The sequence below is a fragment of the Camelus dromedarius genome, chromosome 2 (assembly GCF_036321535.1).
Source record: "Camelus dromedarius isolate mCamDro1 chromosome 2, mCamDro1.pat, whole genome shotgun sequence".
NCBI classification, from domain to species: domain Eukaryota; kingdom Metazoa; phylum Chordata; class Mammalia; order Artiodactyla; family Camelidae; genus Camelus; species Camelus dromedarius.
Genome location: NC_087437.1, coordinates 15,473,425 through 15,597,459, shown reverse-complemented (window position 1 = coordinate 15,597,459; position 124,035 = coordinate 15,473,425). Strand labels below are relative to the sequence as shown.

Here is a 124,035-nt window from a genome sequence, read left to right as displayed (position 1 = left end):
CCTTTGCTCACGGTCCAAGATTTATTAATATGAACAGGCTGCTGCCAGGGTTCCATGCTGGGCTGAGAGGGCTGTCAGCCAGGAGGAGAATCACTGGGGAAGCCGCAGGGCTCCTGCCCCAGCCACCACTCTGTCGGGTTACATGGGGACCTGCACATTTGGAGGACATGCTCCTGCTGGGAGCAAGGGCTGTGCTCAACCATGGCTGAAGGGACAAATTGGTAGAAAACGCCTTGTTTGTGGCATTTCATTTTAGGCTGAGGAACTGAAATGCATGTCCTAGATTGCAGAAAGATTCCCACTGGTGAGTTGTTTCAGTTTATACTATACATCAGGGGCATCTGTGGACTGACATCAGCTGATCTCTGTGTTTTGCTCCAAAAAGGTCTGACACTAACACACAGTTCAACAATACCATGTACTTATATGTATATTCCTAGGTTAAGTCGTTCCTTAAATCCACATTTCTCAAACTATTTTCCAGAGATCCAAGAGATGGCCCACCGAGAGGCCTTCACTCTTTCCCAAGCCAGCGCCATGGGGATCAGAACAGCTCTGCGGACACTGGATGCCTCCCAGAGCATGGCCGCCCAGAAAAGCACTGGGCAAAGTGGTGTTGAACAGTATTTAGCTGTTCTGCTTCCCGGAGCTGAAGAAATGAGCAGGTGTATGTAGTGTACCTGGCTTTTCTTCCTCAGTGTCACCTTCACACTTGTGGAGATATGGGGGAACTTGCCAAGCAGTCTTAGGGCACAGTCCGTATTCCCACACTTCCCCATCAGTGGTCTGGAACCCTGTCTACAACGTTCTGTCAACAGTCCTCCTCTAACCTCTGAGATACTGCCAAGCGTTCCTGCAGCCCCTCCATATAATATACTTAGCCGAGAAACTCTGCCTGGCTGATTAGGACAGATGTTGCTGCCAGGGTCCTCCATCATCCTGGAGACTGCCCCCGGCGGGCAGCATGAGCCTGTGCTCCACTGGAGAGACAGCAGGAGCCCTCCGTGCGCCCAGCTCCTGGCAAATCCCTTACCGTCCGTGTCTCGGTGCAGAACTGGCCCCCATAAGAGATTATTCAGACAGAACTTGATCACCACCCTCTAAAGAGGGGTCCCCTGTTACTTCCGAGTGTGAACTAAGAGTGGAAAATATGAAATTGTAGAATAGCGTGCACTGTATGTGCTGTGATGTTTTCTGAGTATACACTTGAATTCTTTTTTAGGTATTGCTGTGCATCAGAGGCTTTTTTTGATAAGAGCTTTAAGATATAATTCACCCACCTAAAATGTACAATTCAGTGATTTTTAGCTATGCTATATTCAGAGCTGTGCAACCATCACCACAATCAACTTTTTCCCCCATTTTTTAAAAAACTGAAGTATAGTCAGTTACCATGTATCAATTTCTGGTGTACAGCATAATGTCATGCATATACATAGTCGTTTTCATACACTTTTTCATTAAAGGTTATTACAAGATATTGAATATAATTCCCTGTGCTATGCAGAAAAAAATTTTTAATCTATTTTTATATATAGTAGTTAATATTTGCAAATCTCGAACTCCCAAATATAGCCTTTCCCACTCCTTTCCCCCCCGGTAACCATAAGATTGTAAACTGTGTCTTTATAATCCCCAAAGAAAAAACCCACCCCCTTTAGTCTTCACCCTCAATCCTGCCATACCCCACCCCAGCCCTAGGCAATTAGCAACTATGTTCTGTCTTTACAGATTTGCCTATCATGGACACTTCATATGAGTGGAATCACACATATATGTGGTTTTTGTGACTGTCTTCTTTCACTGAGCATAACGTTTTCAGGTTTCATCCATGTTGTAGCATCAGCACTTCAGTCTTTTTTTATTCCCAAGTAATATTCCATTGTAGAGATATACCACTTTTGTTTATCCATTCATCAGTTGATGGACATTTAGGGGTTTTTTTTTTTTTTCCATTTTGGAGCTATTATAAAAAATGCCACTTTGAATATTCATGTGCAACTCTTTGTGTGGACATATGTTTTCCATTTGCATGCAATTCTTTGTGTGGACGTTATGTTTTCATTGAGCCTGGGTGTGTATCTAAGCTTGGTATTGCTGGGTAAGATGATAAATCAAAATTAAACTTTTTGAGGAACTGCCGAATTGTTTTCCAAAGTAACTGAAACATTTTACATTCCCATCAGCAACGTATGATTGTTCCAATTCCAATTTCTCCACATCCTCATCAACACTGGTCATTGTCCATCTTTTTTATTACAGGGGGTGTGAAGGGTTTAGAACATCTTTTCATGTGCTTATTAGCCATTTGAATATTCTTTAGAGAAAAGTCCATTCAGATCCTCTGCCCACTTTTAAATTGGGTTGTTTCTTTATTATTGAAAAGCTTGAATTTTTAATGACTATTCAACTGCACTTTCAGACTCAGCCCCAGTAGGAACTGGTTGGGCTCCTCCAATTTTGTATCTCTCCCCAGGAAACGGAACACTATTCTGGGAGAATTTCAGGCCCTAAAATTGTGGTTCTTAATCTCTTTTTGGCTCACAGATATCTTGAAAATCTTGTAGAAACTATGAATCCTCTCCCTGCATTTAATATCAGGGAGTTCCTGGGTCTTCTGCCATTCAAGTTTCTTTCTTTTCATAAGAGCAGAAACCCACTTCTGATTGGATTGTCAAATTAGTTGAAACTGGATTTAATGAGCAACGTAAGTTTCCCAAATTCTAGGTTCCCACAGAGAGAAACAGAGTGAACTGTGCTGTTCAAATTATTAAAGTTGCACTATGGAGAAATAGCTTTTACAGAAGATTGCTTTAAAGGTCTACAGCCCATGTCCCTCTTTGATCAAGCCAGGCCATGAGAGCTTTCCACCACTGTGTTTGGGACCTCTGAGAACTGGTTCATCTAGATAACACTGCAGCTTTGTGCCATCAGCTCGCACTGGGGCCCCCTGTAAGGAAGCTGTACACTCCTCATTCAAAGTTACGAAAATGCTGTGTCCGTACACACACCGAGAAAGAGTGCTTCTCTTGAACACATGGCGTTTTTTGTAATAATTAACAAGTAACAATTTCATTATTTACTTAATAAATAATGTTTTCTTCTCTGCTTTGTCCCTTAAAAACTCAGAGGTGCCGTTGCTGCCTGCCTCTAGCAAGTGGACTGGACTAGATGCTCGTTTGCGATCAGCATTTACAGCCCTCACATCCCCTTTGAACTGACCCCACCATTTGTTCCTTTTTGATGCATTTTTGTATACTATTATCTCAGGCTGTTTCTGGAGCAAGCCAACAAAATTCTTTTTCTAATTCTGCCATCCTGCACTCATGCAGTGCATTCTATAAAATGCCATGCATGACAGCTGTTTGCTTAATGTTTGTTCTCAGTGACAGAGTTTATTTTGGAGTTATTTTTCTCACCTGTACATTTCAGGTGCTGGACTCAAGGGTATTTTGCAAACAGACAACCATCACCTATAGTTTACCAGGTGTGTATAAAAGGGAAGGTAGAATTTCTACAGCGAAGCAGACATAACAGAAACACAGAGTGTTGTATTGTTTCTATTCGACAAGATCCTTTCCCAGTGCTTACTAGGCCAGGCCCTGTTCTAAATGCTTTGCAAATACAAATCTTCACAAACCCTACAAGGTAGGTATGATTTGATTTTTATTTCCCCACTTTATAAGTAAGAAAACTGAGGCACAAAGAGGTTAATTAACTTGCCTGAGGTCACAGAGTTTGTAAGTGGCAGAACTAGGAAAAGGGTTGTCAGAGAGTCCATAATCTCTATCCCAAGGTGCTGCTGGAAAGAGCTAGGGCTCTGGGACCCTGGGCAAGCCACCTGAATCCTGTCACATGGGTGCAGTGACACCCGCTGCCTCCCAGACTAGTTGAGATCAAATGAGACTCCACGGAAAGGTCATGTCCAACCACAGTGGGAACTCAACTTTGTCTTCTTTAGCTAAAATCTGCACAGAAATCGAGACAAAACTTCACTGGGAATACAGGCCAAGAAGAATGAGAGAACTCACCTAAAACATTATCTGAAAACACCACAAGCAGACTTCAGCACCCTTTTCAGCTAATTTGGACACCCCGATAGCAGAAGTATGAAGAAACTAACTCAAATTTAATTTGGACACATTTTGATATTTGGCATATCTTTCTGAAAAAAGAAGTTGAGAGATTAAATTACAATCAAATGTTCCAATAAAATTCAGACAATTGGTTAACTATTCAACTTTAAATAACACAGTATAAATGTAAGGAAGTACATAGTACATCATGATTCCTTAAGTATTTCCAGTGACTGTTCTCCCAGTCAACAAGTACTACGAACTTTCCAGAAAGAAAGCAGGGGCTGTACCCTATGGTTTTAAGTGAAAGCTTGGGACAGTCTGAAACTCAAAAATCCCCTCATACCAGTCCACACTGATTCAGTATTTTTGAAGTCCGCAAAGTCCTTTCAGATATATACTTTCAGTATTACCCCCATTTTGCAGGTCAATACAGTGAAAGCCAGAATGGAGGTGATTCTCATCCACCTAGTATTTGCTTAGTATGCTGCAGCATGCTGACTGAGGATGGCTCTTGCTTTTAAGGAGTTCTCAGTTCAGTGGGAGAGACAGAAACTGAAGAGAAAGCTCAGGGTGGTTAGTGCTTTGAGAGGTGCACACACAGGGCACTGTGGGAAATGAGGAGACGCTCCCCATGGGATGTGGGAAAGCTTTGCCAAGCAAGATAAAGGGCAGGTGGGAGCATGTGGGAAGAGGGGGGCTGGCCCAAGGGACAGCATATGCAGAGGCAGAGGGAAAACGCGGTGCCTCTGAGGAAGGACATTTATGCACCTCCGAGTGCTGGGCTTGTGTGGGGAGATGGGGGCCCCACCATGAACAGACCGGCAGAGTCCTTCCCCTCCAGGAGCTCACTTCTAAAGGCAGAATAGGCAATAAAAACGTATTTCAAGTAACAAATGATTTCTGAAAGTAGTGAGCACTATGAGAGAAGTAACTCAGGGCAGTGAGCAAGAGAAACTGGGAGAAGCAGCTTTGGGAGAAAATGCCAATCCCGGGTGAGGAGAGAGAAAGGGACTCCAGGTCAACAGCAAGCGTGAGGACCTAATGGGTTAAAGCTGGCCACACCCAAGAAACAGAAAGGAGCCGAGTGGCTGGAGCACAAGGACAAACGGTGACCCAGTGGGCATGGAGGCAGGCACAGAGAATTGGGGGCCTTGTAAATATTGAGGGCCTTGGAGGCCACGGTAAGCAATTCAGATTTAATCTGAGTGCAGTAAGGAGCCTCTGAAGGCTTTGAAGAGAGGTAGCAGTGACACTGTTTAATTTACATTTCTAAAGGATAACTCTGGAGGCACTGTGGAGGGTGAATTATTGGGGTCAGGAGGAGGAGGAGGAGTAGCAATTAGGGGGCTACTGGCGGGATCTCAGTGAGAGACGGGTTCGCTTGGATCAGGGTGGAAGCAGCGGAGGAGGGCAACGGTTGGACCTGAGACAGGAGGCAGGGCTGACAGGCCCTCCCGATGGCTTGGATATGGCGGTGTGGGTAAGGACGGAAGTAAAGATAGCTCCTAGCAACTGGCAAACGTGATGCTGTCCTGCATGGAATCTAAGCAAGAGCCAGAATCAAGAGCTCTCTCTCTTGGAAATGTTCAACCTAAGATGCTTATCAGACATTGAAGTGAAGAAATTCTGTAAGGAGCTAGATACCCAAGGCAGCAGCTCCAGGGAGAGGCCGATATTAGTTTTGAATGTAGGGGTCACTGGCCTACAGAGGGAACTAGAGGGGAGGGAGCCTTTCGAAGAGGAAAAGCGAAAAGAGGAGAATGAGAAGGAGTGGCCAGTGGGTAGGAGTGTCAGGTGACAGAAGCCAAGAGAGGAAGAGGGCGAGGCCAGCTGTGGGAAATGGTGCTCTGGCACTGCTGAGGTCACAGGAGACCTCGCCTCCAGAGCAGGGGAGCAGATTCATGGTGAGGAGGGAAATGCGGGTGGAGAGGGTTAAGAAGCCAACGGAGTATACGGTTATCAAAATTCATCATGTTGTACATCTGAAATATGCATAGTTTACTGTACAGGAACCATCCCACAACAAAGGTGTTTTTTTTAAAAAAAAGCCATTTAAAAATTAAAAAAAAAAAAGGAAGACAATGGAACAGTTGCTGCAGACAGCTCTCGCCAGAGAGTCTGCATGAAAGGGGGCCAGTGCGGCAGTAGGTACAGAGTAGCGGATTATGGAGCAGCAGACAGGGTGTGGAACTGAGGCTTTTGTTTTGCTTTAAAGAAAGAAGACATCACAGGATGTCTGCACGCCTATAGGAAAGATTCGCAGAGAAGGATGGCTCACATGTCCCCTCTAGCCGGCAAGAGCCCTACACCTCACCTTCCGGTCTCTGCGCACATCCCAGCTCCTCCGCTGGATCGAATCCTGTGATGCTCATATGCTGGTGTCCTGTTCTGATCAACTCTCCATGGTTTCAAATGCCTCCCGCACCTTGAGATCTTTGTCTCCCCTTAAACCTCTCCTCGGGAAAGCAGAAAATGTAGATGCCCACTGAGCATCCCCCAGGCGTGCCCCCTCCCCATCTCTTACACTCATGTTTTGAGGAAGAGGCTTCCTGTCAAAGCTCCCAGGCCAGCCGTGCACATCCTACCGCCCAACTGGCTCATGGGTAGCAGAACCAGTAAACCAACCTGGGTCACTGCCTCTGAAATCCACACTTGCACTACATATACTGGCCTCAAAGGAAGTTCCCATGGGTACTTTATTTTCAACATGTATCATAAAATTTTTATTTTAATTAGTCTATATTCACATTTAAGTCAGCAAGAGAAAGTATCATTTTATGATAATAAATACTAATATGAGAAAAAAGGCTAGCAAAGCAGTTTATTTACAAGTCATTGCTGGAAAAAGTCCTTCAAACAAACCAGAGCAGTGAAAACAGCCTGGAGCTGAGTCCAGCTTCTCAGACCCACCCCAGCCGCCTTAGCTGTCCCACCTTTATGATTTTCACATGTTCCTGCTTCTAAAGCGCCGCTACTTCATGAGGACGGGAACTCTTCGGTGTTTATTTTTATTTCCAAGTTTGTGATTTTTTTAAGAGGCTACTTTAGGGCTGTGAATTGTTTCACGGTCTTTTCACTCTCTCTTTTCAGTTCTTCAATGTGGGCATCCAGGCGCTCTAGAATGTGGTGAGACCTCAGCTCCTCCTCTTCCAAAAACCTTGTCGCTATTGAACCAAGAGGAGACAGGGCCAAGGGACACTGGAAGAGAAGCACATTTGGACATATGTAAGTTGAGCAGTATGTTTCTAAGACACATTGTTCATGGTGTTTTCTAACTAGCAATATTAAAAGGTGATTTTTAAAAAATACTTTCCTCTGAAGAGGTATCTGTTTCTATCCTATGATGAGCAGTTTAAAAAACACTCTGTGAGAATTAACACAGGTCTCTTCCTCCTTCCTGACACAAGCTGCGCAAGTGTAAAGTGCCATGCAGCTGTGAGACGCTAGTTACTGGTCTGAAGACTCTCTCGGGTTAGACTTGGACATCCTTCTATACCCCAGAATAGATAAATTTAATGCCTGTTACTTCAAACTCATTTTTAAAAGCTGAATGTTACTTTCATTTTACAGCACAGGAGATCTACTATAATAAATTAGATACCAGTTAAATCAGTAGTTTCCCTCCTCCAAAATTTCAGTCCACAGTCCCTTACGTGAGACTTTTGGTTTCAGAATTCAGATTTTGGAAAGGTCACGTGTACCATGTTCAGTTGATCCTCAATTACAGTAGTTATTTTTGCTCTTATGGGAAAAATACACACACACACATACACTTCACATAGATTTTAATCCTAAATCCTACAAACTCACCCCAGTAGATTCTATTTTCCTTTTTTTACAAAAGAGAAAACAAGGCTCAGAGAATTTAGTGACCTGCCTGAGGCCACCCCACTAGAGGGCCAGAGTTGGGGTTCAAACCCTGTTCAGCCCCCGTGTCTGAGCTCCTTGCACAACCCTGCGTTGCCACCAGCGGCACCATCCTCTGGGCACCTCAATACAAAGGCGGAAACAAGAGCGCCACCTTGGACAACCTCAGCTGGACACGTGAGCCCAGGGACTCAAATGTGCTGCGGCTCTGTACGTGTCCATGAATGACTGGAAGTGCTGATGAGTGCTGATCAGGGGCTACAAACCACTCAGGGAGAGGGCAAATGTGCGAACACAGAAGCCGTGACTTGTGAGCACTAGCATGTGTGCTGCCCTGGTGGAGTCTGTGGTAACTCTCCATAATCAAACACATTGATATTTCAAAGTAAGATGCTAAGTGGGATAAATAAAGTCTGTACATATTATCACATCATTTCAGTTCAGGCCAGGTCAGGTTTTAGTGCCAAGTAAGTTTTGCAGACAAACTTAGGAAGAAAGTTAGTTGTCAGGAATGTTTTGGTTTTCAAAATTTATTTTGACAACTAAACTAAAAGAAAACCTTCCCATGGACTAGCTGGCACACTAAAAAGTCAAAAATACTGAACTTTCCACAGGTACAGGACCACGGGAGGGTGATGGGAAGGCATGGCCAGAGGCGAGCCCTTCAGCACAGAAGGCACACAAGACGACGGAGTGGAGTCCTCTCAGCAGCTGCAGGAACGGCCAGGCGGCCAGCACCGCCCCGTGTCGAGGGGCAGCCCCTGCCTCCGTGTGGCACCCAGTCTGTTTTCTAGACACATTGGATGCAATTCCTTCCTCCGCCTCCACCCACCGCCTTCCCACAGTTCCTTTTTCCCTCCTCACTGTCTATGCCTCAGGACTGTTTTGGCAGGCAGAGATACTCTTTGAGCCAATCATTCCAATACAAAATTGATCCTCTCTGAAAAAGGCAGGAAGGGAATTTCCAATTTGGGCTAAAAAGAAATGAATACCTATCATTTATATTTCATAAGATGCATTTTGAAAAGTAGTTGTGGCTGACTGTCTTCATGAGCAAAACCGTAAGACAGAAATACATGAGAATAACAAAGGGTACTTAAGATAGAGAACCAGTAAAAAGAAGGGAAAGAAACTCCACGGTTCTCTGCCTTAAAATAAAAAATAAAATCAAACTAAATAAACTAGTAAGATCAGAAAGTTTCCATACCGAAGAGACAAAGTCTTCTTGGTCATTTATACTCTCGGAGACAGAGTCAGAAAAATTGGTTTCATTTGTATCTAGCACTGAAGGCACAGAGTGAGTTTTACACAGAAAGTTAGAAGGCAAAGAGATGGTGGAGCAGCAAGGGCTGATCTCATGACTCGGGGAGCTGAGGCCCGTGGCTGTGGGCCCTACACTATCCGACGCTCGTCCTCGCGGAGAATGAAGACCTGCTTTGTAGTGCTCAGTCTTTATCCCATCATGCCTGTGCTGGCCATGGGCTGGCCTGGGTAGCAGATTAGAAAATAAAACAAATAAACATTGTAGCAACTTTCCTCTTTCAAAACAGACATGTTATAGGACTTTAACTTAAAAATACAGGACCAGGCTACTAGAAAGGCTGGAATTTACAAAATAAGCAGCCCATGTAGACCAGGTGTCCTTTCCAGCCTTGGGGCCCCAAATATCCAACCCTCACTGGCAGGCCCCTGCACACACTTACATATAGCAAGGAAGACAAGGAAGCGGCCAGTGTGGCCGGTGCTAGGATAGAGGGAAGCACTGTGCACAGTGAAGGCACCCATCCTCATCTGGGGGTGGAGGTGGGAGTGGGGTGAGGGTGTCAGCAAAGGCTGTTGGTAGCAAAACATGTAAGCCATACAGTAAGAGCTGAAGCCAGGTAGTTTTTCGCTAAATGCTGACTCCCTATCACTATCCCAAAATTACAAAAGAAACATGTTATTAAAAGCCAACTTTATTTCTTATGGGGTAAGTGGGGTTGGGGAGGTGGGAGGCAGCATGAAAAGGCTCAGGGGAATAAGGTTGCTGTTTATACCTACCACCATTGGTCTGACACTGAAGCCTGAAGGAAAGTGCTACATAACCCCCTGCATTTTTTAACCTATTAGTAGCTTTACTTGTGCACACAGTACTTTAGAATTAAACACAGAGTCCTTTGATGAAGATTTAATTTCTGGGGGTGTGGGTATGGCTCAGTGGTAAAGCACATGCTTAAGATGCATGAGGTCCTGGGTTCAATCCTCAGTACTTCCATAAAAAATTTAAAAAAAAAGAATAAATAAAACATACTGCTATAAAAAACAGTTGTTGCTAATTAAATTTTTTTTAAAGATTTAATTTCTGTAAATTGGAAACTACTCTCAAAGAAATGAGAATTACATTCTAAAGATACACATTTTAAATAAACTATGAAGAAATTTTACTTGAACTCCATATTCTTGAACTCAGGTACTCTGCTGTGTGTTGGTTTAAAGATCCTGTCACAGTTTTTTTTGCACATCTGAGTAGAAATCTCCAGCTGGGTTCTGGTATCCATCAAATCTTTCTGTAGTTGTTGATTTTCAGACACTAATTTATTTAATGCCTCAATATAATTCTCCTGGAGGTCTGCTAGTGAAATCTCTTTTGCCTAATAAAAAAAGAATACTAGCGTCACTTCCTTTGTATAAGAATACTTGTGGGGTGGGGATACAGCTCAGTGGTAGAGCACGTGCTTAGTGTGCACGAGGCCCTGGATTAAGGGAAAAAAATACTTGTGATCTGGGATACTGCTTGTGGAAAATTATGGGGTTTTTTGTTATGTTTTGTTTTGTTTTGTTTTTAGTTGTAACTAGTTAATCTATTGCTATACTTAAGAAAGAGTGAAGATTTGGTTCTGGCCCCCTAAAAGAGGAAAAAGTTTCTGTTTCGTATGTAAATGAGGGTAGAAAGTGAGGAGCACAATGGACTTCCCTGATGTGCCAAGGAATATCCAAGGAGCTGAAGAAAGGCTGGAACCAGGACAGAAGAAAGCTACAGGTAAGAATCAGAAACAGGGGAAAGAAAGAAAATAGCAGCCATGGCTTCTCCAAGAAAGAAGAGGCTGCGCTTAGAGAAATAAGTCAGAGAAAGACAAATACTGCACTTATATGTGGAATCTAAAAAATAAAACAAATGAATGCATATAACAGAAACAGATTCACAAATATAGAGAACAAGCTAGTGGTTACCAGTAGGGAGAGGGAAAGGGGAGGGGCAAGACAGCAGTAGGGGATTAAGAGGGACAAACTACTATGTATAAAATAATTAATTTACAAAGATAAACTGTACAGCACAGGGAATATAACCATTATTTTATAACAGCTTTAAATGGAGTATAATCTATAAAAATATTGAATCACTATGTTGTATATGTTAATATAACAGTGTAACTATACTATATAATTATACAACTATATTTTAGTTTAAAAAAAGCTACCAATTAAAAAGAAAGAGAAATTGAATAGCCCCAGAATACCTGTGGAAGAAAATCAAGAGACCTATATAAAAGAAAGAAATTTGAACAGAAGGCTCTGAAAAGGAATTCTGGCTGGCAGGGACAACTTTTAAATAAATAACTCCCTAGAAAGACACTACCAAAAAAGAAAATTACAGACCAGTATATTTGATGGATACAGATGCAAAAATTTTCAACAAAATATTAGCAAACAGAATCCAACAACACATAAAAAAAGATCATACATTACAATCAAGTTGGATTCATCCCAGGGACACAAGGATGGTTCAACATACACAAATCAATCAATGTGACATACCACATCAACAAAAGAAAGGACAAAAAACCCCACATGACTATCTCAATAGATGCAGAAAAAGCTTTTGATAAAATTCAACACCCATTTATGATAAAAACTTTTACCAAAGTGGGTATAGAGGGAACATATCTCAACATAATAAAAGCTATTTATGACAAACCCACAGCCAGCATAATACTCAATAGTGAAAAGTTGCAAGCTTTCCCCCTAAAATCTGGAACAAGACAAGGATACCCACTCTCATCACTTCTACTCAACATAGTATTGGAATTCCTAGCCACAGCAATTAGACAAGAAAAAGAAATGAAAGGGATCCGCATTGTAAGAGAAGAGGTAAAATTGTCACTATATGCAGGTGACATACTATATATAGAAAATCCTAAAGACTCCACACAAAAACTACCAGAGCTGATAAAAGAATTTGGCAAGGTAGTAGGATACAAGACTAACATAAAGAAATCTTGCATTTCTTTATACTAACAAAATATCAGAAAAGGAAAAGTAAAAAAAAAAAAAAAAAAAAAAAAAAACCTTTTAAAATCACATCAAAAAAACCTCCAAAATTTAGGAATAAACCTGACCAAGGAGGTGAAAGACTTATATGCAGAGAAGTATAAAACACTGATTAAGCAAATTAAAGATGATTTAAAGAAATGGAAAGACATCCCATGGTCTTGGATTGTTAGAATTAATATTGTTAAAATGGCCATACTACTGAAAGCAATCGACAGAGTTAATGCAATCCCTATCAAATTACCCAGGACATTTTTCACAGAACTAGAACAAATAATCCTAAAACTTATATTGAATCACAGAAGACCTAGAATCACCAAAGCAATACTGAAGAAAAAGAACAAAGCTGGAGGAATAACTCTCCCAGACTTCAGACAATACTATACAGCTATAGTAATCAAAACAGTGTGGTACTGGCACAAAAACAGACATACAGATCACTGGAACAGAACAGAGAGCCCAGAAATAAACCCAAAGACCTATGGCTAATTAATCTTCAACAAAGGAGGCAAGAATAATACAATGGAGAAAAGACAGTCTCCTCAGCAAGTGGTGTTGGGAAAACTGGACAGCCGCATGTAAATCAATATACTCCCTCACACCATACACAAAAATAAACTCAGAATGGCTTAAAGACTTAAACATAAGACAAGACACTATCAAACTAGAAGAGAATATAGGCAAAACATTCTCTAATATAAATTGTAGCAATGTTCTCCTAGGGCAGTCTACCAAGGCCATAGAAGTAAAAGCAAAAATAAACAAATGAGACCTAATTAAATTTATAAGCTTTTGCACAGCAAAGGAAACCATAAACAAAACAAAAAGACAATCTACAGAATGGGAGAAAATATTTGCAAATGATGTGATTGACAAGGGCTTAATTTCCAGAATATATAAACAGCTCATACAACTCAACAACAGCAAGCAAACAACCCAATCCAAAAAAGGGCAGAAGACCTAAACAAACAATTCTCCAGTGAAGACATACAAATGGCCAACAGGCACATGAAAAATGCTCAGTGTCACTAATTATCAGAGATATGCAAATGAAAACTACAATGAAGTATTACCCCACACCACTAGAATGGCCATCATTAAAAAGTCCACAAACAACAAATGCTGGAGAGGCTGTGGAGAAAAGAGAACCCTCCTACACTGTTGGTGGGAATGTAGTTTGGTGCAGCCACTATGTAAAACAGTATAGAGATTCCTCAAAAACTAAAAATAGCCTTACCATATGATCCAGCAATCCTGCTCCCAGGCATATATCTGGAGGGAACTCTAATTCAAAAAGATACATGAACCCCAATGTTCATAGCAGCACTATCTACAACAGCCAAGACATGGAAACAACATAAATGTCCATCGACAGATGAATGCATAAAGAAGTTGTGGTATATTTATACAATGGAATACTACTCAGCCATAAAAAAGAATAAAATAATGCTATTTGCAGAAACATAGATGGACCTGGAGATTGTCATTCTAAGTGAAGTAAGACAGAAAGACAAAGAAACATACCATATGATATCACTTATATGTGGAATCTTAAAAAAAAAAAGACCCAAATGAACTTATTTACAAAATAGAAACAGACTTATGACATAGAAAACAAACTTATGGTTACCAGAGGGGAAAGGGGTGGGAAGGAGGGATAAACTGGGGGTTTGGGATTTTTAGGGATTTATAGGCTAACTACTATGTATAAAATAGATGAACAACAAGGTCCTACTGTGCACAACAAGTACACACCTGGTTGTGGTAAGAAAGGACAGTACCACGACAGTTAGATACAGGTTTCAGGAGAAATTAAGCTGAACAGAATCTCTGGTCATAGTCTGGCTTAACCACCCCCTGAGAGTTCCCAACTCTTAAAATATGAATGAGTAATCACTGTATAAGTCTCTCAATCAAGTACTGCCAAATCCTGAGTCTTTTTAAGATTCCATGGTGTAAATCAGGTTGCTTCTTGGTTTTCTTCACCACTAGCTTCATATTGGCTTTATCAGGGCATATAAAGTCATTTTCCATCTACCCATCCATCCATTCATCTTCACCTTACAAAATGTTTAGCTGTTTTCTCCTCTCTCACTTCTTTGTGCTTAAAAAAAAGCCCTTTCATTATAGGTTTAGAGGGGCTTGGGGAGGGAGCCAGACTAGATGCATATGTTCATCTGCCACCTTAAATGATGGCGTAATATTTTCCAGTATATAGAAAAGTCACAATGAACCATCTCTCTACAGATTAACACTTAGTTTATTTCAAAATTTTGGATATTGCAGACATTGAAATGACCATTTTTGTGCATTTGCTCCTATAGGATGGGTTCTTTGGGAATGCAAACTGATATGACCTTTCTGGAGAACGATTCAGCAATGACAATCAAAATCATAAATGCACATGACCCAGGACTTTATAGGCTGTATGTATTTACCAGTTTAATGAATACTGCTAAATTGCACTCTAGAATAGCTGTATCAATTCACTTTCTCATCAACAGAGCACTGGAGAGCCTGCTGTTCTATATCCTTGCCAAGACTGGCGATATTAGTTTTAAAAAAAATCCTTGAAAAGCCAGTAAGCAAAAGAATATTTATTTATTTTATTTTGATTATTGGGGAGAATTGAACAGCTTTTCTTGTTTACTGGATTTTTACATTATTTTTATGAATTATCTATTTATGTCCTTTGCCCATTTTCTACTAGATTCCAATCTTTTAATTATCTTTATAGGAAATCCTCCTATATTAGTATTTTATATTAATCATTTATTTGATAATAGATTATTTTCCTCTAGTCTAGTAGTCTTTTCTTTATGGAGTCTTTTGTTATTCAGAAAATTTATACTTTTATTTTGTAAAATTCTTTATGGTTTCATGATGCTAAGAGAATCTTACCCTCTCAAAAGACTGTAAGAATAGTCCCCCCTTTTAGCTGAAATAAAGTATTTATGTGGTGTTTTGCACGTTCTCCCAGCCCAGCCTCCATAATCTATGAGTGTGGAACTAAAACCGCTTAGGAGCAAACAGGGCATTGTGTAACTATGAATCTCTAGGGGCACATATTCTCTGGAAATACAGAAAAAAAAAAGAATTTCTATAATCTCTGGGTATTTGACCTACATCAAGAAAAGATGCATCAGAATGGATGGGCTATTTTGCAAATTATAAGAATTTTATAACAAAATAGTTAAAAGAGCATCCACAATGTTTATAACTCACTGTTAGCTAGTCAAGTTCTCTCTGGTTTCACAGAAGCTTGTTTACATATCCTATTCTCCCTACTAGATTCCCCTGTCTCCTAAAGGCAGGAATCGCATCTAATTCATCCTCGTGTCCACTGCATTGTCTACTAAAACACTTTGAAGATAAAAGATTCCAGAATATTTGATTAAATACATTGTACATTGTAGAAATATAATGAAAACCAAATTATTTAAAAGGTGATATACTTTATAATGAAAAGATATTGTGAAAATAATAATGACAATAAAAATAATAACAGCATCTAACATGTACTGTGTAATTACTAAATGCCAGACATTATTCTAGGCCCTTCGTATACATTCTCCCTGTTAAGAACACAGACTGGACATATATTCAACGACACACATGATATAAAAACAATCTTCCAATAGCTCGAGTGGAGAGTCATATTTTTCTCACTTCTATCATTGTCCTGACTTCTTTTTATTTGAGAAAGTTTCTACAGAAGGATCATTCCAGTTTGATCACAACTTTCTCTTTATAATATCAATATTTACAGAGTGATTTCTTTAAAGGCTGGATAGTAGAAAAACTTAAGTTTCTATTTATGTACCTCATGTAAACCCAACTCCAATTTCATCACCATTTCAGAAAGATGACGATTTTCTAACTTGAGTGACTCCAGCTGACCCAAAATCTCCTGAGAAAAGCAGAAAAAAAACCAAACATAACAAATAAATCAAAAGCATCTTATAAAATTTTTCCACATGTAATTTTCATTAGGTGAAGTTACATTCTTCATTCATCTGTACAAATACTTCCTAAGATTTTTTGAAAAGATGTTTCAAAATGAATAAATATGCATACAATTTGAGAGAATTCTAAGAATACGAATCAGTGCACGGGTAAACCCCTAACCACTCTCCTGTGTTAGCCTCCTCTTATTGGCTGCTACCTCCAACACCACGTGGACTGCACTCCTTTCACAAGATAATGACTTATTTTCAGTCCCCGTTCTCTTTAGCTTTCCTCCTTGACATTCCTACTTGAAAAGATTCCTGCCTTCCTTGACTTCTGCTTCCTTTGTGAAACTATCTGGTTTCCTTCCTTCCTGCTACTTTGTTTTAGCTCCACTCTAACACCTTTTTACCGTAAATAAGTAGTTTCCTAAGTTTGGTGCAAGTCTCTCCTCTTCGTACACTACGCCTTCTTGTTATAACCTCTAAGTCTCTCAGGGTTTTAAAGGCCAATTTCATGCAAAGACTTCCACAGCTAAACATCTTACCTTGATTTTAACCTTGAACTCCAGGCCTTCTGTGGAATTGACTATTAGATATTTCCATATGAAAGTCCCACCTTTATTTCAAACCAGTGTCCATTCCACCAGCTTCCCTATTTGTACCTTTCATACAAATTCATTATCCTCCCCAAACCTGCTCCCTATCTTTTCTCTATTTCACTAAAGAGCATCACTTTCTATTCAGTTGCCCAAGCTGGAATCCTGAGTGACATCTTTCCCTAACTCTGTCTAGCTCACTCTCCCTGTCCAATCAAATACAAAGCGTAGTTGATCTTACCAGCCAAATATCTTCAGAATTCATTTCCCTTACCTCTCCTGCCCACTGCTCAGGCCACAATCTCACTGCTGTAATAGCATCTGAGAGGTCTCTTTGCCTCCTTGCTTATTCTCCAGATGACAACCAGAGACCTTTCACTCCTGCTTAACACCAATGTCCACGGACCTCAGGATAACACTAAAACTCCTGCACAGGGCAGGCAGGGCCCTTCAGGTGCCAGTCCCTGCTTTCCAGTCTCATCCCTTGCCGCTCGTTCCACCTATACTCTGTGTGTCACAGCGAATGTGGCACACTCTCACTACACACCACAGAATTCTGGCCTCTTTACTTGTCTGAATCTTCTCTCACCTCCCCACTCATCTGCACTAGACTGCCTGCTAATCAGTCTACCCTCAGCCTGAAGAAGAGGGCTAACAAAAATCCACTGAATTAAATACTATGGGGAGGGTAGGGTACAGCTCAAGTGGTAGAGTGCATGCTTAGCATACACAAGGTCCTGGGTTCAATCCCCAGTACCTCCCCTAAAAATAAATAAACAGGTAAACCTAATTACCTTCTCACACCAAAAAAAAAAAAAAAAAAAAAAAAAGAAGAAAAAAATGCTTTAAAAAAATACCATGGAAATACACCTTTAATAAATTGAATCTTCAAAAACCAACTGCAAGTAAAGAAAGTTTTTGTTCAAATTTCACCTTATGCTCTACGTCTTTTTCTTCTGCCTTCTGTATCTCTGCTTTGAGGCGCTTTTCCATGTCAGAGGAAGAACTTTTGGTGGAAGCAATAGTGATATCCCGCTGATGCAGCTCCCGAGTTAGCTGTGAGATTTCCATCTTCATTCCTTCTAGTACAGAACTGTAACTTTGTTCAGCCTGTAAAATCTGTTCTTTCAACTACAAATAGAAAGCATGAAAAAATAAAACAAAACATGTAGAGAGAAAAATATACTAATAGTTAAAATAATAAAGTAACTTTTACCTTACCTCAAGACGTAAGTTTTTCCCTGATTAAATTTGCAGAAATTTAGCAACTTATGAAGTTGCGTGTCTGTGCTGAAGGTCAGGTGGCTATGCCCGCAATTATTTATTAGATCTCAAAAACAGGAAGCGATGTGCTACTCAAATGCTAAGAACCAGTGTCAAGTTCAAGCACACATTATTTAGAGGACAGCACCTATGATCTTCATTCTATTTTTCAGTTGCAAATCTAACGATTTTGCTTATATGGTTTCCTGGTCCACAGAAGATAACAGAAAGGCAAGAGGAAGAAAGAGACTAAAAGTAATCTCAAAAAAGTAATAAAAAATCGAAGTCAACAAACAGGACAGCCAGGGCCCATTCACATAGAGATAAACTCTGTACACTTCAAATGCCAGTGAGGACGTAACTACCCACAGGACAGAAGAGAAAACACCCGTCCATCACCACCTTCAGTCAATAAGAAAATATTAAATGCCAGTTCATATAATACGTTCAAGCAAGCAAGAAAGTGTGTATCTTTTAGAACACTTCATCAAAGCATGTTTAAAGCTGCAGAGTTCAAAGGGGGAAGGCTTCAATTATCTTGTTAATACTCACATGGCATCCCTGAGGATGACAAAGACATCTCCTGAGCCCCTTCCAGGTACTCTCTACTGGCGAGTATCAAATAGCCTCTGGACCACATTTTTCTCTCATTAAAAGTAACTCCTATAACCTCCCAACCCACAGCCCAGCCCATGATCACATGGGGCTTTGCAGTCGCAGGCATGCCGATCTTTACCTTCTTGATCTCGGCCCTGTACTCGTTGTTATGCACTTCCATCTTCTTCAGTTCTTCGTATTTTTCCATTAGCTCTTGGCTCAGCTGTTTACAGGTTGCACTCACAGATTCTAAGCTGTATGACAAAAATAAGATCACATATTTAAAACAAAACATAAGCCCCCAAACCCACAAATCGAGTTATCTAATTTATGCTCCTGATGTCCAAGAAATATTTCAAACATCACCTCCTAGCCCAAATTAAAACTCATTTCCAATTCCTTATCACTAGCGGCAGCTAAATCCAATTCACACTTCGGGAGATACGTTTGATTTCTGTGTTTACCTATATTCTTTCCCTCCGCTTAGAATTTAACTGGTTACAAAATTCTAAAGATTACAGCAACTTGGGTGATGTTTTTTCTGTAGTTGTACAGGAGCTGCCATCATAATCTCAATATTCACCACACTCAATTACAGTTCCATCCTACACACAGCTCCAAAACAATCTTCAAACAAGAGTTTCCAACTTGTCGCCCTTACTTAAGAGTCAATCCCTCGTAAGATATAAGCACCTCAGGGACACCATACCTCTCTCACCTCACTGCTCGTATCTACTAATAGTCTTTTTGCTTCTAAATTGCTAGGCTTTACTGTCTTCCGTGTGCCACTTGCTAAGCTTGACTTCTTGTCCCCTCACATACCATCCCCTTGACCACAAAGCACCTTCCCTTCCCACCCGGCAATGTACGGTCAACACCCTTTCGAATCAGGTCAGCATTTACCTGATAGAGCCATCCCGACCCTCCATCCCCTAATCACCTTAAATACAATTTATTTTCAATTGTCAGAGCTTGAATGTAGACATTTTCTAGAGTTTTCACTTTAAATTGCTCTTAGGTCCTTTAATGTGTATATTATGTCTCTCAAACTACAAATTCTATGACTAATATAATGTCTTTTATTTATTGCCTCCCTCTAACCTTGTGCACCATCCCCTCAGGCTCTGCATCATTTAGTTCCAGACTGTTCAATAAATGCTGAGTAACTACCTAGACTGCTTCACCCACACAGACAATTTACCAGATAAGCTATCATTTGAAAATACCATCTATGCAATTCAACAACTCAAAAACAATCACTTAAATTCCTCCAGTTCCTGTTTAGGCAATATTTTGTTCTAATTGAGCAACACAAACAAGCTGTCTAAAAGGGTTCCTTTCTCTATTTGCCTTTTGATACAGAAAAATCATTTTTAAAGCCATTGTTTTATTACTGAACACTGGTGTTTGTATCCATTCATTTCAATTTCTTTTACCTATTTCTAAAAATCCTAGAATGCTCATTTATTTGGTACTTAGTATGTGATTACAATGTCAAACACTGAGGTAGAGAGAGAAAAAAAATCAGAGATAATCTTGTCCTATCCACAGATAGGAAAATCGGGGCATAAGGAAACTAAGGTGTCCCAGGTCACGCTGTGAGTCAGAAATAAGAGGCAAATCTTCACAGCCTGCTGAGAGCACAGTAAAACACATACACAAGATCACTAAGAAGTCAATCAATGGAAAACCTATGATAAAAAATGTAAATATTAGTTCTAATGCCAATAAGAATACCAATCTTTATTTTATTCAGTCTAAAGTGTGCATATATACCTCAGTAATGATGACCAAGAATATCTTAACTATTCCAAGATGAGAAAGAAATCAAGCAAAAACTGTGTGTGTGTGCATGTATATATTTAATATAGAAAGAAAAAACTTAGTGATTTCCAAAAATAGAAATTAAAGATGTATTACTTAAAGATAGAACAAAAAAAGTATTATTTAAAGATAAAGATAAAATTAAAAGGGTAAAATGGCAATTTTTGGTTGTTTGCTTATCTAAATACTAATAGTTTATATATTTTTATCTTTTATATATGGAAAAATGTTAGTGTATAAATAATCTTGATTTATGTTTAAAACAAAATGTCAAACTCCTCCTAATCAAAAAGTTTAGCGGTATGACGAAAAAACTCACAAATACCGTGATACGAGTGAGCTGGGCATGGTGTAGCATAAGTCAGGATTCAATTAACACTCAAGGAAATACCAACAGCATTTCAGGACAGAAGAAAGGAGTGTCCAGTGCCACCGAGAACAGCTCCAGTGAGGTGGCGGGTAGCAGGGAAAGCCTAACTGAAGGACTTCTACACAGGAGAAAATTAAAAAGAGTACAGTCAATACAGACAACTCTTGAAGAATTTAGTCTTGAAGGAGACCAGAGAAATATGGAGGTAACTTGACAGGGATATTGAATTAAAGAAGGGTTTTCACTTTTTTCCCCAAGAAGAGGAATATTAAAACATATTTTATACCAGTGGAAATGATTTAGCAGAGAGGAAGAACTTGATGAAGCAAAAGACAAAGGAAAAACTGTAGGAACAGTACGTAAGTGGGGTATTAGAAGCACAGATATGTCATCCATCAGTTCATCCACTGTAACAGATTAAAAGCACAGACAGATGCAGGCAGGCTGGTAGATTTGGTGGTAAAAAGGGTGGAAGTTCTCCTTTCACTGAGATTAAAGCTCTCCTTTACTCTCAATGAAATAAGGTCATTTGTGGATGCTAGAGAGAAAAACTTACGTTTTCACTTACTATATTAGCTTACTTTATCAATATGATGATCAAAAATCACGTTTAACAACTTGAACGTTATTGAAATGAATGTAATAATCATCTACCTGCCTTCCAGACGAGTCACCTCTGCCTGCAGAAGCTCTTCACTGGCATGGGTAAAGTCCAGTCGGGAGAGCACGTTCTCCAAGTCCCCCTGCCCTTGAGAGGCATACCTCCTTTCTGCCTGAGACTCCTCCAGTGACCTATGGAAGGACACAGGAGGACTGTTAAGGGCCTTGTATCTTTGCAAACAAAAACCAACACAGAACCAGTTCATACTGCCCAACTGTTTGGGGCAAACTCTTTTGAACTCTTCTGTTTGTTTCTTGCCTTACAAAAACAAAAAACAAAACAAAACAATCATTTAAAAGCCACTAGGAGAGTAAAGAGGCAGAGACATAATGCTTTTCAAACAAGTCAGCAGCAGTTTACTCCTTTCTCAACTGGGATGTGGCCTGTTTTTCAAGGAAAAAGACAAAATGACAAAAATCACCTGTTGACACTTGATACCTTGAGTCAAAGAAACCGAAAAGTTACAAGAGAGTTTTGGCAAGAGCAGAAATGTGCACCAGACGTAAATCAAGCAAAAGGAGGAAAGCTCCTTCTGCTACTTTCCACTACAAACCTCATAGCAACAATTCATACACAGAAGTAAAGTTAGTTATAGGAATTCTTTTAAAGGGCTAACTCAATATCTGGCTTATTGATAATACTGATGATAAGCAACTATTCATCATGACCTAGTCTACAAAGGAAGGGAGGCCTCCCAGGAGACGTGGACTACAATTCCTTTCACATTTGGAGTTTTACCAAAGGTACAGATTGACAAAGGGGTTTCTAACTTTCTATACATCAGTCTTCTGGTTAGGGACCCAAACTGGAGGCAGAAAAAAATCACACAGTATTTTCTAACACTATAAAAATTTAACTCAGCAATTAAAACTGAGTAAGAAAACCCATAATATGATCAAGCACAAAATTATGAATATGCAATATTAAAAATGGTACTTAATGCCAAATCACCATGTGGCTAAGACTAATCACACTTAAGATTAAATATACCTTATGGTCTCTACTGTGTGTTGACTGTCAGTTGCCTTTAATTTTGCTTGTAGCTTCTCCTTTTGTATTCTTGCCTCATGAATGAAATTTTCTTGAGTCTGAAGAGCTGCCTTCAATTCTCTCTTTTCTTCTTGCAGAACCTGTAAAAATACTCAGAAAAAAGTCAGATGTTATTACAATTTTTCTATTTTATAAGAAAAGGAAGCCAGGGAGTCAGACCATAAGCTACATAACAGGCACAAGATTAATAAGGCCTGTTATTAATATTAGATTCTGTTATTAATATCAGTATCAGATCTATCAGTTACAGAGCAGGGAAGAAACCACAGATTTTGAAATCTGGTTCTAGGTCAATTAGTTTATTTTAAAACACACATCCACACATTTCCTCAGTTATAGTAAATTACAATTTAAAAGCATACCTCTAACAGTTTTTCAGATTCCCTCAACCTTTCTTCTTTCTGCCTCTGCTCTTGCATGACAGCCATATTGGTTCCAACCAAGTCATTGACCCTCATGGTGAGGCGCTCTATCTCCAACTCATTGGCACAAATAGTGTCGTTGGCCCGCTCCAGCTTACTGCTCAGGTGCTGAATTTCAGACTGGCTGGACAGCTCCACAGACTCTAATTTTTGTTTCCGATTGGCAAGCTGAGCCTAGAAACACACATTACCAATTGGTAAAAGTTTAAAGGTAAAAGAATAATCAATGAATAAGGAAGACTAAAATGAAACTAGGTTTTACTTCCATAAAAACATAGAGCATTAGCTCCTTAGAAATATACAATGACCCATTCATGATAAAAAAAAAAATTCTCATGATTAAAAATGGGAACAGAGGGGAACTTTCTCAACTTGATAAAGACTATCTACAGAAACCAGAGAGCTAACGTTATACTTAATGGTGGGAAACTCAGCACTTTCCCACCAAGATCAGGTACAAGGCAAAGATGTCCCCTCATAACACTCCTTTTCAGTATCATACTGGATGTCCTTGTTAAGGCAAAAAAAGGAAATAAAAGGAATACAGATCAGGAAAGAAGACACAAAACTGTCGGTGTTCACAGATGACATGATCATCTATGTAGAAAACCTGAATCAACCTAAAAAAAGAATCTCCTTCAGTTAATAAGCAATTACAGCCAGGCTGTGGGATATATGTTAACATATAAAAGTCGATCACTATATACCAACAATGAACATGTGGAATTTAAATTAAAAGCAATACTATTTATAGTCATACCTAAGGAAATTAAATACTTAAGTATAAATCTAATAAAATATGTACAAAATCTATATAAGAAAAACTATAAAACTCTAATGAATGAAAACAAAGAATAACTAAATAAATGAAGAGCTATTCCATGTTCATGGAAAGGAAGGCTCAATATTGTCAAAATGTTGGTTCTTCCCAATATTTATGGATTCAACATAATCCCAATTAAAATATCAGCAAGTTATTTTGTGGATGTCAACAAACTGATTCTAAAGTTCATATGGAGAAGTGAACACTCAGAATAGCCAATACAATGTTGAAGAAGAACAAAGTTGGATGACTGATGTTACCTAACTTTAAGATTCACTGTAAAGCTACAATAATCAAGACAGTGTAACACTGGCAAAAGAATAGACAGATTAATAGAACAGAATATAGAGCCCAGAAATAGACCTTTATAAATATAATCAACTGATCTTTGATAAAGGAACAAAGGCAATACAATGGAGCAATGACAGTCTCTTCAACAAATGGTGCTGGAAAAACTAGACATCCACATGCAAAAAAAAAAAAAAAAATGAATCCAGACAAAGGCCTTACATCCTTCACAAAAATTAACTCAAAATGGATTATAAATCTAAATGTAAAATGCAAAACTAAAAACCTCTTAGAAGGTAACACAGGAGAAAACTTAGATGACTTTGGATATAGTGATACCTTTGGAGATACAACACCAAAGACACGAGCCCTAAAAGAAATAACTGATAAACTGAAATTCATTAAAAGTTAAAAACTTTTGCTCTGTGGAAGACAATGTCAAGAGGATGAGAAGATAAGCCACAGAGTGGGACAAAATATATCTGCAAGACACATCTGATACTGTTACACAAAATACAAGAAGAACTCTTAAAATTCAACAGTAAGAAAATCAACAAGACCAGTAAAAAATGGGCCAAAGATCTGAACAGGCATCTCACTAAAGAAGATACACAGTGGAAAATAAACATAAGAAAAGATGATCTACATCATATGTCATCATGGAAATGCAAATTAAAACAAAAACCTATTAGAATGGTCAAAATCTGGAACACTGGTAACACAAACGCTGGCAAGGATGTGGAGCAACTCTTATACATTGCTGGTGGGAATGCAAAATGTTATAGACATTTTGGAAGACAGTTTGTTGTTTTCTTATAAAACTTAACATATTCTTACCATATAATCCAGCACTTGTGCTTCCTGGCATTTACCCAAAGGAGTTGAAAATGTATGTCCACATAAAAACCTGCACATAGATGTTTAAAGCAGTATATTCATAACTACCAAAACTTGGAAGCAACCTAGATTTAACAGGTGAGTGGATAAATAAAATGTGGTATATCCAGCCAATGGAATATTACTCAGTGCTAAAAAGGAATAAGCTATCAAGCCATGAAAAAACATGGAGGAGTCTTAAACTCACATTGCTAAGTGAAAGAAACCAGTCTGAAAAGGCTATATACTATATGATGTCAACTATATGACATTTTAGAAAAGGTAAGACTATAGAGAAAATAAAAAGATCAGTGATTATGGGGAGGGGAGGCAAGGGAGAGATGAATAAGCAGGGCACAGAGGAAATTTATGGCAGTGAAAATAATCTGTATATTATAATGATGGATGTGTCATTACATATTTGTCCAAACTCATAAACTGTACAGCTCCAAGAGTGAACCCTAAAGTACACTATGGACTTTGGGTAGTTATGATGTGTCAACGTAGGTTCATCCATAGTAATAAATGTACCATTCTGGGAGTGATGTTGATAATGGGAGAGGCTATGCATGTGTGGGAGTATACCTGAAATCTCTGTATCTCCCTCTCAATTTTATTGTAAACCTAAAACTGCTCTAAAAACTAAAGTCTTTATATATATGTAATTAAAATACATTTTTATTTTATCAAAATATATACCTTCATTTTAAATATATATGTGTGTGTAAATATATGTATGTATATATATATAAAATAAATATCTTGAGAAAAAGGAGTAAGAAAGAATTAAAAAAGTAACAGATCTTTCAAGAGAAGAGATGTTGCCAACCTACTGAAAAGACAGCTACACTGTTCTACCTACTGTAGAAGTTTAACTATATCCATGAGTTTCACATAGGAAAAATGGACTTATCTCCTATTTAAAGCATAGGAAATAGGAACTATACTGCATTGTTTTATTTCTCACAAAAGTACAGAAATTAAAAAATTTTTTAAAGTCATTAAAACTCTTAAATTTCCAGGCCAAATTTTCCTCTCTCCCCAGCCCAGAACATGCTGCATGTAGTTAATTATTCTGCTTTAACATTCTTTTCTTTACAAACACACATATTCCAATGATTCAAATTGACCACAAAATGTTTAAATTGCCAGGGGAAAGGAGTGGGGAGAAGAGAATTGTAGAATTTTGTTCTTTCCGGAAAAAGGTGCTTGGAGGGGAGGAAGGATTTGTTTCCTCATCCTTTTTAAGACATTCTCTGAGCTAAAAGACTTAACTAAATATAGTGAAATACAGTGCATCTCAAATTAGTTTCTTTCTATGACTCTTATCTACCAAAGTCCACGCCAATAAAACCACTTTAGCCACAGACTCAGATCTAATTTCTAGGCTATATATTCCACCGATATTGGTTTTTAGCTCCCAACTTTCTAGTTTTAATCCAGCATCTTGATAGGTACTTCATCTTTACACTGAAGACAGAAGTAAATCATTTAAGTAAAACTTCCCTTATTCTAAATATTTTTAAAAGGTAAAGTACAATTTTATTTAAGAAATTTACGCAGAACTGTCTCTGGGGAATCTATCTGTTGTGGATTTAAAGATTTTATTATATATAGCACAGGCCAAAATCCTATACTGTGGTCACATAAAGTAGATGCTCAATATGCCCATAAGCTAGAGGGTGGGAGGAAAAAGGCAAAGAGGCAGACAAACAGTGTTTATATAAATTACAGATCCAAGATTCCTGTGTTAAGAACCAAAACAAAAATTTTCACCAGATTTCCTACAATAGTGTGAAAAAAGAACACCAAATAGGTTTAGATAATAACTGCCAAGATAAAACTGTTTCTGAACTTTTAAAATACAATGTAAACTACCCGCCAAGGGGAAATCTTACACAGAATTCTATACAGAATAAACAAGGGAAGACACTGGTGAGGGTGATAAGAAAGATGCCGGAGGCTGGCCTGCTAAACCTCCTGAACCCTACCTCAAACCGCACAGCAGCCCTGGGGCTTGTCAGCACACAGCCAGAACACCACTGTCCAATTAGACACGCAGGATGAAAGACAATACGTAACTGCCAAACACTAGCATTGTCTTTCTAACCCAGTAACAGCTATTTAATACTCTTCAGTTCAAGTCTGTGATCTTAAAGTAAACTCATGTTGAAGTTATACTGTAACTAAGCTACAGTTTAACCAGTGAGTCAAGGTTTGATATTTAAAAACTAACCAACATCTTAGTATTGAAATATCAAGAACGTAGCCTTCTTTTATTTTTTTTCCTTTATACTTTAAAAAATTTTTTTATCAAAGCTATTTAGCTTTGTCTTTTTAAAATTCTGATTGTTTTAAATTTTGTTTTGGGGGGTAATTAGGTTTATTTATTTATTTAAACGGAGGTGCTGGGGATAGAACCCAGGACCTCAAGCATGCTAAGCATACACTCTACCGATTGAGCTATACCCTCGCCCCTTCATACGTCTTTAATCTCTTTTCTTTGGCTGACTGCTATGCTGCTAGGACTTCCAATACTATGTTGAATAAAAGTGGTGAGGGTGGGAATCCTTGTCTTGTTCCTGATCTTAGAGGAAAAGCTTTCAGCTTTTCACAGTTGAGTACTATGCTAGCTATGGGTTTATCATATATATGGCCTTGATTATATTGAGGTATATATGCCCTCTCTACACCTACTTTCTTGTGAGTTCTTATCATTACTGTATGTCGTCAAATACTTTTTCTCCATCTATTGAGATGATCATATGACTTTCTCACTTGTTTTGTTAATGTGGTGTATCATGTTGATTGACTTATAGATATTGACCTATCCTTGTATCTATGAAATAAATCCCACCTGATTATGGTATATGATCCCTTTAATGTATTATTGAATTTGATTTAATAATATTTTGTTGAGGACCTTTGAATATACGTTCATCAGGGATATTGGCCTGTAATTTTCTGTTTGTTGTGTCTTCATTTGGTTTTGTATCAGTGTAATGCTGGTCTTGTAGAAGAGTTAGGAAGTGTAGGAACACTTTCTCTTCAATTTTTTTGGAACAATTTGAGAAGGATGGGTATTAACTCTTATTTAAATGTTTAGTATAATTTACTTTCGAAAGTCCTAGACTTTTGTTAGTTTTTTGATTACTGATCCAATTTCATTACTAGTGATTGATTTATTCAGATTTTCTATTTTCTTCCTGATTCATCCCTATAAGATTGAAATTTTCTAGGAATTTATCCATTTCTTCTAGGTTTTCCAATTTGTTGGCACATAATTGTTCACAGCAGTCTCTTATGATCCTTTGTATTTTCGTGGGGTCTGTTGTAACCCCTTTCATTTCTGATTTTATTTATTTGCACCTTTCTTTTTCTATTGATGAATCAGGCTAAAGGTTTATCAAGTTATCTTTTCATAGTACCAGTTCTTAGTTTCATTGATCTTTTCGACTGTCTTCTTAGCCTCTATTTCATTTATTTCTGGTCTGATTTTTATTATTTTCTTCCCTCTATTAACTTTGAGCTATATTTATTCTCCTTTCTCTAGTTCCTTTAAGTGTAAGCTTAGACTGTTTATGTGCTGGCCACAGCCCTGCAGCATTTCCACTAAGTAGCCACTTGAAGAGCCAGCCCATTCAGAGTACAGCTCCCAGTAAGATCCTCTTATCACTGTTGTGTCTGTGTCATCATAAACTTTTCAACAGTAGGTCTAAGCCAATTCAATTGACTCTGTGATAATTCTACCAAGACAACAGATTAACACTGAAGTTAGAATCATCTTTTCTTCAAAAGGAAAATGATGCTTTTAAAAATAAAATACATACTTAAACATATATATATAGAGAGAGAGAAAACAGTGGATTTAAAACTAACTTGAACAATATCATATATAGCTCATCTAAATAGTTCTAAAGGAAAACATATTTAATACAACCTCTACTTTTCCATAATCCACTTACCAGCTAAACATTTTACAGCCAGTGCTGACTTATTATGTCCCTGAATGTTTCCTTTTCACTCTTGTTATTTGGACAGGAGGGAAAGTAGCAGGTGATTCCCTGCCTTCTAAACAGAAATGACGTTTGTTTTAGTGCCTATACTTATCTTTTCTGATGCTTATATAACCATCATTTTGTCATTGCATCTAATAATATCATGGTGTTTAACAGCTGTATTTTTCAATTTAATACATTTTAATTTTGATGGAATAAACATTACCCTTCCTCTTCTTTTAAAAAATGTTGCCTAGTAGTATTCATTTATTCTTCCATATGAATTTTAGAATCATTCTGTAAAGTTCTCAAAATGTAGCAGTCAATAAATTATGTGGTTAACCATTTGGGAAAAAAACAAATTTAGACCCCCTATTAAATACCTTACATCAAAAAAATTTTCATATCAAATTCATAAAAAAATTACAAAGCATTAGAAAAAATTTTGGCTTAGGTAAGGTTTTACAGAATGACATCAAAGATAAAAACCTTAAAGAAAAAAGTAATAGAATTAAGCAATTCTAAATGTTTATAAAACAACTGTATTTCCATAAAAATTACTGGGCAAAATTAAGGTACACTGGAAAACCACACAATTTAAAAAAAAAATCAAAGAGTTAATATATTTAATGCATGAAGAGTTCTTTCAAAACAGTAAAACATCAATATCCTTTAAAAAATGAGCAAAGGACAAATATACAGAAAAAAATGAAAATGGCCATAAGTAGATGACAAAATTCTCAATCTCAGTCATAATTAAAGAAATGCAAAGGTGAAGAGCCAAGATGGTGGAATGGAAAGACCCTGAGCTCACCTCCTCTCATGAGCACACCAAAATCACAACTATCTGCAGAAGAACCACTGATGAAAGAGACTGGAATTACCAGAAAAGATCTTCTACAACTAAAGACATAAAGAAGGAACCACAATAAGAGGGCTAAGAGGGGTGGACTCACAATATAATCAAGTCCTATACCCCTGGGTGGAGAACCCACAAGCTGGAAAATAATTATAACACAAGGGTTCTCCCACAGAAGTGAGAGTTCTGAGCCCCAAGTCAGGCTCCACAGCCCAGGGATCCTGCACTGGGAAGATGATCCCTCAGAGTATTTGGCTTTGAAAGCCAGTGGGGCTTAATTCCAGAAGCCCCACAGAAATGCAGGAAACAGCAAACTTTACCCTTAAAGGGTGTACACAAAATCTTACACACACCGGGGACCCACGGTAAAAGCAGTTATTTGATAGAAGCCTGGGCCAACCTACCTGCTGGTCTTGGAAAGTCTCCTGGAGAGGTGGGGGACAACTGCAGCTCATCCTGGGGACACAGACACTGGTATCAGCCATAATTGGGAACACATTCTATTATGTGAACACTGCTGCTGGTGGCTGACATCTTGGCTCCTTAGCACCAAGACCTGACCTCCCCAGTAGTCTGTAGGCACCAGTGCTGGGATGCCTCAGGCCAAACAACTGGGTGGGGACACAGCCCCACTCATCAGCAGACAGGCTGCCTAAAGACTTCCTGAGTCCATGGCCACCTCTAGATATGCCCCTAGACACACGGCTCTGCCCACCAGAGGGCAGAAACTGGCCTTGCCCTCCAGTAAGCATGCATTAGCCTCTAGACCAACCTCACCCACCATCAGCGGACAGGCACCAGACCCCAGAATACTACGATACCACATTAGTAAGAATACTAATAGCCTGCAGACCCAGCCCCCTCACAGTAGGCCAGACTCTACCCTGAGAACAACTGTCCCTGGCCCTGTATGCTAGCAGGCCAATGCAAGCCTCAGGACACCCCAAACAACATACCCAACTGTGTGAGGAACCAGCCACCCCAAACAATTATCTGAAATGAGCTCTGGGATCCCTGGGTCCTGTAGCCAGATTTCAGGAACCAGCTCTGCCTGCCAGTAGTCCAGCACTAACCCAAGGACCTGGCTACACCCACCAGTGGGCAGGCAACAGCCCCAGAGCCTCTGGGACCCTGACTTGGCCCACCAGTGAGCCAGTACTAGCCCAGGGGCCCCCTAGGGTTCTGGAGCCAGCCGCCTTGTGACCAGGCCCCACTAAACAGCAGACCACAACATCTGTACAAGGTAGGGCCTAGCAACCTACTGGGCTAGGGGCCAGACAAGCCTACCAGGACACCCACACAGCCCACCACAACAGAAGGACCCATGCGGCACTCTTAGGGGGAACATCTAGAGCATATACCTTGGGTAATGAAAGGGGAATATACTGCAGGGATGCACAGGACGATCCTACAGGAGGCCATTTCTCAAAGGTTGAGAAATGTAACTAACCTACCACATATGTAAAAATACAAATAGCAACTTAGACAAAATGAGGTGGCAGAGGAACATGTTCTAGATGAAGGAACAAGATCAAACCCAGCAGAAGAATTAAGTGAAGTGGAAACAGGCAATCTACCAAAGAAAGATTTCAGAGTAATGATGATGAAGATGATCAAAGAACTTGGGAGAAGAATGGATGCATAGGGCAAAAAATTAGAAGTTGTAAACAAAGAGTTAGAAAATATAAAGAACAATTAAAAAGAGACAAATAAAATAACTGAAATGAAAAATCACTAGAAGGAATCAACAGTAGAATAAATGATACAGAGAAACAGATCAGTGAGCTGGAAAAAAGAGTAGTGGAAATCACTGCTGCTGAACAGAAAAAAGAAAAAAAAAAAGAACGAAAAAAAATGAGGACAATTTAAGAGACCCCTGGGATGGCATCAAGCTCACTAATACTCACATTATAGGGGTCTCAGGAGAAGAAAAGAGAGGGAAAGGGCCTGAGAACATATTTAAGAACATAAAAGCTGAAAACATCCCTAACCTGGGGAAGAAAAAATCCAGCTAAGCCCAGGAAGGGCAGACAGTCCCAAATAGGATCAACCCAAAGAGGACCACACCAAGACACAATGTAATCAAAATGACAAAAATTAAAGATAAAGAGAGCATATTAAAAGTAGCAAGGGAAGAGCAACAAGTACCATACAAGGGAACTCCCACAAGGCTACCAGCAAAAACTCTGCAGGCTGGAAGGGAGCGGCATGATATATTTAAGGTGATGAAAGGGAAAAACCTACAACCAAGGATACTCTACTCAGCAAGGCTCTCATTCAGATTTGATGGAGAAATCAAAAGCTTTAGAGACAAGCAAAAGCTAAAAGATTATAGCACCACCAAGCCAGCTGTACAACAAATGTTAAAGGACCTTCTCCAAGTAGAAAAGAAAAAAACCATAACTGGAAACAAGAAAATTATGAAATGAAAAAGCTCACTGGTAAAGGCAAAGATACAGTAAAGGTAGGAAATCACTTACAAAGCTAGTAGGGAGGTAAAAAGACAAAAAGTAGTAAAGTCATCTATACCCACAATAAGCAGTTAAGGGATACACAAAACAATTAGATGTAAAATATGATATCAAAAACAGTAATCGTGAAGGGACAAGAGTACAAATACAAGGTTTTAAAAATGCACTTGAAATTAAGAGATCAGCAACTTAAAAGAATCACATACACAGACTGCTATATAAAAGCCTCATGGTAACCACAAATCAAAAATCTAGAGCAGACATACACATAAAAAAGAAAAAGGAATCCAAACATAATGCTAAAGAAAGTCATCAAATCACAAGAAAAGAGAATAAAAGAAAAAGTGGGGGAAGGGGTGGAAAGACCTACACAAAACAAAACCAAAACAATTCAAAGTGGCAATAAGAACATACATACTGATAATTACCTTAAATGTAAATGGACTAAATGCTCCAACCAAAAGACAGACTGGGTGAATGGATACAATAATAAGACCCATATATATGCTGCCTACAAGAGACTCACTTCAGATCTAGAAACACATACAGACTGAAAGTGAGGGGATGGAAAAGGTATTACAGGCAAATGGAAATCAAAAGAAAGCAAGAGTATCAACACTTAGACAAAACAGACTCTAAAATGAAGACTGTTACAAGAGACAAAGGACACTATATAATGATCCAGGGATCAATCCAAAAATAAGATAACAATGGCAAATATATACACCCAACATAGGAGCACCTTAATATATAAGGCAAATATTAACAGACATTAAAGGAGAAATTGACAGTAACACAATAGTGAGGACTTTAACACCCCACTTACATCAATGGACAAATCATCTAGACAGAAAATAAGGAACCTCAGGCCTTAAATAACAAACAGACCAAATAGACTTCACTGATATATAGACAGCATTCCACCTGGAAGCAACAGAATACACATTCTTTTCAAGTGCACATGGACCATTCTCCACAGCAGATCACATGCTGGGCCACAAACCACAACTGGGTAGATTTAAGAAAACTGAAATCATATCAAGCATCTTTTCCGACCACAACACTATGAGACTAGAGATCAACTACAAGAGAAAACACTGCAAAAAACCACAAATACAAGGTGCTAAACAATATGCTACTAAACAACCAATGGATCACTGAAGAAATCAAAGAGGAAACATAATAGTACCTAGAGACAAGTGAAAACAAAAACACGAGGATCCAAAACCTATGGGACACAATAAAAGCAGTTCTAAATGGGAAGTTTATAGCAATGCAAGCTTACCTCAGGAAATAGGAAAAAATCTCAAATAAACAACCTAACCTTATACCTAAAGCAACTAGAGAAAGAAGAAATAAAATCTAAAGTTACTAGAATGAAAGAAATCATAAAGATCAGAGCAGAAATAAATGAAAGAGACTGAAAAAAAAAATAGAAGAGATCAATGAAACTGAAAACTGATTCTTTGAAAAGATAAAACTGATAAATCTTTAACCAGTCTCATAAATGGGGGGGGCCTCAAATCAATAAAATCAGAATGAAAACAGACAAGTTACAACCAACATCACAGAAGTACAAAGGATCTTAAGAGACTACTAACGAGCAACTATACATCAATAAAATGAGCAACTTAGAAGAAATGGACAAATGCTTAGAAAGGTAAAATCTTCCAAGACTGAACCAAGAAGAAAATAGAAAATATGAACAGACCAATTATCAGTAATGAAACTGAATAATTTTAAAACTCCCAACAAACAGAAGTCCAAGACCAGATGGCTTCACAGGTAAATTCTACCAAACATTTAAAGAAGAGTTACCACCTATCCTTCTGAAACTATTCCAAAAAACTGCAGAGGAAGGAACAGTTTCAGACTTTGTCTATGAGGCGAACATCACTCTGATACCAAAACCAGACAAGATATCACAGACACACAAAAAGAAAATTACAGGCCAGTATCACTGATGAACATTGATGCAAAAATCCTCAACAAAATACTAGCAAACTGAATCCAACAATATATTAAAAAAGATTATACAGCATGATCAAGTAGAATCTATACCCAGGATACAAGGACTTTTCAATATCCACAAATCAATCAATGTGATATACCACATTAACAAACTGAAGAATAAAAACCATATGATCATCTCAACAGGCGCAGAAAAAGTTTTTGATAAAATCCAACATCGATTTATGATAAAAAAGTCTCCAGAAAGTGGGCACTGAGGAAACATATCTCAACATAATAAAGGCCATATATGACAAACTCTCAACTAACATCATGCTAAAAAAAGGAAAAGTTGAAAGCATTTCCTTTAAGATCAGGAACAAAACAAGGATGCCCACTCTCACAGTTTTTATTCAACATAGTATTGGAAGTTCTAGCCATAGCATTCAGACAAGGAAAAGAGATAAAAAGAAATTCAAATTGGAAAGGAAGAAGTAAGACTGTCACTGTTTGCAGATTACATGTTACCATACATAGAAAATCCTAAAGATGCCACCAGAAAACTACTAGAGCTCATCAATGAATTCAGTAAAGTTGCAGGATACAAATTTAATATACAGAAATCTATTGCATTTCTATACACTAACAACATGCAGCAGAAAGAAAAATTAAGAAAACAATCACATTTACCATTACATCAAAAAGAATCAAATACCTAAGGAATAAATCTACCTAAGGAGTCAAAAGATCTGTACTACAAAAACTGTAAGACACTGATGAAAGAAACTGAAGATGACACAGATGGAAAGATATACTGCGTTCTTAGATTGGAAGAATCAATATTGTTAAAATCACCATACTACCAAGGCAATATGGAGATTCAATGCAATCCCTATCAAATTACCAATGATATTTTTCACAGAACTGTAACAAAAAATGTTAAAATTTTATGGAAACACAAAAAAACCCCAACAGCCAAAACAATCTTGAGAAAGAAGAATCGAGCTGTGGGAATCATGCTCCCTGACTTCAGACTATACTACAAAGCTACAGTTATCAAAACAGTATGGTACAAAAAACCCATAGATCAACGGAACAGGATAAAAAGTCCTGAAATAAACCCATGCACTTATAATTAATTAATCTATGGCAAAAGAAGTAAAAATATACAGTGGAGAAAAGACAGTCTCTTCAATAGTGGTGTTGGGGACACTAGACAGCTACATGTAAAAGAATGAGATGAGAAAATTCTCTAACACCATATACAAAAATAAACTCAAAATGGATTAAAGACCTAAATGTAAGACCAGGTACTATAAAATTCCTGGAGGAAAACATTGGCAGACACTCTTTGACATAAATCACTGCAATTTTTTTTTTGTATTCATCTCCTAAAATAAAGGAAATAAAAGCAAAAATAAACAAATGGGACTTAAACTTAAAAGCTTTTGCACAGCAAAGGAAACCATTGACAAAATAAAAAGACAACTTATTGAATGGGAGAAAATATTTGCAAACAGTATGACCAATAAGGGCTTAATATCTAATATATATAAATAGCTCATAAAACTCAACATCAAAAAAACAAAAAATCCAATTTAAAACTGGGCAAAAGAACTGAACAGACATTTCTCTAAATAGGAAATACAGATGGCCAACAAGCACATGAAAATCTGCTCAATCTCACTAACTAGCAGGGAAATGCAAATCAAAACCACAATGAGATATCACCCGACACCTGTCAGAATGGCTATCATCAAAAAGAACACAAGTAACAAATGTTGGCGAGGTCGTGGAGAAAAGGGAACCCGTGTACACTGTTGGTGGGAATGTGAATTGGTGCACACACTGTGGAAAACAAGATGGAGGTTTTTCAAAAAACTAAAAGTAGAACTGCCATATGACCCAGCAATTCCACTCCTGGGTATATATCTGAAAAAAAAAAAAAAAAAAAAAAAAAAGAATGAAATTGTGCCATTTGCAGCAATATGGATGGACTGGGAAGGCATAAGTGAAGTAAGTCAAACAGGGAAAAGACAAATACTGTATGATATCACTTATATGTGGAATCTAACACTTACAACAAACTAGTGAATATAACAAAAAAGAAGCAGACGCACATAAATAGAGAACAAACCATTGGTTACCAGTAGGGGAGGGGAGGGAAGGGCGATTTAGGGGTGGAGGAGTGGGGTGGGAGGTACAAACTACTGGGTGTAAGATAAGCTCAACAATGGATTGCACAACACAGGGAATATAGCCAATATTCTATAGTAATTGTAAATGTAAAATAACCTTTAAAAATTGTATAAAAATAAATTTTAAAAATACCTCCAAAAATGCAAATTAAAACAACTGGATACCATTTTTTTCATCTATCAGATTGGCAAAGACAAGCCTAAAAGTAGGAGAAATTAAAAGAAATAATGAAATAAAATAAAACATAGTGCCCAATATTGAAAAAGTGTGAGGAAATGGATATTCTCAAACACTGCTGGTGGAAGTGTGTATCAATACATCTTTGAAGAGGACTGTGACAATATACATTAAAATCTTTAAGAATGTACAACTATTCTAATGCAGCAATCTCATTTCTAGGCCTAATTCCTAAGAAAATAAATAGACATACACTCTCCTGTATGTTTATATAAGGATGTTCACCTAAGCGCTACTTATAACACTGAAAAAGTAAAAAAGCAAATGTTCTACAACAAGGGATTGGTTACATAAATGAAGGTATACTTAATGGTAGACTAGACTTCTATGTAATCTTTATGACTCACATTGGTTGATGTGTCATATTTAAAAAGGAAAATTTTTAATTTGTGAAAATCAAATCAAATTTTATATTATACAGTGCTTAGCATAGTTCCTGTCACATTGTAGGCATATAATTTACATTTTCACATTATATTTAATGGAAATTTTCAAACATATACAAATATGGAAAGAATAAGATGATGAACTCCTATATATTCATCACCTAGCATCAAGAATTATTAACATTTTGCCATGCTTGGTAATTTTTAAAGTTTGCAACTATCCCTCCCATACACACACATACAATGTTTTTCCTACCAAATGTATGTGAATGTAATGTACACTGCACGTAAGCATAGAAAAAGTCAGAAGAAATTTACACTGAAGTGTTAATCAGGGTAAATCTCTAAGGGATAGAGTTACGAGTGTGTTATTATTTCTCATTTCATCAATATTTCCTCAGTTTTCTAAAATGAACATGTCATTTCAGTGGCTAATTGAAAAACTCAGGCAAATATATAACTCAAGGAGTGAGAAGTTATTCTGACCTCCACTTTTAGAATTTTAAAAGTATGTAAGAAAAAGATTTATATCAAAAAAATTTTAATTGTGGGGAAGAGTGGATGTTGATATCCATTTATCTGGTCTCAGATTTTCTGCCTTTACTATTCACTGGTGATTCACATATCAACAAAATGCAATGTTTCAACCATGACGGAGTCCAAGTTGAACATCCAACTGTAAAAAGACATTATTTCACACAACTGAGAAAATCTGAACAGAATAGATATTAAATCATTTCAAAATTACTATTTATTCTGTTAATGTGACACTGGTATACTTAATTATTTTTTTAAAGTCCTAATCTGTTAGGAAATAAGACAATGTCTGTGATTTGCTTTGTAATATTCCAGCCAAAAATAAAAAGTAGGGAAGGATGAAACAAGACGGGCAAAATGAATTGTTCCATGATTATAGGGACTTAATTCTGCAAGTTAAAAAAGTTCTACAGATTTGTTATACAACAACATGCACAGAGTTCGCATTAACTATACTATACTCTCTACAGTGGGTAAGGTGGTAAGTTTTAATGTTTTTCACCACAATAAAAAAAATTGGTAAAATGATACCTATTAATGCTGGATAATGGGAATACAGAAATTTATTTATTTTTTTAAATAGGGACCATACAGTACTGCTACACACTGAATCATAAATAGATTCAATTTTATTTAGTTTACTAAGGGAGAAAGAAATATAAGTAACATTTTTTGAGTTAAACAATGAAGCAGTTTTAGTTTAAACAAAACTATGGGAAAAACAATTCAAATACCTTTAAGTAAGGAAAACAAATGTTGCCTTTTTAAAGCCTTCTTATTCTAACCCTAGCTGAACTGTGGTAAACAAAAATCTCATTTTTACTAACAGCGACGTTTTAATTATGCAGAGTAATTGCTAGAGTAACTTGGAAAAAGGATCCACAGTCGGTAATAAGCACATTACACATATGAGTAATTGAGAACTAAATACGAGGACTCAATTTTCTTTTTTGCCAATCTGAAGGCTACAATTAGAACAGAACAATGTCTTACAGCTATTTATGCTTGTATAGTGCTTTAGCATTCAGGTCAAAACAACTCCGGTCTAGACCTCCAGGATTTTATTGGCCCCCTCTGACTGCACAGCTTGCTGCAGCCTAGTAAACACTGCTGTTCTCTGAGCTTGCAGGGGCCCCTCCTGCCATTCTGAGTGGAGCCACTCACAGCACAGCCATTCGTGGTAGTTTATTAGCCAGCGGATATCTCAGGAGGGATGCTTAAAAGCCAGTGTATTATGGAGACTTAGCACAGCAAATAATACAGACTGTTTTTAAAAAATTTTTTTAAGCTTCCCTCCAGCTCAATTAACTTATCCAGTAATTCCCCCTTCTATAAAACTGAGAAAACTATCAACCTTGACAAATTATCGTAAGATTAGACAGATAACATATAATGACATATTCTAGACAACTACACTTAGAAGAAGCATTGAGACAGTATCTCTAGTACACAGAAGATGATGGTCACAAATGTTCATTTCCCTTTCTGTTTTTGCTTTTTAATTGAAAAAAGCAAATAAACTGTGCATGTTCTAAGAAGGAAATTCTTAAATTAGGTGGCTGATTTTTCATTTCGCTTAAGCTACTTGTTTGTTCTTGTTAAAAAAAGGTTTCTGGTAGTGTTCTAAGAAGTGTTTCTGTTACCGCAAAGATACTGCTTTTAGTTAGTGTGCATCCGTCAGTATTTGTGTCCAAACAGGTGGACTAGCCAAAGCTCCCCACTGAGGGACCTCAGCCAAGGGACCCCCACTATCACAGAGACGGCGCAAGACATAGAAGCAGAGCCAAGGCAAGGGCCAGAAACAGCCAAAACAAGTGAACCACAGCCATGAAGAAATGGAAAAGGAGACAGAGAGAGAACAGAGCTAGAAAGAGAAAGGGAGGGAGAGAGGGAGAGACCAAGATTAGGAAAGTGAACATGAATGTGGGTATGGAGTGAGCACGAGAATGCACTACAGGGACAGAGCGAGAGTGAGAGCGAGCACGAGTGAGGGAGCAAGGAGCCGGTGAGGAAAGAAGCAAGCAAAGGAGCGGGTGGCCATGAGGACACGCGAGCATGTCCTCATGAACATGGGCGAGCACACGTGCACTGCTTTAAGCCAGTTCAAATTTAATCAAAACCTCTCTGCCTCTCATTATTTCAAAATGTCCTAAACATACCTGAATTATCTCTGATTGTTCAGCCAGCGCCTTCCTTTGCGCCTCCAGAGAGGAGACCTGTTGCTGGTAAATCAAGCGCTGCTTCTCCCAGTCCAGTGATTTCTGACGAAATTCCTGAAGAGGCAATTAAGGTACTTAATTTCTAAGTGCTTCCCCTTGCTGTCACTACTTTCCAGATTCACTTTTACTTTAATTTTCCCCCAGGTCCCTGGGTACACATGCCCCTTTCTCCACAGCAGGAGCCCCATTACTCCCTTAGCTGGTAGGACTGCAGAGTAAAACTGAATTCCTCACATACTGCGCCCCTGGTTACCTGTCTTTCTAAATTTAACACCCTAATGGTGAAGAGTATGAAACACAGACGCTAAATGCTGAATTCATGATGATTTTCATAGATGTGCTGCCACCTAAGGGTTGTTATAATTTGTTAGTCATTGTTCAGAAAACTGATGCTAAAATAACTAAAATTTCAGAATATGAATACAGATATCCCTCACTACCCAAATTTCTGATATCCAAGCCCAGGAATTGAACAGATTCAAGTAAATTTTCAAATAAATTTCTCAGTAGCCCAATTCTTACTTCTCAGTATCTAAAACTCAGGAACCAAACAGATTTAGTTAACACAGTATCCTTTGACGTCCAAATTTTTATTATCTCAACAGAACTGCAAACAAGGAATATCTGTACTAAATTTTAACAGATCTGCAACCCAAAGCCAAACAGTTCAAAATTAATGATGGATCAATAGTAACTTCAAGTTGCATGATCAAGAAAATGAGCCCAATATTTATGAAAATGGGGCAAAGAGAAGGAAAGGAAATTCAGTCTTTCTATCGCTGTCCTCCAGGACCCTCAACTCCAGAAGTCTTATGCTGGCTCAGGGTAATGACTGTTCACTAGCTGATAATTACTCATTCATTAATTCCACCATGTATGCCAGGTACTGTTCTAGGTGTTACGGATATAATATTTAACAAAACAAATAAAAATTCTAGCCCCACTCAATTGGAGGGAGGTAGGTAACACTCTCAAATGTACAGTAAATTAGATGGTAATACAGCCGTCCCACAGTATCAGTGGGGGTTGGTTCTCGACCTGTGCAGATACTAAAATTTTAGTATGCTCAAGTCCCTTATGTAATATTATTTGCATATAACCAACACACATCCTCCTGTATACTTGAAATCATTTCCAAATTACTTGCAATGCTTAATACAATGTAAATGCTATGTAAATACAACATATATGCTGTGTAAATGGTTGCCTGCAATGGCAAATTCAAGTTTTGCTTTTTAGAACTTTCTGGAATGTTTTTTCCAGAAACTTTTAGACCTATGGTTCATTGAGTCCATGGATGCAGAACCCATAGGGACCAACTGTACAGATACAGAGGGCCAACTGTACCTGTTTTGAGAAAACAGAGCATAGAGTGCTCAGAGCTGGGGGTTGCAACTTTAAAAAGGAATGACCAGATTGAGTAATATTCAAGCAAACGCGGAGTGAGATGGGGATGAAGTTATCCTATTCTGAGAAGACAGAATAGCAAGTACAAGGCTTTGAAGTGGAAGCATCCTGGTATGTTTTAGGATGAGCAAGGAAGTTGGTGTGGCAGGCATGGAGTGAGTAAAAGGAAAAAAAGGAAGAGAAAGGTCAAATTTAATAGGCAGGGAGACTGTGTAGGTCATTATGATAACTTTGGCTTTTGAGAGAAGCTCCTTGAAGGTTTATGTACAGCAGAGGACATAATTTGACTTAACATTACAACAGAATCATTCTGGTTGTTGTGTGAGAAAAGAGAAATCAAGGTTGAGTCCAGGGTTTTTAGGTTTGAGCAATTTGAGGAATGGAGCTGCTATTAATTGAAACAGAAATGGTGTTGGAAGACCATTTCTGGTGGAGGAAAAAAACAGGGCCTTTAGTTTGGACATGTCAAGTCTGAGACAGCCTTAGACACTAAAGTGGAGATGAAGAGAAAAAGACAGTTGGAATTTAATCTGCAGCGAAAAGGAGAGGTCAAGACTATATATATAAATTTGAGAATTATCAACATACACACAGTGCTCAAAACTCTGAGACTGAATGACATCACCAAGGGAGTGGGCATAGATAGAAGAAAGAAGAGGTACAGTGACATGGCCGCAAGGAGTTCCAATGTTAGAAGGTTGGGGAGTAAAAGAGACTGAGAAAGGGTGGCTAACAAGGGAGGTGAACAACCAAGAAAGTGCGGCTGCCCTCCAAGCCAAATCAAGACAGAATTTTAAGGAGGGAGAGACCAGCTGGGTCCACTGCTGGAGATAGAATGGGGAAGATGAGGGCTAGTCACAGGCTTTAGTAATGTGGAACTCATCTGGTGACCTCCATGCAAAAGCTTCTGTAGAGAGAGGGGGCAAAAGTCTTACTGAATGGGTGTAAGAAAAAATGGAGACAAGTATAGATGCCTACAGTAGTTTAGTTATAAAATGAAGGAGAAAAATGGGGCAGTATCCAGAGGAGGAAGAGAGAGGTCAAGAGAAGATATTTAAGAGGGGAAATGTGCATGTTGCTGGAAACTATCCAGTGGGGAGGAAAAAGCTGAGGATGCGGGAGAGAGAAGGAGAAATGCTGGAGTGATGTCATGGCTGGGGAATGGGGGGAGCGTGGACAGTCCCTCCAGCAGGAAGGCAGAGTATATGGGGGCACAGCTGCAAACAGGCAGGGAGATACAAGGTTGGAAATTTGTGAAAATTATCTTCTCATTGTTTGTATTTTCTCAATGAAATAGAAAGATCATCACCCAAAACTGAAGATGTGGGGACAAGTGTTGAAAATGTGAGAAAAGAGAAAGTATGAAACAGTCATTATGGAAAGTAGGAGAGTGAGGGGATATATGATTCTGGGCAGCACAGGAACCCATCTGAGGTAAGTGACAATGAATTTAAAGTGAGGCCAGTCAGCATGATTGTTATTTTTCTGCAGTCGTGGTCTAAGCTAGATTTAATGAGAGCCACAGTTTTGCCAGGCAAATGTGATGAAGTAAGAGAGGGCACAGGAGTTGAAGGGGAATGTAAGGAGTGACCATGGGATGTAAGCTAGGTAAGGACTGAGAAGTGAGGACACGAGGTAGAAATGGGGCAGTGACAAGTGGCAGGATCTGAGCACTTTAAGGGATTGGGGGAGGGGGTGTCAGGTGATCAACAAGCATCATGGGCCAGACAGGGAAGAGATCAATGTATCTGTGGAGGAAAGAACACCAAGGAACTCAAAGACCAAAGTACTGTATTAGCATCACTCCTGTGGATACTGAAATCCTCAAGAATAATGATAAAAGCAATATTGGAGAGGATGACAATAAGCTAGGAGCTGAAATCTTTGAACCAGAGGAGTAACCAGGGATCGGATGACTGCTTTGGCTGTAAGTACACCAGTTGGTGGCATACGCTACTCACGTGAAAACAAAAGATGGAGTTTTTGAGGTAGAAAGAAAAGAGAATGGTGAGGAAGTGGCAATGAGGAGCAGGAACATGAGGGGTTTTTTTGAAAATACCCAGATATCACTGAAGAGGGCTGGAGGGAAAGCAGGATCAGTGTAGTCCTCTGGCTCTAAGCTCTTCAAATGTACAAAAATATTGATATAAAAATGCTAAGTGCAGAAACTAAAAGTCTAGGTAGTAATAATGTACTGATGCACATTTGTGGGTGACAGGTCACTCTGGGCAGAAAAACTAAGTCATTATACAAAGATGTTGAACAATGTTTCTCAAATTAGCATCAGCCAGGGGAGCTGGATGGAATGCAGGTTCCTGGCTTCCATGCTGCACTCTGGATCAGAATCTCTGAGAGCCCAAGGCGGATCCTGGCGGACTCTGAGGTACATGGGAGAACCAAGAGAGCAGACAGAGGACGCAGTGGTGGATTTACGGGGAAAAAGTGACAGCCTTGTGCTGCTCCTTCATCTGCTCTTGGCGGTGTTGAGAGTACGGAATAAATATATACAACAATCATGAGGCTACTTAGTCTTAATTTAAAAAAAGGCAGCAAAGCGGGAGGTAACTGACTTACTATCTAAACGGAAACTGAGGATAAACAATCTGATATGCCATGTACCTTCAACACTTCCTAAGCTTCTACTCTATTATGTGATAAGTAAGACAAGGACACTGCACACAGAGGACAGCTAATAACTGGTGGTCAGTACTGGCATTGGGGGTGCAACAGTCATTCCTGTGTGGAACAGTCCCAGGCATGTTCAGTGTCCCCTGTCCCTGTCCCCGAACACACCAGTTTCACTCCCAGTCATTCTGACAGCCAAAACAATGTCTCCACACATTTCCAATGCCCTCAAAGGGTGGTACTGCCCTGTTGATGACCATCAATAGCTAGTAACCTCAGGGAACCAGGTGATGATAGGATGTGCAGTGGATCACCTCCCACCTTTGAAAGAGCTCAGTGGTAGTCCTAGAGATGGGAGAAAACTGGTTTCAGGAAATAGCACTATTAGAAACAGCATTTTCCTACAATGAAGGCTGACAATCACTATGAACAAATTAGTACTACGAACATACCTCTATTTTCCCAGTTAACCTCTCAATTTCAGACCGATCTTCCCTGTGATTTTTGGCGTTTCCTCTGAAGTCTCGTATATGCTTTTTCTGTAGCTTTTCATAGCTTCTCTTCAGTCTGCCTAACTGTAGACACAGTTATTTCTAGACTTAAAATTTAAGAATTTGTAAATAGTTGTGGTATAACAAATTTGCATTATGAACGCACACATAGGGCTAACTAGTACCTCTGAAAATAGAGAGTATGTTAGATAAAACACAAAACAACTCAAAACTCCATATATAAAATAAACACCAGAAAAGAAATACAGTCAGTCAAAGAAAAAATAAGGGGAAAATATTTCATAAACAAACATTTAATTTTTTACCTCAATATACAATAGCCTTGCACTTAAGGGCTCCACAACCCACCCCCCATACACACAAAAATAAAACCAACAAAAACAGAAAATAAAAACTCTTTTTCTTTTTTTTAGGCCTGTGATTCTTGACCTATTCTCCTGTGGAACACTAAAATTCAGTCAGCAGGAGAGGAGTACTTTTGAATTAAGTAAAAATAAAAGCAGTTTTTTTCCCAGTCTGAAGACTAAAATTGAGTTAACTGATAGAATGTTCTTATTTTTCTTACCTCTCCCCAAGTGTTTCTGAAACCTTTGGAGCTTCCATTATTTAAACTCTAGTAACTGATTCAACTCAAAAATTAAAACATTTGATGTAAGCTTTGTATCAGTATTTCACAGTATTATATAAAAATAGCTCTATTTCTCTCAGGTACTCAACTGAGCAGCACATTTTAGAATTGCTGTTCTAGGTAGTACCAAACACATAATTAGGCAAGATTCTTTACCTGAATTTAAGAACAGAGAAATAGATTTCCACCCCTATACCTCCCATGGGATATATACATCCCACTTTACAAAGCAGAAACTGGCTCATTAACAAAATTCTCAAGGGTTGAAGAGACAGAATTATACTACACATAACAGAATTAAAATCTCACTTCTTCCTGTAGTTTCTTTAACTCCTGCTTATACTCCATGGTTATCTCTTGCTTGACTTTTTCATGTCCTTCTATCTGCTGGCGCAACATTCCAACCTAAAAGCAAACGGGTGGTAGTATTTTTCATTGCTAGCATTGAAACAATAACCCTGAAACATAAAAATAGGAAATAACCTTTGTGCTTATATGTAAATACATGTTCTCAACTGTACATGGTAACACCCCATTTCTCAGGAAGTCAAATATCGAATTAATAATCCATAACATCACCAAAAAGCAGAAAACAAGCAACTGTTCTAGAATTTCTAGGTTTAGATGAAAACTTGCTCTGTCTCATTTATTCTCCCCAATTCTTTTTATCAAAAACAAAAAAACCTCACAAAAAAATTGAGAGATAAAGTTATAAGAACCTTGGAAACTAACAATATTAGACAAAAATCGATGAGACTTCAAGAATTCTATAAATCAAAGTACAAAATAGTGACATCAGACAGTAAGAGAGCAGGAGACTTGGACTTGCTTTACCATTTACCCTTCAGAGAAAACCAGTTTCACCAACCAAAGTAAGGACGTTATCCCAACCCATTTTTCAGTGTTTGATACCAGCTACAGCCAGCTCTTGCCCAGCCCTCACCTCCATCAATATCTGTCAGTATTTCTCTACATTTCTCAATTACCAGTTAGCACTTTGTCTGTTAATAAGAGAGGAAGGAGAGGGAACATGGGGAGCAGTAAGTAGTAATCTCAACCACAATACAGAATGGTAATTAAAAATAAAAAAGAACTATAGATCTTAAAGTTCTCACCACAAGAAAAAAAAAAACTTGTAACTATGTATGGTGACAGATGTTACTAGACTGTGGTGATCATTTCACAGAATACACAAATATCAAATTTTCATGTTGGATAGCTGTATATAATATCTCAATTATACCTCAATAAAAATACAGAAATAAAATTCTGTAAGTACAAGGAGCTAATGCAATTCCAATTAAAAATTGTAGAATTTTTTTTGGAATGTGAAAAAGTAATTCTGAAGTTAAAACTAGAAGAATGATTAAATACAGTCAATAAAATGGAAAAGAGAAAACTACTTCAAAAAAAAAGGTCTAAATGAGTATTTACTGGATTTCTGAATAAGGAGAAACTTTCTGAGCTTAAAACTAATGGAAGAGTCATTTGAAAATGACAGATTTGACTATGTAAAAATGTGAAACTTCTACATTAAAAAACCCCCATTAAAATTAAAAAGTAAATAAACTGAGAAAAACATTTACAAAAGTATTTCAAAGGTTTTTAAGTTTTAGGTATCTTTTCCTAACTTGTTTCCACTATGTTCAAGAATGTACTCCATACACTGGAATTTGACACAACATTGTAAAACGACTATAACTCAATAAAAAAAAAAAATGTTAAAAAAAAAAAGAATGTACTCCATCGTTTCAAGTCTTTGAATTGTGTCAAGATTTATTTTATGGCCTAGCATATGGTCAATTTTGGAAAGAGTTGTTTGTGCTAGAAAAAAATATATTCACTCTGCGGTTCTCCTGGCAATGTCCTGTACGTATGAATTAGGTCAAATTGGATCATGATGCTGAAATCTATACCCTTACTGTTTGTCTCTTGTTCCATCAGTTATTAAGAAAACTGGGTTAAAATCCCCCAACACAAGTGTGACTTCATCTGTTCCTCTTTATAGTTCTGCCACTTTTGTATACAGGTAAGGGAGAGAGAGAAATTTAACTTAATTTAATTATTTTATTAGATACTTACAAATTAAGTTGTTGTTTTTTTTTTTTTTGTCTTAGTTTGAGTTCCCCTAAAAGTGTGGACTTCAGGGCAGGTAGGTAATTGGAGGTGATCCCAAGAAGCACAGTGAGGAAATGGGGTGAGAGATCCAGAGAAGGAAGGAAAGCCAATGAAGTGTGTAACTGAGCCAATTTCTGCAGTGAGCAGCTGGAGCTGAATCTCACAGGGAACTCACCCAGGGACCAAACAGAACACATTTCAGAACTGTCCCTCTAAGGGCTAGGAAGGGGGAGAATTTATCCACCGATTCCAGGCCCTCCACTGCTTGAGGCTTGTCCCGGGAGTGCTAACTGCCCCCACACTCCCAGGTTTCCCCTGAGCGGCGTTCCAAGGTTCCAGAAAGAGCAGCACAGTATAGTGAGATGCTGGCAGCACACAGGGAGCTGCGTGTAATATCCGGGTACAATCGGGGGGCAAGGAGGAATACCTGCTACGGTTACATACCCCAAGGTTTCATATTTTACTCTGATGAAGTGTTTCTCTTCACCTTTCCTAATGTTCATTGCTTCTGCTTCAAGCATAGTTTCTCTAATATGAATATAGCTACACTATCTTTCTATTCAAAGTGTTTGCATGCTGTATACTTTAATTCTATACTTTACTTTCAACTTTGCTGTATCTTTAAAAACATCAAATAATTGAGTTCAATTATTTTTACCCAGTTGAACAATTTTTATCTTTTAATAGGCCATTTAGTGCACTTACATTTAATGGACCTCTTTAGATTTAAAGCTATCATCTTATTAAGTCTTATTTCTTCTTAATAAGTATGTTCCTGTGTTCCTTTTTCTCTCTTTTCTTGCCTTCTTTGGGACTGATAACTTCTTATCACTTCATTTTTCTCCTATTAGATTGGAAGGTAATATCCTATTAATAGAGTAATACATACTTTTAACGGTTCTCTCAAGAGTAAAACATAGGTCTGTGACTTAACTAATCCAATGTTAATCAGTACTTTTACCAATTCCCAGGCCACACAAGGACTATAAAATACTTTAATTCCATTTACCACTGCCCTCGCCACCAACTTGACTAAAACGCCATCATAATTCTACGTTAAACTGAAAAGGCTCTTGTTGTTATACACAGGCAACATTCCTTTAGATTTACCCACATATTTACTGTCCCCTTTCATTCCTTCCTTTATCTATTGAACTTCCATCTTGGATCACTTTCCTTCTGCCTGTAGAACATTCTTTAGTATTTCCTTGGCGCAGGTCTGCTAGGGACAAATTCAATTTTTGTTGCTCTGAAAATGTCTCTACTCCATCTTTATTCTGAATATAGAATTTATTTATGGTTTGGGAGGAAAAAAACTCATTTCTTTGTGGATAGCATTCTACTATCTTCTGACTTACTGTATTAGCTGACAAGTCATCTGTTAAGGGCCGTTTGCAGATAATCTTTTTTTCTTGGTAAATATCTAGGGGGTTTTGTTGTTGTTGTTGTTGTTGTTTGCTTTTTGGATTTCCTCTGTCTTTAGTTTTCAACCTAGGTGAATAAATCTTTTTATTTACCTTGCTTGAGGTTCTTGGACTTCTTAAGGACATGGCCTTCCTCACTTCTGGCAACATCTCAGTCAGTTTATCTTCAGATACTGCTTTTGCCCATTCGCACTCTTTTTTCTCCTTCAGGGATTCCAAAAACACTCATGACATCTCTCTGTATCCTAGTTCTCTTCTCTCCTATATTTTCCATCATTCTGTCTGTGCTTCGTTTCAAACATTTTCTTCTGTCCTATCTTCCAGTTCACCAATTATCTCTTTATCATTAAGGCCTTAACTTTAGTTATTCTATTTTTCAACAGTATGATTTCCACTCATATTTGAATAGTTTCCAATTCTTTTCTGAAATGCTCAATCTTATCTTTTATCTCCTCGACACAATTAACAGAGCTACTGTAATTTCTTTTCCTTTTCTTATTTTACTTTCTTTTTTTTAATTTTTAAAATGTTTTTATTTTTTAGATGAAGTATAGTCAGTGTACAATGTGTCTATTTCTGGTGTACAGCATAATGTTTCAGTCATACATATACATACATATATTCCTTTTCATATTTTTTTCAATATAGGTTACTACAAGATATTGCATATAGTTCCCTGTACAGCAGAAACTTGTTTTTTTTATCTATTTTATATATAGTAGTTAGTATCTGCAAACCCTCTCCTTTCCTTTTCTTGTTTCCTGTGAAGGCATCTCTCCCGGAGCTTGCCATGCTCACATATGGATCAGCTACTCTCTAGGCCAGAGGAATAGCTGTCATCTTGGGAACTCCCTTCACCATTATCTGGAGGCTTCCTATGCTTTTCTTCTTCTTGCTTTTTAAAAATTCTGTCATCTTCTTCTCAAGTTGACTTCTCATTTTGGTACAACATACTTTTGAGATCTTATATGTCTGAAAATATCTTTATTCTCTTTTCACATCTGACTGAAAGTTTGATTGGCTGTAGCATTTAGTAGTAAATTTCAGTCAGGATGTTTTTAGCTAAATGTGAATCATTCAGACTTTAACATTTGGTAACGGCAGACTAGGTATTCTGGGCCAGTCCATACTCTGAGTATAACTGTAAATTAGACTTTTTTTTTTAAACTGTGCTTGAAGCTGAGTGTTAACAAGACAGGGAAGAATTAATTACCAGGCCAGAATCTGGGCTAGTCTAGAGGTCAAGGGAGGTGAGCCCAGGGTTTGGGGCAATTATTAGCTGAAACTAAAGAAGGCAGCTGAGAGGATAAGAGGCTGACTGGGGTTTTTGATAACTTGAAGGGGCTAAGAGAATCAAGGATTTGGTGCCCAAGGTAGCTCTGAATCCCCTCCTTGCTTTGGGTTGGGACCTTGAAAGGCTGCACCAAATGTAGAACCGGCTTTCTTGAAATTGCCACTTAACTGCAGACATTTGAATCTCTGAAATCAGTTTAAGATGATTTTACAGTGCTACTGGCATCTCCAAAGTGCGAGGGCTTCCAGGAACTTGGAAAAGGCAACTTAAGCAAAAACACTATTCTGGGTCTTATATTATTTCTTCAAATAATTTTGCAAATACAGTGCTTGATACCCACTCAGAAAGTAACTGCAGACACACAAGGAGACAACAGAAATGGAAAAAAAAAAAAAAAAAAAAAAAAAAAAGCAGAAGCTATAAAAGAGATCCGTGGCAAATCTAGATACTGGCATTATCAATTCTTCCTATCATTAAGAAGGTACTTTTTTAAGTGAAAGCAAGTTTATTTTGAAAGATACCCACTCCATAGACAGTGTGTGGGGCGTCTCAGAAGGCAAGAGAGAGAATGACCATGAGGTACGGAGTTGTAAGTTTTTATGGGCTGGGGTAATTTCATAGGCTAATGAGTAGGAGGATTATCCCAACTACTTTGGGGTAGGGGCTAGGATTTCCATGAATTGGGCCCTTGCCCACTTTTGGACCTTTTATCATCAGCCTAGGAACTGTCTTGGCACCTGAGGGTGTGCCATGAGGCTCAAGGTCTACTGGGTGTCGAATCTTCCACCATCGTGGTTCTAATCAGTCTGTCCTGTCCCCAGTCCCCTCAATGGCTATGCCCTGCCCCCCTTTCCTCAGAGATTTTATTCCCATAGTCTTATGGGGAGCAGAAGGGAGATGATCTGTCTTCTGAAGCTACTTAAGGGCTGAGTAGGGGCGTTGACCCTGCTTGTCAGGGAGTAAAAATCTCTGGCTGCCTGATCTAGTGGTCCCAGGGGCAGGACAGCTTCTTGTGTTGAGTCAGATGGTGGTATGGGGTGGAATCCTCACACAACCATCATCCTGATGTGGAACTGCTGTAACCACTTCCATAGCCTTCCTGTGAATCCTCTTGAAGATGAAGCACTTTTGCCACAGCACCAGAGTACAATAACTGTCTTTAAGTGACAAATGACTTAAAAAGCACGTTAAATACCAGATTACAGTGTAATCAATGGAGAAACTTGGTGACAATCACCAGAATTATGACTAATTACATTTAACCTACCAAATAATCCTAGTTAATTTACTGTTTTTCTGAGATGCCTCAGGGTTCCTCTTCCACAAACTTTCCATAACTTTCTGTTTCCATATTATTTTGTCCCTTATTTTCTTTTCCATTCAGAAGCAACCAGCTTTAGGACAAAATTTGTTTTCTTTTCCCTTAACAAACTGCAATTCCATTCCTCATACCTTCTTTTACTGAAAACACACAAATTACTCTCTGGCTGGGAAGGTACACTTGAAAAAAGCAAATAAAAAGGAGATAGTTACTAATTCCCAGGAAAACAAAAACACTATACAAGAAATAAATTTGATTATTGTTATGTTATCTGACTCGGCTGTGAATAATATTTACCATCTTAATAATATAAATACTGAATACCAACCTAATCAACAATTAAGATATACAATCCTGGCAGGATAAGGGGATGGAAATTTTACCTAAGAGAGTAAAGCCCTAACTTTTCATAGTAGCAAGTCATTAGATAAACAGCTAAAACTGAAAATTAAGAAATATCATAAAATGTTATTTAGAAATATGAGAATACCAAAAGAAAGTTAAAGACACTGAGGTGACTGTCTCAGAGAAGCAAGAATCCCAGGTTCAGAGGAATGGGGCAGATGATCACTGTTCTTTCTTATGAAACTTTAGGAAGCAAGCATAAATATTAAATGTGAAGAAAAGATTATTTAATTTTATTTATTCACCAGGGTCTAGTTCATAATGGGCATGCAACAATATTTAAATTTCTTAAAGAAAAAGAGGAGGAAAAAAAGAGGTTAATTGCTGAGTGTGAGGAATGGTGTTAGGCAGACAGACGGGGGCCAAGGTTTGAAAACTGTCAGTATGGATGATATCATTTTAAATATAATTTACAGTTAACTCAATCTTCACAACAACACAGGGACGTAGGGACTATATCCTAATCTTACACTTGATGAGACAAGCTGAGAGGTTAAATTATTTGTCCAAGGCCATTCAGCTGAAAAAAGGCACAGCCAGGACTCCAAATTCCTTACTTGTTTCATTAGGTCTACCTGCTCTGCAGGGCATTAGAAGGTAACAGCAGCAGAAATGTCCATTAAAACCAATCCAATCCCAACAGCATCATCAGAAAATACATAAAGCACTCACTTATGAAACGAGTTGTTTATACTCGTACTCCCCCCAAGTATAACCTGCAGATGGCCTGGAGCTGGTCACAACAGCAATGAACATGAGATAAGAACCTTGAAGTAGAATGTAAATCAACTCTGTCACAAATCACACTGTTTAGTGCAACTGACATTTTTGTACAGCAAAACTTTCTATGAAGTGAAAGATACAATGTACTGATTTACATTCTGGTACAAACCTTTTATCTCACCATGGATCTTTCAACTGAGTAGCACTGGTTTATAGCACAGGACTAACTGCTTCTAGGTCTGAAACGTTCAAACAAATAAATGTGACAAGAACTTAAAGCCCTATATTCTAGTTTTTCTATCATGTGCTGTTCAAAGTAGATTATAAACATGTTATTACCAGTAACGGTGAAGTTACAATTTCACAGACAAACTCTATGGAATAGGTTCCTATTACTAGTGTTTGGTAAAAGCACTTTACCTCTAGAAACTGAATCAACTTTGAGCAACCCAATCAATGAAGCAGCAAAACTACCAGACAGCTACATTTTTAAATATCTTTTACGTCCCCAGGCCAAACTTGTAATCTACAAATCCTTACCACAGAACCTATCTACCCAATCCCTTTCATTCTCTTTAAGGTGTTAAATACCTCGGAGACACTGCAGGTTCCTTCCAGACCACCACAATACAGCAAATACTGCAACAAAGTGAGTCACATGAATTTTTCAGTTTCCTAGTGCATATAAATGTTATGTTTATACTGTACTGTAGTCTACTAAGTGTGCAAGAGCATTATGTCTAAAAAACAATGCACATATCTTAATTAAGAAGTACTTTATTGCTAAAAACAGAAAAAAGGCTAACCACCATGTGAATCTTCACTGAGTCATAATCCTTATGCTTGTGGAGGGTTTGAAATACTATAGGAATTACCAAAATTTGATAGAGACATGAAGTAAACGGGTGCCAAGAGACTTGTTTGATGCAAGGATGCCACAAACTTTCAATCTGTAAAAAACACAATACTGCAAAGTGCAGGAGAGTGAAGCATAATAGAACAAGGTATGCTCATAATGCAGTAATGCCCTTGACATTGTAACTAACCTACAGAAATAAGTTTAAACAGTCTCCGAGTGACTAAATATTCTCATGATCACACACACACAGGAATTTCCTTAGTGGGTTTCTAACAAAATAAATAACCTAGATATCTATATATATACAGATGACCCCTGAACAACATGGGTTTGAACTGCACAGGTCTACTTATACAGGGATATTTTTCAATAGATAAGCACTACATACAACAACATCCAAGGTTGGTTGAATCCCCGATTCAGAACTACAGATACAAGGGCCAACTGTAAAGTTACATGCGGATTTTCGACTGCACAGGGCATTGGATGCCACTAAAGAAAGCCTGGGTTACTCAAAGATCAACTGTCCAGTGTTTTGTTTTTTTCTAGGAAAGCACTATTGCTTCAATTTACTAAACAGAATTACTTTTGTTTTGCCCCAGGAGAAATAAAGAAGTAGTAACTAAAGTTGCTAGACAAGAACTGACCCTACCTAAATCATCATTTAAAAAAAATCAAATTATCAGTCCATGTACTTTTTTTTTTAATCACCTTTTATACATCTGCATGAGGTATAATTTTAAAATATATTCTCAAACGTCTACCCAAAGTTTAAAATAAATTGGTTTAGCAAGTGACATTCTCAGAACACTGAATCCAAAATGGCCAATATTGCTATGTACAGTTGAGCCTTGAACAACATGGTTTAACTGCATGGGTCCACCTACATGTGGATTTTTTTCAATAATAATACAGTACTACATGAATTCTCAAGTATGGAATCACAGATAAGGAGGGTTGACTGTAAAGTTAAATGTGGATTTTCAAGTGTGTTGGGGGTCAATGCCCCTAACCCACACATTGTTCCAGGGTCAACTGCATTGCTTTGACCCAAAGTGTGAATGGCCAACCATTGAGAGATTCTCTTGAAAAGGAATAAATACTTTGTGAAGCCTAACTCTTTCCTTGTGAGGTGACATGGAACCTTTCTAAAATATCCTTGATAAGTGAGTGTCACCAACAGAATCATAATCTCAGTGGACCATTCACAGAAGCTAAATGACAGCACTAACAAGTGGTGATCCCACTGGTAGGAAAGCCCATCTAAGTGGGGCTTGGGACCAGTGTTTCCCTACGACTCTTCCAGTCCTTCTGAGATTGACATTGATGCCAGAAATTCAGAGGCAATTTCTGCACTTATAAATGCTTTTTGCCTCTCTTCTAATATTCAATGTTCTTATTACTGTACCAGCTAAATTAAGAGAAATGAAGTCAGTCTTTCTTTTCTTTTTTTTTAAATTTTTTTTGTGGAGGGAGGTGATTAGGTTTATTTATTTACTTGGTTTTTCAGTGGAGGCACTGGGGATTGAACCCAGGACTTCATGCATGCTAAGCAGGCACCTGACCGCTGAGCTATCCTCTCCCCGCTAAATGAAGAGAAATCAATGAGCAAGTATTATTAAGCTTTTTCCCCAAATCACCAATAACTATGAGTGGTGAGATCACAAATAATTTTTATTTTCCTTTTTTCTTTCTTTTCCCCTAATTTTCAACAATTTTTTAAAAAAGAGCTTCCTGAATTTTAGTTTAAATCTAACCAAAAGAGATAAATTATTGAATCTGGGTCTTAACTTTTTTTTTTTTTATTAATAGACCTTATTTTTTTAGAGCAGTTTCAGGTTCACAGCAGAAATGAGCAGAAAATACAGAGTTTTCACATAGCCCTCCCCCCACACAACATACTTCCCTACCCTCAACATTACTCATCAGTGTGGCTTATTTGGTACAATAGATGAATCAACATGGGCACATTATTATCAACCAAAGTCCATAGTTTACATTAGGATTCAATCTAAATGTTGTACATTCTATGGGTTTTGACAAATGCATAATGACATGTAGCCACCACTATGGTATCATACAGAGTAACTCATTGCCCTAAAAATCCCTTGTGCTTCATCAATTCATTCCTCCCTCCCTCCCTCTCCCCAAATCCCTGGAAACCACAGTTTTTTTTATTGTTTCTGTAGCTATGCCTTTTCCAGAATGTCATTTGGTTGGAATCGTACAGTTTGTAGCCTTTTCAGACTGGCTTCTTTCATTTAGTAATATGTCTTTTAAGTTTCTTCCATGTCTTTCATGGCTTGATAGCTTATTTCTTTTTTTTTTTTAACTGCACATGCATTTTTAAATTTATATATATGTACTGTTCATTGTTTCTAAGAACATTTACAGCTTTAGCTTTTTAAACTTACATAGTGTTATCAAAGGAATAAAACCAACCACAAAATAAGAATTCAAAAAGATACATACACCCTGCTGTTAACAGCAACATTATTCATAATTTATATTTATAAATTTATAATCATTTATAATTGCCAACATATGGAAGCATCCTAAGTACACATCAATAGTTGAATAGATAATGAAGATGCAGCATATATATGTAATGGAATACAGCTCACCCATAAGAAGGATATTTTGCCATTTGCAGCCCTTCATTCACTTTTTTTTTTCACTTCAAAAACCAGAACTTTATAACCAGCATGAACATTTTCATTACATCAAAAACATCAAAATACCTAGAAATAAACTTAACCAAGGAGGTTACCTATCCTCTGAAAACTGAAATGACACACAAAATTGAAAAGATTTCTTGTGCTCTTGGATTGAAAGTATCAACACTATCAAAATGGCCACACTACCCAAAGCAATCCACAGATTCAATGCAACCCCTGTCAAAATAGTCACAACATTCCTCACAGAACTAGAACAAACAACTCCAAAATTTACAAGGAACCACAAAAGACCCTGAACTGCCAAAGCAATCTTTTGTACGCGTCTGTTTTTTTCCCTCTTTCTTCTTTTTGTTTTCTTTCCTTATGGTTTGATGACTAGAGAAGGTCTTTTAACATTTGTTGTAAAACTGGTTTGGTGGTGCTGAAATCTTTTAGCTTTTGTTTATCTGTGAAGCTTTTGATTTCTCCATCAGTCTGAACGAGAGCCTTGTTGGGCAGAGTATTCTTGGTTGTAAGTTTTCCCTTCATCACTTTAAATATTGTCATGCTGCTCCCTTCTGGCCTGTAGAGTTTCTGCTGAAAAATCAGCTGATAACCTTACGAGAGCTCCCTTGTATGTTATTTGTTGCTTTTCCCTTGCTAATTTTAATATTTTCTCCTTATCCTTAATTGTGGTCAATTTGATGACTATGTGCCTTGGCATGTTCCTCTTTGAGTTGATCCTGTATGGTACTCTCTGTGCTTCCTGGACTTGGGTGACTGTTTCCTTTCCCAAGTTGGGAAAGTTTTCAGTGATTATCTCTCCAAAAAGTTTCTCAGGTCCTTTCTCTCTCTTCTCTTTCTGGGACCCCTATAATGTGAATATCATTGTGCTTCATGTTGTCCCAGAGTTCTCTTAAACTATCCTCGTTTCTTTTCATTCTTTTTTCTCTTCTGCAGTAGTGATCTCCACTGATCTGTCTTCTAGCTCACTGATCCGTTCTTCTGCATCATTTAGTCTATTCTTGGTTCCTTCTAGTGTGTTACTCATTTCAGTGATTTTATTCTTCAACTCTGGGTGTTCTTTATATTTTCTAACTCTTTGCTAAAAACATCAGTGTGTGCACCTATACTCCTCTTGAGTTCTCTGACCATCTTTGCCATCATTACTTTAAAACTCTTTCTCAGATAAATTGCCTATCTCCTCATCACTTACTTCTGGGATTTTATTTTGTGCCTTGGCCTGGGGGATATTCCTTTGCCACCTCATATCATCTATCTTTCTGTGTGTTTGTGGATTCCTTCCACAGGCTTTGGGATTGTTGTTTTCTTATTTCTAGTATCTGCCCCTGGTGGATGAGGCTGGACTAGAGGCTTACGCAGGTTTCCTGGCAGGAGGAGCTGGTGCTTGTCCACTGCTGGGTGAAGCTTGGTCCTGGACCTCTGGTGGGCAGGGCCGTGTCTAGAGGTCTTTGCGACCCAGGAAGTCTGCTGATGGTGGGGCTGTGTTCTCACCCTACATGTTGTTTGGCTTGAGGCTGTTGGGTGGGGCTAGGTCTTGGTGCTAATGATCCAATCAAGATGTCAGCCTCCAGGAAAGCTCATATAGATGAACACTTCTGGAATGACCACCACCAGCTTTTATGTACCCTGAGTGAGCTGCAGCTATCTCCCATGTCTCCAGGAGACCCTCCAAATCCAGCAGGCAGGCCTGGCCCAGGTTCCCATGAAATCACTGCTTCTGCCCTTGGACCTGGCACATGCGAGCTTCTGTGTACGTTTGCCAAGCAAATGGAGTCTCCATTTCCCCCAGCCCCGTGGGGCTCCCGGAACCAAGCCCCGCTGGCCTCCAAAACCAGGTGTCCTGGGGTCTCCTTCTCCTCCCAATGCTGGAACCCCAGTCTGGGGAGCTTGACGTGGGGCTCACTCCTGTGGGAGGGCCTCTGTGACTTAACTATTCTTCAGCTTGTGGGTCACCCACCCGGGGGTTATGAGGCCCAATTATATTGCAAGCACCCCTGTCCTAACATCCTGCTGTGATTCTCTACGTTTCCAGTCACAGAAGATCTATTTTTTTTTGCTAAGTTCCAGTCTTTTTTTCTATGGTTGTTTAGCATTCAGTTGTGGTTTCGTTCTAGTTGTGAGGAAGAGGTGAGCTCCTAACACTCATCCATCTTGACCTGGATCCCTGGGGCTTAACTTTTTGTAGTAAGCATACAATGAGGCCAAAAACAATATTCACCAAATTCAATGATTGTTAACATGAGCATGTAATAGAATGAAGTTTTACAAAGATCATGTGACATACTTTATATTTTTATTTTCTAAATGACTTATGTATGTATTACATGTGACAGAGGTAACATGATCCTTGAAACAAATATTAATATTCTTATGCCATTTTCACCAATGAATTTTTCTTCTGAAAGAAACCATCAGAATTAAGATAGTGTAGAAACTATGTTGACACACAAATGCTTTCTCTGGGTTATAAACATGTATCACTGGTTCAAAATGGCAATGTAGGAAGATCCTGAACTCACCGCCTCCCACAGACTCACTGGATCTACAGCTAAACATGGAACAATTTCCTCTTTAAAAAAACCTAAAGGCTGGTTGAGGGATAACTATATATTGGGCAAATGAGAAGAAAAGCATATAAAATCCTATCGGGAAGACAGGGACACAATCTCACCATAAACCTCACCCCTGGTGTAGCAACTAACAACCAGAAGGGAACTCAAAACCCAGAGCTTCTCCCTGAGTAGCAAAGGGTTCAAATCCACATTGGGCAGCCTACCTTTTAAGACATGAACTTGAGACATGAGCCCCCAGTAAGCTAATATTTGAAAACCAGTGAGTCTTGTATCACAAGACCCACAGAACAAAAGAGATCTGAGAAACACCTTTTAAAGGGCTCATGTGCTCAGACTCACTCACCCCAGGGCCCAACTCGGAGGAAGCCAATCATGCCTAGATTTAAAGCAGACAGCCCACCTGCTCTTATTAAAACCTTAGCCTGAGGGGCAGGCATCTGCTTTAACACACACATCTAGAAGTCTGCTGGAACACTCTCTGGGAACAGACTGGCAGGCACCACCTTTGCCACAATCTGGAGCACCAGTATCTCCTGGAAGGGAGCCTTTACACACATCCGGTTTCCTGATTTCTGCAGCTGCTGCCCAGAATATGACTCTTGACTACTTGGCTCTGGAAGCCGAGGGAGCTTGTGGGTCCTGTGGGACTATAATAACGGGTGTCACCCGTCATGCCCCCGTCTGGTGCCCGGATTTTTGTGACTGCTGCTATGGGATGCCTCTACATCAACTGGTTCTGGTGGTCAGTGGGACTTAACACTCATGGGTCCTACAGGACTGTAGCCCAAGGAACAAGAGTTCTTCAACAGCTATCACCCCCAGGGCACAGCAAGAGGCAACAGACCCAAGGGCTCAGTCTTTCTGTAAAGGGGGACTATTAACTGATCATGACTGCTGCCCAAGAGGCAAGCTTCTGACCAGGCACGCATCTGGCGGCTCGCTGTAATCCTTTCTAGAGACCTTGGAGGGCAGGTGCTACCTTCGCTCTCCCAGTGCTGCCTCCAGTGCACCTGTGTCTCCTAGAGGGTAGCTACATATGTGCTAGTGCCGAAGCCCAGGGGATGCCCCTTGATTGACTAGCTCTGGCGGCTGGAGGGGCTTGCATTCCTGGATCCCACAAGACTGTGGCAATCAGAGGGATATTCCTTGGCAGGCTACCAACCCCAGGGCACTGCACAGAAAGGAGAATGAGGCACATTCCCCGGAATTTCTGTGAAAGAGTCCTCTTCACTTATCCTGGACATTTGTCTTAAGGGCAGGCTTCAGCTCTGGGTCACATTTAGTGACCTAAGGAGCTGCTCTCAGGGAACGCAGGCTGTGGATGCCATCTTGGTACTCTTTCTCTGCCTTGCTCCAGCCTTCTGGTATCTCCCAGAAAGGAGCTTATACACTCATCTGGAGCCCACCCAGTGGACACGTCCAGAGCGCCCGGCTCTGAAAGCAAATGGGACTCACCCTGGCAGCCCCTCAGGACTGTATATATTTGCATACTTTAAAAAGCTGCTGCCTGAGGGTCTGGCTTCCAGTCAGCCTGAATCTAGGTGCTGAGATCCTCCACTTTGAAATGGTGACAAGTCTTGGCACATCCTCAGCTACTGGGAGCTATTAAAAATATAACAGGCTGGCTGGGCAAGCACAGAGGTTTTAGAGATAACCAGGAGCTGAGGCAGGGCTGAACAACAGGGCTCATCTCCTACACAAGCCACCCCTGCAAGGCTGGAAGAGGTGGTGGTTTCATCTACTGGACTGAAACCAACAGAGAGTTAAGCAGAATGAAGACAAAGGAATATTTTCCAAATGAAAGAACAAGATCAACCTCAGAAAAAACCTTAATGAAATGGAAATAAGTAATTACCTGATAAAGAGTTCAAAGTCATGGTCATAAAGGTACTCAATGAACTGGGAAAAAGAATGAACACAGTGAGAACTTCAATAAAAAGATGAGAACTATAAGAAAGTACTGACTAGAAGTCACAGAGCTGAAGATACAATAATTGAACTGAAGAACACACTGGAGAGGTTCGACAGCAGACTAGATGAAGCAGAAGAAAGGATCACTCAACTCAGAAACAAGGCAGTGGGAGTCACTCAAACAGAGCAGCAAAAAGAAAAAAGAATTTAAAAATGTGACGACAGTTTAAGAGACTTATGAGACAACATCAAACAGATTAATACTCACTTTATAGGGCTCCCAGAAGGAGAAGAAAGAAGAGGGCAGAAAACTTATTTGAAACAATAATGGCTGAAAGCTTCTCTAACTTGGAGGGGAAAACAGATATCCAGATCCAGGAAGCCCTGAGAGTTCCAAATAAGATGATACCAAAGAGACCCACACCAAGACACGTTATAATTAAAATGTCAAAGTTAAACACAAGGATAGAAGTTTAAAAGCGGCAAGAGAGAAAAATCCAGTTCTGTACAAGGGAACCTCCACAGAACTAGCAGCAGATTTTTCAGCAGAATCTTTGCAGGCCAGAATGCATGATATATCCAAAGTGCTGAAAGAAGAAAACTTCCAACCAAGAATACTCCATTCAGCAAAGTTTTCATTCAGAATTGAAAAAGAAATAAGAGTTTTTCAGACAAGCAAAAGTTAAAGGAGTTCATCACCACTAAACAGGCCTTATAAGAAATTTTAAAGGGACTTCTGTAAGCTGAAAAGAAAGATCGCTAATTAGTAACAAGAACACATATGAAAGTGTAAATCTCACTGGAGAAGTAAAAAATCAAAAAATACCTTGAGAAAAACAAAAATGGAAATGTAAAATACCAAAATTTATGGAATACAACAAAAGCAGTTCTGAGGCAAGTTCATAGTGATAAATACCTACCTCAAGAAACAAGAAAATCCTCAAACAATCTAACTTTATACAGCAAGGAAATAGAAAAAGAAGAAACAAAGCCCAAAGCTTGTACGAGAAAGGAAATAAAAACTAGAGCAGAAATAAATAAAGCCTAAAATGACAACAGAAAAGATCAATGAAACTAAGAGCTAATGATAAGTCAAACTGACAAAACTTTAGCTTAGACTCACCAAGAAAAAAAGAGAAAAAACCCAAATCAGAAATGAAAGAGGAGACGTTACAACTAACACCACAGAAATACAGATTAGAGAGACTACTATGAACAATTACATGACAACAAATTGGACAACCTAGAAGAAATAGATAAACTCCTATCAACATACAAGCTACTAAGACTGAATAATGATGAAACAGAAAATCTGAATGGACCAATTACTAACAAGTAGATTGAATCAGTAATCAAAAACCTCTCAATAAACAAAAGTCCAGGACCAAATGGCTTCACTGATGAACCTTACTAAGCATTCAAAGAAGAATTAATATTAATCCCTCTCAAATTCTTCCAAAAACTAGAAGAGGGGGGAACTTATCCAAACACATTTTATGAGGCCAGTACTACCCTATACCAAAACCATACGAGAGCCATAGAAAGAAAGAGAAAGAGAGAGAGAGAGAGAGAGAGAAAGAAAGAAAGAAAGAAAGAAAGAAAGAAAGAAAGAAAGAGAGAGAGAGAGAGAGAAAGAAAGAAAGAAAGAAAGAAAGAAAGAAAGAAAGAAAGAAAGAAAGAGTTACAGACTAATAACCCTGATGAACACAGATGCAAAAATTCTCAACAAATATTGGGAAAACTGGACAGCCACATGCAAGAGAATAAAGCTGGACCACTATCTTACACCATACACAAAAAATAACTCAAAATGGTTTAAAGACTTGAACATAAGACCTGAAACCATAAAACTCTAGAAGAAAACATAAGCAGTAAGCTCCTTGACATAGGTCTTCGTGCTGGTTTTTTGAATCTGACACCAAAAACCAGAATCAGTAAAAGCAAAACTACACAAGTGGCACCACGTCAAAGTAAAAAGCTTCTGCACAGCAAAAAGGCAACCTACTGAATGGGAGAAAATAATTGAAAATCATGTATCTGACCAGCGACTGAGATCCAAAATATACAAAGAACTCATACAATTTAATAGCAAAAAAGCAAACTATCCAATTAAAAAATGGGAAGAAGATACAAACAGATATTTTTCCAAAGATGACACACAGATGGCCAACAGGAACATGAAAAGATGGTCAACATCACTAATCATCATGGAAATGCACATCAGAACCACAATGAGATAGCAAATCACACCCTGCACGATGGCTATTATCAAAAAGGTAACAAATAACAAGTATTGGCAAGGATGTGGCCAAAAGGAGCCCTTGTGCACTGTTGGTAAGAATGTGAATTGGTGCAACCATTACGGAAAATAGTACAGAGATTCTGCAAAAAATTAAAAACAGGACTACCATACAATTCAGCAATTCTACTTCTGTGTATTTTTCTGAAGAAAACAAAAAATTCTAATTCAAAAAGATACATACACCCCCATGTTCACTGCAGCATTACTTATAATGACCAAGATGTGGAAATAACCCATCTATTGATGGACGAATGGATAAAGAAACTGTGGTACATAGAGAATATTATTCAGCCATAAATAAAAAATGTTGCCATTTGCTGCAGCATGGATGGACCTTGAGGGCATCACACTAAGTGAAATATTTCAGACAGAGAAAAACAAATACCGTATGATCCCTCTTACACGTGGAATCTAAAAAACAACAAACTCACAGATACAGAGAACAGATTGGTGGTTGCAAGAGGCAAGGCTTAGGTAAGGGGTGGGAGAAATGGGTGAATGGTGTTTTGTTTAAATAAATTGATTTAAAAATTTTTTTAATGTTTCCCTCAACAAATATTTAAGAAACATATTTATTATAAAAGGCAAAGTGAAAATATCAAAAAGAGCAGTGAATCATCTGCTTTACCTCTTTGTGTTTCATATCCAATTGGCTCCTGAGAGCCTTAAGTTCCTGTTCACGGATGTCCAAGCAAGTTTCAAGAGCATGTGTCTGTCCTTCCCACTCAGATTTTTTATGAGCTACCATTATGTCAATCTGTTTCATGAGCTCCTGTAGTTCTGCTTCACAGGATGTCAAAAATCCCCTATAAATAAGAACAAACCCTTAAGAACGTATGTCCAAGTGGCTTTTCATCCTTCACATGTAAAAATGCAGATGCAGACCTACCCGAGGTGGAACAATGACAACAAATAAATTATCAGAAGCAAAGAACAGAGTCTCTGAGCTTGTCCTTTTAATGCGCATAAACGGTGATTATTTATTCCACAGGACAGTCTGTCTTCCTCTAATAGCCAACCTAAAGCATAAGTTATTTGGTCAAACACAAGGTTGACGTTTGAAGTCTGGCTTGTGAGTGAGACTTCCACAACCAACAACAGCCCTTCTGTATCATTTTAGGTAAGCTTTCAGCAAGAATCCAGGCAAGCCTATGTCACTCTCACAGCTAGCCAAATTTTTATCTTTGGAAACAAGCTGGCTATCAGGAGAATGACTATACAATTTTAAGAGCTGTTTCAAGAAATTCATCCTTGAGCCAAGTGTATTTCAACTATTTCTTTCCACCTTATTATTAGAAACTTAGTGCAACCTACCTTATTACTGTAACTTACTGATATCCTTCAATGTTTCAGGAGATGCCTGACATTGCAAAGGTAAAAACAGAAGTGGACACAGATGTGCTGCACTCAAAGAGGTTTCCAGGAATGACCACAGAGAGAGAACTACTAAGGCTTAAGTACTTTTTTTAAAAAGCATGTGTTCTTAGAGTCACAAAATCTGCACAGGCTTTGCTTTTTAAGAGTAGAAAATTTAAAGTGGGATGAAGGCAAGCGTTCAGCTTCGCACTGCTGAAACGAGGCAAACACCCCAGAGAGATGCTGTACACAACATGACACGGATCAGCCGAGCTTTTGCTCCCACTTCTGCTTCTACACCCAAAGCACAACAAGGTCAGAGGCATAACTCAGATATGCTTTTTAAACTCAGTGAGAAGCTTAGGGTCAAAAGCCAACTTACCCATCACGTCCCCGATTTTGTATTCCTTCCAACAAAGCCTCCATCGCCAAATCCCCTTTGTTTTGGCAACTGGGAAAGCAAAACAGTCAGTCAGGAGAAAATTCATTTTTTTATGTTCTAACTTTTCAACTTACAAACTTAAGAATGTGAATGAATGCATACAAAAAATAATGAGAAAACGCAGCACTTCTTAGGATGACTGTAGAAACAGTCAAGGAGCATCTCTTCAAGAAATACTAGAACCAAACACATTTCAGACTAAAAGAAGATAACTTAATATGATCTGAATTGCTGTCGACACTCCCCCCGCACAACTGAAATCAAATGCCACACTGTGGCATCCCTACGTCCTCATGTAAGGGTGGGCCCGGGGCGGGATGGGGTGCTAGAAGCAGAGGGACACCGACACTTACAAAATGAGAGGAAGAAATTAGGGGGTCACACCGGTCAGAGTAAAAGTGTAGTTTTTTTTTTGAAATAGTTATTGTAAAACAATTAAATGCCCTGAGCTTGAGCTCTTTGGTCCATCACGGGAGAGCCTATTCACCCTCTGGATGACAGGCCCATGAAGCTCCTAGAACACCCTCCCTCCCCTGAGAGGCAGCTGTGTGGGCCCTCCCTCTGCACGTCATTGCTCCCGGTCCTTAACAAGTTCTTGCAGAGGAGTTACACCACACTGCAAATGTTTTCTGCACATCCTTTTCCCTTACTATTCAACCCTCTAGGTCAGAAAACCAGTTTTGTTCATTCCCGCAGCTCCAGAGCTTAGTGCAGCATTTCTACCTGGTCTGAGCTGGAGGCTTTTGGCTGAACTTACCTCAATTCCCCTCCCTTTCTACCTCCCCAACTACGCAAACTGGAGAACCAGAGAGAGGAGTCTAGCATAGAAAGAGGGGACGGGAGATGGAACAGATTCTCATAGAAAGGGAGAGACACACCACAAAGAACGGAAGGTGAGAAGGAGAGAGGAAGGACCACCCTTAAATTCGGAAGTGCCAATGAGTAGTACCTGCTATAGGTTTCTCACCTCTTACCACAAATCTTCAAATTTCATCAACATCAGACTACTTTTCACTCCTGAGAAACTGCTTTTTTCCTTAAACCTTCATAAGCTCAACCGTGAATTAGTCTTTAGATAATTCCCAAAGACTGGGTGCAGGTTCCACCCCTTTGTCCTAATGCCTTGTGTTCAAATTATACTGCTCTGAGACGAGGACTCCTCCATACAACAAAGAATTCAGTGTCGTACTAACCACTAGATATATACAGATGAAACAGCCCCTTTCAAGGAATTAACAGCCCAGTATGGGAAAGAAAAAATTAACCAAAATGTTCCCCTAGTGTGATAAATGTAGTGACAGAGGCATACATAGGGTGTCCTGGAGACACAGGAGAACAAAAAGACTGGGAAATACAATCACAGCATATTATTTGCATCTATTTCTAAAGTTACTAACAGGAGTATTAAGTATTCACGCACAAATATGGCAGAGGAAATTTTTTTCCAGTTGATTTATTCTTCATATTACACCAACATTAGATAAAACGAAAACCTAAAGAAAAAGCTTTTCAGGTTCTACTCCACTTTCTTTCAAAGGATGATACGGTCAATTACAGCCCAGCACAGATTCTGTGTTTTGATCCACTCTAGGGAACTGAGCAGCAGTACACAGTTCCCACAGCACCATGTAGGTGGGGACCCAGGATAGAGTCATGCTCTGCAACTACCTAGCTGTGTATTCTTGGGCTTTAGTTTTTACCTCTATAAAGTGAGGGGCATGACCTGTATCATCTCCAAGGTTTCTTCCAGCTTTTTATTGGGATTCTAACAGCCAATTACACGTCTACTGTATCACACCCCTGAAAACCCTACAAGGGTATTTATTAAACATGTAGGAAAGTGCTATTCCTAAGGACAGTGCTACCAGTTATTCACAACTACCATTACTAAAATTATACTTCTTTAGGTCATGTCATTCTCAAATAATACATTTAGTAATATATATTAGTAATACAGATTTAGTAACATACAATACATTAGTATATTTTCTGGATGACACTGTTTAGTGATTAGCAATATTTAGAATAGAAGTTAACAGTCACTGAATGCTCAACTGTTCTGTCTTGTTTATACTGTCTAATTCAATCTTCATAACATTCATAAAAGATAGGTAATGCTACTCTGAGGAAACTGAGACTCGGAAGGTTAAATAACCACTATAGTCCTAGGATTCAAACCTAGGCAGTGTGACCAAGTTCCAGCCAATGTGCAATCTTTACATATTTTACAGTATTCCAGATCTTAAAATACATCAGCATAGCTTCTTTTGGTTTAATAATGCCTTCTTAGCATAAACAAAACCAAACCAAATTGAAGTCTGGACACAGGAAAAAATATAAACTGAAGGATGGCATCACCACCAGACGGCCACTAGATGGAAGCAGCACAGTAGTGAAAACGGTCCACATGGGGGAAAACTGCCATTTCAGAAATCAAAATCATGGTCTGAGACTAAGACAAGGACATCTGTTCTTTAAAAAAAAGTAGGGATCCAGGCCGGGGGAGGGGGATGTTAATATATTAACATTCTCTGTGGAAAATAATCTTACTAATATAAAATATTTTTACGATTAATTTTTTTTAACAATACTTTCACCACCTGCTTGAGCAGCTGACAAAGCATCAGTTCTCATCCCTCAGGTAAACAGCAAGGACTCCGATCTTCTGTGGACTTCTCTCATCTGCGTATCTCCTGCTATATCTCTGACTCTTTTCCTAACCAACCTGACCCTCATTCAGCTCCATTCACTGTGTCACTTTGCATTCTTTTTTGGCTATGGCATGCGATTATTATGTAAAGTTTATTCTCTGTCCATAATATTAAGTACAAATTTAAGTAATTACTGTTTGATAATCTGCTACTCTTTGCCACTAACATAAATGTTAATGTAGTTAAGTGGAAACTGTGTAGCCCTATGACTGGTACAGGACAATCTTAGTCATTTCTGCAGTCAGACCAAGACATCAATAAACAGAAGTTATTAATTATAACTCTCCTTTGGAATGAAGCCTGTTTTAAATCAGTGAAATGTGGAATGGGATGGTTAAAGGAAATAAAGGCTTTTTCACCAAGTCTGGGAAGCAGGGAAAACATACTTTAAACCTTAGAGAAGAGACTCCAAAGAGGGTATCAGATAATGGGCAAATCTTTGAAATTCATTAACATATTGGAATTGAAATTGGAGGATAACTATGCTCTGTCCCCTACCTGTCATGATATTACAGTGATTACAGAAATCTATGGCTGTGTCAGATATACTGTGACTAAACTGTGGCTGCTCCAATAAATAATCAATGTCACTTACCACTGCCCAGGAGTTTTTCCCTTAAGTTTAAGTAGGAACCTATCAGATAAAATATCAAAGAAATTTTCCAAAATAAAAATGAAATTTTAAAACACTGTCCAAACTATGACTTAAAATCCAGAAAGAATAAGGGAGAAGACTGAGAAACCTGAGTAGATAAAAATACACTTTTACATGGGAAGAATGCTGTAAACAAAGTTGAAAGATAAATGACAACATTATCTGGACGTTTTGTCATGAGAGCTTAATTATCCAGATATATAAAGAGCTTCTAAAAATTGAGGGGAAAAAAAAGAAATCTATAAAAAAAATGAGCAGAAGATATATGAACAAAGAGTTCAGAGAAAAAGAAATGCAGATGACCTTAAACATATGAAAAGATGCTCAGCCTTGCTCACAATAAGAGAAATACAAATTTTAAGTACACTGAGTTACCCTTTCTTCTATATCTGGTTAACGAAAATTTAAAAGTCTGACAATACCCTCTGCTGACAAGGCTACGGGGAAACAGGCATTCACATACTTTGTAGGCGGGAATGCAAAATGGTACAACTACAGCAGAAATTTTTGCCATAGTTAGCTACTAATACATATGCATTTACCCTGTGATCCAATGATGCCACTTCTAGGACTCTATCCCAAACATATGTTGGCAAGAATACAAAATCATACATGCAGAAAGATGTACACTGCAGGGCTATTTGCAATAGCAGGAAGCAACACAATTGCCCATCAACAGGGGACTAGCTGAATATTCATCCACCAATGGAATAATACTATGACACTGTGAAAAGGGGAAACAATTTCTACATACTTCTATGATGGGATCTACAGAGTATGTAATACTAGATGAAAAAAGTAAGATATGAAACAGTACATGCAAATAATACCTTTTACCTAAAAAAGGAGAAAACTATAGATATACCATATAAATATCAATTACATTCCATGTATAATAGAAATATTAAAATATATTAAATATATATAACTATACACACATATATAATATATAATGCATATATATACTGCATTTGTTTTTATGGAAGTATAAACTCAAAACTGGTAAATATGATCCTTTAAGGAAGGGAAATAGAGTAGAGAAACCAGGAATGAAAGCTAAACTTGTCTAAATGTACCTTAACCTACTGGCCAACAGCGGGACAATGTGAGTATCCCCCACCCCAAAAAAACCCAAAAACCCTGCACTAGGTTGAAATAGGTTAAATATATTCAAGTCTATACATTCATGATGATTAAAAAAAAAGGCAAAACCCTCTACAAACTGTATTAAAACTGAGGTAAAAAGTTCTTCATAAACAATTTCCAGCTAATAAATACAGAAGAATGATAGAAAATCACCATATTGCAACCCCTAATGCAATAATGGTTATAAGCAATCTAAATCCATGGAAGTATCTCACCATTGAGAGACTCATGGGGAATTTCATGATAGATGGATTGGCTGACAACACCTGAACCCACTATGCTGCTCAATCTTAACATCACAGAAAAAGAGGAAAGTCAGACACTACGTGCCTCTCTGAAGTCTTTTCCACCACCTATGAAATCTCACCCCACCCTCACCCTGCAAAGAGTCAAGGCTGAATCTGATCAAGCTTCTAGATCAGAGATCAACAGAACTTTCTGCAGTTATGGAAATATTTATACATACACCATTCAAAGAATCGTCATTAGGCAGGCACCTGTGACCACTGGACACTTGAAATGTGGCCAATTCGATGAAGGAACTGAAAATTTTAGTTTCATTTTAATTCATTTAAATAGCCACAGCTGGCTAATGCCTACTATTTTGGAGAGTAAAATTCTAGATCTTACTACTGGTTTAAAGGAAATAAAGGGAATACATGCACACATTAAAGATAAATCTAGAATGTTAAGAGAAAAAGGGAGGCTATGAAACTGCTATATCAAAAAAGACTGAGAAGGCGTATCAACCCAATGCAACACATTGATCTCTACGGCATTTTGACGCAAACAAGCTAATTCTATGGGATAGCTGGGAAAATCTGAACTCAGACTGAATATTGACATTATGGGATTTTTATTAATTTTCATAGGTGTGATGATAGTACTGTGGTTTTGTAAAACTCAAAACACAAACAGTTCTTGAAGAAAAAAATTAAGGTAACATAAAAACCAAAAATTCAATTTCTGAAACTATGTCAGTGTTGGCTTTAATTGAATTTCAGATCACGTTGGCATACATTTATAAGCAAGAAGCTCTGATAAAGTGGACTACTCATGCTGTCATCATCTGCCACCACTAGTACATAAGTGAGGACAGGAAGGACAAAGCAAAGGTATTCTATCTTTTAATGCGACACAAGTGGCATCAGTACAATTAGCATAGACAATCACTACAAATAACTTTTAAAACCTGAAGTTTTAAAACATTCAGTGTGACTGAATGTTTATAAATATTTAACCCACTTTTAACTTCACTATTTCTTACTATATCTGATGACTGATAATGATACAGTCAAATGGCAAGATGCTCGAGATAAAAATCAACCTAAATACAATACTACATTCCAAATAAGAAAATACATACACTTTACTATATCATTAAGCTACAGCTATGATCAGTATAATCTAAATATTTGAAGGTATCTCAACTTAATGATTCTTACGGTGATTTCCTCTTCACGTATAGAAAATAAAATCAAATGCAAACATGCGGGGACTGTATAACCACAGGGCACTAACGCTACAATACTGCTTTATTGAAGAAAGAAAAAAAAATTTTTTTCCAAGACTGGCTTAAGGAATCTTCTGCAAGGCTCACGGAAAATACTTTGTGCAAATAAGTCTACTATAACTATAAATGAAGACTAGTCACTAACAGCAGGCTCATCCTTACTCTTGGATGTTGTAAGGGACATAAGAAAAACATTATAAGCCTAGATTTACTGCCTTCAAATATCTTCCAGATTAAAGTGTTCTAAAGCCGTCCCCTTTAAACCATCACTCTTATCATTTATTTCCCATCCCTGATCTGTATGGAGCAATTCGTGAGTTCTGGGTTCCCCAACTTCAGTCCTTCATGATTTCTGCCCTACTTCCGTGCCTCCTGTACTAACGTTAACGTTTTTAACCAACTCGTGTTTTAAAACTCGCTAAACTTCCCACCCATAAACGAACCGCTACCACCTGCCGTCAATGACCTAAGTCGCAACAATGCTAGGAAGCTAACCAGATAAGGCAGCCCAGGCGGGAGGGCTGTGCCGGGGGTCCCTCCCCTGAAGTGGAAGACTGGCCCGCGGCTGACTCCGCTCGGGGAAGATGAGCAGCTCGCCCACCCCGCCGCCCTCCCGCCGGCCCGGCCTCCAGGGAAGGGCTGACCACCTGGCTGGCCCGGACGGCGCGCCGAGGGAAGTCAGATCGGGCTGCGCGGGTCCGCAGGACATCCGCGGCAAGGCCGAGGGGCGGGGCGCCGGGGCGGAGCCGAGGCGGCGGGGGCGGGCCTGGAGGCCAGCGGGCGGCAGAGGAAGCCCGCCCCGGGCCATATGGCTGCTCGGCCCGTGGCCCCAACACAGCCAGGACTGCCTCCGGGCCGGGACACGGCCGCCCCTCGCCCGTCCGACGTTCGCACATGCGGTTACGGGGCTGCCGCGAGCGCGCCCCAGCGGCTTCCCGCCGTTACCTCCGGCCGGGGGCGCGCACGCGCGTCACCGCCAACCTGACGTTCCGCCTCCGTCGTTGGCACGTTCGTTCCACCCCTGCCCCTTCACTTTTAATTGAAGCGTCCTCCCTGACTCCCCCCTCCGCGCCCGCAAATGGGCTCACCCACATCCGGGGATCGGGGAGAAGGCGTGCGGGTCACGTGACGCTGAGGGTGTGGCCCGGAGAACGCGGGAGCCGTGCTGGGCCGGGTGCTGGTAAGGTTTTCCCGCACCTCTAGGCTAAGTCTTGGAGGGGCGCGCGTTCGGGCTTCTGCCGCTCCTCTTTGCCGAGGCCGTCGTTTTCACCTCATCCTCGTAACCACTTCTCTTATCGCACGTCGGGCGGAATGGAGAGGGACTTGCTCGGCGGTCCTGCGCATCCCCCGCTTCCGCATTTGGTATATCCCGCCTCTGGGCGGAAGCAGCAGCCGTGGGGCGGCCTCCTACGTCTGTACGGATGGTGGTGGCCTGCGAGGGTCATTTCTAGAGAGGGAAAAGGCGTTCCAGCTTTGTTCAAGTAACTGCATTAGTTAACGGAACTCAAAAGCTGAGGTGAATAAAACTGCCCCCGCCCCGGGGAACATACTCACCGCGTGTGTGGGAAGACCACGTGACGGGCAGTGTAAGAAGCTCCCGATTGGGAGCGTTCACTGCGCCGGGGGAACAGTGGCACCCGCTTAGAGGAGGGGACCGCACTCTCCCTGGCGCTTAGAGAAGGCCTCTTGCAGGAAGCGACGTGGGAGCGCAGTTACTTAGACTGGTTAGCTGGGGGAAAAGGAGGAAGACAGAGCATTCCAGGCATTGGGACAGTCACATGTGTAAGAAAAGTTTTGTTCAGGAAAGTGGTTAATGGTTCATTCTGGCGAGTGTGGCAAGTGCTTGGAACAGCGGCCGTGTCCTGGATTGTCTCGATGCTTTCCGCTTTTAAAGCCTTTTAAGAGTGAAGGCACTTTAGCGCCTAACTCTGGAAATGGGTTGTTGAGCCTATGAGCTGACGCCCAACTTTGAGTTTGGAAGGAAAAGTAGGTGTTAGTGAAGGGGCAAGGAGACCCTTAACTGCCAAGGCTGGAAAGTATAACAGGGTTAGAGGTGTTTAGAAGAGAAACAGGTGAAAAAAGATTGAGGGCAAATTGGGGAAAGATGTGCAGAGTCATTGATACAAAATTTACACCTGGCAGTTGGAAACAATAATACCTGAGCAATCATTTACAAAGCCAGCTTGTTGAGTGGAGGTAAGGATAAGAAGGAACGGTTCAAGGGCAGAATGTGTGCTGAAGCTGGAGTGATCTGAGAAAACTTTACAAAAAGCTGGAATCTGTGTGTGACTGGGAAAGTCAGCTGGGAGGGACTGTGATCTTACAAATAAACAGTAAGCTGACAGATGAGATGAGTCTTCTGCAGAGTGATATTACGCCAAAAGACACATCCAGGCTAAAAAAGCCTGGAGAAGCCAAGTGCTTGATTGCATCATCTCCTCATTCATCTTAATGTTTAAGAAGTAATCTCTTTGGCTTACAGATCTGGCAAGATCAGAGCTGCTGCAGGAGCATGGACAGTGAGGTACAGAGAGATGGAAGGATCTTGGATTTGATTGACGATGCTTGGCGAGAAGACAAGCTGCCTTATGAGGATGTTGCAATACCACTGGTAGGCTATGATTTGTGCTAGGGTGGTGGGTTAAAGGTATGATCTGAAAGACCCTAGTAGAGGTAAGACAATGGACAAATAAACTAGTAAGGCAAAGAAATCAAAACTGGGGAGTCTTCTAATTCTAGAAGCCTCTGGAGAGCATTTAGTTCAACTTTTTATTTGAGGAGAAATGTGGTTCAGAGAGCTGGTGGACCAGCTCAGTTAGGGATCCTGCCAGAACTGAACCCCAGAGCTTCCGAGCCATGTTCTGTCCATCACACCAAAGCTAGTAAGCCACATAGTGAGAGTTTAATGCATATGGTGAGGAGGAACAAGAAGCAGTGGCCTATAAACTTCATTTCTCCTCTGCCTGTCGTTTGTCAGTTGATATTTTTAGAAACTCACGTTTTGGAACACACAACTATCCTAGGTTCCCTGGAAAATAATTCGGAAGACAACCAACTTTTCTTCATTTGTACTGAGACCAACAGGCTCTTTTCTTTCCTGATCTGGAAAATTCTCCTGTTACTGGTCTGTTAACCCTCTTGTAATAAGTGGTCTAAATATTTTGCTTGAATAAATGCTTATTGAAAATCGTATTTATGTCATGCAGGCCTAGCAAGAACAGGGACAATTTTTCTTGAGAGCATGCCAACTGCCATGAAAAGAGCTGTCAATAAAACAGAGCTTGCAGGCAGACTGCTGCTACATTTACTTACAGAGAAATGACATTCAGCTCACTTCCACTTTCAGTTAAGAATAAGAGATAGTATATTCAATGACTAATATGCATATCAAAGAATAAGTCACAGCTTATTCTTAGAAAAATAGTCAAAAGAGAGAGCATAATAATTATAGCTCCACTTATTGAATATCTGTCTCGTGCAATGGATCAAGGTTGAAATCTGACATACAGTATCTCTAATCCTTAAAACAACCTCCAAGGGAGGGGGGTGATGTTATCCCCCTTGGATAGGAAGGAACTAGAATCAAAGAGGAGAACTTGCCCAAAGGCTGGTAGCTGATAAGCTGGACCTCACATCTAGCTCTGTAAGGCTCCAGTTCCTGTTCTGTGGAATTCTGTTGGTTCTTTCATTCCACGAGCAGTTCTTTGAAGCCTACTTTGTCCAGTAAGACTGGATAAACACAAGATACAGTTTCTGCCCCTCGAGGTCTAGAGAGGCAGCATATATCAATAAATATTTGTAGTAGTAAGTAGTCTAAGTCAGGTCGTGAGCAGCTACATAGTATAAGAAGTGGCTGCCTGGTGGGCATCAGGAAGCGTTTCAGGAAGAAAATAATGTTTAATCTGCTCATAAGGGAGGACCAGAGGTTTAGTGGGCGTAGGTAAGGGCCCTCCAGCAGAGGAGATAGACATGCAAAGGCTCAGAGTTTTGAAAGGCTGTGGGAGACGGTGAGGCATTCGGTATGGATGGAGAGTACTTACGTAAGGTAGGAAGAAAAGTTGGTCTTGGACCCAATTGTGAGAGGAGCATTTGATGCCCTGCTTAACCCTTATCCTGAGGACATCCTTTAATGAGTGGTCTTCAAAATCGAAATCTGCCATGCTCAAATACATTAGAAAATCAGTTTAGCAGCATTGTTACAGAATGTGCCAAGGAAAGACAGGACAGAAGGAGGTGACAGGGCAGTGTCTAGACAAGGGAGGAGGACCTAAACAAAGGCAAGGGAGTGGAGGGGAATTGCTGAATTCTGGACATGCGAATAGCAGGATTTGGGGACCGTCTGTGTGGAAGGGGTTGAGAGAGGGAAATTTCCATTTGACTTCCAGGCTGTTGCCTGGTCCTGTTGCTAATCCCTGTCTTTCCCCAGGGCTTGTGATTCTAAGGCAACGTGTATGTCAGTTAGCTTTTGCTGCTGCCTAACAAATAACCCCCAAATTATAGTGGCTTGAAACAACAGCTATTTATGTCATGATTTTGTAGCTCATTGAGAGAGTCTTCTGATCTTCACCAGCTCGGATGATTCCTGCTGGACTTGCTGGTGTTTTGCAGTCAGCCAGCAGGCTGGGTGATTCAGGACACTTTGACATGTCTGGCAGTTAGCAAGCTGTGAGCGGGGGTGATGAACTGACTGGGCCATAGTCTCATTATCCAGCAGATTAGCCCAGACTTCACATAGTCATCTTAGGGTTCCAAGGGCAGCATCAGAGGAAACTGCAAGGCTTCATGGAGTCTAGGCTGCGAACTGGCCCATGGCATTGCAGCTGCTTCCTGGGAGCCACAGCAAGTCACATGGCCAGTCCAATCCAAGGGTGAAGAAATGAACTGTCTTTTCAGAGGAGCAGGTGCAAAGAATTGTGGCCATTTTTGCAGTGCACCATAGGAGATGGTTGTGTTTGCCATACTTTATGACACTTTGTTTTCTAAGCACATATGCAATTTTATATGTTGGCATTCATTGCAGGAGACAGTAGTGACCAAATGAAAGACATTCTATTTTAGAACCAGATAAAATTAAATAAGTTCTGAATTAAATAATTGATTAACCAAGGACTCGTTTATGCTTTGTCAGCTCTAAGTAATTATTGAAACCAAACTCTCTTCAAATGCATTCTTACTTTCGAGTAAATTTGTACAAGTATGTTTGAATCTGAGTATTACATTTGTAGATCAAGATGTATGTGATTCAGGTATACTTGTACATATTGTGTAAGTAAATAATTTCATATATATTAAACATCATACATTTGAAGGAAAAAAATTATTATATTCATATTCTGCAAATTGGAGTCCAGTGGGGAATCCTAAGTCTGGATATTGGGTAATAGTTTGCTACGCTAAAAAAAAAAAAGTAAATCCAAATAACTGAAAAGAAATATATTGGTATCAGTGAATTCTAGTACAAAGCAGAGTTTCAGTGATAATAAAGTTAAATTTAAAACATAAGTAAGCTGGAAGCTCCAGTGGCACAATCGGTTAGGGCGCAGTACTTACAAAATGTAAGGAAACTATGGAAAGATCTCACCACACATACAAAAAAATGGTAACTATGTGAGGATGGATGTGTTAATTAACCTTAATTCAGTGATCATTTCTCAGTGTATACCTATACATCGTTGTGTAGTACAGCCTTAAACCTACACAGTGTTATATGTAAGTTAAATCTCAATAAAGCTGGAAGTATACATGTATAAGGAAACTAGCCCAGATTCTGCACTGGGTATGGCCCGCGGCGGACCGTTTTAAGAAAACCGCTGATAGGATGTGTTGTTTTGTGTTGCCCGGCTCCACCACTAGGGGGAAGTCTCATCTATTATGTTACATTTTCAGGGCTCCCCATTTAACCTCCATTATAGTATAGGCAGGTTGGATACAGGATGGTTTTTAATACATTTCTTGTGCTTAAGTAATGTGCCGGCCAATGTGGTATTCTATAAAGCAGCTTCCCGAGAAAAGATTTGGGACTGGCTCTTTTCAGTATTCTAGCCACCAGTAAGGATAGCAAATATTCTTTGCACTGAATAACCCCACACAGTGCTGAGCACCCGACTTCAGGCCCCTCACTTAGTCCTCACAGCAGTCCTGTGAGGTGATGGCCACTTTTCCCTCCCACTGCCCAAGAGGAAACGAAGGCTCCGAGGGTCTGAGTACCTTGCCCGCATAGCCCAGCACATGGGGAGTCACGGGCTTGGATCCCGGTGGCTTCCAGAACCCCGTGTCCTTAGCCACACTGCCTCCTACACAAGCACCAGAGTCATACCGCCATCACTCCTGACGAGGTGGATCAGGGCACGTCTGAGCGATACCTGGGATAGCTCCTCACGTTTTTTAATTCTGGCTCTTTCCTTAGGATACGATTCTGTTCATTTTGCTGCCTGTTTCTAGGAACTCACAGGTTTTAATTCTAAGTGCTCTTGAGTTTTAAGGGGTTTGTTACTGCCGAGTATGCTGTCGTTCTAAATGTCCATTGTACCTTTTCAGAATGAGCTTCCGGAACCTGAACAGGACAACGGCGGCACCACAGAATCTGTCAAAGAGCAAGAGATGAAGTGGACTGACCTGGCTTTACAGTACCTCCACGAGAACGTGCCGCCCATGGGAAACTGACGCCTGGCCGCCGTTCCTGGGCGGGTGGTTTTAAGTACACAGATACAGAATGTTTTCCTTCAGTCTCCTAATTCACATCTTCTAGTGGTAGATCAACACTCAAAAATGTACATCCACTTACTTAGTGGCAGCAAAGTGGGATGTGAAAATTCTCACCAGGGTGAGAATCTGATTGAGAGTCTCAGAAATGCAGGGGGTTTGGCCCTTTGAACCTAAAGTTCTTTATTTACTAGTTTGTGTTTGAACGTGAGTCATTAAACATTTGCCTTTAACTCTGCGTTTGCTTTACTGTCAGAGTTTAACACTTCCCAACTACTTATATGTGTCCTGTGACACAGGTGGTTGAAGATACAAGATGGAAAGGCGAGGAAAGAGGAAGCCAGCCCTGGGGAAAGTAGCCCACTTCTCACGTAGCCCCGCCTTGAGTGGGTTGTGTGGAGTCTGTGGTTATAGTGGGTTTGTTGATAGCCCATTCACTGGTTACTGGGACTCCTAAGACCCCCCATGGTATTTTTCAAACTTTGGATAAATTTACTGATTGAACAGTATCTGACAGTTAACCTCTGTTCTCCCTACAACTTCCTTTGGTGCCATTGGAAAGGCGAGATGGACCACTAGTTTCATCCAGTAACAGGATTCCCTACTTTCTCAAAGCCCTTTCAGGTAATAACTGAAACACCATGGAGTCAGTATTTAGTTAGACGTTTGTATAAGAACTTGTATTTTAATAAACACCTTGGTGGACATTTATCTCCTGGAATTGCTTGCCCCTGTGAAGTGGTGTCTTTCTTGTGGGAGAGTCAGGTAATTGAATCTGTGGGAAGAGGCCCTGGCTTTTATATCTGTATTCCCACTGGAAAATGAAACATCAAATAACTGAAATCTCTCTTTTCATAGTTTTTTCACTGGGTCATTTTGTTTATGTAGCTTTTAGGAGGAAGACGTATACCACAAAGCAAATGAGCTGATTTTAGGGTTTCTGTCGGAAACATGGTTGTGACAGCTCACCTGTAATCCAGACACACCCAGGCTGATCCTGTGCACCAGTGACTTGCCTAGAGGTCACTCATCTCAATAAAATCCCCAAGTCACCTGTCCTTCGATAACTGGAGAAAGACAACCCAGTAGAAAGCAGAATTAGGATATTCAGAAGAAATATTTTATACCAAGGGAAAACAAAGCTTTCCAAAAACTTAAAGTACTTTGAATGCCACAGTTCTTCCCCATTCTAGTTAAGTGAGGGTTTTACTACAACTTTATTTGTGGTACGTAATACCTGAGACACTGAGAGCTAGTGGTTGTCCGTATGAATCCAGCCTGGCCTACGGGCCCAGCCTTTCCCAGGAATACTGGTCGACCAGTAAAACGTGAAAGCTGCCTAGGTTCCAGCTGAATGAGAGTGTGATACCTGTACGCAGACAGCTGTTCCCCTGCTTGGCTTGTGAGTCTCATCTGAGAACTGCCCCTCTGCCAAGTGATAAGGTGCCAGAACCATAGCCCATTGTATGAGGAATTAGGTGACCAACCCTGGGCCAGTCAGATTGTCGACGGCAGCTTTGAATCTGCCCATCTCGGACTGGCTGGAAGATGACAGCGGCCATCATAGGGCGGCTTTTCAACCGTATGTTCTGAAACACCCAAGGAGGAAAGTGCAGAGGAGGCTGAGAGGCTGTGTCCCTGCGGCTTTGCAGTTGGCTGGTTGCTGCAACTTTCCAGTTCAAAGCATGAGGACTGCTCTCTTCTGGGGGGCGCATCACTCGGTGCTGGGAATACAGCTGTGGACCACAAGCGCGGCTTCTGCCTTCATTTAGGGAAACAAGCATTAAACCAATAGGTATACAAATCTGTCAATTCAAATTGTAACACATGCGAGGAAGGAAAAATAAAAGACGTCACTTAGGTTCCTAAAAGCAAAGCCTGAGACAGTTTCTTGTGCAAGGAACTTACTGAGACTGTGCTCTCAGGAGAAACCTGGAGGGAAGCAGAATAGGGCAGGGGAAGACATTGAACAAGGATCTAGCTTCAGTGGAAGTCTGGCCTCTGCCTGATTCTCCGGGAGCTACAGAGCGTGATGTCATCAAGAAACTTCCCACTTTGAGGCAAGATGCTCAGGGTGTGGCGATCAGTCATTGGCTCTGCCTTCCCGCCATCCCCCAGGGAGGGCATAACCTGGTATTGCCGGGGGACAGGGCTCTCCAGAGGACAGAGCGAGGTGAACTCTAGGCAGCCACACAGCCAGGGAACGGGTGCACAGGCAGACCGGACAAAGGGGGTCTGGGCCCAACGGTGACTACTGCAGGGTAGAGAGAGCATGACTCAGGGACCTGATTTAGATTGGATAATCACAGCTTTTATACCTTGTGATAAATAGCTTTCAGAGCGCATAATTTCAAATTTTTTTTTCTGGATGGTTCCCATTCTCCAAGGAAGTAGCCGGGTTCTTAGTGCTTCCTGTTCACTGCAGAGAGCAGATGTTCAAAACAACCGTACCCCTTGTTCAGGGAGCAGGGGAGGGAGGGACAGGAGGAACCTCTTAGGAGTGGTGGAAGTCTGCACCCTAGTCGCTGGTGGTCCCAGTGAGATGGTGAACTTCAAAGGAATGTGGTTTTGGGGTGTTCTTAAATGAAACCTGAAGTCAACCTGAGTCTCCCAGCCTAAAGACCCCCAAGCACTAGGACCTCCTCCTTCAAGGACCCCTCAGAGTTGGTGGTGAAGATGGCAGCTGGGAGGCAGATGGACTGAAGAGTAGAGGTCCTCTCCCATTTTCCAGCTTATTTATGAGCATCCTAAATGCTTGTGAGACCCTGAAAGAGGAAAGGACACCCCAGCGACCACAGATTTAATTTCTGCTGTAGCACAGCAGAATGGAGCCAGAAAGATTTAATTTGCTCTGAAGAAAATAAAAAAGCGCGATATTACTTGTACCCTTCTGGTTGTCTGGGAGCCAACCCCCGATGGATGCGTAAGTGTAGCCGGGGAGTGACTTGGGGGGTGAGGATTGATGGCAGAGAGCAAATTGCATAAAGCCCGGAGGTGGGACTAGCATCACAAGTAAGGTGGGTGGGTAGGCAGGAGGGGGGCGGGGGGAGCCGCCTGATCATATCTTTTTTTTAATGAAAGTCACTCCGGGTTTGAGCAGGTAAGAATAGAAGAGGAAAGACAGAAGAGCATTGCCTTAGCTTAAGTGAGGAATGGTGATGGCCTGAACCAGCAAGATGGAGGTGGAAGTAGAGGGACTTGGGGTATCTCAGAGGTAATTGCCCAGACATGCATGGTGAGAGGTGAATGTCATGAAGCCAGGACCCCGGATGGTGGCGGTTGTGTTTCAAAAGAGACTCAGGTGCTCAGTGTGAGCACTGCCCTGTGACCAAAGAGCGAATTCTCTGAGCCAGACGGGTGCTCCAGATGCAGCCTCTGTCCTCTAGAAATAGAATCTGGTCCAGGAGCTGCCTATCCTTTGAAGCACAACCTAAACCCTCTTCTTAATAATACAGTAACAATGACACAGTTAACTGCACGCCTCTTTGGGCTTTAGCCCAAAAGTCAAAAGGAGGGGATGTCCAGCTCTTGAGTCCACTTTTTAAGGTGAGTGTTATTGTCCTTATTGAGCAGGAGATGGCGACTTAAAATTGAATAACTTGTTCCAAGTTAAAGTCACTCAGATAGTAAATGGATTCCAACCTAGGCTGTCTGATCCTAAAACCCATGTCCTCCTCCTGGACCATGTGACATCCCCTGAAAAAACCTTCTGGGACCACTCCATGCTATAGTAGGAAGACAATCCTATTGGATTACTTAGAACTTCCAATTATTTACCTCCTTTTATAATTGAGATAAAGAACTGAAAAACTTTTTGTTAGGAACCTAGGAATCTTGAAGCATTAAAAACCAAACCCATATATAAACCTATAACCTATAACCAAACCCATATATAAATCATATAACTCACAATTTTACCACCATGAGTCATATTGTCACTGGCCTGTATACAAAGTTAAATCCCTTCAGATTTTTGATGCTTTCACAGCTCGATGTCAATGTTACTTAGTACCCAGCAGGGGACGCTGGGTTCCTTTAAGAAAGTCTGAATTGCTGGCAGAACTTGAAGAAAACTCCAACTGAAGGTCCTGAATAAATGTGATGTTTTGCTTGGGACTGGTTCTGCATATCTGGAGTCCCAGTGTGCTGGGTCTGGGTTTGCGTGAATCCCTGGAATTCTGGCCAGTCATGCTTGGACTGGGCAGCTCACCTAGTGGGCGCCTCACCCCTGCTTTGTGGGGCGCCAAGAGGGCACATGGAAGGAAAAGGCTGTTCAGAACTTTGGTTACAGAAAGATAGTCAGAATCAGGATTTTTGCCCACCTGTGACCCCACCTCATAGTAGGGCCTGGGGACCCTACTGTGCTATTTCCCAGCTCTTTGTGTTAATTTCTTTGGAGAATTTAGGCAGCATCCTGGATTGACTCTTGAAAGACCATTTTCCAAAGCTTCCTTTCCTGATCTGGCCCTGCTTTACGCAGCCAAATTCAGTCCCATTTCCTTGCCACGCTGTACCCCATCCGTGGGCTCCTCTGGAAAGTAGTGCGGAGGTTGGGGACTGGCAGAGAAAGGCAGCTGGGTGGTCTCTTGAGGGGACATCACACTGTGGCCTTCCTGGCCCCAGATGATGGCCTCAGCCTCTGCACCTGAGCCAGCCAGGACTGGCTTCACGGGCACACAGCCTGTGCAATCTCATAGGCCCCGCACACAGCAGGCTCTGCTGCGGCTGTCTTGAAACTCTTAATCACATTTGAACAAGCAGCTCCTGTTTTCATTTCATACTGGGGCTCATAAATTAGTTAGCTGGTCCTTGGCTGTAGGGTTCCATGTTGGACGGTAACTAACTTGACCCAGCAAGTAGCCCTCACCTTGGGAGTGAGAACTCAAGATACTGTGAGCATCAGCCTTTGGGGTGACAGAAAAGCAGGCAGGTCCAAGAAAAGCAAGAAGAAAGATGGGACAGACGAAAATTCAGGCAGCCTGAACGGTATTCTGGTTCCTCCCAAAATCATGCAGTGTAATTGCCTAAATGGTTTCCTGAGCTCCTCCGTCATCCCAGCCACCCAAAGGTTAGCAGAGCTGCCCTTGGAGTAAGGGGTACGTAGACACACTGAAAGTGCAGCAAGAGATTCTGTGGATGGCTCAGAGAACTTGAAGAGAGGGGTCGTCCAGTCCTAGGCAGGCCCTGGCCTACACTTCACCTGGAGCTCGGCCAACTACTACATGGATCTGCATTCTGCCGTGCTGGGAACAACAGTGCAGGTGGCTCAGAATCAAGCTTCGACTGGAGTAAAGATAAGAGAAGCACAGATACAGAGCTGGGAAGCATGGCCCACGTGTTCGTTCATGACAGGTTCTACCCAGGTTTTTGTTTAGTTTACCGTTCTGTGTTGAGTCCTATGAAAAAGCTGTTTTTATAGGTCAAAATAGTCAGAGAGTCACAATTTCCTCTGTTTTTGGCTAGTATTACCCTTTCCTAGAGCCAACTGTGTGCGAATATACCCAAAGACGCATCTGCATGCAATGCACACAGACTGGATTTGATGGGGGAGGTGAGGAGATGGCAAAGGGTGGAGAATTTGAAAACAGCCAAATGACTGGAAAGGAAGTGAGGGAGGTTGATGTGTAAACCCATCCCAGTTATCCCACGCCTCCCCTAGTGACTCAGCTCCCCTCTACCATGCTGCCACAACCCAAGGGCAAAAGGGGTTTTCCTCCGCCCGTGCCACAGTCTTGCCTCGGCTCTCCTGGCATCTCTGCCCATGCTGCCTCCCCACCTGTCCTGTTAGTCTCGAGCACTTCCCCCGCCCCCACCGCCATGCTCACAGATCAGTGCTCACTCTAAGAGCATGCGTATAACTGGGCAGGACATCTTGAGGAAGAGCGAGCATCCCTTCCTCTTTGCCAGTGGATATGCCCTTCTATCCGTCATCCAGTCACACCCCACGCAGCCTCCCCCAGCTCAGCCTGGACAGATGGGAATGGGCCTGCCTGGTGAGGCCCTTCTCTCCAGCCCCATCTTCTTGGGTTTTGTGTTCCCGGCCGCTCTCCTCCTAGCTCTCAAACTTTCAACTCTCAGGGCTCTGTGGATGTTGGAAGATACTCCTTCCTCTCCTCTCACAGCTGCTGCTCACCCAGGGCTGCCCTCTGGGAGATTCAGTGCTCACAAGTCCAAGTTCCTAGCCCAGGAGTACAAGAGCAATGAGCCCCGGGCCGGGCTGGAGGGTCCCAGATGGACTGGCCTCATGACCGAAGTGGAAGTGCTGTGGCTCTGGCCCCATCTCCTCCCACTGAGAACTACCTGAGAAACTTACCCAGTTTCTTTTTTCTTTTAAACAATCAAGGAATCAGTCTTTCTCTGTCTACGTTCCTATTTCTCTTTCTTGCTGTTTTTTCTCCCTTTCTCTTATTCAAGCATTTACTTAAATATTTGTCTTTCTACATTAGATTTCTCTTTCTTCTTTCACATTGCAAATTCCTGTAAAGTAGAACACGCATCATGTTTGCATCTTTATTTATTAAATTTTTACTTTTTTGGGGGGGGATATGGGAGTAGGTAATTAGGTTTATTTATTTACTTTCTTTTTAAAACTTTTTATTTAGTTATTCTTAATGGAGGTACTGGGCATCGAACCCAGGGCCTCATGTATGCTAAGCAAGCAATCTACCACTGAGATATACCTTCCCCTTGTGTCTTGTTTTATTTTACATAATAGTTACTTATGTGAAATTACATGTAAGTAAAACGTATATAGGCTGCTGCAAAGTATAGTGGCTAAAATACAGGCTTGGGAGGCAGAAAGACCTAGGCTCAAAACCCAGCATAGAGAGGAAAAAAAAAAAAGAAAAACCCAGCATAGCCCAATAGCTGTCCATCCCAGACAAGTTACTTACCTTCCTGAACCTCAATTTCTATGTTGGAAACAGCTGACAATACTGCTCACATGACAGGCTCATTGGAGGATCAAATGAGACCATGCAAGTAAAGTGCTGATAACAGTTTCTGGCACATGGTAAGCACTTGGTGAATATTAGCTACTGTTTGTTTTCAATAAAATAAAATAAGCATTTCCCAAAAATTCTACACAGATACTCTGAAGTCAAGTCAAAGAATACTTTTATTATGTAAATAACCATTCCTAAATAATCCTCAGGGGTTATGTTACATAGTAGAAACAGCAGCACATTAGAAGGCAGAACATCTGGGTTCAAGTTCTAGCGCTATCATTTACCAGCTGTGTGACCAGGAGCCTGCCTGTCAACCTCTCTGAGCCTACAGTACAGAGTTGGGGAGTAAAATGAGTACAATGAATTCTGGACTGTTTTGTAGTTATAAAGAACTATATACACTTAAGTTAGACATCATAATTTACTTCATAAATTCACAGCTTATTCTTAAATTCCTATTTCATATAGCTCTTAACATGTGCTAATTTCAACATTATAAACATATATGTAGGCATATCTGTAAGCAAATGTACATAAACATGTTTTTGTAACTCTAGAAGGAAAGACAAAAAATGATTGGCAGTCATTGCCTCTTGTGACAAGATTAGACTATCCATGAAGGAAATGGTCACACCTTACTCTATCTCCTTCTGGAAAATGATCGTGTTGGGGTTATGGGTAATTAAAATAATAATGCAGATATTGTGAAACTCAGAATGGCATTGATTTAAAAAAAATTCCCAGGGCCTTTGAATAAAGATAGGGAATATACCTTCAACCTTGGGTCAGCATCAATAACTTTCATCCTACTGACATTCAGCAGAGCACTAGCTTTGTGTAAAGCACTATGGGAGATGCAAAAGTAGATTAGATGTGGGATTTTACCTGAGATTACAACATGTTAGATCAGATAAGACACTCATGCAAAGAATCAGAAGCTAAGAAGAAAGTAGTCAGTGTGCCTGGCGCACTGTAAGTGCTCTAAATACTTACTGGATTGATGGATACAGGGATAGATGGATGGAGGCATGGATGGATGGATGGATGCACAGATGCATGGATGGATGGAGATATAAAGATAATGCCATGGAAGAGAGTAATCACAAGAGGAAGAAATCTAGAGATGAGGGAATTTAGAAAAGCTTTGTAGTAAAGATAGCCTTTGAAAGACTGGCTAGATGTGGCCATCTAGATATTAGAAGGGGAGCTGAGAAGTTCCCTTAGTAATGATATCCTGTCATTTCTGATTCAATCCCAGTTTTTCCTTCCCTCTCTCACTGCCTTCCACCTAAGACGCAGAGCTGCTCTTAGTTTGGAAACGTGGGAAATTTGAGTTGTTACAGTGACTGGGATTAGGGGGAGAGGAGGTGTCAGAGATTACTGCTGCATTTAGTGGTATGTGAACAGCCAGAGCTGTTATATACTGCAGTAGAGAATTGTCCTGTGGGGGCTACAGCTCAGTGGTAGAGTGCCTGCTTAGCACACACTAGGTCCTGGGTTCAATCCCTAGTATCTCCATTAACAACAACAACAAATGCAAGCATATTTACTAGAAAACAAACTTATGGTTACCAGGGAAGGGGTGGGGGAGGGCAAGGGGTGGGAAGGGATAAACTGGGACTTTGAGATCTGCAGATACTAATGACTACATATGAGATAGATAAACAAGTTTATACTGCATAGCACAGGGAATTATATTCAATATCTTGTTGTAACCTATAAGGAAAAAGAACATGAAAAGGAATATATGTATGTACATGTATGACTGAAACATTATGCTGTACACCAGAAATTGACACATTGTAAACTGACTATACTTCAATAAAAAAGAATTGTTCTATCTAAAAGATTGATGGTGACTACACTCAGAAACACCAGTAGGTGAGAGAAGCATCATAAACAGATTATTACAATGTCATAAAGAAAGTGCTGACATAGATATATGCACATGTTTTCTGCTTTTGTCAGCCAAGTCAAATATTTTGACCTCCCTTCTAGGCAATGGAGAAAGGAAGAAAGATTAGAAAGGCCCATGGTGGATGTTGAGCAGACAAAGGGCTAGTCAACAGAGATTAAACCTAGGTCTTCAAGAAAAGGGGATCCAATCAAGGGCTTTGATTAAGGGAAATAACCTTGTCCTATCTCTGCTTTAGGAAATGCCAAACCCCTATTTTAAAGAGAATGAAAATGTGAAGTGATAACAAGTTAATTTTTTGTAAGCTTTACCCTGGTTCTGCATCAGAAAAAGCTAAGCAGTCATTCTATATTTTTAAAACTTCTGCAACTTTAAAGTATAATAAAGTAAATTCATTCAACAAATTATGCTGGGACAATTGGTTTTCCATTTGGGAAATTAGATCCCTACCTCACACTACATATTTGAGATGGTTTAAAGAATTAGACATAAAAATTTTTTAAAGATGTTAGGAGAAAATGTAGTTAAATACTTCAGAAACCTTGAGATAGGAGAGGCCTTCTGAAAGCTACAACACTTAGGAACCAGAAAGCATAAAAATAGATAAATTCAAGATTTCTACATGATGAAGGACATAATGCTTAAAGAATAGAAGTTGGTCATAATATATATAACAAAGATTATTTTCCAGATAACCCGGAAAGCTTCTATAAGTTAATAAGAAAAAGTAACCCAAAGAGAAAAATAGGCAATATGTGTAATCAGACAAGTTAACAGGACAAAAAGATAAGAAACATCATGGCAGATTTTTCAGATTGATTCACGCAGCTCCATGCCTACCACTTTGTAGCTTGGATTGACACATACTAGAGACTGAAAAGCTACGTGTATAATTTCCAGGCTTTCTTAGAGTTGAGCTTCACATGTGACCTGGCTTCCCCTGGGCAGATGTACCCTCAAGAGATCTACTGTCTCTGCTGGCATGTAGAGTTGGGGGTGGGGGGGCGCGGTCCTTATTTTTCATGTTTGGCTTGGTTTGTTTTTTTCCCTTCATCAACATAGCAGAGATCTCACTGTCTAGATGCAGTTTCTAGCTTCACGGCTGCTGTGGACAGGGTCTGGGGCATTCATTATGCAGCTGACGCAGTGTGGGCCTGGAGACCAGGTGTGGCTGAGGTTTCCTGGTTTCCAGATTATCGAGTCAGCACTTGGGGCACAGCTTCCCCAACCTCCAGTTTCCTGGTCATGGCAGAAGGGGAGACTCCTTTGCTGGGTCCGTTCTGAGCTAGAGTTCTGGGAGTCAGTCCAAGAAGCCCAACCTAGAACCTGTTCTCCCACCTAATCTGATAAAATTGTAAGCAACTAATCCCTTATTTATTCACGTAGTTCCCCTACCCACTTTCTACCGATCTTTCTACATAAACTAACTAGAGTGGTTTCCATCATCTGTAGCTGAACTCTGGTACAATGATCAACATTACAAATAATCAAAGAAATGCAAATTAAACCAACAATGACATCATTTCTCATTCATCAGAATGCAAACATTTATAAAGATTGAAGACTGAGGGGTGGAAAGGGACAGACCGGGATTTCAAAATGCAGAATAGATAAACAAGATTATACTGTATAGCACAGGGAAACATATACAAGATCTTGTGGTAGCTCACAGCGAAAAAGAAATGTGACAATGAATGTATGTTCATGTATAACTGAAAAATTGTGCTCTACACTGGAATTTGACACAACATTGTAAAATGACTATTACTCAATAAAAAATGTTAAAAAAAAAAGATTGATTGATAAAATTCAATGTTGGTGAGAGTGAGGGCAAGTGGGCTCTCTCTGGGGGGATGTGTACATTGGAGCAGCCATTTTGAAAAGCAGTTTGATAGTATTTATCCAAATGTGAAATAGGCATCACATCCAACCCAGCCTTTGACCTCTACACATCTGTCAAAGAGAAATACTAATATAAAAAATACTACATACCACTAAAACATCTCCCATGTATATTAATTGCCTCATTGTGAGTAATGGAAAAATAATAATAAGTATCTGAAATGTCCATCAAAAGGGAAAAGTTACGGAAATTACTGTATGATCATTCTTTGAAATACTCCACAGTAAAGAAGGAGGCAGAGCTCCAAGTACTAATATGGAAAGATCTCAGGCAGCTTTGCAAGTGAAGAACAAATTGCAAAAAAAGCGTGTATAGTATGATCCCATTTACGTTTAAAAATGCATATAACAAAAGTATATGTTCCTATGTAAACATACTTAAGTCTGCAAAAAATCAGACGAAAGTCAGGAAGGACGCAAACCAAGCTTCCCTGCAGGGTGAGGGGGATGGACTGAGTAGGGACCAGTCCAGGGCTTTCATTTCTACTCTAATCTTCTGTCTTATTTGAGTGTTTGAATGTTTTACAATAAGAATGTACTCATAAAATTTGTAATACCTAAATTAAAAGGTTAGAAAACACTACAGCAGCAAGATTCAAACTTTCAGATGCCCAGATATTTGACATAAAGATTGATGGATTGATCTATCATCTATCCATCCATCCAGAAAGAGAGAGAAAGAAAGAGAGAAAGCAAATACGACGAAATGTAACAGTTGTTGAATCTAGGTGGAAGGCTATGGGTATTCATCATACTAATCTTTCAACGTTTCTGTATTTTTCAAATTTTTTTCATAATATAAAGTTGGAAATAAAAACACATCAAATACACATCCTTGGACACACACACACTTTTCCTGCGCAAGCAGATTTTTCCAGATGTGGGAGCAAAGCCTGTGGCTTGCTCAGCTGCAATTATAGCCAAAAAGCATTGGCAATCCTTCCCTCTGGCTTCTTAGAGCCAGTGTGTCTCACTCTTGTGGCCAGTGTCTTGAGTAGCCTGGAGAGGCCTCGGCGCACACTATCTGGGGTGATCAGCTGCCCCCTCCCCAGTCACTCTGCAGGCACAGTCTGGTCCTGGGCTTACTGGGGAGCAGGCACCTGGCAAGGTCTCCTGCAGAGGCAGAGAGCCCATGGCCAAGGGCACCTTTAACATCAAATATGCCTCACCCCAGGTGCGTATTTATGGTAGCCCCATGAAGGGCAGAGCTGGTCACTGGCAAGAAGAGGGTTCGGGGTGGGGGGGCTCCTTCATGACCACAGGACCCTTCCTTCAGTCCTCCACCTGGTGTTTATTTTCGAGATAGCAATGTGAGGAGAATGGGAAAAAAAGGAATTGCAAAAAAAAAAAAAAAAAGGAACTGGAATTTTAATGAGAACCATCTGGAGTGTTTGCCAAGGGTGTAATGTTTGACTGAAGAAGTAATTCCTCAGCTTCAACAAGGAAGAGGGAAATGGAGGAAATTGGTATACGGTGCTTACCCCCCAAACTGAGGCCGAACAGAGCCACCTAGAACACGCACATCATACCGGACGCGGGGCGTGGGGTGGGGGGCGCGGCGCGCAGGGCTGCGGGGAGGAGGAGAGGGCCTTTCTCCGCTCTGGCGCTCCGCAGAGAGGAGGAATGTGTCTTCCCTGCCAAGGAGACTTTGAGGGATGGGTTGCGGTGGGCCTTGGGCCAGCGCCTGGAATCTGGGTAACCATGGAAACGGGCCCGCGGGTGACAACAAACAGGGGTTGGAATTTCAGCATTCGCAGCCAGGCCGCGGAGGAATGGGAAAGTTCAGGGAAGTTTTTTTTTTTTTTTTTTTTTTTTGGTTGTTTTTAACCCGCGGATGGAGGAGGGAGGGCAAAGGAGGGAGTCGGAATAAATGCTCCCTGTCCAGCGCCCCACCGGAATCACAGGGAGCCAGACTCGCTCTGAGTCTCTATTTTCACTTGATTCTTTTCATTATTTATAGCCCTGTGCGTTCCACGGAGGATTCCACAAGGTCTGAAGCTGCTCCCGAGGGGTGTCGGTGCACAGCCGGTTCCCAGTCCTTGCCCCAGCAGGAGACGGGCTGCCGCAAAATCACAGACGCCGAGTGAGGGCAGCGCCCCTCGGCAGGCATCCTCTCAGTTCAGCCTCACAGCTGCCCGTGGCCAGGTCCCCACCTTACCCAGGCCACGGTACCTGTAATTTTTATTCTGGAACAAATAAATAATTACGGTAGTCCACATTTACGAAGAAAAGTAAACTCTTCTATGTGAATCAGCATGCAAACGCCAGCTCTCCCTGTGGCTGAAGAAGTGGGCCTTGACGGGTTTGAAAAGACCTATGTGATGGAAGGAAGAAATTTTTACGGAGTTAATAGACAGAAACATTAAAGAAACATGGATCCTAGAATTTTCTTCTCTAAGGCCTTTAGAAATAGAATGCCTGGCAGAATACCCGGACAGGAGCAGGGCCTGGGACTGAAGGAACCAGAGAGACACCCACAGCAGGCTCTGTGCTTTGGAGAAACCAAGGCAGAGTCAGGGGCTGGGACCCCGGGCTCCTGGTGCAAGGTTCTCTTCTTGAAGACATGTCCCAGGAGCTCAGAAACCAGCCCTTGGAGCTCAAAAATGAATTTGGGTGAAATGACATGCATTTGCAGGGTTAAAACAGGATCCTCTGTTACAAAGCAGAGGATCATTAACTCTGGGATCAGAAAAGGGGGGGAAGATGCTAAATGGATTGGAATTCTTTGCAGCTTCACAAATTCGAGATCAGTATGGTGTAAAGTCCTCTGTTTTCACCTTTATGACCACCAACAGTTAAGGAGCCTCTGTTCTGAAAAGAGAGACTCAACAGTTAAGAATTTAGCAAAGAAAATAGTTTTAAATCAGCAAAGTTACGTAACTTTATAACAGTTTTAAGAAATCATCTTGAAACTTCATTAGCAAAAAATGCCCCCTTGAAGAAGCCAGCAGGAAATAAAGGATTGCAAGGAATTTCTGGAAATAGGAGGGTGGTTTTTTTTGTTTGTTTTCAAAGTGGAAAAAAGAAGTTTTTAAGGAAAAAGGAAGCCCTGACCTACATAAAGATAGGGTTTCAGCGAAACTAATTTGAGATCCAGAGACAAAGTGTTACTCTCTCAACAGTGTGAGTGCTCAGGCTCTGCTGGCTTTGTGTGGGCTGAGGGAAACAGTGGCTACCTCTGAAAAATGGGCTCAAGAAACAGCTTTACATTAAAGATGAAATTTCATGCACAGTAAAGTTACAAATTTGCCTGAGACTGTCCCCTGCTATGTGGAAGTTTACATAGAAACTTACAAATTGTTTCAACACATAATCCAGGAATCCTTGCTATGTATCCTGAAGTCACTAATTTTCCTCTGAAGCTCTGCCTTATCACTTTTTACCCTGACACCCTTATTTCCCTTATTTAGTCGTTAAAAATGGGAGGAAAGTGTCATTCATTCTCCAAGCAAATGTTTTCAACCACAAACTCTACGCCAATCCCCAAATAAAGTGCTGCTGTCATATCAGATTATTGCCTCTTGGGCTTAATACCAGAGCTGAGCTTTTAATATTAAAATGCAGAGTCTGCTGTGAATCTATGAGCCTCCCAATAAAACGTTGACAGTTTTCTACCTTTAAATGCTGTAAGCACTCTGCAAGCTTATAGAGCCACTGCCCATTCTTAATGAGAATCTTCTGTTTATGAATCACGAATTAAACCCCCATAAATGGCTTTATGTACATGCTCAAAATATGTGGAGCCACAAGAGGTCTGAGTGTGTTCATGTAGGTATGTGTCTGCTCGTGAGAAAGTGTGTGTGGGAGGGAGGGAAGGAGTAGACACTGCTCTAATTCGTAAAAGCTAGACGGGCAAAGAAAAACCATTTATCTACATCATTACAGAAGTGAACCCAGGCAATAGAAATAAAAGTAAACATAAGCCAATGGGACCTAATTAAACTTACAAGCTTCTGCACAGCAAAGGAAACCATAAGCCAAACAAAACCACAACCTACGGAATGGAAGAAAATATTTGCAAATGATGCAACTGACAAAGGTTTAATTTCCAGAATATATAAACAGCTCATACAACTTAATAACAAAAAAAAAACAAACAACCCAATCCAAAAATGGGCAGAAGATCTAAACAAGCAATTCTCCAATGAAGACATACAAATGGCCAATAGACACAAGAAAAAATACTCAATATCCCTAATTATCAGAAAAAGACAAATCAAAACTACAGTAAGTTATTGCCTCACACCAGTCAGAATGGCCATTACTAAAAAGTCTCAAATGATAAATGCTGGAGACGGTGTGGAGAAAAGGGAACCCTTCTATACTGCTGGTAGAAATGTAGTTTGATGCAGCCATTATGGAAAACAGTATGGAGATTCCTCAAAAAACTAAAAATAGAGTTACCGTAGGATCCAGCAATCCCACTCCTGGATATATATCTGAAAGGAACTCTAATTCAAAAAGATATATGCACCCCAATGTTCATAGCAGCACTATATGCAATAGCCAAGACATGGAAACAACCTAAATGTCCATCGACAGATGACTGGGTAAAGATGTTGTGACCTATTTATACAATGGAATATTACTCAGTGATAAAAAAGAATAGAATAATTCAATTTGCAGCAATATGGACCTAGAGATCGTCATTCTAAGTGAAGTAAGCCAGAAAGAGAAGGAAAAACACTGTAATATTACTCATATGTGGAATCTTAAAAAAGAAAAAAGATAAAAGAGGACACTAATGAACTCATCTACAAAACAGAAACAGACTCGCAGACATAGTAAACAATCTTATGGTTACTGGGGAAAGGGAGTAGGAAGGGATAAATTTGGGAGTTTGAGATTTGCAAATGTTAACCACTATATATAAAAATAGATTTTGAAAAACCAAGTTTCTTCTGTATAGCACAAGGAAGTATGTTCAATATCTTGTAATAACCTTTAATGAAAAGGAATATGAAAATGAATATATGTATATATACATGCATGACTGGGACATTGTGCTGTACACCAGAAATTTACAGATTGCAACTGACTATACTTCAGTAAAAAAAAAAAGAAGTGAGTGTATCAGACATAAAGATGGGTGAAGCCAGTGCATTTCCAAAGTGTCATTCCTTTAGCCCTTGAAAAGATTACTCCTTAATGGTAAACCATGGGTGTTTGTTTTCTCAGTGATAACTACACTGCTGCTATTAAATCTCAGTGATTTTTAAAAAGGGGTTTTACATAGGATTAAAAAAATCACTTTTTATCCTGTTATAAAAAAACCTTTTCTTTTATAAAAATCTTATTTGAAAAATCTTTATCACTCAGCTTTTCACGATCTTGGTGATAATTACACTGAAAGGGCCCCACTGCTGTTGGCATGGTGGCCTCCACACCATTCCATCACGATGTACCAGCCTGACTGAGTCAAAAGGGCCATATACGAGATCATCTCAGCTCAGGATGCTCAAATAGCTGTCATGAGAAAGTGTTCTCCAGGCAGGATGTCTCCCTCTGACCAACTCCAGATCGTACTCATTGAATGAGCAGATGTCTAAGTACCTGATGTGCTCTGAGTGAGGCGTACCCTGCAGACCCTTTCCTGTTCTCTCCCTGGCCTTTATGGGAAGAAGCAACCAGAAACATTAGCACTATTACTTAGATGTTCTATGTTGTGTGAAATCGAAGAGCATCTCTTCAGTTTTTGTAAAAATGCCTTTGTGAAGCTGGATTTTTAAAGTGATAACTCTGATGAAAACTATGAACTGAAGTATACTGAACTCCAGTTTGTATTGTGCTGTCAATTATAAGCCCAACAAACAAATCTTCATCAAGGTAATATTCTATATCCAACAAGGAAACCTGCAATATCTGTGTATCATTTAGGATGCTTTTGGGCGTAGTCATCTGAAGCTCAATTAATGGAAGCTAAAGCAAGGGGATTTATTATTTCAGAGTTCAGATCGAGGGATGGTTAATTCCACAGCTAAATGACATCATTCAGAACCCAGGTTCCTGTCCATTTTTAAGGTTCTTGTGTCCTCCTCAGCTGTCAGCTTGCTCTGCTCATGGTCACAAGATGGTGGCCATGACTTTGGGCAACACATCCTCACATCAGAAGCATAAAACAGTTTATCTTTTCCCTCTGGTTCAAGGATGGGCAGATGGCAGAATCAGAGCCAGTGAGAGCTTAGCTGGGAAGGTGGAACAGAGATGAGTATCCCACACACTGGATGGATATAGCCATGTGGGCTACTGGCAGCCTTATTGTAACTATGTGGTAAGCGCATATCTGAGAACGATCTGACTGTTCAGATGAGAGAAGAACCAAGCCAGGAGACAGGGAGGAACAGGATATGAATGTCATTCTGAAGTCACATATGCCCTTGACCTTCTTAGCTACATGAGCTAATAAATTCCTTGTTTGACAGGACATTTCAGGGTTGGTTTTCTGTCACTTGCAACACAGAGACCTCACTCATACACCTTACTTGTCTAACTTCTCCAACCCTAGACTGGTCCTCCAATTTTGTTTTGCTTTCTAAAAATGTTACTGGTTGGAACATCCTATAATATAGCTGGCCAGTACCCATTAAAACTGACAAGATCATGATAAACAAACAAACAAAAAAAGACTGAGAAATGGTCTGAGATTGGAGGAGACTGAGACATGGAAACTAAATGCAAAGTGAGATCCTGGGTTGGATCCTGGAACAGAAAAAAGATATTAGTGGGGGAAAAAAAAACTAGGAAAATCCAAATAAAATCTATAGCTTAGTCCATAATATTGAACCTACGTTAACTTCTTAGTTTTGACAAATGCGCTGTGGTTAGTAACAGGTTAACATTAGGGGACACTGGGTGAAAGGTATATAGGAACTCTCTGTAGTATGTCTGCAACTTCTCTATGAATCTAAGATTATTCCAAAATAAAAATTTAAAAAATATATATATTACTAGTCACCAATACTCCAAAGTCTAGTAAACACTGAACTAGTCTGACTTCTTCAAGTCAGACATAAGTATATTAAGTCCCAAAGAGGTTAAGGGACTTGCCCGTTGAACTTGGCAATTCATGTCAAAGCTGAGCCTAGAATCCAGGTCCTATCACCTGGACACACAAGTCACACTGCAGCCAGGGGACCCAGGAACCTTGCTCAAAGGAATTAGTTGCCATGGAAACAGCTCTCTTCTCTAAGCACATTAAATTCCTTGCTGCTCTCCACATTAGCTCTGGACTATTACATTTCAAAGTCCATTTTTCACATTGATAAATTACACCATTATAGCAGTCCAGGAACGAGCTATAACATCATGCAAAAGAAATTTGTACCAGAAATTTAAACTACCACATGGTCAATGGATTAACATTAACCATAAATAGAAGCCATCACATTCTGTGGTGCCTGCCAATCGCATTCATATGAATTAAGCATTTTCTGAAAAGCCATACATACCAAAAAATGTTAATGCAGAATAAACCCAAGCCACAGCATTTCCAAAGACAGATTTTTAAAGGGGCTGTGTCTCAAATAACTTAGGTGGGAGTGAACATGGAATTCTGGCAAAAACTATTAGATGGCACAAAAAGTGGTTCTAGCAATGACAGACACTGATACCAAAGACTCATTTGTCAAGTCTGGATGAAATGTGTTTTATATAATGTGGAGGAAAAAGCAGAATAAGCCCCAGGCCTCCTAGAGCGATCTTCTCTATCATGCTGAATCCCTCTGTGTAGAATTCAACAATACAGCCTCAGGAAGAGACATTTTAGTAAAAGGGAGATAACCCTGATCCATCTACTTTCTCCCAAACCATACCAATCCCATCCTCCAGGGTCCCCATCCTGTAAGGCTCCTGCCATCTATACCCTGATACCCAGAGCTGGGCATGGAGTTGCTCACAGATGTTAGTTCCCTCCTCCCCTTTTTGTCCCCACCCAGTAATTACTCTTCTTCCGTCTTGTGAACACTGACCCTTGGGCAGAGGCCAGGCATCCGCTGGAATGCTGATCACAGAAGGTCAGAACCCAGGGGAATCTCTGAGGAACACAGACAGAGGTATGCTAATGAGCACCCTTCCCTGTAATTGCTGGTGACTATTGGAATTATCTGATAGAAGTTACGACAGTATTTCCCCTTCGTTGGCGCAGAGATGATCTGAGAAGCACATCTTGATAGAAGAAAAAGCCATAATTTCCGATGTTGGCTACAGTGTCCCTCATTAGCTAATGGTTATATGACAGAAGATAAAAAATGATCTTGACAGACAGGAAGAATGGGCCCCAAAGGACAAAATGTAATTTAGGAAGAATGTAGGCAATGCCCTACAGATGGGGTCCAAAAAGTGCCTTGCCGAGGGCCAGGAGGGAGCATGTGGTGACAGCAATACTAGAGACCCAGGCCTGGGAGTGCAGGTCCCAGCAGAGCCTCTGACCAGCTGGCCCTGCTTGGACAAATTACTAGCTTCAGGGAATGCAGTTTTCTCATCTGGAGAATAAGAAACTCAGATGGGATGATCTTTCCCGTACTTCCCAGATTTGAAGCAATTTTTGGCCAACAACAGGAGGATGAGTCAGTGAATTATGGTGTGTCCCCGTGACAGAGTATCATGCAGCTGTTACAAGCCCTTTGCGGGGAGGGTATAGCTCAAGTGGTAGACCACATGCTTAGCATGCACGAGGTCCTGGGTTCAATCCCCTGTACCTCCTCCAAATAGAAATCAACGAATAAACCTAATTACCTCTGCCCAAAACAATTAAAATTAAAAAATTCAAATATGCATTAAAATTTTAAAAAACCAAAAAAAAAAAAAAAAACCCAAAACAAAAAAATACCCAAGCCCTTTGTTTCCCAAAAATATGTAAGGTGAGAAAGTCTTGTGACATGATGTTAAGTTAAAATTAAAAGTAGAATGAAAAACTTTAACATACATTATGATTCTAATTTTGCAAAATGGAATAGATGCCTCGGAGGAAAAAAAGGACTAGAAGGAATCACAAAAAGTATAACAGCGTTTGCCATGGGTAGTTAATTTTTATTATTCAGAACACTTAGAATTATATTTATTATGACAAAGTTAGTAAATGCTTAATGAAAAATTCCAATAATACACAAGTATATACAGTAAAATGGAAAATTCCTCCTCTTTTTTCCTCCTACTGCTACTCCCCAGATGTAACCTATATTAACATTGTGAAAGAAATCAGACTTCACCAAGTTGAAGATGAATTTGCTAGAAGCATCCTTTGTTATGAGGCTAAAATGAGAAAACTAAAAACATAGATGATTTTTATTTAAGAAAATAAAACCTTTAAAACCACTGTAAGCCCTAGGAAGAGAACTTCAATGAGATAGTAGAATAAAAGTAAGAATGAGGCTAAGAACAAATATAATAATTTTAAGTCCAGGTACTAGTACTTTTATAAATGGTTTTAATAGAAGTCTAATCATCCATTTTATAATAACCAGTATTGAGTGTTTTTATTAAAGTATTTGAAGCATTTAAGAAAGTCTTATATAATGGATTTGTAATTTTAGAATTCAGAATATAATAAATGTTTAGAAGATTAAATAATTTTCTGTAAGTGGGAAAATGGGGAAATTTAATTTGTAAGTCAGGGAGTTTTGATTTATAATTGTGTGAATATGTAGAAAAATATGGAGCATTTAAAGTTAATGGAATGTTAATCATTTGATAAATTTGGAACATTGATGAGTGAATCATTAAACAAAGTGCAGGAGTAGTCATTCTTCTCCGTCTTCGAAAAACCTCAACCATTAAAGAACTGCCTGTGTGCATGCTTGGAGCTCCAGCTGCACTTTGTTGAGAACCCCAAAGCATGGGGGTGCGGGAAGTCAGCCTCCATCCCAACCTGCTAATCCTCTGCCTCGGCCAACGTGTGCCTGAATAGGAGACTCAGTCCCAGCTGACCACTGATCTCCAGCTGTGACCAGTGGTGTGACAACCTTCTGCTGCGAATGCCCCAACAGCCACAGAGATCTCCAGGGACATCAGGAGCATCAGCTGTGATGCCTGATTTCTGGCTCCCAGGACAGGTCTGAATTCTTCTCCACCATGAGGCAGGATGAAACAAGTAAACACAAGTTATGGGTTCAATCCCCAGTACCTCCATTAAAAAGAATTAATTAATTAATTTAAAACCTCAATTACCTCCTCCCCCCAAATTTTTTAAAATAAAACACATGTTAATAAGTTGGACACTTCTTGGTTTATCCTGGCGGGGTAGACCCCAGGAAGAGAGAAAAAGATGAGTTGAGATTGGAAGTTTGAGATCTTTCATTGGAATACTACAAAGAGAGATATGACCTCAGCTGTACCCCAAGCAAATGCAGTGGGACATTTTGGTTACTTTTAAATCTGTGGTTTAGTTGGAATGCTGTTGTTTTGCCCCAAAGCATCTATTCACTTTTTTCTCCAGGTAGCTGTACCCCAATTCTCTTCTGGGGGACCATTGCTCCTCCATACTCGGTGTATCTGTTCTTAGTGCCATGGTTTCCTACCCCTTCTCTACCTGCAGGAATGTGATCAGGACCAGCCAGTCAGAGCATCACTTGTCAACTCTGGAGCCTGGAGCTCCGAGGGCCATCCTATGGGGTGCTAGAATGAACCAAACACAAAGGAAGGCTAAGCCTGTCAGCTAGACAGGGAGAAACCAGCCCCTGGACCATGACAGTCCTGGACCACTTCCTGGACTTTCCAGTTACTTGAGCCAATAATTTCTCTTTGGCACTTAAATCTATTTGATTCGGATTTTCAGTCATCTGTTACCCACAGGGTCCTAACTGATACAAGCATAGCTGAGTGCTCGGAAGGATCAGAAAATTCCACCAGGGAGAGCAGCTGAGAAAGTGGCAATGTAATCCTGAGAAGAGGAGGCTCCAAGACTACATGGTAACTCTTCAAATGCCATGTCAATGGATGTTACTGGAAGATATATGTCCATTCAGCAAGTAGATGAGTTTTCTAATAACCAAGGCTGTCTAACAAAGGGATCAGCTCCTTCAGATGGAGGTGAGCTCCTTATCAAAGAAACAATGCAGTCAATGATGGTTGGCCTCTTGACAATGATGTTGGCGCTGAGATCCTTCACTGAGTGGGAATCATGAATCTCAAATGACTCTTCTGACTCTAGCAGTCAACAGAAAGTAGAAGAAGATACAATCACTAGGGGAAAATGAATGGAGGTGCTGCAAAATTCTGCAGGGTCCTGGCTTGATCAGTGAGAAACCTTGGCATTAATTCTTTGAATCAGATTTGGTCTGTAGCCCGATGCTGCACAGTAAGAGAGTTAACATGGAAGTCAGAGGCATCGCTGGAAGGCGTAGAGTGCTAACCACTTCCCTCTCATGAATTGTTGAAATGGGAATTCTGTAGTTGGTTTGGAATGCTGAGTTTGCAATGCCACTTCTGTTGACTTGGCCAAAATGAGAGTAAAATATGGAAGAGACCAGCCAGAAGCTTGGTGGGAATGAAGGATTCTCCATACACCTGCATATATGTGTGACTGTGGAAGGGCTCATTGTCAGCTGCCTGCACCATGGCACCTAGTGTTAGGTGCCTGGAGATGGAGATGGTTATGGAAGGGTTTACATCTTCCTTAATATAGTAGGTTGGCTGTTTTCACCACATAATCTACATCTCTGACCTCTTCCTCTCTCCCAAGTTCATGACACTTCAATCACTTGGACTTTCTTTCCAGTCTTCAAATATACCGCATTCATTCCCATGTTAGAGTCTTGGCCCTTGCTCTTCCATTTACCCAGAAAGCTCTGCTTCTATTCTAGGTCATTGTATGACTGGCTTTTGGGAGCGTTATTCAGTTATTGGCTCAAATGCCCCTCCTTGCTGAGTTCTTTCCTGCCCACCAACTCAAATTAACAACTCTGTCCTCAATATACGTCCCTGCCCAAAAAGCACCCATTTTTTTATCACATTATCCATTTTATTGTTTTCCTAGAACTCATTACTATTAGAAATTGTCTTGCTCATTTATTTTCTGCTTGTTTTTGTCTTTCCTCTCCATGAAAACAGAAGATCTGTGAGAGCAGGGACCCCATCTCCTTTGTTGACTGCCACATCCTCAGCTCTCAGAACAATTCCTGGCACATGGTACACATGTCATGAATGTTTGTTGAATGAATACATGATTGAATGAAACTTCTCTCTCCCACCTTGATCTTGGAGAAATTTCCTCCCATGTAATATAAGGTTTTCTAGAAAACAGAGCAAGTGACTGACCAAGACTCAGATAGGAAGAGATTCTTTTGTTGAAAGAACTCGTCCCTGGTATGGCAGCTTGCCCTTTAACTGGCTTAGTGTCCTGAGGTGACCAAGGAGGAAGGGAACACAAGACTTTATCCAGAGCCCAGCTCCCTCCGTGAGCACATCGAAAATACTCCACCAGAGCAAGCTAACCTTGTGTTTGAAAGGAGCCACAGCTCAGCAACACCCAGCCCATGGGAAGCTTACCGCCTTTTCAGCCCATCAGTGCCCCTCTGGTCCTTGGTGAAGATAGTCATAGACAAGAGCCCTCTGCCCTCGTCTCTGTGAAAGCCCGGCATATTGAGCTCAATTCAACTCTTGAGTATGTGGAGGAAAAACAACTTTCCTCTCGATATAGACAAAGAATTGCTTGCTAGTGTGCCCAGGGCCTGAGATAATTGACAGAGGATGGCTTTTAAAGGATGAACGCACATCAACAAAGCCATCGTTGGATCCCCTTCCAAGGATTTTGCCCCATGGGCAATTTCTTTCAGGACCTCGGAAGGAAGAGACCTGTAATTACTTAAATGAAAGAAGATGGGAGGAGTCCTCCTTGGAATGTCATCTCACAGGCTTTCCTGAGTTAGGAGTAATCTCCTGGCACTCTATACATGTTGGCCAACAGAGCTGGCTTTAGCCTCTCAAGGAAGTCTGGGAATGGGGTGGGGGTGGGGAACAAGCTTTCTACAGGGAATTTTTTTGGAAAGACATCTTGAATACAGGATAGGGGCAGATACTCAGGAGGGAAGGACTGCTCAGTGATGGTGTGAGAGGGTAACTAGACACACCACGGGGACCATGCCTACTGGAAAGGTGGCTGTGGGAGGAGAATTTTTTGGCTAGACAACTAAACTGTTGGGAAGCCTTTTATTTCTTGATTTGCTCTTAGAGCTGCTGGATATATAAGAATATGGCCCACTCTGCATTCACTCACTCATTGATTCATCAGGCAACATTACTGAGTCACTGCTGTCAGAACACCACTTGGGGTCGTGAGGAATCAGCTCTGAACAGAACAGACAGGGCCCCTTTGCGCATAGGGCTTGCACGCTAGAGGTGAAGACAGATATTTAATAGATATTTGCACAAGTAATTAATAACAGATATGACTTTATATATAGGCAAGTGGGCCAAATGAAAAGAGCGTCTTTAAAAATAATAATCATAAAATATTTTATTTAAAAAAAGAGGGTCTTGCAGCCAGTTTCTTCCCTGTGGCACTCTACATGTTAAAAAAAAAAAAAAAAAAAAGAAAACTCTGCAAGGATTTGGGGGTGGGGTGCAAAAGATAACCAGAGGCAGAGAGTGAGCAGCAGCCCTGGATCCCAGGAAAATGGAGCTCCAGGGAGGCACAGAAGCCAGGGGCCCACGGCTTTCCCCGTTTTTCTTCCTGTTCCAAACGTGCTCTCAGGGCAAGTGGCTCTGGGCAGGCCACTGTTCCCCAACCCAACCCTCAAACTGTCTTTCCCCTCTCTGCTTACACCTGGAAAGCCACCCATGGTATTTCTCACACAGACTTCAGGTCCTCCAGGAAGCAGACACCAGGATGAAGTGAGAGGGGCAAGAGATTTACTGGAGGAGATGGCGGTGAAGGGGGCGGGAGGAGCAGGAGGCAGGGAGAGGCTTCAGACTCCAGTGCCATTCTGGCCCTCGGGGAAAGGACAGAGAATTAAGTAGGAAGCGACTCAGAGCAGTGTAGCCCCAAGAAAACCTTGGCCAGCCCAGTCAGGAGCTCTGGAACGAGGATTGCCCGTGGGAGGGGTCCTGCCCTGGACCGAGGTTGTCAGGCCCTAGTGCCCCAGCTGTACCTGGTCTCTCTGTTGCTGCGCAGGAGAGAGTGGCCTCGGTGGCTCAAACACAGCAACAGATCCTAAAGGCGCCGCAGAGGAGCCTATCAGCTCAAAAGTTTCCCTCTTGAAGGGAGATCTGTGTGGCACCCACCTGGGGCTGCCCCGCGCTGGTCCTGGCTCTCCCACCCACGGTTCCGGTCTCCACGGCCATGGTGGACAGCCAAGGCAGGGTTTCCACAAGCAGAGCCTTTGGCCTCCAGGGAAGACAGCAGGGATGAGATGGGGTAGGTGGGCATGAGGACACAGGCGGGCCTCTGGGGTTTGCGGAGACACCAGAAACATTGCCAAGGCTTGAGCGGTGCCAGCTATGATGGCTGAATGACAGCTCTGGGTGGAACAGGGCTGGGAAGGCCAGCCAGTGGCCAGGGAGACGGGAAGTAGCTGACCACCAGGAATGGCCACGTGGACAAGCCAGGGATGGGGAGGCAAGACGCATCTGTCACATGCAGGAGCAAGTTTAGCACCTCCTCCTTGGTCCCCTATATTCTCAGGGCAAATCTAGACACCCGCCTCTACAAACGCTCATCAACACCCAACGGTGTCCATCCTTCTGATCCTCAGTAGCTTAGTAACTGATATCAAAGAAAATACCTGAAAATCGTTTAGATAAAAAAAATTCAAGAATTAAGCCCAATCTACGTTAAATGAATTTTAAGCCATATTCCTCAAAATAGACAAAAACCATCATCTTAGCAGTACATTTAGTCTCATTTAATAGTTCTCTGAAAAACTCATCCTGAATGTCAATCCAATGTTAAGAGACCCTAGGACACACCAAAGATAATATTGTATTGTGAAATGAGGACAACACTGAACTAAAATCTCTGTAGCTAAGGTCCAAAGACTAAATAAAATGAAATAAAACAATACTGATCCATCAAGAGCTGCCCCGTGCTTCTGAGCACTGCATGTATTACAAACACAAAACCTGGACGTCCACCCTCGTGATGAGCGCTGTTGAGAGCCCAGGAAAACCTGTTCCTGGGCCTTTTGTCCTGAATCCTCAAAACAAAGTGACTGGCTGTTGTGTGAAGGTGTGACATCAGAGGGGAGCAGTGTGCTTAGATGGTGAAGAGTGCTCAGATTGAGCAAATTAGCCCAAATTAGCCCACCCCACCCTTCCTCTCACAGAGTATGAATGCAATAGATGTTTGCATCATAACAGAATATAATTTCCCAGCAGTGCTGGGCATCTGTTCCTTGCCTCAATTTGTGTTCCAATGTGTGTTTCTGGATGTTCTCCACGAATTAGTGCTGTATTCACAGCAGCTGTGTGTATACGGTGGCTAAGGGACAGTTTGCAGTATTAAGTCACTCATATTGCTCTTAAATTTGGTTGTCAGCGGAATCTGTAATGTTTAAGTACGTAAGCCTCCATTAGTGCTCTTGGCCTGGGCCCTACAAATGTGAGGGTCAGGCCTGGACGGTGGTACCCTGGTTACCAAGCAGAAGTCAACACAAGGATCCATGTAAACTGGGCCACAGCTCACGAAAACATCCCCGTGCTGGGTCATTAGCAATGATGATAATCGCAGCAGCAGCTCCGTAAACGCACCCGAAGGCACCAGGTCCTACACGTTCTGCTCTTGTAATCAGCTCTTTGCCCGGCTCTGCGTGGTGGGTCTGTGTACTGCGGGGTAAGTGCTGGGAGGAACATCCCTCGCGCCCCGGGTCTCAGCAGCTCTATTTGGAAAGGAAGGACCACTTCTTGTTCTACCTCAGCCCTCGCCCTCCCAGTCAAGGAATCTGGGCTCCCTGAAGGTCTGCTCCCCGTGGGCTCTGGAGACATGCTTCCAGACGGCCTCCTCACTCTCCTCGGCCCAGCACCGCCGCCCCTTCTGCCCAAGTCCGTGTAAGGGCATCTCTCTGCTGGTGGCTGGGCTGAGCTGCAGGGCCCAGCCTGGGGACCTGCCTCTTCCACTGGCTCCCTTACCTCATGAACAGAAACCCCTCCTCCACTGCTGCTCCACGCATCTCCTCAGAGAGCCCCCAGGGTCCTTCTGCAGAGTCCCTTGTTACTTGGGCTTCTCCCAGCTTCCAGACATCCTTCAAGGACAGGGTCCTCTTGTGGCATCTTCCATATGGCTGTCCCCCATCACCCCACCTAATCCCTGGGAATCTCCATGGCACAGGTTCAGCCAAGAGAGAACATGTCTTTCCCCTCCTGCACCACATGAGAGGCCTGCATGGTCTCTTTCAAAATAGGCATTTAATCAGTCCCCGACATGACCCTTTCAAAGTATTCATTTTTCCCAGTTTTAAAGGAAAGAAAGAAAAGGCTAAGCTATGGTCCAATTCTACTGCATACTTTGCTACATATCTAACAATCCATCTGACATCTTCTCAGCTGCCAAAGATCTCCATTTCCGACCTGTTTCTCAGAGTTGGGGATGTTCCAGAGGGGAGGTCAGAGGACACCCACCAGATGCCACACATCTCTGAGAAGTTCTGGAGCCTGGTTCTGGAATCTTCCCAAAAGAAACACAAGGCTTCCCACATGTGTTCAAACTGTCAGGGCCAGAAGACCAGGGAAACCATGCAGTGTGGTTCCCTAATTTTACAGGTGGGGAAACTGAGGTGCCTAGGGGAGAGGCAACTGGCCAGGGTCACTCTGGGCTCAGTGGCAGGGCAGGAGCTCTGACCTGGGGTGCTTTTCATCACAGAAAGCCTGTGGACTTTGTTTCCAGGAGACAAGCCTACACTTCCTCAGTAAATAGGAAGGGACTTCCAGGGCCTTGTCATCACCCCGAAGGAAGATTGTAGCCAGGAAGTGTGGGCAGAAGACCTTGGACAGTTGCCAACCGAGCTGCCTAGCTCCAGACTTATTTGGGCCTGGAGCGAGGAAGGAAATATGAAAGTAGGAGGAGGGGAAGGGGCAGTGGGGACCCCCTCCCCACGCCCTCTCTGCAGCCTCTACTCTCTGCCCCCACCTCCCTCACTGTTCCTGGATCCACACTCCCCTCCTTCCCACTGCAACACATCCTGCCTGGCCTTCCCCACTGTCTCATCACCTGTGCCTCCTTCTGTGCTAAATAAGAGAAAAGGTGAGAAGATGCTCAGAAAAGTAAAGGAAGCGGGTGTTAAGGAGGTAAGTTACACATCTGATACAGTGAGAGCACTTGATATAGCTCCCCAAGAAGACAGACCTGCAGCGCCCAGGCTGGCTGCGGAGCACCTTGGTGCCGTGGTTCTCGACCTTGGAAACTCACTGCAACTACCTAAGGAGCTTTAAAGAATACAGATGCCCACCCAAAGACTGATTTATTTTATTTTTTAGTACAGCCTGAGCATCAGGATTTGTAAAAGCTCTTTTGATGATTCTAATATGTACCCAAGGTTGAGATCTAGTTCTTAGAAGAAAAAGCCCCAGATCGCCTCATATTGGGTTCTCTGTTTCAAGAAGCAGCAAATAATGTTTAGGTAGAAAATACTCAAATCCTTTTCCTATCCTATTCTCAGCCTGCACGCCAGGAAATTACAATTGTTCTAGCCTAAACTACCAGATTTTCTGCTGAGATCCTTTTCCTGGCATCCTGGGCCTCTGCTACCACTGTCAAATCTCCACACCTCAGATTCTCCAAAGTGCTTTCCAGTTCCCAAAGCCCCTTGGTATGTGGCTCCATAAAAAATGTTTAGAGTCACCACCACTGTGAGTGTGATCTATTTAAAAAAAAAAAAATCTTTCTTTTCTAGGCAAGGTAGAGTAACTGGTACCAGGTTTGTCCTCCCACTGTAAAAAATGATAAAGTTGAAAATATGTAAAACTGCTGTTTCCAAATACTGGACAATGGGCAGTGCAAGGCAATAATCAAGGAGAATTAGGAAACAGTGAGCCCTGCAACTGCCTGGCTTTCTGCCAGGAGCCACTTTTCCAGAGAGTAGTACAGAATAGTATTACAGTCTTGCTAAGTTAAGCAGACAGAGATCAGAGTTCAGAGAGGCAGAAACGGCTGGAATTTATGGGGCTGAGCCCTAGAGAGGAAAGAACTATGCTAAGAAGGAGTTCCTGGAATCTACATAGTGATCTCCTTGAGTCTGTTACTGAAAACCGAGCTGTGAATGGCCAGGGTGAAACTCCAAGAGGCTATTCAAAGAAGTACTGGGGATCTGCACTGAACAATCCCAGGGCTTCCACAGGGTTATGCGATAGTATAGATCTAGCCAGAGGAGGAGATTTCACTGGACACCCAGGGCACTTAGTCAAGATTCTAGAAGGGTTACATCTAGTAGTAGGCTAAAATAGACCTCAAGTAAAGGCTACTGTAGGCCTGCCTTAACAAATTTAAAAGCAAACCTTCAAAAAATTGAGTTGATCCTAAATTTCTTAAGTGCATGCCGAAACAAAGTTGAATATTCTTTAAAGAGAAAAATATCAACCACTCAAAAAGGCAACTGTGACAATGCCTACCACCCCCCCCCAAATTACTAGACACACAAAGATGTAGGAAAATGTGACCCATAACTACAAAAAAAAAAAAAAATCAGCAATAGAAACGTACCCAGAAACAACAGAGATTTTGGAATAAGCAAACAATTGTGTTAAAACAGTTATTATAAATATGCTAATATAAATAGACATAATGAGAAAAGAAATAGATTATAAAAAAGAGAACAAATAGAAATTCTAGGGATAAAAAATACAATATCTGAAGTGAAAAGTTTAGTGAATGGAATTACCATCAGATTACATAATGCAGAAGAAAAGGCAAGTGAATTTGAAGACATAATAATAGAAATTCTCCAAACTGACACATGGAGAGAAGAAAAAAACTGAAAAAACTAACAGAAAAAAATTAACAGAGCCTGTGAACCAGGAAAACATGTCAAGTGGTTGAATATATGTATAAGCAGTTGAGGAGCAGAGAAATACTTGGAGAAATTATGTCCAAAATATTTCCAAATTTGATAAAAAATTTTAAATCCCAGATCTAATTAGCTAAAATAATCCTAAAAGGACATACACAAATAAAACAACACGGAGGCATAGGGCTAAAAGCCTAGGATAAGGAGCAGACAGAGGGGTAAAAAAAGACACAAAGGAAGGAAACAGAAAAAGACTTAAAAGAAAAAAAATGAGAACTCCCATAAATTTATCATCAGAAAAAAATGTAAGCCAGAAGACAATGAAATGGCATCTTTGAAATGCTGAAAGGAAAACCAATCTAGAATTCTATAAGAAGTGAAAATACACTTCAAAACTAAAAGTGAAGTAAAGACATTTCAAGCAAACAAAAGCTGAGAGAATTCATTGTCAACAGACCTAGTTTACAAAATAATATTGGTTATAAATATAAACAGAAAAAATTTATAAATAAAAATTAGAACTTTCTTCAGGCTGAATAAAAATGATTCTGATGGAAACTTGTACCTGTAGAAAGGAATGAAAAAATGCTATTTCAGAAATAGTAAATAGGTGAGTAAATATAAGATTTTTTTTCTCATTTAAAAATTTATTTAAAAGATAACTAGCTGTTCAAAGAAAAAAAATAATAACTGTATTATGGGATTTATAACAGAATGTATAATAATAACAGTACAAAGGATTGGAGGCTTAAACATATTGCTATAAAGTTCTATATTATACCTGACATGGTATAATAGTGTTTAAATGGAGACTGTGATAAGTTAAAGATATACATTGTAAATCCTATTGTAACCATTACAAAATAAAACAAAGACATATACCTAAAAACTAAAAGTGGAGATAAAGTGAAATACCAACAGGATTACAAAAAAAAAAAAAAGCCCCAACTATATGCTATCTATAAGAAATCCACTTTAAACATAAAGACACATAAAAGTTAAAGGTAAAAATATCTTTTATGGAAAAATATATACAATGCAAATACTAATTATAAGAAAGCTAACAATGCTATATTAGAAGAGGTAGGTTCTGGTTCAAAGAATATTATCAAAGATAAAAATGAACATTTCATAATGATAAAAGGGTCAATTCACCAGAAAACATAACAATCCTCGACATTTTTGTACCCAGCAATAAAACTTCAAACTGCATAAAACAAAAATTAACAGAACTGAAAGGAGAAATAGATTTTATCCATAATTATAGTTGGATATTTCAACACTTCTCTATTAATTTATAGAACAAGCAGACAGAACACTAGCTAGTATATGGAGATTTAAACAGTAACCAACCAACTTGGTTTCATTAACTTTTATAGAACACTACACCAAAAACAGCAGAACACACATTCTTTTCATGTGTAAGAGGAGCATTCACCAGGATAGACCATATTCTGGGCCATAAAACAATTCTCAATAAATATTAAAATATTGAAGTAAATGTTCTCTGCCTACTCAGAATTAAATTAGAAATCAATAACAAATAGATATCTAGGGGAAAAAAATCCCCCAATATTTAGAAATTAAAAAGCAAACTTCTTAATAATCTATGGGTCAAAGAAGAAATCATGAAAATATTTTGAAGTAGATGAAAACGAATACACAACATATCGAAATTTACACAGTGCAGCCAAAGAAGTACTTAGAGAAAAATTAATAGCTTTATATTTTTATACTAGAAAAGAAGGTCTAAAATCAGTTACTTAAATTTCCACTTTGAGAAGCTAAAATATGAAGATCATATTAAATTGAAAGTAGAAAGAGTGAAAATCAATGAAAATGGACAATAAGAGCATCATTTTTTTAAACCTCTAGTTTTTTTAAAAAATCAATAAAATTTATAAACTGTTAGCTAGAGTGATCAAGAAGAAAAGAGAGAAGACACAATCACTAATACCAGGAATGAAAGAGGGTACGTTATTGCAGATGTTACAGATGTGGAAAAGATAAAAGGGAGTATTATGAACAAATCTATGCCAATACCTGACAACTCAGATGAAATGGACAAATTATTTGAAAAATATAATTTACCAAAACAAGAAAAGAAAAAATAAAAAGTTTGGATAATCATATGCCTATTAAATAAATTGAATTCGTAAATAAACATCTTCCTGTAAAGAAAATTCCAGTCGCAGATGGCATTACTGATGGATTCTTTCAAACATTTCAGAAAGAAATACTAGTACTATACAAACTCTCAATAGAAGAGATGAGGGAACATTTTCAAACTTGGTCTATGGAGGCAGCATTACCTTATCACTAAAATCAAGCACAGATACTAAAAGAAAGCTACACATCAATATCCCTCATGAATACAAACACAAAAATATCTAACAAAATATTAGCCTAGAGTTTAGCAGTATTTAAAAAGGATAATATATTATACACAAGTAGGGTTTATCCCAGTAAAGCAGAGTTAACAATCATTTGTCATTTGAAAATCAATCAGCACAATTCACCATATTAACAGAATAAAAGATAAAAACAACAGGATCATCTTAGGAAACAAAAAACCAAGAAAAAAAGCAAATAAAAACATTTGACAAAATTCCACATCTGTTTACAGTAAAAACTCAACTGCTTAGGAACAGTTGGGAATTTCCCAACTTGTAAACATAGTCTATGAGAAACCCACAGCTAACTTCATACCTAATAGTAAAAGATGGAATGCTTTCTACCTGAGATCAGGAACTAGGCAAGAATGTCTGCTCTCACCATTTCTGTCCAACTTTGTGCAAGAGGTCTTAGTCAGCATAAGAGGCAAGCACACAGAATAAAAGGCATACAGATTGGAAAATGAGAAGTAAAACTACATTGTTTAAAGGGCATAGAGTTTAAGTTGAGGAAGATGAAAAAGTTCTGGAGATGGATGGTGGTAATGGTTGCACAAAAATGTGAATGCACTTAATGCCACAGAACTGTACACTTAAAAATGGTTAAAATGGTAAATTTTATGCTATATATATTTTATCACAATACAAAATTAGTAAAATTTTTAAAAGAAATATAACTGCCCTTATTATCAGATGACATGACTGTGTATACAGAAAACACGAGTCTACAAAAATGCTACTAGAAGTAATAAGTTTTAGAGCACAGAATGCAAAGTCAATATACAAAAATTGAATGTATTTCAGTATAGTTGCAATGAGCAATTAGAAAAAACAGCATTTACAATATCATTGAAAAAGTATTATCTATTTAGGGATAAATTTAACAAAAAAAATGTGTAAGACTTCTGTACTACAAACTGCAAAACATTACTAAGAAAAATTAATGACCAAAATAAATGGAGAATTGTACATGAATTGGAAAAGCCAATATTGTTACAAAATCAGTTCTGCCCAAATTGATCTATAGAGTCAGTGTGATGTTGACATGCTGATTCTAAAATTTATAAGGGAGTACAAAGGACTTAGAAAAGTTAAGAAAATTTTTATGAACAACAGATTTGAAATACTTCCCTACCTGATTTCAAGACTAAGTACTATAATTATCAAGACAATGTGGTATTAACATAAGGATAGACATATAAATCAATGGGACAAAACAGAGAATCCAGAAATGGACCTACACATATGTGGCCATTATTTTTTGACACAAGTGCAAACATAAATTCAATGGCAGAAGGGAAGCTTTTGGAAAAATGGTGCTGTTCCAACAACTGGAGGTAGTATGTGGGGGAAAAGAAAAAGAACATTTTTCTTTAGAAAAGATCTTCTTTTTCTTAAGAACCTTTACTCTTATCTCATACCATAGACAAAAATTTACTTAAAATGCATCATAGACCTAAAGATAAAGAATAAACTAAAGCTTCTAAAAGAAAATGTAGGAGTCAAGTTTTGTAATCTTGGCATAGGCAAAATTTCTTAGGATACCAAAAAACACAAACCATAAAAGATAAGATTATTAAGTTGGACTTCATTAAGTTAAAAATACTTCTACTTTCAAAAGGCACTATTAAGAAAATGACAAGGTAACTCACAGAATGGGAGAAAATGTTTCTGATTAGTAAACACACATCTGACAAAGGATGTATATATAAAATACATAAAGAACTCAATAATAAAAGCACAAATATGAGCAAAAGATTTGAACAGAAACTACAAAAGGAAATATACAGATAATCAAAAGCACAGGAAATGAGTCAGAATGGCCATCATTAAAAAGTCCACAAATGATAAATGCTAGAGGGGGTGTGGACTAAAGGAATTGCTCCTACACTGCTGGTGGGAATGTAGTTTTGTATAGTCATTATGGAAAACAGTATGGAGATGCCTCAAAAAACTAAAAATAAACTTACAGTATGACCCAGCAGTCCCACTCCTGAGCGTATATCTGGAGGAAAATATAATTCGAAAAGACACATGCAGCCCAATGTTCACAGCAGTGCTATTTACAATAGCCAAGACATGGAAATGACCTAAATGTCCATCGACAGATGACTGATAAAGAAGTTGTGGTGTATTTATGCAATGGCTACTACTCAGCCATAAAAAAAGAATAAAATAATGCCATTTGCAGCAACATTGGTGGACCCAGAGATTGTCATACTAAGTGAAGTAAGCCAGAAAGAGAAAGAAAAATACTGTATGATTTTACCACTCTTATGTGGAATCTAGGGGAAAAAAATACAAATGAACTTATTTACAAAACAGAAACAGACTCCCAGACATAGGAAATAAACTTATGGCTACCCAAAGGAAAAGAGTTTGAAAAAGGATAAATTGGGAGTTCGAGATTTGCAGATACTAACTACTATATATAAAATAGATAAGCAACAAGTTTCTTCTGTATAGCACAGGGAACTATATTCAATATTTTGTAGTAATTTAACGATGAAAAGGAATATGTGTGTGTTCATATGTGAGTGAAACATTATGCTGTGCACCAGAAATGGATACATTGTAAACTGAGTAAACTTCAATTTAAAAAACTCTTAAATTAAAAAAAAAAGCACATGAAATGATGCTCAATGTCATTTAACTACCAAGTAAATGCAAAGTAAAATCATAATAAGAGATACAGCCTATCCATTAGAATGGCTAAAATTAAAAGCAGGTACAATACAAAGTGCTGGAAAAAATGTGGGGCATTTAGAACTCTCACACATTGTTGGTAAGCATGGTAAATGGAAAACAGTTCGGCAGTTTCCAAAAAGTTAGCCGTACACTTATCCTACAACTCGGCAATCCATCCCCAGGCATCTGCTCAAGAGAAACAAAGACTTTATTTGTACTATACAAACACTATAAGCAACCTAAATGTCCATCAACAAATGACTAGAAAGACTCATTGTGATGTAGCCACACAATGGGATACTAGTCAATAATAAAAAAGAAACAAACTATTGCTAACCACAAAAAAAGGATGAACCTCAAGAGCATTGTTCCAAGTAAAAGAAATCAGACAGAGAAGTGCATACTTTATCAGTCCATTTATATGAAACTCTAAAGAAGACAAATTTGACCTCTAGTGACAATAGCGACAAAAGCAGATAAGTGGCAGGAGATACAGGGAGGACAGATACAGCTTAGGGATAGAGTACGTGCCTAGCTGGGTTCAATCCCCAGCACCTCCATATAAATAAATAAGTAAAACCTGATTAGCTGCCCCCACCTAAAATATATACGGTGCTGTATGTCAATTATATCTCAATAAAATTGGAAAGAAAAAAAAAAGGCAGATCAGTGGTTGCCTGAGGTTGGGGTGGCTGGAGGGCATCCCTGCAAAGGGGGACTAACAGTACTGGCTACATAATCTGTGGGGCCCAGTGCAAAATAAGAACATGGACCCCTTTGTTCAAAAATTATTGAGAATTTCAAGGCATTGGCAGCAGAGCTTTAAACTGAGGGCTGAGCCCTTCTCAGCATGAGCCTGCATGAGAGCACCGATCACCCATCCATGAAACCAACCCTGGGTACGAGGGCACTTTTGTGGGGATGAAATGCTCTATATCTTGATTTTGGTGGTGGTTACACATTTGTGTACATTTGTCAACATGCGTCGAACTAGAGTTTAAATGGCAGAAATTCCCAAAACCAATGAGGAAAACAAAACTGCAAACAAACCAGCCAACAACTTCCAGTGACTTGCTTTCTACATTAATCGACTAAAGACAGTCCTTTAGCTGTCCAGAGATTTCACCCATGCCCTCTCCAGAAGCCTCCCAGAACATCCTCCTTTGTATTCACTATCCAATATCTATTTATTGGCATTATCCAAAGAGTTGGAGATAACAAAGATTTTTTCAAACACAAATTCTGCTCTCAAAGATTAAATACAGTTGCCCCTTGGTATCCGTGGGGGACTGGTATCCTGGGATACCAAAATCTGAGGATGCTCAAGTCTTTATATAAAATGGCATAGTATTTGCACATAAGCTACAAACATCCTCATGTCCTTTAAACCATGTCTAGATTACTTACACAATGTAGATGACTAATACAATGTAAATGCTATGTAAATAGTTGCAAATTCAAACTTTGCTTTTTGGAAACTTATGGAATTTTTTTCTGAATTTTTTCGTTACGAATTTGGCTGACTCTACAGACTCAGAACCCGCAGGTAAGGAGGGCTGATTGTAGCCTAGTACCTACCTGCGTGCTGTCTGATACAGTAGACTTTAGCTGTAAGTGGCTACTGAAACTACATCAATGAAAATTAAATGAGACTAAAACTTTAGCCCCTCGTTCACACTAGCCACATTGCAAGTGCTCAGTAGCCACCTGTGGCGAGTGCCGGTCATATTGGACAGCAGGGGACATTTCTGCCATCGCGGAGAGTTCTGCTGGCTAGCTCTTGGCGTGGGGACAGGCAGTGGGAGATAGACGTAAATCAGATAGTTCCACATTTCTCCAGCTTTTAAATACTTGTCAACACCTCAGTCTTTTTTATTCAATCACCTACAAACCAGAAGCAGCCCCTAGCCAGGCCAGTGGATGCAGTGGAGTTTGGGGGTTCTGTTTACATGGAGAATAACAGGCAACCCCTGGAAAGTCAAACACGAGCTCAGCTTCCCTTCCTGCAATACTGCTGGGAAGATCCTACTCAGTATTTGTCCATTAGTTACTACTCAGGTATTTGTTGCTCCGAGTACCCCAGGTGAGAGCACCAGACCAGAGGTCCTCAGCCCACCCTTCCCAGCAGCGTGAGGAACGCGATGCCTACCCCTCGGCTTCAGCGACTTGGGATGTGAGATTTGGGGAGGGGCAGATCAGTGCCTCCCACGATAAATGTAATTTGCTGCCCCCCTCCACCCAGGGATTTGGAAACCATCTCTCCCGTCTTTCCTGATGAGAATAACTTGTATATTTTAATCCCCTACCTGATACGAATTACCTTGGCAGCATGTCTACATGTCAAGGAGTTGCCAGTCTTTGCTTAAACACCTCCCATGATTCTGTCATTTCAGAAGCATTCTTCCCTCGATGGAGCCAGATGGGAAGTGACCATGGACACTCCTCCCGTTGATTCCGGCTCCCTGATTCCTCCTCCTTTTGGAAGTCCTTCAGTCTGTAAAGAGGACTCCAGGTTCCCCACCCAGAGCCTCAGCCTCTCCTGCCCAGTAAGCCCTGACCACCAGCATCTCTGTGCGCTCTGAGCAGGAGACCTGGCACAGCCTGTCCCCCACACTTTGTAACAGGAGTGCTTGTAATGTGTGCTCATGGTGGCCCCAAAGAATCACTGGCCTGGAGCCCCACTTGAAGTCTTCCATTATAGGTAGCATCAACCAAAAACTCATTAAAAATTTACCTCTGTGTCAATGGTAAAACCACTGTTAAAGATGCAAGTCACGGGGTTCTCTGTAGAAATGCCACACAGGCTATTTTTTTTTTGAGTTGCGCTGTATTTTTAAAAAATTTGTCCAAGAAATTGGTAAGTTTTCTCCTTTATGATGAGCGCTCTGTGGGTGTTTATTACTTGTTTAGCCTTTCTCATCAGGCTGCTCTGGAGCTCCCAGCCCACAGGACCCCTTGATTTTCCCTCCCTCGCAGTCACCCTTTTACCTGAGGCTGTGTCCTTGGTGACACCCACACTTCTGTGGCCCCGGCTGCTGCTGCTGCAGCTGTTTGGGAAATCTCAGGACGCCTCAGTGAGAACGGGAAGGTGGAATCTATTTATGATCCCCTGGCCCTACTCCCTCCCACCTCCGCCTTCCTCCTCACTGCCCAGGAAGGGACACTGTGGGCCACAGGACTGGGACCCGCGTGATGGAGACAAAAAAGGCAAGTCAGGGAACATCAAAATCACATCCCAGATGTCTGAAATGTGGTATAAAAGGAATGGGAGTGGCTTGGTAGGTGGACCTTGTTGAATGAGTCTGTTAAAAAGAAAGCTGCCATCAAACATATTTTAATTATCTGTACTATTTCTGAGTGGATTCTCATTTCAGCCAGGAGGATGACTTTCCGAAGGGCTTCTCTCCTTCTTTTTAAATTTCACACCCTCGAGTCAGTAGAACCAGCCTGGCATGTAGCATCCCTCTGCTCTCCAAACCCAATGTAGCCCCCATTGCCCCCTCCCCAAGGATACCCCTCCCCAAGGGTACCCATACAAAGAGCTGTAGCCTTTCCTTGGCGTCTCTCCCACCCTCTTACAACTGAACATCCCACGCTGAGACCCACCTCCAGGCAGCCCACCTGGCATTCTCAGCTGTCCCTGGAGGTAAGGGGTACCCATGCACGTACCTTGGGGGCCAGATGTGTTTCAGAATCCAGAACTTTTTGGATTTTAAGAAGTTAAATAGTGCATATTACCTGTATTGTGTCAAACCCCAGCGGGGTGTGGGGCAGGACTCAGTAGTCAAACATGTTAGTATTTATGCACCAAACATTCGTACTATGTGGGGTAAAGATGGCAAAGAGCTTCAGGTCAGTTCAGGTCATCCTGGGCTGCCAAATGGGTTTTTAGAAAACATTTAGTTTTCAGAGCTATTTTCCCTTTTGGAATTGTGGATAAATAGGATGTTAGTTCTGCCTGGCTTTTCCTTTCTTTTCTTTTTATTGCTTGAGTTACTTCCCAAATTAATTTGCCATAAAGAGATTCCTCTTTCATTTGTGGGCAAAGTTTGCAAGGCAGTTAATAAACAGTGATGAAATCCTTGTGCTTTGCCCAAACTTACATGGAAGAAAAAATCTTTGTTTCACCTGGGCAAAACCCTTTCACAATGACCCAGCACCTGCCTGTCTGTCATCTTCTGTGGTCCCTAATTTGTCTTCGGGAAACCAAACCATATGCCACCTTCCAGCCCAGCCCTTGCACCTGCACCATCCAGATGGCCACCTTTTCTTCAAAACCGCTTCACCCCCTCCTTTAATCCCTTCTGACGTCCAGAGCCAGTGCGTGTTAATCACAGATTATAGGGGTGGGGAGCGTCATCCTTGAGAGAAAGCCGATAGGGACTAATTATCCCAGGGCCACTCACAGACTCCTCTTAAATACAATCAGTGCGGGATCACGGACAGCTCTTAATGAATTGAGAGAAAGTTCCTAGAGGACGCCCTCACACTCTAACCCACACTGCGTGCAAGTCTCCTCTGCCCACACTCGCTTGTCACAGAGCTTCCTCCTACTAAACCCACAGAATTCCCACACCCTCCCCCCCGCCTCCCGTAGCAGGTGGGGATATTGCTGTAGAGAGAGGTAGACAAAGGGGATCACATTTCTTTTATTTTATTTTATTTCATTTTTTTGAAGTGTAGTCAGTTACAATGTGTCAGTTTCTGGTGTATAGCACAGTGCCCCAGTCGTGCATTTACATACATATATTCGTGGGCTTACATTTTTGCTCTGTTTATAATTCATAAGTGGGCCACCTGGAAGGTCGTCCAGCCACTGTCAGGGCCCCGGTCCGCGTTCTCAAGTGACCTCAGGCCTCTTCCCTTTCTCCTGGTCAGCTTGCTCTAATGTCCTGCTCCCACTGAACTCCACTCGTCCCCTGCCTCTGAGCATGGCCGGCACTGCATTAACTCAGATCAGAACACAGACGCCTTTCTCAGATCATCTCCAAACACCTGTCGCGCCAGGCACTGCTAGCAATACACCTTCCACTGGAGAGTCTGAGGATGGAATGGGGGCTACATTGCAGGCCCAGCCCCTAGGCAGCTTCAGGCAGACTATCTGACCTCCTGAAGGAGGCCTTGACCTCTCAGACCCAGCCCTGGGCTCTCCGCACACCCTCCTCATCTCCCTGCCCTCTCTCCACACTCCATCTCAAAATTCTGCTCACTTGAATTTATTGTACAATTTCATTTTCTCTCCTGCAGTCTGGCCGAAACAGACCAGGTCTAACTGGGCCGAGGTCAAGCCGTGTGAGCCTGACCGCAGTGGCCACCAGCGGGCTTCTCTCAGCTGGGCACCTGCACCTGTGTCTGTGCTAAGATCTGGGGTTATGTGTGTGCCTGTGATCTGACCCTGAGGGCCTGGGGTATCGGTGTTCCCTGGGATGTCTGAGCCCTCTGAGGGTTTTCCAGCTCTCATAAGTCATAACTAACAAACGCTGAGCCCAGTCTCAGCCAGGCAATGTTCCATGTACCTTACTGTGTAACGCTCACCACATTACCCTTATACTATCATCTCTGTTCGCAGACAGGAGATCTGAGATATGGAAAAGTTAAATAACATTATCATGGACTCAGGTGTCTGCAGGTCTCTCAGTTTTGGGTCCCCTTACATATCTCTCCTTGTGTGTGTTACATAATCATGTGTGTCCATGTTTGTGTGTATGTGTGCGTGTGTTACAGCCCCAGAAACCCCATATCCTCATCCTGGCCCCTTGCTCACCTCAAAGTCGGTCTCTCCTGCCCTGGTCCTGGGAAGGTTTAGAGCCTGCAGTGATAGGTGTCAGTGTGTGGCCCAAAGACAGAGGAAGGGGTGCCTGAGCCTGTGTGCACAAGATTTAATCCAGGTAGCCCACCTGCGTTTTCAGCGGGAACAGAATCCTGTGTCCCATGAGCTCTGTAGCGGCAGCTAAGGGGAGAGGTCCTGCAAGTGGCCTGGGGCCCAGGCCCCTCTCTCTGGTGATGATGCCCAGATGCTGCCAGGCTCGATCTAGGAGAGAACAGGGGAGATGGGCTCCAGCTGCCATGCAGAGACATAGGCAGGACTTTCTGGAAGTGATGGTCGACTGATAAAGGACTGTTGCAGGGCACTGATCGCCTTCGGGGATTCTCTTTCCTCAGAGCGCAGGTGAGAAGCCGTCTCTCTCAGATGGCTGGAGCATTTCCCTGCCTTTGCTACTTACAGACACCATATGTAACCCTTGAAACAACTGGATAAGCATTTTGCAACTGTCCCCTAGTCACAGATGAAAATGTGCTTCTCAGATAGTTTAAGTTACCTGCTCAAGGTCACACAAATTGTGGCAGATCCAGAATGCAAGTCCAAGTCTTTCTGGCCCCAAAGCCTGGACTCCTTCCACTACATCAAAGTATCTGTGAACTACTTGATTTTCTTTGGGATCTCTCCAGTGCCTAGAGCATGGTACCACCTCACCATGAAGAGACTGCTATGTTCTGTGACCCTGGGGTGTTCTGGTTTAGAGGGGGGCAGTCAGCAGCCTCTGTCTAGGCCTGGACTATCCATTAAAAGAGCACAAGTCTCCCTTCCAGCCACTGCTGTTGTTTATCCTTAGAAATTCGACACACTGATCCGAGTTTTATTAGAACCATTTTACAGTAAGAGGGACTGAGGCATTGCCCACAATCACCCATGATGGGTGTTATCTGGAAGATCCCTGGAAGCCAGCCTCCTGGAGCAGAATATCTGGTCCTCTCCCTGACCGTGGGCTCTCACCCTTACACAGGTGTGACTGATGCTGGGGGAACCTCCACCAGCAGAATACCACAACTGCCATGTGGGGCCACCAGGGACCCATTCCTCCCCACTCCCATGCCTGAGAATGACTCCTAAGATAAATTCTGATTCTCAGCACAGCCCCCACCCCACCGCATACCCCACCCCAGGCCCTGCCTGACCTGACTCCTGCCCTTCCCCTTCACGCCCTCTCTCAGGCCACACTGTTTCTCAAAGCCTCCACTTCTGTGTCCCCTCTGCTTGGGATACTCTTCCCTGTGAACTTTCCATCCTTTCTGCCTCATCCTCAGTGTCTTGTCCTCAAGGAAGTCGTCCCTGGCCCCTCAGGTCCTGCCGAGACCTCTGTCAGAGGCATGCAGGACCCCCGGACTAGGTCCTGACTGCAGGCGGTCACCTGTGATTGTCTGGTGCCCTTCTCCCACCCTAGACCACAGGTGTGTGACAGCAGGGACCATCTGTGTCTCGCTCATCTCTGTCCCCAGCGGTAGCTGTTTATAGTAAATATTTGAAAGATGAGTGTGGCCATGATGGAAGGAGGGAGGGAGGGCGGGCAGGAAGTAGAGGAAAGTTATCAGCCTCTGAAGCCCCACAGGTTCTGCCCTTCGGGGCCCTGATGCACACTAGCTCACTTTCCTGTCGAAACGTCATTTGCAAAACTATTCATTCCTCTGCGGTCACTTGGGGGAGGAAACTTATCAGGACAAGGCAGTAGAAGCAGCCATTCCCAGGAAGGTGGAGACCTCTGTCCTGTGGGTCCCTGACTCACCTTCCAGACACGTCAGTGACGTTGAACTCCCTCAAGGTGCTCATCACTCACGGGGTGACGATGCTGGCCTACGATGACTCAGCCTGTGCTCCAGCCAGAGCTCCCGCCGGCTCCTGCGTCTGTGCCAGCTGGGCCCCCGGCCAGCCCCGCACCCACTGAGGTCTCCGTCTCCCCGTGGCTGACCTTCACCACCACGGTCTCAGTCACCAGGGGGCTTTATGCATTGTCCTTTCTCTCCTGCACCAACGATGGGTTCACTTGTCACCTCTTTCTGGAAGGAGGTGAGTATAGCCTGGTGAGGAAGCAGCAAGAGAGGGGAAGGAACCAAATTAACTGCCTGCTCTGACGGTCCTGTTCCTTTTCCACTTCTAGAAGCCGGGCCTTGTCCCCGCTGGTGACCCTGACGGGGGCCCCGCCAGGCAAAGCCACCCTGCCCTGCCACAGTATGGTCGCAGTGATGTCCCTTGCCCCGGGGAATGTTGGAAAAGCTGGGGGACGGTGTGAGGAAGGGCAGGATGAGGCAGCCCGTCTGAGGCACTGGCGGTGAAGCCCCGCTTGCTCCCAGCTGTGGCCGGACCGGCAGTGGCTGTGCACCCGGGCAGGCCTGCCCATTCAACCCCCGGCCTGCAGACAGGCCCCCAGCAGCTGGACCAGCTCCGTGGAGTTGGGCTGTGACCACAGGCCACATGTCAGGGAGGATGCTCAGAGCCTCACATCCCTGCCACGGTGTTCTTGAGCCCTGGGCTCTCTGACTGGAAAAGGCATATAGAAACCCCCAGCTGGCACTTCCCAGAAGGCTACCTGCAGGCACCTGGCAGGAAAGGGCTCCGTGTCCTACCAGGGTGGGCTGCGGGCTGGGTGCAATGCAGGCCTTCCCAGGGTGCTCCTGAAGCCAGGAGTGGCTCACGAGCTTCCTGCCCCCAGAGCATCCCGAGGGGCTGCTGTACTTGGATAACATCTGCGTGCATGCTGATCTCTGCCCACCCTCTCATTTCACAAATGAGGAAACTGAGGCTGGCCTCATACTGGTGGTAAAAGGCTGAGCTGGACCTGAAAGTAGGGCCTCTGATTCCAAGTTCTACCTGAGAATTCCCTGAGAGGCGGCCTCTGTGTCCTCACCCTGGCCTGGCCTCCAGCACCAGGACCCGGCCCTGCTCAGAGGGGAATTGCAGTTGCCTGCCCCTCCCAGAGAGGGGGATTGAGATGGGGGTTCTAGAAGGAAGAAGAGGGTGAAAGGGGGGCTTTGCCACAGAGGGAAGGTTGTTTTAGGCTCTTCTCTCCCCAAAGAGGTAAGCTGTCCCTCTGAAACCCTGAGCAGAGCTAGTCAAGCACATTCCGGACCTCGAACTCTCAGCAGGACAGACAAGCACCTCGCACCTGGAGCGATTCATAACGAAGGGGGAGAGCGCAGGGGACAGAGAACGCATTATATGTGAAAAAACGTTAGACTTCTTAAATATTCTTTCTTTGTCTCTTTTTATTAAATTTTTTTTCTTTTTTCCCTTGTCTTTGCTCTATATTTTGGAATTGCTTTTTAAGTCTTTGGTGAATAAGATAAATTAATGATGCTAAGCTGCATTGTTACAAATAAATTTGGGAGCAAGAGGCTTGAGCCTTGATAATTGAGGTATTTTCAGAGAACCTCTTCATTTCTAAATTGACAGCTCTGCCCAGGAGAAGCTCCCAGCCCTGAAAGGGCAAGGCTCCAGAGCGCAGGCAGCAGCCAGCACCAAGGGGAATGGTTCCCGGCTATATTGTGTGTCTCGGTTTCCTTGCCTTTCCGCTGCCTTGCACCAAACTTCCTACTGTGGTTGATGCCCTGAGATTGCTGGGTCCCCAGTGCCTGGGCCAGAGTCCCCAGTGCCTGGCCCAAGGGCTGCAAGAGGTGGTGTGTGAGGAGAAACACTTCATAGAATTGCCTAAGGAAGGTGGAAATAAGAAATGTAGACAAGAGGGGGAAGGGTATATCTCAGAGGTTGAGCGCATGCTTAGCACGCATGAGGTCTTGGGTTCAATCCCCAGCACCTCCACTAAATAATAATAAGAAGAAGAAAGAATAAGTTAATTTAAAAAATTTTAAATGTAGACAAGAAGAGAAGGGAATTAGCATTTGCTAAGTACCTATTAAATTATTTGGTGCTCTATAGTTTACCAAGTGCCTTCCTACAATCAGTCTGTCTTTTCTCTCCTCCCCTAACCTCCCTCTCATTTTTCATAGCCCTTTTCACTTCGGAATACTAAATTATACATGCTTCTATTCATTTGCTTATTGTCTCCCCCAGTAGAATATAAATTCCATGATGACAGATTCTGTAGGTCTTATTCACTGTTGCTTTCCTAGCATCTAGAATGGAGCCTGGCACATAGTAGTTTATAGTTTAATAAATATTTGTTCAATGATTGGATGAATAAAAATCATCATCATCATAACTGTTTTTGAAAGGAATTGTTATCCCCATAGTACGGATCAGTATGTTGAGGTCAGGGAGGTCATAACTTTGCCCAAGGTCAGACAGCTAGCAAGTCTGGAAACTGAACCCAGGTCTTCCAACTTCTTTCCATTATGCAGTAGCTGCCTTATGCATAAAAATTATTTCATTCAATCTGTACCATACCATTAACAAGAGAGATCCGCATTCTTAGAGCAAGGGGGTTCAGTCTCAGAGAAGGGAAGTCATGCTCAAAGTCACTCAGCAAGTAACTGTCAGAGCCCAGGTTTGAACCCAGCCCTTTCTGCCATCCTTCCCCACAAAGAAAGAGCTCGCAGTACAAAGACACATGGAGAGAAGCAAAGATAGATGATATCCAGCGGTATGACTGCCCTACACAGGGTCTGACGCTAGAGACCTGGCCAGCCCAGGCTGGGCTGGGAGAGCTCTGGGTTGGTGGGCAAGAACATACTGGAGGAACCTGGGACCTGAGGGATCCCGGAGTCTCTTAGCGCAGCCTTCTTGTCCATGAAATGAAAGTTTCAACTAGGTGATAGCTAAAATCCCTTCTAGCTGTGAGGTGCTAAACAGTCTCCTTTGTGACCCTTGGACCTTATCCAGAGGACTTGGGTACCAAATTCTCTCTTCCTCCGTTGTTCACATGTAGTGGCAGGAGTATTCTGGTCCAAAGTCTGACTCACTAGGGACATGGTGAGCTTGGATAGGCTAAGTCAGGGGCTGAGATTCCCAACAGCCAAGATACGGAAACAGCTTAAATAACCACTGACAAATAAATGGATTTAAAGAATGTGGTATAGTAGTTCAGTGGAATATTCTTTAGCCTTAAAAAAATGAAGGAAATCCTGCCATTTTCAACAAAACATAAATGGATGTGATGGTTAATTTTATGTGTCAACTTACCTAGCCTAAGGGGATGCCTAGCTGGCTGGTAAAACATTATTTCTGGATACATCTGTGAGGGTGTTTCTGGAAGAGATCAGCATTTGGTTCAGTAGACCGAGTAAAGAGACCTGGCCTCAGCAATGTGGGCAGGCATCATCCCATCCACTGAAGGTGCGATTGGAACAAAAAGGTGAAGGAAGAGCTAACATGCTGTCTCTTCTTGAGCTGAGACATCATCCAGCTTTTCCTGCCCTCGGATGTCAAAGCTCCTGGTTCTTGGACCTTTGGACTCCAGAACTGGTACCAATAGCCCCCCGGGGGGTTCTCAGCCCTTCAGACTTGAACTGAATTATGCCACCAGCTTTCCTGGCTCTCTACCTTGCAGATGGCAGATTGTGGGACTCCTCGACCTCCAGACTACAGGAGCCAACTCCCGAAATCAGGGTCCTCTTCCATGTATCCATATATATCCGGCCAGTTCTGTGTCTCTAGAGAGCCCAGTCTCATACAATGGTCCCTGAGGTCATCATATTAAGTGGAAGAAGCCAAACACAGAAAAACAAACACTGTATAATCTCACTTACAGGTAGGATCTAAAATAGTCAGATTTATAGATGCAGAGAGTCAAATGGTAGTTGCCAGGGGTTGTGGGGAGGGGGAAACGGGGAGGTGATGGTCAAAGGTATCAAGTTTCAGGGATATGTGATAAATAAGTTCTGGATATCCATGTGACAGCATCATGCCTGTAGCTAACAATACTGCACTGTAGACTTAAAAATTTTGTTAAGTGTTCTTACCACACACATAACAATCATAACAATAATAACGACAATAATAAAGGAGGTGGGAGGAAACTTTGGGAGGTGATGGATATATCTAAGGCCTGATGGTGGCGATGGTTTCACAGATGTCCATTTATCCCCAAACTCACTGAGTTGTGTACATTAAATATGTATGACCTTTTACATGTCAATCATACTTCAATAAAGTGGTTTAAAAAAAAATCAGGGACTTCCTCAATAATCACACTTCATCATTATTTATTGTGTTCAAGGCACTGGAAAACAACTCTGAAATGACCAGAGAGGCTCGTCTTCCTGGAGCTTACTTATGTGATCAGCTGCAAAATAAAATATTGCCCCAGAATAGAGTGATTCACAAACAGATGGCCTTAGTCAAGCCGCCACTATTCATGTCCATAAGAAAGTAAAAAATTATATTATGTATGT

The 124,035-nt window shown here is 40.8% G+C and overlaps 2 protein-coding genes and 1 non-coding gene across 13 annotated transcripts; 2 read left to right on the top strand and 1 right to left on the bottom strand.

Annotated features, from left to right (window-relative positions):
• Positions 1–6,761: 6,761 nt before the first annotated feature.
• Positions 6,762–71,664, bottom strand: CEP63 (centrosomal protein 63). Of its 8 annotated transcripts, none has more exons than XM_031438682.2 (15): positions 71,525–71,664; positions 64,352–64,420; positions 63,242–63,419; positions 45,312–45,407; positions 44,315–44,437; positions 39,771–39,884; positions 22,928–23,161; positions 22,506–22,645; positions 21,509–21,646; positions 18,800–18,914; positions 17,734–17,931; positions 16,078–16,164; positions 10,371–10,576; positions 9,154–9,433; positions 6,762–7,277 (listed from the first exon to the last, which is right to left on the bottom strand). In XM_031438682.2, the coding sequence occupies exons 2-15, from the start codon at positions 64,393–64,395 to the stop codon at positions 7,119–7,121; spliced, it is 2,112 nt and encodes a 703-aa protein (XP_031294542.1). In that variant the 5' UTR covers positions 64,396–64,420; positions 71,525–71,664; the 3' UTR covers positions 6,762–7,118. The 8 variants fall into 8 exon arrangements, with proteins under 8 accessions (XP_031294542.1, XP_031294600.1, XP_031294436.2 ...); XM_031438740.2 differs by lacking the exon at positions 71,525–71,664 and adding an exon at positions 71,382–71,456; XM_031438576.2 differs by lacking the exon at positions 71,525–71,664 and adding an exon at positions 71,084–71,176.
• TRNAL-AAG (transfer RNA leucine (anticodon AAG)) lies at positions 10,129–10,200 on the top strand. Its single transcript has one exon. It is a non-coding gene; the product is annotated as a tRNA-Leu (tRNA).
• Positions 71,491–77,371, top strand: ANAPC13 (anaphase promoting complex subunit 13). Of its 4 annotated transcripts, none has more exons than XM_031439164.2 (3): positions 71,491–71,616; positions 72,919–73,047; positions 76,974–77,371. In XM_031439164.2, the coding sequence occupies exons 2-3, from the start codon at positions 72,949–72,951 to the stop codon at positions 77,097–77,099; spliced, it is 225 nt and encodes a 74-aa protein (XP_031295024.1). In that variant the 5' UTR covers positions 71,491–71,616; positions 72,919–72,948; the 3' UTR covers positions 77,100–77,371. The 4 variants fall into 4 exon arrangements, with proteins under 4 accessions (XP_031295024.1, XP_010973826.1, XP_031295098.1 ...); XM_010975524.3 differs by lacking the exon at positions 71,491–71,616 and adding an exon at positions 71,812–71,952; XM_031439238.2 differs by lacking the exon at positions 71,491–71,616 and adding an exon at positions 72,062–72,218.
• Positions 77,372–124,035: the final 46,664 nt, after the last annotated feature.

Excerpts from the sequence above, each read along its gene's own strand:
- CEP63 (XM_031438576.2), bottom strand. The coding sequence starts at position 71,145 with ATGTCCTGCGGACCCGCGCAGCCCGATCTGACTTCCCTCGGCGCGCCG. Across the intron at positions 39,885-44,314 it reads GGTTAACTGGGAAAATAGAG|GAATTTCGTCAGAAATCACT; the intron begins GTATGTTCGTAG and ends TTGCCTCTTCAG. Across the intron at positions 7,278-9,153 it reads AAGAAGACTTTGTCTCTTCG|TGTCCCTTGGCCCTGTCTCC; the intron begins GTATGGAAACTT and ends CTTCTCTTCCAG.
- ANAPC13 (XM_031439164.2), top strand. The coding sequence starts at position 72,949 with ATGGACAGTGAGGTACAGAGAGATGGAAGGATCTTGGATTTGATTGAC. Across the intron at positions 73,048-76,973 it reads AGGATGTTGCAATACCACTG|AATGAGCTTCCGGAACCTGA; the intron begins GTAGGCTATGAT and ends GTACCTTTTCAG.